This window comes from Scardinius erythrophthalmus, assembly GCF_964197995.2.
Source record: "Scardinius erythrophthalmus genome assembly, chromosome: 17".
In the NCBI taxonomy this organism is placed as follows: Eukaryota; Metazoa; Chordata; class Actinopteri; order Cypriniformes; family Leuciscidae; genus Scardinius; species Scardinius erythrophthalmus.
This window is the reverse complement of record NC_138237.1, coordinates 16,996,872-17,141,050: the sequence shown is the minus strand read 5'-3', so window position 1 is coordinate 17,141,050 and position 144,179 is coordinate 16,996,872. Positions and strand designations below refer to the sequence as shown.

At 39.2% G+C, this 144,179-nt stretch overlaps 6 protein-coding genes across 6 annotated transcripts in view; 4 read left to right on the top strand and 2 right to left on the bottom strand.

Annotated features, from left to right (window-relative positions):
* Positions 1-6,871, top strand: part of ghrb (growth hormone receptor b) — an 11,187-nt gene extending 4,316 nt beyond the window's left edge. The window contains exons 3-9 of the mRNA XM_081390603.1: positions 405-537; positions 726-901; positions 3,010-3,194; positions 3,458-3,599; positions 3,702-3,792; positions 4,915-4,984; positions 5,065-6,871. Coding sequence (XP_081246729.1) covers positions 405-537; positions 726-901; positions 3,010-3,194; positions 3,458-3,599; positions 3,702-3,792; positions 4,915-4,984; positions 5,065-5,928 — 1,661 coding nt within the window. The 3' untranslated portion in view covers positions 5,929-6,871. The remainder of the gene's footprint in view (positions 1-404; positions 538-725; positions 902-3,009; positions 3,195-3,457; positions 3,600-3,701; positions 3,793-4,914; positions 4,985-5,064) is intronic.
* Positions 6,872-7,385: 514 nt separating this feature from the next.
* Positions 7,386-9,986, top strand: ccdc152 (coiled-coil domain containing 152). The gene is made up of 8 exons (XM_081391933.1): positions 7,386-7,645; positions 7,801-7,906; positions 8,181-8,249; positions 8,704-8,768; positions 8,854-8,956; positions 9,090-9,217; positions 9,327-9,422; positions 9,536-9,986. Exons 1-8 carry the CDS (start codon positions 7,583-7,585, stop codon positions 9,659-9,661), a joined length of 756 nt encoding a protein of 251 aa, XP_081248059.1. The 5' UTR covers positions 7,386-7,582; the 3' UTR covers positions 9,662-9,986.
* Positions 9,987-12,582: 2,596 nt separating this feature from the next.
* nim1kb (NIM1 serine/threonine protein kinase) lies at positions 12,583-16,549 on the top strand (the record flags this gene model as incomplete). The annotated part of the gene is made up of 3 exons (XM_081391440.1): positions 12,583-12,859; positions 13,004-13,272; positions 14,253-16,549. 3 exons carry the CDS (start codon positions 12,583-12,585, stop codon positions 15,006-15,008), a joined length of 1,302 nt encoding a protein of 433 aa, XP_081247566.1. The 3' UTR covers positions 15,009-16,549.
* Positions 16,550-17,931: 1,382 nt separating this feature from the next.
* gadd45gb.1 (growth arrest and DNA-damage-inducible, gamma b, tandem duplicate 1) lies at positions 17,932-18,616 on the bottom strand (the record flags this gene model as incomplete). The annotated part of the gene is made up of 3 exons (XM_081390494.1): positions 17,932-18,045; positions 18,157-18,364; positions 18,474-18,616. 3 exons carry the CDS (start codon positions 18,614-18,616, stop codon positions 17,932-17,934), a joined length of 465 nt encoding a protein of 154 aa, XP_081246620.1.
* A 2,712-nt stretch (positions 18,617-21,328) lies between these two features.
* LOC308705669 (growth arrest and DNA damage-inducible protein GADD45 gamma) lies at positions 21,329-22,175 on the top strand (the record flags this gene model as incomplete). The annotated part of the gene is given in 5 exon segments (XM_081390795.1): positions 21,329-21,374; positions 21,377-21,501; positions 21,503-21,645; positions 21,756-21,957; positions 22,062-22,175. Coding segments are annotated over 5 exon segments (630 nt in total).
* Positions 22,176-63,570: 41,395 nt separating this feature from the next.
* Positions 63,571-114,471, bottom strand: efna5a (ephrin-A5a). Its single transcript, XM_081391745.1, has 5 exons — positions 113,624-114,471; positions 76,360-76,652; positions 66,679-66,744; positions 66,462-66,536; positions 63,571-66,345 (listed from the first exon to the last, which is right to left on the bottom strand). The coding sequence occupies exons 1-5, from the start codon at positions 113,746-113,748 to the stop codon at positions 66,221-66,223; spliced, it is 684 nt and encodes a 227-aa protein (XP_081247871.1). The 5' UTR covers positions 113,749-114,471; the 3' UTR covers positions 63,571-66,220.
* Positions 114,472-144,179: the final 29,708 nt, after the last annotated feature.

The following is a 144,179-nucleotide window of genomic DNA, read 5'->3' as shown; positions in this document are numbered from 1 at the left end:
CAACTGGGATTTATTTTACATCCTGCTAGTCCAAAACTGGTTTAAACTGAAGGACCTTCACAGATTATTTTCCCTTTTTCAGAATGTTATTTTAGCAGGAAAACATTTGATCACTCACAGCTGTGCTTGATAGCACACATTTTTCCTTATAATTTATGAATAGCAAAAAAGAGGCATTAGAATATAGAACTTCATTATTGATGCCATGTTTATATATCTTTTGAAATATGTATTTTTCTGTATGGAAGCTGATGCAGTAAAACATGTCATAATTAAGACTAATTAAAAACTTGACATTCCTGTTATTTTTTTCTGGTCCATCAGACTTCTTAGGAGGAACATGCCTTAAGGCAACTATGTTCAATACCAGCAAGGGTTTAAGTATTTTTTTCCTCTCTTTGCAGGTCAAACTTCAACTTTGCCTCATCTGACTGGATGCTTTTCTCGAGAGCTGATGACTTTCCATTGTCAGTGGGAGACTGCATCCTTACAGAACGGCAAAGTGGAGGATCTGAGACTTTTCTACATCTTAGAAAAGTAATTAATAATCAAAGTACATCATAGAATAAAATGCAGTATGTATATATAAAAAACTGCATGATAATTGGTATTATTTGGTAACAGAACTCTCTTGTTACAAAAGTTACAATCAGTCTATAGCAGTCAGTTGATAGACAAATGACTGTTCTTCTAATAATGATCCCCAATTTCCCACATGTCTGCAGGGATTCTAAGAAAAGTGAGAGAAAATGGAGTGAATGTCCAAGTTACAGCTCCTCGAGGAACGAATGCTACTTTGATTCCAGGAATACTGTTATATGGTACCCTTATGCGATCCAGCTGCGTTCACGCTCTCTTGATGTTGTTTATGATGAAATATCTTTCAACGTGGAGGACATTGGTAAGCCATTTGGCAAACACAAAGACACTCTTTGTCTTTTCTGTCTTGACATGCTTTCAAGGAAACAATCCCTTGTGGAAACAATATTTGCTGAATTTTTTCACATATATTTACATCTCACAAAAGTGAGTACACCCCTCATATTTCAGCAAACATTTGAGTATATCTTCTCAAGGGACAATACTATAGAAATGAAACTTGGATATATTTTAGTGTAGTCAATGTGCTGCTTGTATAGGAGTATAGATTTACTGTCCTCTGAAAATAACTCAACATACAGCCATTATTGTTAAAATAGCTGGCAACAAAAGTAAGTACACCCTAAGTGAACATGTCAAAACTGTGTCCAAAGTGTCAATATTTTGTGTGAGCACCATTGTTATCTAGCACTGCCTTAATCCTCCTGGGCATGGAGTTCACCAGAGCTGCACAGGATCCTCTTCCACTCCTCCATAATAATATCACGGAGCTGCTGGATGTTAGACACATGGCGCTTCTCCACCTTCCGCTTGAGGATCAGCACAGGTGCTCAATACGGCTCAGGTCTGGAGACATACTTGGCCACTCCATCACCTTCACCTTCATCAGCAAGGCAGTTGTCATCTTGGCTGTGTGTTTGGGGTCGTTATCATGCCGTTCGGCCCAGTTTCTGAAGGGAGGGCATCATGTTGTACTTCAGAATGTCACAGTTCATATTGAAATACATGTTTCCCTCAATGAAACGCAGCTTCCCAGTACCAGCAGCGCTCATGCAGCCCAGACCATGAAGCTATCACCACCATGTTTGACTGTAGGTAAGACACAATTTTCTTGGTACTCCTCACCAGGGCGTCACCACACATGCTGGACACCATCTGAGCCAAACAAGTTTATCTTAGTCTCATCAGACCACAGGACATGGTTCCAGTAATTCATGCTCTTGGACAGGTTGCTTTCAGCAAACTGTTTGTGGGCTTTCTTGTGAGCCAGCTTCAGAAGAGGCTTCCTTCTGGGACGACGGCCATGCAAACCGACTTGTTGCACTGTGCGGCATATGGTCTGAGCACTGACAAGCTGACCTTCCGCTTCTGCAACCTCTGCAGCAATGCTGGCAGCACTCATGTGTCTGTTTTTTGAAGCCAGCTTCTGCATCTGACGCACAGCACGAGGACTCCGCTTCTTTGATTGATCCTTGTGAGGCCTGTTCCGAGTGGAACCCGTCTTGGAAAACCTCTGTATGACCCTGGCCTGCACTGTAACTCAGTTTCAGGGTGTTACCGATCTTCTTATAGCTTAGGCCATCTTTGTGGAGAGCAACAATTCTAATTCTCAAATCTTTAGAGAGTTTTTTGCCATGAGGTGCCATGTTGAACATCCTGGGCCTGTATGAGAGAACTGTACTCAAAGCACAAATTTTAACTGCTCTAATAAAAGATACACAGATTTGTATGGTCCTGTCAAGCAGACAAAAAATATATATAAATTAAATATATACTGCTATACATTGACTACACTAAAATATATCCAAGTTTCTTTTCTATAGTATTGTCCCTTGAGAAGATATACTCAAATGTTTGCTGAAATGTGAGGGGTGTACTCACTTTTGTGAGATACCATATATTTATACATACATACAGGTTTTTATAAATGTATTTCCAATAAGTTTTAGTTACTTATTTGTTCATCTTTTATATATAGATTTTATATATAAATATATGGACACACTTCAGATTAGGGTCCAATTCTCACTATTAACTAACTATTAACTGACTTTTGCCTGGCTTATTTGTAGTTCCTAACCCATACACAAAAGAAATATACTTTAAATATATTTTCAGAATATATTTTGGAATATATGCAAATATGTGAAATTGGCCCAATAAATATATTTCACACTTAACATCATATATTTTTGTTATATTTCAATGTATTTTTTTCTGTATGGGTCCCCAAAAGTGTCAAAAATATATGTGGCATATATTCCAAATACATTGACATTTTCAATAATACATTCTTAACAGTCTTATTTTCCTCATTGTAGATAACTAAACCCCCCTTTTCATTGCATTAAAGGGCAAATTACTTGCAAACATGTTCCATTTATTCTTAGTTGTTCATCATTTTCTCAGTGTTTCCAGATCCGCCTGTAGGACTAAACTGGACTCTTTTGAGTATGAGCACAACTAGCTTAATCTGTGATGTGGTTGTGAGCTGGGATCCTCCTCCGTCTGCTGAAGAGAACGTGAAGACAGGATGGATGTTGCTGCTATACGAGACACAGTACAGAAAAAAGGGTTCAGACCAGTGGATCTCAGTGAGTCTCACGCAACGCTGTGCAATCATCAAATCCAGATTTCTAATCTGCTCCTAATGAGAAACAGACTTGAAGTCAAATGTGTTTCTTGAGGAGTTCCTCTGAAGCTTTATTACAAGTAATTTGCATTTACATTTGATTCACCATGGTGAGGACTATGACCTGGATTTTGCAGACATAATTAGACCATGTTTGGAACAAATCTTCAAGGCTTCAAGGTTGGAGTGTTATGATGTGTCTTAGCTTTCTTTGTCTCTCTACAGCTGGACAATGGCAAAGACACACAGGCGTATATCTATGGTCTCTGCAGCAACACTGAATATGAAGTCAGAGTCAGGTCACAAATGAGAGGCTACAATTTTGGTGTCTTCAGTGACTCCATCTTCATACTCATTTCTAACAAAGGTCAGTTTAAACATCTACCGGTTTGTAGGTTTTGAAAGGAAGGAAGGAAGGATGTTTTTTTTCTTTTTCAGTGATGTTTTGAATGCCTCCTTTTATTTTCAGAATCAAGAATTCCTATTACAGCTGTGCTTGTCTTCTCTGCTGTTGGTGTCGCAATTATCTTGATGCTGATTATAGTTTCACGTCAACATAAGTGAGTACATGCTCTGTTATATAACAGTGTAAAAGAAATCTGACAGCATTATGTATGAATACAATGATTTACTGTGGCATTCCTATCTAAACACTTATTAGTTTCCTCTGTCCTTTCATTTTCCTGCAATACCTTTTATTGTTTTACTGTATTTATTAGTTTATTCTTTTATTGTATTACAACTAAAACACACAATAGATTACAACTGAATTCCACTGTACAACATTCAAGACCTCAAAATAGGCAAATTCAAAGTCAGGCAAGACAGATTCTCATTTATAACTGGTAGGAATGTGTTTTTCTCTCAAAATATATTAATATTCTCACTACTGTTCAAAAGGTTGGATGTTTTTCAAACAAATCTCTTATGCTCACTAAGAATACGTTTTTCCATTCCACTGCGCTACTTTTCCATTATTTTTCAATGTAAATACGTGCTAGACGGAGGTGTACGACAGTCACGTCTTTTGTAGCGCCTCGCGCATGACACTGCATTCTAAAAACGTGGTGCTTAAGTTAAAACAAATTAAACTTTTAAAAATTGCGTCTCGAGACCTTGCGTCCCCCCCCCCCCCAAACAAAAACGCGTTCTGTGTTAATGGCCGCTAAGGCTGCATTTATTTGATCAAAAAAGCAGTAAAACATTTGTTTTTTTTTTATATTATTACAATTTAAAATAACTGTTTTCTATTTTAATATATTTTAAAATGTAATTTATTCTTGTGATGGCAAAGCTAAATTTTCAGCATCATTACTCCAGTCTTCAGTGTCACATGATCCTTCAGAAATCATTCTAAAATGCTAAATTGCTGCTCAATAAATATTTCTTATTACCAATGTTGAAATGTTGTGCTGCTTAATATTTTTGTGGAAACCTTGATCATTTTTTAAAGGATTTTTTGATGAATATAAAGTTCAAAAGAACAGCATTTAATTGAAATAGAAATCTTTTCTCACAATGTAAAAGTCTTTATTGTCACTTTTGATCAGTTTATGCATCCTTTCTGATTTTTTTATGGAATATACAGTATAGAAAACTGCATAGTTGGCCATTCAATATTCAAACCATTTGGCTACTCAAAGCAAAGCTTTAACTTAAGTGTGGCCTGATTTCTGTTGTAGGCTAATGGTGATTTTCCTGCCGCCAGTCCCCGGACCAAAAATCAAAGGGATTGACCCTGTGCTTTTACAGGTATGTGACTTCACATTCATTTTGTAGAACGTTTAGGGGCTACAAATTAAAGCTTTTCTGTTTGGTTCATTTCTCCACAGAAAGGTCAGCTGAGTGAATTCACATCAATCTTAAGCACCCACCCGGGCTTGCGGCCAGAACTGTACAGCAATGATCCTTGGGTAGAGTTCATAGAGGTGGACATTGACGAACCACACGAGAGGGAAGAAGAGCTCCTTATCGACTCTCCGGTTTCTGACTCACCTCAAATGTCCAGTAGTTTCAGGGATGATGACTCAGGACGGGCTAGCTGCTGTGATCCGGACCTGTCAGATCACGATCAAACGGATCTTCATCACCCTTCAACCAGTTGCCATGACGGTTTCCACCCGTTGTCGCATACACACTCTGGGCCACCGCAACCTGCAGCCGTCTGTCCACAAGACACAACCTGGTCTAACAGCCTTTACTCACAAGTGAGTGACGTCACCCAGCGTGGTGAAGCTGTGCTTTCTCTGGAAGAGCAAGAAAGGATGAACACCTGTCATAATGAAACTCAGAAGGATAAAGACAACAATAAGAGAAAAGAAATCCAACAGTTGGTGGTGATCCCTGACGAAAGAGGCTACACCTCTGAGCTTGTTGCCAGTGCAATCAGCGCCCACCTCGATAAACCAAACCCACCGATTACAGACCAATCACAGAGTCAAGAACAACACAGTGCATTCAGTGACATTCAAAACCTGAGCACTGAGATGAACACATCCTCTCTGTCCACTGCATTTCCCACCCTTGCAAAGCCCACAAGTCCAGAGTACACTATGGTAGATGGGGTGGATTGGAAAAACAGTCTCTTCCTTAAACCAAATACACCAACCACCCCACACAAGGCAGAGGTGAAGAATTTGCCCACTCCTGAAGGATACTTGACTCCTGACCTACTCAACAACATTACCCCTAGCTAAAAGTGGAGTATGTTTGCTCTGTGTGCATGTGGCGTCTGAAATGGTTAGCCAACATTGAACAAGACGTGGATCCATAATCCAAGCCTTCTCCAGGGGAATGTATGTCATGAAACAAATCTTTTGGCAAGCTAATAGTGGGCTGTATAAGGCCTGGAGTCTTTTTCTTTATTCTCCTAATTTGGAGGGTTAACAGCTTCAGAGGTTATTTTGAGCAGACATGGAGCAGAAGTATACATTATGCTCCCACATGCAGTTGTATAACAGTTATATTGCTATATTATTTTGTGCATGTTTTGTTTTCAGAGAACTAACCACCACTATGTGCCTACTTAAGATTCTATCATCAGTGTTAAAAAACAATGTGCCACATTTATATCAAGAGGGATTCTTATGTTTATGTGAACTGTTACAGGCTTTTGTCCTCAGTGCCACAATAATGTATATATGATCAATTTTGTTTCAGGACAAGCCAACTTTGCTAAAAAAAAAAAAAAAAGTGCTCCGCCCACGACCGCTGATGGACTGTCCTGTATTAGCATATTTCCGTATTAGCCATACTGCCCACCAAGGCAGCACTTTGTGTCTTGTGTGACAGAGAGGGGTGAGCAGTTGCTCATTATCATTTAAAGAGACATGCACCGAAACGGTCGCTGTGAACACAGCTGCTTTTGAGGAAGTAAAAAGGGTGTTGTTTTACACAACCATTGAGGAATTTTAACCAAAGTATGTTACAAACTTTACATGAAGACCCTAAAGAATCATACCAACTTGTGGAAAATGGGCATCCGATGACCCCTTTAAGATGTGTTTTTTGTTAGCATGGTTGTCTACTCAATGCTGTTTGGGCCTTGGTTCAGTATTGTTTATCATTTCAAAAGGAATGTTTTTAACTTTGTAATATAAGCGGTATGTTGAAATAAAATGACAGCAATGAACTAAGAAATACTGGTTTTGCACTCTGTGACCTACAACTTCCAGCCTACGCAAATCGACTTACGCCAAAAGAGTAACACTTGACGATGTATGATGTAGGATGTTGGAGTAGTGTAAGCTTTGACGCCTCTCGCAGTTCAAACCGTTGTGCGTCAAGTTCTTTTGACGTAAGTCGACTTGCGTAGGCCGTCTGCCGGAAACTAGTTATTTTAGTCGGTAAAGTTTAAAATATGGATATTTTTCTTACACGAAGAAATCGCTTCGCTTCAGAAGGCCTTTATTAACCCGTAGAGCACTTTAATCATGAATGGATGCGCTTTGATGGACTTCCAAAGACATACACCCATTCACTCCCATTATAAAGCTTGAAAGAGCCAGGTCATTTTTTAATGTAACTCCGATTGTATTCATCTGAAAGAAGAATGTCATGTACACCTAGGATGGCTTCAGGGTGAGTAAATCATGGGCTAATTTTCATTTTTGGGTGAACTATCCCTTTAAGACTTTTCTGTACTACTCCCAGGGATCATGTGGTTAATAATTCGAAGGCATTACTGCATTTCACACACATGCTTCTTTCCATGTGTTGTCCTAGAAACATACCCGTAATATACGTTGAGAAAGACGTTTACCATACTCCATTTACTATAATTTGTCCTCAAAGTGACGACTAAGCGTCAAATATTTATCATTGTTGCTGCCTTGTTAAACGCTGGCCAAGATGAAAAAGCTAACTGCCGTCGACTTGACTAAACTTGTGAAAGATTTCATCCAGCTGGAGAATGTAAGATCTCTAAATGTATATTTCAGATATAAAAATACCTTTGTGAAGAACGTTGTTATAAAAGCTCTGTGAATGCGCTAGCTGCTAACGTAATGTTCTGAGGTAAATTAACTTAAAAGTTACCTAACCGTTACGTTACGTTTTGTGTGATTAAGAAAATTACGGAGATGAAAGGGGAAAATAGTACTCTTGAAATACAACTGGACGAGACTAGCAGATTTCTAAAACTCGCACAAAACAAGGAGAAACATTTAACTGAAGGTAAGACAATAAATATTGATATAAAATAAGGTATTCGCCAAAGAATTGGGAAAAATTGGTCTCTGCTGCCATCTGGCGGTGTAATTGTAGACATGTTGAAGTTTTTCGGTTGTTTAAAATGTTTTATGTGAATTTTAGGGTTTACATTTCTATCCCCATACTTGAATTGCAATATAGTAATTTGCACTCTTTCTACGTAAAGTTATCCCGTTAATTAATGCAGTATATATAATATAATAACACCTTCTTTGACATGGTTTACTTTCTTCTACAGAGAGAGATGGACTTTTGGAAACTGTCAAAGGTCTACAACACACCTTACAACAACAGTGCGACCTCAGAGGTAACGTTAGAGAAATAATCTTAACTCGTAGGCTAGCTACTGTTCTCTTGAAATTTTTTTTTTTTTTTTTTTTTTGAAAGTTCTGTCATCATTTACTCACCCTCAAGTTTTTCCAAACCTGTATTTCTTTACTCTGCTGAACACAAAAGAAGATATTTTGAAAAATATCAGTAACCAAACATTTGTGGGCCCCATTGACTTCTATAATATTTTTTCCCCATACTGCGGAAGTCAAGGGGGTCCATTAACTGTTTGGGGATCCATATTGTTCAAAATATATTCTTTTGTGTTCAGCAGAAGAAAAGAACTCATTTGGAACAACTTAAGGGTGAGTAGCCTAAATGATGACTCAATTTTCATTTTGGGGTGAACTGTCCCTTTAATATAACACACTACATTTCAGTGTAATCCAATCCAAATTAAAATGTGCATGAATGATCACAACTCTTTCTAGTTGAAAATGAAAGGCTGAAAAATGAAGCTCTTCAGTTGAAGAAAGAAAATGAAGCTCAAATAGAGGTAAGATGGGGCTGTATTCAATTACTGCTGGCATAAGCATAAAATTGTGTTTGTTGTTTGAGCTTGATTCTCCGTGTGGTTGTAGGAAAGCAAGACTCGGCTTCAAAGCCTGGCGGCTGAAATGAAAGCACTGCAAGATCAACACCAGAGGGAGTTGGAAGACCGTGAAAAAGAAGCACAGAGGAAATGTGAGTGAAAATCACAACACTTTTTATCTACCATGATAAAACAGATGAGACAGTTAGTATAGCTACTGTCCAGTATAGATAAATTGCAAGAATATACATTCAAAAAGGAAACATTTATATCTTGTTTTCTAAGTGGATGCTAAAGAAACTGACCTGAAAGTGGCTCATGAGAGAAATGAATGCGCTTTGGAGGAGATGAGAAGGCAGATGAGGGAGAAGGAGAAAGAAAAGCAAAGCCAAACCATTAAACTTCAAATGGAGGTAGAATTTAATTCAGTAACCTAATTTTGTGAAAACTTTAATAGTTTTAATACACTATTCAATGTTTGTTTTAGTTTTATGGCTGTAAAAATGTTTCATCCATTTGCAGTTTGGTGCTAAGCTTGCAAGGGCCCAGAGCATGTCTGCAAAGAGTCATCCACAGACACAGGCCTCTGCTCCTCATCCACAGAACATCTTTAAAAGAGTGAGTCATACTGCAGCGTCCGTCAAAACACCTCAAAGCATTGTGGAAAGCAAGGTTTATGATTACACCTTTATTTCTACCTCTTTGTTGTATCGTTGTTTTTATGACTTCAGAAGCTCCAGTTCATTCAGGATGAGAAAAACAAAGAGATCGAGGTTCTGCGTCAGAGGGTGAGAGAGCTGGAACAGCAGAGCCTTTACGGATTGATGGACCCTCGCCTGAAGAGGAGGAAAAACTGAGACCTGTTATGATCTGTCCATTGTAACGTGAGGGCCAACTTCACCCACCTGTTTGTGTTTGACAGTTGTATTCATTTGAAAATGCATTTCCCCTGGAATATATGCTAAATCTCTTTCATTTACTTCCTGTGTTATGTTCTTAATTTAATAAATGAGCATTTATGAACATACAGCTGTGAAGACTGTTATGTGAGAGGTCATTCAAAAGGGGTGCAGTGGCAGGTGACAAGGACTTCAGGGAGATTACGGCCTGAGTTCTCTTGCATGTTGCCCGCACACCTGTAAACACAACGGCCATGTTCCAGATAAAGCTTGTAATCTCATCAATAGAGACGTTGGCAATTAAGTGACTTCCTCAGGCACACAGACTTTGTACACTACAAAGGAAGTGGCTCGTGACGTCAAATACCAGGAAAATGCTGGTTCATTCAAAGAATCAGACTTGAAATAAATGACTTTTTAAGTACAGTTTAAATCACTCATTAGCTCAACTGATGAGTGATGGACATTTAAATCTAATGCATTGAAAATAATGCAGACATTATTACATGCAACATAATCAGTGGAATTGTAGTAATACTAGTAAATTAAAATAATTTTTAGTGATTAATTTTTAGTTTTTTTGTCATTGTCATACTGCGGAGCAAGTACGGGACTAAGTTGCTACTGCCAATACATACACGACACGCTTCTGCTGCTGCACAATATAGCATACTTGATTTACCCATAGCAGATCTATACAGGTGGAGCTGGGGATGGTGGAGGGTTTCTGAAGCACGCTGCACTGCTATAGAGAGCCTAAGTCCCGCCCCTCCGCTTCCGGCTCATGGGACCTTCTTTCGGAAAAAATATGTAGCCTATGGAAGTCAATGGCGAGAGACAACTTATCTTTTTATTCCGTCTGAACTGTGCCCTGAATTACACATATGATGTTTGTCAATTTAAAAGGTAATTATGAAAGTCAATAAAGTCGCAGTTTGTCATAAAACAGAAGAGTAACGTTTAGTTTTATGTGAAAATCGCTCAATGAACTACATCTCTCGTCTCCCATTATGTACGTCACAAGATCCGTTGCTCGTATGTGTGTATTCTGGCTCAAAACACTCAGGCATGACGGCGTTACATTACGATTATAATGTAAGACTATAGAAAAAATGACAGACGTTAGCTTCAGTAAAGTTAGCTTCATTCATTGAGAGAAAAGGTATGACGTCGCATGTGCGCCTTCTGGGTTTGTAGTCTTTGTAATTACGTATTTTCACAGTCTTATACCTCAACAGTTTTACATCAAGCTGCGACTTTCTTGACTTTAAAATGCATCTTTTAAATTGACAAACATCATATGTGTAAATCAGGGCACAATTCAAACGAGATCAAAATATTTGTTGTCTCTCGCCATTGACTACCATACAATATTTTTCTGAACAAAGTCCATGGTGGTGACCGGAAGGGGTGGGACTTAGGCTCTCTATAGCCAATGCTGATCAGTAGCAAGGATGAGCAGCGATCTCATTGGCCACTGATACAGCAGGAAGCAACTTATATTACTTCAACTTATTTCAGTACTTTTTAAAATTTGTTTAGTTATTTAATCAAAATGTTTTGTTTTATTTCAATTAATTTTTTTCCCAATAATTTTCATTTTAGTCAACGATAACTCATGGCATAGAATATATTGAATAGAATGACAGAGAATATATCATAATATTATACACCGAATAATAATATGCACAGATATTATACACCGAAAAAAAAAACATATCAGCCCGCAGATGCTTTCTTCCCATCACGAGCGGCACACGTGCTCTCCAGAATGAGAATGTGAAGCCTCATCATTCACATTGAGAGGCTGGTGGACTAGTAATAATCATAGTATCGACCAAAGCCCTTGATGTGTCAAGGAGGGCCTGCAGTAATCTCATTAGTAATGCTGTTACATAACGTCAGTACAGTCAAAGATCAGGCTCATTAAGATCACTGACGATCACATCTAGGGTCTCCTGACCTCCTGCATGAGTGTATCCCACCAGCACAAACATGACAATATATCCCATGAGTGCTTCAAAAGAATCAGCGATGTTTGCCAGTTATTCACCCTCCTTTCGCAGTGGCTCTTGCCTTTTGTTTATCACAGGCATCGTCTCAGACAGCAGAGAGGATTAAGGTAGCTCTAAATAAAGCTGGCAGATTAGGAAACAAGATACCAGGATGTTCTGTTTCACTTTGACAACGTGATGGACTGGAGACTTCCGTGGAGACAGGAAGACTGTTGACGGGAAACCACATCAGTGATTTTTATTTATGCAGTTACTGAACAGGGCAGTTAAAGTGAACATCTATATGTTGGTCTTACTTGACCTTACCTTGACTATTTTTTTAACCTGCAAAAGAAGTATTACTCTGACTTATTTAGATCAGATCTTAAAAAATAAACATGTGGAGATATTCTTTGACTTCTGATCCCATAAAAAAGAAAAGCAGCCGTGCATTAGTCTACTGCGAGAGCACAACGGTAAGATAAATGATTTTATATTTTCTAATGTTGTGTAGTGTTCTAATTTAGTCAACAAAGCTTGTCAAAATGCTTGTTAACTTTTAAAATGTTGAAGTTTTTTCAATGCATATAGTGTTTAAATAGACAATATAAAATTATTAACAAGGTGAAGTAAGTCTATATATGTGATTAGCGTTAGCATGAGCTGCAGTTATATGTTCATGCCAGCTATACATTTTGATTCTGTTTGTTAAAGAACAATTTCACAGAATTCACAGCTGTTCTGCTTGTTTTTTTTCTTACTGTAGAACAAGAAGATTAGATGTTTTTATGCATCATGCATGCAAGCAAATATTGTGCGCTGTAACTGATTTGCTTCTTGTTTAATGTTGGTTCCTGTTTTTTTTTAGTCTTAAGCAGCTGCAAAATGCCTGCAAGCACAATTCAGGTGTCGCCACAGGTGCATCGGCACGATCTTTACACTCTGACGGACAGCTCAGAATGTGGGTCAGAGAAGGAGGAAGAGGAAGACCCTTCCAAACGCCTGACACCCCTGGAAAAATTAACGCTGGAAATGTGCAAAGACGAAAACACCATAAAGGAGCTGACGGTGGGCAGAAGGGTGGGCTTCTACAAAGTCCACGGTCAGATCGGCTGTGGGAACTTTTCGAAGGTCAAATTGGCCATCCACGCCCTCACCAAAGGTATGAGATTTTTCATTATCAAAGTGGTTGTAAACAAACACTTCGACGTTTTGAATCTAGGGTGTAGTAGGTCAGAATTAAGAAAGTAACAGGATTAATGTGTAATGACATCATTCAGATTTGACTCTGCACGCATTTCCTTAGACAAGGTTGCCATTAAGATCATGGATAAGATGAGGCTCGATCTGCCGACCCAGAGGATGCTGTCCAGAGAGATCTCCAACATGGAGAGCTTGTATCACCCCAACTTACTGCAGCTCTATGAGGTACTGGAGACGCCAAGTCGGTTGTACCTGGTTCTTGAGTTGGCTGGAGGAGGAGAACTCCACACCAGAATCATCTCTGGAGGAAAACTCCCTGACCGAGAAAGCAAGATTGTATTCGCCCAAGTCCTGTCAGCAGTCAAATACATGGTTAGACTCAAATACATTGTACTCTAGATTTTAGAAAACACATCAATTGAAAGTCATAATAAGTATAGTAAAACTGTTAAATGGGTCAATTATGCTCATTTTTGTACAGATTAAAATGCAGTTCATACACAAAATGATTTAAATACACCTCATCTATGTCTAACATGTCTGCATTAAAATTAATTTAGATATTTTAATGTCAAAACAATCATAAGGAAACAAACTAAATTCTAAAAAAGTATTCTTAAGTAGTTTAGCATGATCTTTTATTATTATGTCTAAAAAAAACAATAAAAAACCTGTTTGTTAATATTTTGATTTTTTTTAAATATTTAATTGACATTTATGAATAATTCATATATATATATATATATATATATATATATATATATATATATATATATATATATATATATAACCTTCAAAAATGTTTAAAATATAGCATTAAAGGGATAGTTCTGTCATCATTTACTCTCCCTCAAGTTGTTCCAAACCTGTATGATTTCCTTTCCTCTGCTAAACACAAAAGAAGATATTTTAAAGAAGGTTGGTAATTAAACAGTTGCTGGTCCCCATTGACATCCATAGTATTTTTTTTTCCTACTATGGAAGTCAATGGGGTCCATCAGTCGTTTGGTTACCGACTTTCTTCAAAATATCTTCTTTTGTGTTTAGCAGAAGAAAGAAAGTCATACAGGTTTGGAACAACTTGAGGGAGAGTAAATGATGACAGTATTTTGATTTTTTTGGTGAACTATCCCTTTAAAGTATTTTTTTCTTTAAAAGGCTTTTCAAAATAATATAAAACTAACATGAATACAATTACTACATTTCTAAAATGTTTTTGAAACTAGATTTTTTTAATGGTTTTTTCCATTTCTTTATTGTGTACAGTATGTCATTGAACCAAATCATTTTAATCACTGCGTGAGAATGTTGAATTTCTTAAATTGATATATTTGCGCGTGTGTTCATTTCAGCACGAGAACAACATCATCCATCGAGATCTGAAGGCTGAAAATGTTCTTTACACAACTAACTCCTGCATTAAAGTGGCTGACTTTGGCTTCAGCAAGAGGGTCAAGAACCACAACCAAGCCCTAGACACCTTTTGCGGCTCTCCTCCGTATGCAGCTCCGGAGCTCTTCAAAGACGAGTCTTACATCGGGCCACCTGTGGATGTGTGGGCAATGGGCGTCCTCCTCTTTTTCATGGTGACTGGCACCTTGCCGTTCCGTGCTGACACTGTGGCCAAGTTGCGCCAAAGTGTGCTGGACGGGGCCTATGTCCTGCCAACCTGGGTATCTGCTCCATGTCAGCGGCTGATCCGGGGGATACTGAAGCCAGAACCGTTAGAGCGATGCGCACTGGACCAGATGTTGGGCTGCGAGTGGCTGTTGCCAGTGGAACTCTTCCGCCCTATTCCTCCCTTATACCAGCTCAACCCCATTCATCTGGTCGAGGCCGATCCGGGGGAGTTAGACAGAGACCAGGAGGAGGTAAAAGGTATCCTGGAGAAACTGGGAGTCACTCATGAACATATTCTTAATAACCAAGGAAAGCGCATTCGCAGTCCCATTACAGGGGTTTACCGCATACTCTTGCACAGAGTTAAGAGAAACAGGGGAGCCGAGTTTGTGCCTACAATCAGTGGAGTCGTCAAAGATCCTAAAAGAGACAGTCTTCGTGCCTACAGGAATCTACGGCACACCTCAAAACTGTGCGTTCTTTCTTAAAGGTGCAGTAAGCAAGCTGATGCATATGGCACACTGGAAACACCTCAGGAGTTTTGAAGTCGTCATCTAATTGCTTGAATTCTACAGGATGTCCGGGAGTGTGTGTGTCACGTTCTTTAACGGTCCGCCTGGAAACAAAGCTGTCGTGATGCCAAACCCCCTCATGGAAGAAGAAAGCCGCTGTGTTTACAACTGTGACGATGAGCGCTTACCAGGATCAACTAAATGCTGGGTACATTTAGCGTTACCATAAACATGGCGCGTATCAAACGAACTGGGATTGGTTGCATTACATATCAGTCAGACGACCTTCTGGGCGGTCCTTGGCCAATGAAAGCTGCGATGGAGTCCAGACCTTCTTCCGTCAGTCTGGAGGTCTGGCTACGCGAGACTAGGAACGTCTAAACCTCCTCCACTGCCCGTTTTAAGCATCAGCTCTCAAAGTGAGTCCGAAAAGTGAGATAACATACTCCTAATATATGTTTTTTTTTCTTTTGGTTCACTTTTTAGTGATTGCTATAACCCTTAATCTTGTCACATTTGTAAAATATTCGTTATCGAAGGAGTAGAGGAGCTAAATAACAAAGAGACATTCAACCTGAATTATCATAGTAATACAAATTGCTTTAACTTATTGATGACATCATACCCTTGGGCGGCAGGCACAGCAGGTTTCGCCATAGTCGTTACACTGTAAAAAGTGATCAGTTGACTTTAAAAAAAAGTGAGGAAACCCGTCGTTGCCTTAAAATTATTATTATAAAGTAATAAACTTCATGTGTACTTGAATTTTTTTTTAGTTAAGTGACATTGACAATTCCACACAACTTAATTGTTTCAATTATGCATGACGTTTATTTACCTAATATCTTCAAGGCAACGGGTTTCCTCACTTTTTTAAGTTAAGTACACTGATAACTTTTTACAGTGTAGCTTGTATGTGAATGTGGGGGCCAAGGCATCAAGATTGGGGTGTGATCCTTTTGTGTAGGGGCGTGTTTGTTTTTGGTGATCTCAAATATCAACAGCCTTTATGAGAAATTGCTTACTGCACCTTTAAATGGATGTTTTTTTTTTTTTTTTTTTGGTCCATAGTACAATGAATGTCAGTTGGGTCCAAAACAATACTGGAGCCAATTGACATTCATTGTATGGACAAAATAACTCTGTAACATTTATCAAAATATCTTGTTTCACAGAATAAAGAAAGTTATACAAATGTGGAACAACATGAGGGTGAATAAATTAAAGAATTTAAATTCTTGGGTGAAAAATCCTCAGCCTAAAACTGTGGGAGTTGTGTAATTACTGTTTTTCAGTTATCATGGCTTTTAGCACAAAATATTTAATAGACCAAATCAATGAGAAAATTCATATCTTTATTGTTAAACGTTCACAATCACAGTGCTTTTAAAATCATTTGCTTTCTGTAATTAGCCTACATAGGAAATCTGTTTATATCAGAGGCTTAACTAGGCCTATGTTATGTTTCAGTCTTGTCAGCCAGCTGTTTTCTATTTTTGCAAATAAAAATGTATGAAAACGTCTGTCAGCCCTTACTGCTTTTCTCCATTTTTGTGTACAAACTTTCACTAAATAGCCCTGCATAATCAGTTTACAGCTCCTCTGTGCTTTCATTGAAGCCTCTCTTTCAACGCTGAGAGCCGCAGCCAGCAATCCGTGCAGAAGCCATGGGCGGTTTGTAAACAATACAGCAACTGACAGTGAGCCATAGGATTGGCAGCCCAACACTCACCCCGCGACACCGCCTTCACCTCCCATCTGCGCTGCTTGGCAGATGGAGTAGCGTCGTGCCTCAGACATCTGCCGAGGTAACAATGAGTTCCTTGTGCTGGGGCCCCCAATTTAACGGGACAGCGCGCTACTATTGTGCTGTAGCTTTACACATGCAGATCACCAGCGGCTGCAGATGGCAGCTGACGCTAAATGCTGCCCCCAATCCAGAGTTACTTCAGAAAGAAAACTTTGTGAAGGGACATTTTTTCACTATAGAAGCCATTGTTTTTCGCGAATAAAAATGAGCCTGAAGGATACGCGTGCAGTGAGGTTCATGTAGGCCTATATATTATTTTAGTTTTTCAATATCGTCTCAGCTGAACAAGACCAATCCAACTTCTAAACGGACTGAACGCACAGCCTCGTTTTTATTTACGAAATAAGGGTATGTTAAATATGGTGTGTGTGTGTGTTAAGAAATGCAGTCATTTGCGGAAGAGAACACATGACACAAATTATTCATTTGAACATATTTATTGTTTGTATGCACTCATTTATTTATTTCTACAATGCAAAGTTTGAAACAGCATATTTAAATATTTGTCTTCACTTTTATATCAAATATTTATAAACCTTTATGGATTTTTAAGTTATTTTTTCTTCTTTTTTTGTCACATTAATATTTCTAAAGTGAAACCTTTAGAGAATAAGACAATTCTGGAAAGTGGAAAGCACATTGCCGACAATAAGGCACGTTATATTGTGCAGCAATTTCATTTTTAAAAAACGTGCGAGATGTTAAAGTCCATTTTTAAAAACGTTGCTTCGACGCACCGCCGCGTCCCCTGCGTGTCCAACGCTTGCGATATTTGCTCTGTGCAACAGAGGCAAAACTCGCTTCTCCTTTCTCTCCAAACCTCATCCGCACAAAGAATGAGGGCCATTGTGTCGCTCTCGTGGCATACCTGACCTCATTCACATAAAGAATGAGGATCATCTTGGCATGGACGGGACGAGGAACGACGTAACCGCGAGGGCCACTCGGGCCTGCCTCGCGCTGCCTGGACGGTTCAGCCTCCTCAGGAGCATCCAGGGATGTGGAAACATCATCATCCTTGCTTCAAAGGATGAGTAGAGTATTCCTCAAGGTTTACAGCATCTCAACAGAGAAGAGTAAAGGTCCAGATCAACGCTCGGGGAGAGTGATCTCAGGAACCCACTCGTTATAACTGCGACTTTCTTCACAGAACAGGTGAAGCTTCTCCAGAGCTGGATCCTCCCATGAGTCCTCAGCTGGGTTCTGTTGTGATGATAATAAAATGCAATTTAGCATGACACCAAAACGTTGCGAATGCACACATATAGTTTCTGCTTTTGCCAAAGAGAGTAAAATATTTACTTCTGTACATACCGTGATGAGCACACAGTGAGCATCCTCAAATTGTTCAGGCTTGTCACCAACAATCTCAGCAAGACGCTGCATGTCATTCACTCTGACGATGCTGATGTCGTTGTCAAAACAGAAGGCTTGGATGAGAGTGAAATGGATTTGGAGAGCGATGTCATACTCAAAATCCTCATCCATTGCCAGGACGCAGAAAGACACGCTGTCCGGGTCACTGAAATACAAGAAAAGGCAAATTATTAACATCACGTGTACTACTAAATCAGTCGAAGTGCTTTATTAAAAAAGGAAACATGAAAGAAGAAAATGGACAGCATACTCACACATTCATAATTTTGGCAGATTCGTAAACGCCAATGGTAAGGTAATCGTTCGCTTTGGCAGAAAGCAAAACCTCTTCCAGTGCTTGTCCAGTGCACTGAGCTCTCTCGCTGGTTTTCTGGATGAGCACTTCTTCAAAAGTCATGATGATGCTGGTTGTAATTCCACAAGGAGCAGACAGCAGAACTGAAGTTGGATGTAAATCCGAAAGGATTGGTGCTCTAACGGAGTGTGCTCGCTGCCTTTATACTCTTCGGCTCGTGGTGGCTATGAAAGAAGCGTCTTCTGATTGGTTCGCCTGAATGGTGCATTGGTATGCTAATGTTATTGTCACACTCCGGCTCGTGGCAGATTGATGAAAGCTATAATGTCACTTTTTGAGGCTTGCTGCAGACTTCAACTAATTATTTCGACTACTTTAGCATCTTTTTAAATCAAATGCATTAGGCTAATGCGTTAAAGCAGTATTATTTTTGTTTTATTATCAATCATATTTTGGCCTATATTAATTTTGCTTGGTTTTGTGCGTTTTAGATGTAGGCTATTAAAATGTGTTCTATTATCTCCGGACCAACTGTTTAAACACGAACAAAAAAGTAATATCTCACCTCACTCTCTTCAAAAGATTCAAATAACTTTGTTATAGCCTACTTGGGATACATTTTCTCTTTAAGAGCTTCTATATAATTAAATAAGCTATGATATATCAGCAATGAAAGTGATATATTACAGCGGATCAAATTACACTAATACAACATTTTTTTGAATATTATATGAACTTTAGTAGGTTATATTTTAGCTGAGAATTTATTGGTGAAAGTTGGCAAATGTGGATAAGGGATCGCATGCATCCCCCTCCCTCAGCGCAAAAGACAGGTGGAGTGTGTGGCCATCTGTGGACACACAGAAACGGCCCTATTGTTAGTTCAGAAACTTCTATTATTAGACGCCTTTACAAATGCAAATAGGATGCGCGTGCCATGACGCCCCGCTGCCCAATCTGGCCTGCTACGACCAAAGACCACGTGATAACAGGCAGCTTTCCAAATGTAGGCCACCCTGAAAATTCAGCAATGTTTATTATTCTTATGTTCTCCATTTGCAGAAAATTTCGCAGCTTTAACGCATTTAATGATGTGTGAATAAACCACTGTCAATATGCATTGACATTTTAATCACTTTGTTCACAGGTGGTTTTAAAGCTGGTTTTAAAGAAAAAAACATCCTGATACATGCATCATGCCAATGTCAAGAAAAACCTTAACATTAGGCTACTGAATGCAAACGTATATGGAGCGAACGAAAGAAGTTTTTTTGGTTATTTGAGAGGCTCAAGATAACAGGTTGACGATGACTGATGCAGGCCTATTGTTACCCTGCAGAACAGGAGCAGATGGAGAGGCCTCATTTAGGATGCCCCCACTGGCCCCTCGCATCACAGCAGCACATATGACTATTGTGTGCAAGTTTTTTTGTGTCTACTTCAAAATGGAGCATGAACAGATTCAGTTGTAACTTTTCGTTGTAGTGAAGCTGCAGAAAAAAAAAAAACACCAAACAAACCCAGACCGGAGTGTAGGCTAATGTTTTCCTGATATTTTGCAAGTTGAGTTTCATACATGCAAACAATATAAATGGTAACTTAAATCTTTTTAAACACTTGCAAAAATACACTACGTCCCATAGAGGCTTGTTCTTTATATACAAAGCAAATAAGTAAAAAGAAAATAACTCGTTTCAGACTTGCAACGGATGCATTGTTCTAGTATCACATCTGCAGTCCGGCCATCCCGTTCCTACCCCCTTTAGTGCGCGAGAGTGACAGGTGTTCCAAGACAAACCTGCTCGAGCGCAAAGCAGACTAATCGAACAATTGCTTTTACTTAGTCCCTCCCGCAGCTGCAGTCAGATAAGCACAGTCATCTGTTGCTAAGCCATTTCATTTTCTATATAGGCTATGATTTAGCAGTCATTAAAATAATAAAAGTCAGGCAAAAGTTTGTTCAGATGCGTTCAAGACGATTTTAATAAAAATTCCAAACACGCAAAGCTATAGCTTACTCAGTCAACAAACCAATGGTTTAAATGCAGTAGGCTATATCACGTTTATTATTTAAAGGCACCATAAAAAGTGTTTGTGTCTGCAGGCATAAATAGGTAAGCTATAAGTCTAATACAGCTGAACTTTGCTCAGCTGATCCGTTATCTTCCCCCATCAGCAGATGGGGAGTGTTTCCATAGCAAAAGAGAAGCACGTCCAGATGCCACGCGCCGTAAGTCAGGCTATGCAAATTAGCCACGCGTATGTGAAGGCGATCACCAAATAGCCTAGGTATTAAATAACTTTCAACATGTCAAATCAGCAGCAAAAGTCTGATAAAATCACCAATTTGTAATAAGTTCACATTTATAACTTTCATGGAATAACTGATGAAATAAATATGCCAACATGTTGATTAATTCACTTTTTAATTGTTTTGTTTAACGTTTAACGTTAATTTCAGGCTATAAGGTTGTGTTTTACACGCATGTAAAGGGAGTTTATCGTTCTGAAATTGGTCAAGTTTTTCCCACTAATTAGCTCTTTTTGCATTCACTAGTTAATTTTAAACTGTGAAATATTCCACGAATGATAACTATATCAACAGCAAAAAACTGTTAAAAATAATTGTTTGATGGAATAATAGCATATAGCCTATGTCACACCGCAGAACTTTTTAGTCACTCATCAACACCCCATGCGTGCATTACTTTTCAGCTTGTTGGATGCCATGTCTTTTGAGTTGAAAAGTTTATCTGTTTAATTAAGGACAAAAGTGAAAGGATCAGAGTTTGATCCTTTCTTACAGTTCTATAGATGTCACGCATGTCTAAAGGCACGCGCCTTGGATGTGTCCGTTTCTTTATTGTTCTGAACAGCCAATCAGAACGCGCGGTGAAAACGCGTGCCACTATCCCACTATAAGTACGGGTCGCGTGTCAGGTGGAAACTCACTCCCAACTTATCTCGCTCAGCTCCAGCCACTACTGACTGTACTTCAAGCAGCTACTGCATACCTCAATCCAAACCAAGATGGTTAATGAAGGAAAATCCCTGTCCGAAGCCCTGCTGTCTGCCAAGGCGGAGGGTCGCCTCACTGTTGGCGTCTACGAGTGCGCAAAAATAATGAACGAGTAAGTTTGGAGGAACTCTTCCATGCTATAATAACCCATGTCTTGTATATTTATCCGTATTATGCTTCTGTGCGGATTAACTCATTTCAACCCCATTTTTGTGTTCACAGGGACCCTGATAGTGTGTCTTTCTGCCTTTTGGCCACTGATGACTTTGAGTGTGACGTCGCTCTCCAGATTCACTTCACTCTGATCCAAGCGTTTTGCTTTGACAACGACATCAGCATCGTCAGAGTAAACGACCTGAAACGTCTCAACGCTCTTGTCGGTGCCAAGGGTCAACTCGAGGACGCTCATTGTGTCCTTATAACGGTGAGATTAAGAATTATGTTCAAAAGTAACATTTAAGTGCAATATCAAGTTAATTATTTGTCCCAAGACATGGTTTTTAAAACTCCTCCGCTCTGTTTTAACAGAACCCAGCTGAGGACTCATGGGAGGATCCAGCTCTGGAGAAGCTTCACCTGTTCTGTGAAGAAAGTCGCAGTTATAACGAGTGGGTTCCTGAGATCACTCTCCCCGAGCGTTGATCTGGACCTTTACTCTTCTCTGTTGAGATGCTGTAAACCTTTGAGGAATACTCTACTCATCCTTTGAAGCAAGGATGATGATGTTTCCACATCCCTGGATGCTCCTGAGGAGGCTGAACCGTCCAGGCAGCGCGAGGCAGGCCCGAGTGGCCCTCGCGGTTACGTCGTTCCTCGTCCCGTCCATGCCAAGATTATCCTCATTCTTTATGTGAATGAGGTCAGGTATGCCACGAGAGCGACACAATGGCCCTCATTCTTTGTGCGGATGAGGTTTGGAGAGAAAGGAGAAGCGAGTTTTGCCTCTGTTACACAGAGCAAATATCGCAAGCGTTGGACACGCAGGGGACGCGGCGGTGCGTCGAAGCAACGTTTTTAAAAATGGACTTTAACATCTCGCACGTTTTTAAAAATGAAATTGCTGCACAATATAACGTGCCTTATTGTCGGCAATGTGCTTTCCACTTTCCAGAATCGTCTTATTCTCTAAAGGTTTCACTTTAGAAATATTAATATGACATAAAAGGAGAAAAAATAACTTAAAACATTTTTAAAGGTTTAACTTTAGAACCATTTGATTTAAAAAATGAAGAACGAAATATTTAAATGTGCTGTTAATTTGTGTAGACAAAGGAAAATGAAACATTTTGTGAACGTGATTAAATTTGCCTAAAGATTTCACTTTAGATATTTTGTATGAGACAAAAAAAAATGTATAAAAATAAAAGATAGTTTGAATTCATCTTGTTTGTGCAGCAGCTTATTTGTGTTTGTATATTACTACTGACTTATCAACAGGAAACAATGACTTTTATCCCTCGTTTTTCCTGAATTCCTGGGTAACCTGAATATTAGATTTCTTTCATCAACACAAACATTAGATGCAGTAAAATGAACGCATTATGTGTATTCACTGTTCTCAATTTTTGTGAGATGAGTTCCATACTAAAACTTGACAGAGCCATTTTTTCATACAGGCATGGCAATTTGTTACTTTCTAATCATATATAGGCCTGTACATTTATCTCTAAATCAGACTGATTGGTATGCAAGTTCATGATGAGTGAAATTGACATCTCCTATAAAGTTATGACCTAAACCAATCACATTTAGATCTTAAAATTAAAGTTTTTTTCTATACTTATTTTATTAGAAATTTGCTCAGCAGAAGCACTGGTCAAAATCATGAGGCTCAACCAATAGGTGACAAACCTTATCTCACCAATAAATATTTAATTGTATAGTCCTAATTAAATCACTAAAACATTAAGATTATAGAATTATGAATGCATGCAACAAAGAAAAAAAACAACAACATTTAGTTTATTTAGCAGATAACTGGCCAATTGGACATACCTAAATAATAACACTGCTAATGTCTTAACTGAAAATGACCACTTCATCTCTCTCTCTCTCCCAGACTTCTTATGGATGGCCAAAACATGAGACATGCAAGTGTTTTTTTAGTTCTATCTGTCGTTGATGTTTGCTGTAAAAGTCTGCAAGAAAGAAAAATTGTAAAACCTGTAGAGAAAAAGATTAGTTTCTCAATTCAGTTTAGATTACGAAAACAAAATTTTATGCAAATATGAGTTGGCTACTTGCAACTAGTCACTCATTGAAGACTGCATTTGATGAAAACTTTACATGTGTCGAGAAAGGTTTTTACTTCATTGCTTTGAAGCTACACATATCCTGCTATATTTTTTTAACATTCAGTATGGGTTTAAAGTTTGTTGTCTATTTACAAGATTATTAAATATAATTGATTATACATAGCCTACAATTTTACACATTATTATAGTATATTACACAATAGTCACATTGTGATACAGAAAATGTTTAAATTTCAACAGAAATGTAATCTTTTCCAAAATTGCAATAGATCAAGAATGTTTGGTGAAGAATAATGACTAACTACATCCAGACTATTTTTGTGACTAGCATCTAATGAAATGGATCTGATTAATGACAAAAATAACGTGACCTTAAATTAAATGTCAGCATCAGTTCAATAAAACCTCTAATACTGACTGAACTTCTTCCTGTTCATATTTGTGAAGTGTGGTTTCCTCTGATTGGCTCCTATATGACAGAACCATCCTAACAACAGCATCTGATTGGTTTAGAAAGTGCCCACACTTCCCCCATACAATCTCAAACTTTTGATTATGTTTTGAAACAGAAGGAAACAATTCAGTATTTATATTTAGTATATCTATATATTTATATTAAATATAAAAGTAAATGAAAATATCCTATAACTTTATTTTTTCCCATTCTTATAAATATTTTCCCATTTTAACTTTTTACCTTTAAAATGGTCCTGTGTTGTGACAAATGTTTAAAAGTAAAAATAAATGATTCCACGGAGTATCTCAATTAACGTAAAGCAATAAAAGCTGCAGCATGTATAATAATAATGTGAAATTTTAGCAAAAAACGGTTTGAAATAGTTTTAAATGGAGCATAGCATGACTATTAAAAAGTATTTAAAGGCATCTACTCTTATTCTACACATTAAAATAATGTGCATGATTGCAGAAGTTATGTAAGATAACAAAACTTACAAGCAACTCTTTCACTAAACTACTCATCTCATTCATTTTTAATATTTTTAAAAGAACTTTGTTGCCATGTCCAGAAACAGCTGAACTTGCATCACCCCAGTGACCCCATAAACTACCAAAAGCATAAAGAAGCAATCAAATAATCCCCTGCAGAACAATACGTCAGCATGCAGGCGAGCTCCATTGTGCTCTCTCAGACAGCCTGCGCCTGCAGAATACAAATAAAGCCAAGCCCTAAAACCTAAAACCTACCCAGAGACTATAGACCACTAAAACGGGCTCCATCTGCTCTTGTGCATAATGAGCTGGAGTGAAGGTGCCTAGCAGTGGGAGGAGAGGAAGCGGGACAGGGCCGCCCTGTGCCTGGCACAAGCCTGTCTCTATACAACCATTCCCCCCTGGGATATCTGCCACTCGGCCCCCACTACTGAGTGGCCCTCACAAAGACCCCCAACAGGGGCGTGTTCTACTGGTGGGCCACTTTCGAGGACTGAGGGAGGGCCTACACATGTCCAGGAGTTGAAGTCTGCTGTCACGTCCAGACACCGATTGATATAAGAGCACGCTGTCTGTGTGGACGAGTGGACTTTAACTGCCTTATTATAATATTACATTATCCCAGTGGTCCTATCACATGGCTTCGAGTAGCCTTTTCAGCCAGCCCTCACCCCCTCCTCCCGAAGTGGAGACACCCCAGGAACAGCAGCAGATGGTGGTGAAGGGTGAATTAGGATGGGCTCTCCTGTTGCCGAGGATACCGCCATTGGTATTTCTGTTGTCCCAACAAACACCTTATCAAGAACCAGCCCTAGGGTGTTAGAAAACGATGAGGGAACAAGCAACGAAGGAATGTTTGAATTGTGATGCCAACAAAACCAGCAAGTTTTTTTGTTGTTGTATGTTTGTAAACACTACAGTGCACTTCTAGTACACTAGAAACACTTTCACTTAGAATTTGCTAGTAAATTTCACAAATTACAAATAAACCAAGCACTATATTGAATTAAACAAAATTGTGCTCCAATCATGCATGCTCTTTTGAGTATTATAAAAGAGATTTTTCAAAATTGAAGTAGTAGTAAAAGTAAATGTAGGTCAAATTCAGCAACAATATAGAACTTCATTCTGGTCGTGTGTTGTAAAGCAGGCCTGCAGATTATAGTGTGTGTGGCAAGAGAGGCTCCAGTCTGCAGTGTATGGTAATCACTCATTATGTGAGCCAGCTGTCTTTATGAACAGGGTCAGAGGGTCAGCCCTCCTGCCTAATGCTGACAGTCCTGCACGAGCGCCAGGGCCTCCACATCACCTGCTCAAACATTCAACATGGAGCTTCAGTCTCGATAAAGCTGATTTTGATTTAGCAGACAACTTAAAAGTCTTAGCTTGGCGAAAAAATGATGCAAATATCAAAGTTTAGCATTTGAAAACAAATTATGATGGTACCGAATGGCTATTTACACTAAAGGCGCTGACACATTAGTGAAAATTTGTGGGCAAAAATTATTTTTATCTATAGTGTAGAGATGAATGAAGCCCAGCTCACACAGAACTTACTTTCAAACTAAGCAGCTTTCTGTTGGTCAACATGGCGAATTTAAGTGACCAAATTAAACATAAGCGAAATCATATGGGGAAAATCGACTGCATGGATTCCTCTTGAAATGACAAGATTTCCCCTGTGAAAATTTGCCGAACAACAGTAAATGTGCCCAGACCTTAAGTGTAAAAAGGTAGATTATAGATTATTAGACTGAGTGTAAATAGATACTGTTTGCACCAAGTATAAATTGCAAATATTGCACTGCATTGACATAAAGTTCAAGGAGTGATCGAGGCTGTTCATCAAAAGTATAATTAGAAGTGATATGCTATTTGCAGAAAAGGTAAAGTATTCGAGCAACAGTGTGTGGAGTTAGTGAAATAAACCTTTTACTAAAATGTTTAAAGCATCAATCTACATTGCTGCAGTTAAAGGTTTAGTTTACTCTGACAAAAATTACAGTTCTGTGATCATTCATCCAACATGTCATTCCAAACCTGTATTACATTCTTTTTTTTCTGTGGAACATAAATTCAAATCAATAATTTGACCATACAATGAATGTCAATGTGGTTCAATGTTGTTTTGAATTCCAATGACTTTCATTGTATAAGCAAACACAGCTAAAACATCCTTCCTTTACATTTTTTTTTTTTTTGTATTCTGCATGAGAGAGTTTGTGAAACGTCATGAGGGTAATAAAATGATCACAGAATTTTCATTATTAGGTGAACTGTCCCTTTTCAGGTGTTGATCACTAATTGCATATTGTGTACTTCTGTCTCCGTCTACACTTGCACTGCTAAGAAAGCATGTGTGTATGTGTACGCACTCTATTGTCTCATTACAGAAGTGTCAGCCTCATATCAGCACCAGATCAAGGGTGTGCAGAGCTGTTCTATGCTGGCAACTGTTGACAAAATGCAGCTCTATCAGCCAGACATTGTTATGGCTCTTGAAGATTGCTGGAGGCTTACCAGCCTTTGCAGTCTCTCTTAATGTTGCTGGACTAGGCCGGATCGGTTGTGGTCTTTTTGTGCATGCTAGGGGGTTTGTGTCAGGGAGTTTGTCTGTATTGGCCAGCTGTGCCGTGGCTCTGTTGTCGGGCTCAGCTTGGGCCCTGAGGGTTGCGGAGGACCCGTATCAGATGGTTGAAAGCGGCTCCCCCAGTCCACGAGCAGACAAAAGCTGCAGCCTCCACTCCTGCTCCTAAACTCAAAGACCCAAAGTGTAAGGGGGGGGTCAGGGGTGGTGTTAAAACACAAAAGTGCACCGAGCCCCGTCAAAAGGAAAAAGGGGAGAAAACACTCCCCTCCCTTTGTTGAAGTTCTGAAAGAATGGCGTGGTCGCGGTGGCAGCTGCTGCGCCTGCACAGGACATTTGAGATGCCCCCTTTTCATAAATACAAAGTCTGGAACCGGTGGGGGTATGTAGAGGACAAGGGGCATTGAGGATTTGTGTTCAGAACGAAAGGCACACTTTGGAGATACGACCATCTCGTGGCAGTAAAGGGAGGCGGGGAGGGAAGGGGGAAGGTGCGGTGGTCTGACCTGCTGAAAAAAAAACTTTTAAAGATGACAGCCTTTAACGTGAGTATATCCATCACTCCACAAAAGAGTCCCACAGGGCAGCCATATGGGCAGAGGATCCTCGTCTTTTGTCTGGAAATCACCGGTGCCTTTTATCACAGCTTAGACAACCACTAAGAATTCAGCAAACAAGAGTCTTCATATTTAGCTTTGGGGCATATACGAGTTTATTTCCCTTCAATGCAAGTCATGTGCAATATAAAAATGGGTGCAAATGTGAATATGTTAGTTTTGACGTTCTTAAGGGTGGAAGTTATTAAGCTTTAAAAGACTTCTTTATAACGTAAGCAGCATTTCAAAAAAATTCCTTTAAGGAAATGTCTGCAGTACATTTATTATGCATGCAGTTTGCTTTGTTTTGGAGAGTGCACGTGAGAAGGATCTAAATAAATAATAAATAAAAAGTTCCAAGAGGCCCCAAATAATTAATCTGCTTAATATTAAGCTTTTCTTAAGAAACACGTCAGATCTGGTGTGCTTAGAAATACAACTAATTAATGAATTACGGCGCCATCTTGTGTTACTTTTGTAAAGTACAGGTCCGTTAATACAGTATACATCAGCAACTGTCACACAGTTTCCTAAAAGGTTTTCTGTACTGCGTATATAAATACCAGATATAAAATGTATACATGGGTCTTTTAATAATCAGATTTGATTGTTTAGTAGCCGAAATTTCTAAAATCTAAATAACAATATTTGGATGCAATGTATCACAATTTTCCTTTGGACCCATTTTATTAGAGTTTCATACAACAACAACAACAACAACAACAACAATAATAATAATAATTATTAATAATAATAATGTATTTTTTATTTATTGCTTTCGATGTTTTGATGTTGACAGTCTACAGCACGTGTTGATGTCTCCACCTAGTGGTTCCTTAGGTAACGTACAGATGAAGTCAATGCTACCTCGTGGTTATCTTATGGTCACACAACAGGCTGTGTGGTCGAGCTAGCCTGAATGATTGCATGGTAGTCAAACTTAACTACATCCTTTATTAAAGGCCAATATATATAAATATATATATTAAAAACACATTGCAGCTAACCACAGTTGCCTTGTTATATGACTGCCATATTAGAAACAACATGTGTGAATAGACATCATATAGCGGTAGCCTACCCTGTTGTGTCTCTATTTATTATTAATAATTTGATATAAAATCTCTCATGCTAATGCCACCCAGTTCATTTGATCCCTAAAAAAAAGAAAGAAAATCTGCTTTTATTAAGTCGACATGACACGGAAGTTGCGATAGCGTGACATCCTAAATCGCCTCCTATAGACCTTATTCAGAGCAGCGCCATGACGGATATGAAAGCGAGGCTGAGAGGGATAGACATAGACTTGACATGTTTTCAATGGCACTCGCTGTAAAAAGCTGCTAGATCACTTATCATTTTACACAGCTCATGTTGCCTGTAATTTCTGCAGTGTTTCGAACAATCCAAAAACACATTAAATAACAGTAGGCTACAACTCACTGAAGAGATGCATGTATCCCTCACAGCCTCGCTTTCATTCCCATTAAAAATTAAAGATGGCGCTGCTGTGAATAAGATCTACAAATACATTAACTATTCCCTACATTACTCCACTAATATATAATTCACTTGAAGGAATGAATGAAAACGATTGAGTGAATTCGGACACTGATTGTGCAGGAAGGGCTGTCACTTTTAGTTTGTGCTTGCCATATAATAATCACTTGAAACTTTGCAAACTAGCAGCTTCAGTAGTAATGAAAAGATTATCTTAAACTCTGTCATGGAAACTAGCATGAATAAACCTTAATTAAACAATTTGATAATCAATTAAAAAGGAATTTATACCTGTATGAAATTGCACTGTACCAACATTGGACATTTCCATTGGGTTTGGAAAATGGATGGATGATTCTGCTCCGGGCACCATCTTCTGGTGAGATGCAGGAACTCATTCGGCACGACTCTCACAGTGCATTACGGTGCGTTCACATGGGGCGCTGGTGTTGATGCTTCTAATTTAGCCTACTTTGAATGGGTGACATGCGTCAGCAAACTAAATAGTGGGGTCCATGCAACCTCCCTGTCTCTCTCTTGAAACCGACACGGAAGTGAATTAAACGGCAATTCATCAACTGGCCGCTTGAGGCTGGCTGCAAAAGTGAGTCAAATCTACATCTCCCCCATGTTGAAATGCCCAATTTTACAGCAGAAAAAAACATGTTTACAGCCTGGAGCAAAAAGTGGCTTTGGTCTATACAGCTAATTTTGCCCTTCATAACAACTGTGAGGGGGGTGAATTTTTTTAATAGCTCATCCATTTAAATTATATTAAGCCTTAAATTTCTGCATAATTAAGAGTGTGTCCACTTTTAAGTGACAGGTGGATTCCCGCTGCTGTGGTCATTAAAGGGTACATAACATGCATAGTTTCACCTAATCTCATGTTAATCTTGAGTACCTATAGAGTAGTAGTGCATCTTTAATATCTCCAAAAAGTGTTTAGTTTTATTATATTTATAAAAGAAAAATACAGCTTTCCGATTCTCTCCGGAAAAAGCCGAGGTCCTGGAGGCGGAGCTATAGAGTCAAGCAGTAGTGCTTGATTTCCAGCAAAATACTGAAATCTGATCCAGTTGTACTTACATGAATGGGGTCTTTTATCACTGGGACCGCTCCACGTTTTAATAGCAAACGATTTGCAAATCCAGCGTCGACCTGGGCCTTGTTAATAAAACGTTCGTCACTGAAATGACCAGAACACACAACCGCACTTGGTACACTCCGTTGTTGCCCCGGAAAAACAAACTGCATCCACTGTTCCTGTAACACAGGGTTCTTTGGAAAGCTGAACACGGTAAGCTTTCCCTCACATACAAAAACACACTTTTTTGGAGACATTCTTGAACAAATCCTATGCAGCGCTGGCTGCCGATGATTTCCTGTTGAAGCGCGTTGATGTGCGCGGTCTCGCTCTCCTCTGGTCGACGTGTGCGCGGGCAAGCTTTTCCGAGAGAAATGCTCATATAAGGAGTTCCACTCTCATCTACGTCATTAGATCCACGATCGAAAAAAAACAGCCGAAACTTGTACCAACCCGGAAGTAAGATTTTCGGCACAGAAATTCTCCGTTATTCGTCCAAAATATTTTTTTTAAACTTTGCCCATGTTTAGCAGGAGAATCCATCTCTTTAACACTGTAAACAACTCTGAATACATGAAACACCATTGTACCCCCCTTTAATCATCATTAGCCATTTGTCTGCTGTCTGTTAGCCATCACGTTACCTCAGCTCATTGTCTGACTGTCAAAATAAAAAACATTCGGGAGTGACGCGCTGCCAAGATGGCGATGGTTGGCTACGCCCACTGTAGGCGTACACTACGTCCATATTTTTTTACAGTCTATGGTTCCATTGTGGCGCGTCACTGGCGTAGCTTGCGGCAAAAGGTTTTTTTTTTTATTTCAAGCGCCAACGCAGGAGTCAGCCAATCAGATCGCCTTATGCAAATACCCTAGCGCAGACACTGTGCTCATGTAATTTCAGGATGTAATGTGATTGGCTGTTGTCACTATGACAGACACGCCCTCCGTCAAGCGTTGACGTCCTGTGTGAATGCACCGTTTAGGCTATGGGTATTCTCTAGCCGTTGAGTGTACATCAGCTGTGCACTCCTTATTGCAATGCATTTTGGGATTGAATGAGTGCACTTGATAAAGTCTACTAAGGTTTTGGTATGCCAAGGGTGATTTCAGACACAGCCCTAGTGAAACGGCTTCTCGAACAAGAAAAAAAAATGTAGGGCGGGACTTGATTTTGTCCTACATGTGTGGTTTGCTATTGCTGTCATCTCATGTTAGTGACAGGTTGTCCCGCCCTCGCGCCAGCAAACACATCATCATGTCGTTGACGCATGAAATCCTGACACATGAATAAAAAAATAAAAAAAAGATGTGCAAAATCATTTAGCCTATAATAAATAATGCAATATTCCGCAAAAAAATAAGAGCAGTCCATTTAGATTTCATGGTGATTTTAACAGTCTTGACAACAGCTATCAAAACTGAACGTTCAGTCCTTTGGAGAGCATGCAAAAGATATAAACGAGACCTTAGCTCTTGCGATTAATCTCTTGCATCTGTGATTTGTGGTTTCAACAGTACAGTGGTGGAGGGAAAAAGTAGTTGACTTGCTAAGATTTTTGTTAACGACGGTTGCTTTTTTTTAACTAACTAACTCAAGAATCCTCTCAGGACTGGCCCTGATCCAACCCAAAATCCCTTACCAGCACAGACAGCCGTGATCAGACTCCCTCCGAGGAGCAGGAGATCAAATGAATTCTTGCGGCGTGCGGTATTGAAGTTCAGTGTGGGAGTACACATGGACCACAGCTATCGTACCACTGCAGCCTGGTGAAAATGACCATCTTTCATTTCTGGATGACGTAGTCCATATAAAAATCAAATTTAGCGGTAAAACTATGTTTGCAGGGCAGTGGATCAGAAGGAAACAATGATGCGTGTCCAGATTTGTGTGACATCATAAATTAAGGTCTTGGTATTTCATGTAGCCTACGTTGCATGAGTAAATATTTTGTTTCATGCATTTCTTGCACTGAATTGATTTTTGCTTTCATCTTAGCATGTTATTAAAAATACAGTTTCCCTCTGCATGTTGTCTTGTCTCATGACATTTACTTTTGAACAAAAGCTTAAGGCTGAAAGTACCACCTACATCAATGAGACATTGGGCTTCTGTTGCATCACTGAAGGTTATTTTTCTCAAATATAACAAAAGCAGTCTTAAATAAGTAAAGCCTTAAAAGGAACATTCCAGCTTCAATACTAGTTAAACTCGACAGCATTTGCCGCATAAAGTTGATTACCACAATAAAAAAAAAAGACCAAAAAACAAAACAAAATGTTTTCTATTTCTATCCGTGCAGTGTAAGTGAATAGGGCCTATATTTGGAGGATTTAAAGCAGAAATGTGGAGCTTATAATTTTATATAAACAATTACATAACTAAAATAATATACATGTTTTGTGGTCATGTGGCAATAAATTTGTAAAAATATATTCACATTAAAATCAAGTATTTCAAGATCAGTTTGGCTCCATTTACTTCAGTTGTAATTTAAGTGCCCCACTGTTGCCCAGATTTCTTTCTTTTTTTTAAGGAGGAACAAGTTGAAATGAATGTATGTGGTAATCAACGTTATGCCCCAAGTCAATTGTAACTGTAACACAGAGTACTTGCCTTTAGCAAAGCATGTCATCACTTGCATCGCCATCTGTGACAAAACACCTGAGACTGCTGTTGTTTAAATGATAAATTTGATCGGAAATCATAAAATCCCGTGATCTACAACCATACAAGTCCATGTTACACATAATCAAACAAATTAGCCCACGAGCAAACCTCTTTGAACGTCACGGCCATTGTTTCATGGCCAGAGAATGATTATGCACATAATGTGAGCTAATAATGTTACCAGCAAATTATGCAAAGAGAGGGCTGGGAAAGCATCCACTTCCTAAATGATGAAATAAATAAACCCTGATGAGTTCTTTCTGTCCTGAAGCGAGCGTCTGACATCACAGAGGTCAGGTTGTCTAATGAGGCGGCCAAAACGGCAGCGGTTAGAAGCTTGATTAGAGACATTTAAGAGTCAATGGTTCTGAACTGCAAGGAAAACTTTGATGAATGTTAATTTGATTTTCACAAGAGGGTTTTAGAAGAGATGTTTGAAGTGCAGAGAGAGAGAGAGAGAGAGAGAGAGAGAGAGAGAGAGAGAGAGAGAGAGAGAGAGAGAGAGAGAGAGAGAGAGAGAGAGAGAGAGAGAGAGAGAGAGAGAGAGAGAGAGAGAGAGAGAGAGAGAGAGAGAGAGACGCTTTTACCTGTTGTACAATCTTCAAATATGTAGCTTTAAAATTCAGCATTGGAGGAAACTAATAGAGAGAAACTTAATAGCCTCATTTGTTTTTATGTGCTTGGTAAAATGATTCTCTATCAAACTTGTATATCAAACCGATTCTACTGCCAGCTGAATTGTAACAATTCTGTTTTATCATCTTGTTTCTCCTAATTCATCAGTGTGCACTCAACACTCAGTTTGCCCGAGGAGTCAAGCATTAAAAACGCATTGCCATTATTCCTAACATTTTTGCTTTGTTAATATATTCAAGAGCTGTGCCACAATTTGTCGTCGGTGATAAATGGAAACAAAACAAATGCAAACTTGTTGCATATTTCATATTCCGATAAATGATATGCTGATGGTCCATTATTACCATGCTGAAATGGAGCCGTTCATTTACAGTGAGGAATGTTTTTAAACCCTGGGCATCATAAATTACACACGTTCACACGCACACGCAGGACGGCTGTAATAAAATCCCAAATAAGAGTTTTTAGTCTTAAATTACATCATAATTCTTTGGAGACCCTTTAGGCAATAAAGTTTGAGTGTGAAATTTATTACAGCTCAAATTAAGTACATGCGAACATCTGTAAAATAGAGAATGTGAAGCAATTAGATATTTTTTTGACAGGCTAATGATACAAAAGGTGAAATTACATGGCAAAGCTGTACAGAGATACAATTATACATGACAGGGATAATGTATGATAATGTAGGGATTTTTAAAAAGTCTTTAGTGAAGAGTTTTAAGTTTGTTCAAAAGTATTCAAAAATCGACAAAAGACACAGGGAAAGAACAATAATCGCATGAAGCATTGCAAATGACAAGCAAATAAAAAACTTAATTGAGTATAAAGAAACATTTTATGTTTATTGCAAAATATGCACACACACACACACACACACACACACACACACACACACACACACACACACACACACACACACACACACACACACACACACACACACACACACACACACACACACACACACACACACACACACACACTTAAGTTCTTCATAAGAAGTTCTTTACAATGATCTGCAAATACAAATGATGTTTCTTCCTGGTTTACATGTCGTAACATGAGTTAAGAGATTTGAGTGTATACTGTAACTTTACACAGACTGCAGTTCTATCATATTAGTCTCATGTTAACACTATCCTTAATAAGTCCTTCATAAGAGTGGGCTTCTTTTGGTGCAATTTGCTTATTTCATTTTTCTGAATAGTGGAGATTTTTCTGCAGAATCATGGGTGTATATTTTTGGTTACATGTAGTTACTATAGTATTAACTATAAATTGTGCATAATTACATGCAACTAACCCTAATCACACCCTATAGTAAGTAAACTTTTACTCAGGAATAATTTATTATTACTCAGTACTTAAATGTATAATTAAACCGTAACACGGAAACCTTAAAACAAAGTGTAACCTAGTTTTTTTTAACCAGGAAATCTGCTGTTATCATTAAAATTCAATTTCGCTATGGAAAAAAAATGCATGGGATTTTTACTTCCAGAACCCAAGTGTTGCACTCAAGAAATTGTCTGATTGCTGAATACCGAATTAACCAACCAGAATCAAGTATTCCAGAGAGCCGTCTAATAAGTGACAATAGGAATTGACGTAAGTGTACGCTGATTTGCTAAAAGCATGTCATACGAAACACCGGCACCTGCCATTCTTTAAAAGCTGCGGAAACACACAGTTTACATATACTTCACAAACTAACTCAATGAACATGGAAAACAGCGATAGATGGACCGACGCCGAAGTCTAGGCACTTCTCAACCGATCACCGCATCCTCCATCCATCAGTTGTTGAATGCCGTCTTAAATGACGTCGCTGTCTGCCAGTCTACATCACTTCAGTTCTTTTGTTCTTGGGAAAAAGCCTTGGTGGCTAGTTCCTACCCGGTACAAAAGCCCTATTACCGCAGTCAGGACATGTATGTCCATTTTGGACAGAAGCATTTTGACTTAAAGGTCCCATATTGTCAAAAATGAAATTTCCTGGATTTTTTCATGATAGCAGATGTCTAGGGGCTATGTAACTACCATATAAATTTCAAAACAGTCAATCCACAGACAAATGCACACAGCCTGCATAAAGTAGCTGCGCCTTTTCACAAGCTGTTGTGACTTCCGTAAAAATGTAATGTCAGAACTACTCAGTCACCGCCTTCAGTCTCCACCCCGAGCACTGCCCACCACCATCCCTCACTCCTTTTGCCCAACCCCAGACAACATCGCTGCTGATCGAGCAACAACAACGCGGAAACACGTCGAGAAAATGCTGTTCAATCGATGAACTGAGATGTAAGCTTTTTAGGAATTATTAAGGGAACGCACTTTGAACGCACTAGAAAGGCCAAAATCTGTTCTTGGCAGAGCTCATGAGAAAGGAGCTGTAAAAATATATTGAGATGGTTTTTGGTACTTATACCGCAAATATGTATTCTTAAAGACATCAAAACCTAAAATAAAACTTCAGAAAGCTGTACAATACGGGACCTTTAAATGTTGAGGTCTGAACTCGTTCTTTACGTAGGCTACTTCCTTTTTCTTTTCCCTAAATTGGTAAGAAAAGCGAGCAATGAAAGAGCGATGCATTTACTGAAATAAAAACAATGTCAATCTCATCACTGCACATATGGCTTTTGCAAAGGCTGAAATAACAACACGGATTTGTGTACACTAATAGATGAGGTGAGGCAGGCTCTCCCTTCAGGCAGCTTTTATTGGTTTGGCCTCTTTTTTGGCCTCCCTTGGCTTTGTATGGCTCAGAACTGGAGGTGGAGAATTGATGGACTGAGTGAAATAATTTATGGAACGAGGAATGACATCTGAGAAACCTTCCACTATAAATAAAGTTGGAATTCTGGCGTGTGTGGGTGAGTGGGATAGTACAAGGTACATGCATTAAAAGACCTAATCCAGGAGAGACGTGGGGTGTTTAGCTAACTGACAGTGTTTGGCAGCTTCTAAAGCCGGCTAATCAGACGGCTTCACTCGTTACTACCTTACTACAGGAGAAGCGCATTCCCTGCCAAGTGTGCGAGCGCGAAAATGCAGAGTGCACATTCCACGGGTCAGCACTGAGAACCACATGCCTCGAATTGGGTTTAAACAGCAGGACCACATGGTATGCAGCCAGGTCTAAAACCCATCTATATGTTTGGATAGGGTCTGATTCTGTTACATGTCAGTCAGTTAGGAGGGCAATAATACCTTCAGTCAAGCTCTGTCCAAAAACACTTCCAGAGCTCAAGCTGTACTGCTGTCTGGGGTTCGGTCTAATCTGTGATGTTCTCTGCTGGGTTTATTTGATTCTTTCTGGATATTTTCTTATTAATCTATTTGGTCATTTTATTTAATGTGTACACACACTGAATGTTGACTACCGTTATTTTATGCTATGGTACAAAACAAAACAAATGAGGGCTATGCCAGGGTAAGCACATAAGACTTAAAAAGGAGTATAGCTTACCTTGTTAAACAGGCATTGTAGGTTGATTTTGTGCACACTGGACAAAATACCTATATGGGAAAATACCTCATTGGAAAAACATTACTTTTTTGTTTAGCAGACCATGAAGTGCATTATATTTCCAGGTAAAATGACTACTAGTGGCAATAAAGCCTGGACAATGTTTACTTCTATTAACAAATCAAGATTAGACAGTAAGATTTCAAACACTATGTTGGGGTAACGCATTACAAGTAACTACTGTCAGGTGCGGATGAAGAGAGATGGCAGGGACTCGAACGCAGAGTGAAGCTTTTCATTATTTAGGATTAAAAAAAACAAACAGAACATAAACCACCATGTACGGAAAAAAACTCAGTCCAGTGCTGGCAAATAGAAATGGATCACCCGGGCTGGAACCGGCAGAACCGACCGACAGGAACACACCTACCCTGGGTAAAACCCAAAACCACCCACAATGAACCAGCACAGGACAGAAAAAACAGGGGCTGTTTACACGACGCCATTTTTAAATAAAAACGTAAAACTTTTTATGCGTTTTGGCCGTTCATTTACACGACAACACATGCACATGCGTATTACGTGTTGAATCTATAATGTTTCATCGCCATCTAACAGCCTGGCAGCAGAATACAGCGTTTTTTGTCGTTTTCGTGGATCCGTGTGAATGGGGATCGTTTTGACAATGGTTTCGTCTGTACATGGAAAAACTCAAAGGAAAAAACGTATCCGTTTTAAGCATATCATTGTCGTGTAAACGTACCCTAAATAAGGGAAGGAAAAAAGGCAGGTAACGAGGGGGGCGGGGGCAGGACAAAAGACTGACAGAAGAGGACATGGCACAGAAACAAACTAAAAATTTTCATTTGCATTTTCAATTTGCATTTCCTTCAGCCTATTAACTTCACTTTTGGTGGTAAAGGACCTTAACATTGGCCAAAAATAGTGTCAAGATACATTCTACAAAAACAAGTCTTAATATCCAATTCAGTGTTGCTTGTCAAGTAAATATTTTAATCAATTGTTTTAACTGAAAAATTAGGACTTTTTGCGGGGTAGAGCATGATATGTTTGCAAAATAACATGTACATACTGTATATACTGTATGTTGTTGCAAGTTTGTGGCTCAAATGAATCTGTCATCTTTTCTGAAGGTGAAATTGAAAATTATGTTTTAAAATGCAGGTAGATCAATGCATTTCTGTTGAAAATGAAAAAGTTTATTTGGAACATTAGGATTCTGGCCATCTGTACTGATGAAAATAATGTATCTTTATTGGTGAAACTCACTGGAAACTGGAGATGTGTACCCAGGGCAACAAAATGCTTAGCAAAAACGTATGCATGGCCACATTTTTCTCATGATCGGGTTAGCATCAAGCATGATCCTGCAGCTTGACCAGTGTTTAGAAGAGAGCTGATAGGATTTATGGGTAGGCTGATTTTGTTTTTATAAACTAACACTATTATATATAGCTGTGTCAAAACGAGTTGATTCAGACCTCTGATCTCCCGCACTAGTAGACATAACAGCAGATGTTAATGAAAGATGAGCTACATGGACTAAATGTTATGGTTTCCAAAGAGATGGTGTTTATTTTTATATTACTATCATCTGCAGATCTTGTATTTTTGTCATAAGAGGCTTGCGAAAACAAAACAAGTTCATTCTCGCAAGAGCCTGAAACAATTCTGGAAAAATCCACAGTTTTTTTTCCCAAACAACAGGCAGCATTTTCGGTCCCTCGACACAACAGACTATTACAGCATTAAAAGAAGACATTCCTCCATGATGCAACTTTTGAATATTACTTGTTCAGGACCATATGAGGTCAGATATAAACATGAGTCCGAAATAAAAAGCAAAACTGAATCAAACACAAACTCAAAGCTTTTCCTTTCCCTTCACCCTCATTCATACCTTAACCCTTTAAACCTCACAGTAATACAGGGTTCTAACAATGCATTCACTTAATACCCAATGCTAAATATTTCAAAGAATGTGGTGCAATTAAATAGATAAAATCTCATGCTGAACAGTAACAAGTCAAAGCAACTGAGCACAGCATTATGACTAAGGAATGGCATGTTAAAACTTCAGATAGATAAGATACTGTCAAAGACTAACATCAGATGTGCCAAATGAACCGAAATGATTCATGTGCAAACAATGTATTATTGTTAACAGCATGTGCTAACAGAAGACAAAGACACTATTCCCTTTGCTTCCACACCAACGCTGTTTTCTGTCCTTTCTTTGTACTCCTCTGCTATGTTTAGACAAAGCTGGGCTTCATTAGTGTCTAAGTGGACATCATTTAGAGCCATTTTGTGGATAGCATTTCTTTTTTTCTCTTTTTTTTTACTGTGGAAAGGGTAGGCAGATCAAAGACAGAAGGGAAATATTCTGAACTCATACATACAGAAAGTCAGAGTGGGAAATGTTTATTTGCAGTAGTGCCATGCAAATAATTTTTTGTTAAGACAGAACGCCGGAAACGGGATGTTACCGGTCATATTCATGGCACCAGTGTTAAAAAAAACCCTCAAAAACCAGTCACAGTTAAAGCACAAAAAGTAAGTGCAAGCAGTCGCTGAAATGCTGAAAGTCACCTTTAAAAGCATCCCCATAGTGGACTGTGAAACCCAAACCTTTTCTGAATTCAGCTAATAACCACTAGACGGCCAGTCCTCACTTAACTGCAATGTTTAAGGGCCACTCATAAACCCTCACGCTCCAGTGCTCAGGGGTCCAATTTAGATACATTCTCTGAGTAGCTCTCAACCAACTGTGAATGTACACAACCTTCAATTCACAGTTAAAATCTCCCATCAATGACTCCCATCAACAGCCCTTAACTGTGCTCAGAGTTTCATTGTTCACAATATATGGTAAAAAGAAACTCGTTCTATCTGCATCTACATGTATCCTGAGGAGTCAGCACCCTAGAGTGTACCAGACGTTCACATATCACATTTCGTTCATTCTCCTCTTTAGCTTCTGCTGGGCTGTTTATAAGCACAATATAAGTCTCTAAATGGGTCTTTGAGGCAGCAGCTGTGTCGAACAAAGTGCATTTCAGACAGTATTATTATTCTATTTCACGCTTTTCCATTCTGTACCTGGAGTTTTTCAGATCGGCTGTGGCAAAAGGGAAGCGTTACTTGATCCATCTCCATACGGGCCATTATCTCTCTGGCCGAGAGTGAAATAGTGCCTTATTGAAATCCCACAGCCAGATCCGCTCGGTGCCATCACACAAAACATGTTTTAGGCTAATCCCCCCGTAGGAAGCCGGGTTACAGACCCCTGCGAGAGGGACATGATAAGGGCGGTGAAAGTATTTTGGAGGCCAGCTTTCTAAAAGGATTCTGTGCTCAGCTGAGAATAAATTATTCATATAAATACATTTCCAAACAAACAATGGTGGGAGAGAAACAATATTTCTATAACAATAACAAGAAATATTGAGCTCACGACAAGAAAAATAAATGGGCCACATTAGAATTTTTTTTATTGCTTTGGTAAACCAAAAAAGTCAAAATAATGAGATACAAAGCCATAATTATGAGATAAAAAATAATAATAGTAACAAAGTTAAATATATGAGACACTAAGTCATGATTATGAGATAAAAAGTTGATATGATGTAAAAATGTACTTTTAGCCATAGTTATGACTTTTTATCTCACAATTCATCTCATAAATATGAGTAAGAATGTTCTAAATATGATTTACCAAAGCATGATTTTTATTTTCTAATGTGGCGGAAATGAGCTTCTATAGGGAACTGGTTGCATGTGAGAAAATGTAAGAAAAAATATAAACTACAGATAAATAATATGTAAGGGATAATCCATGGCTAGCTGTGCATTAAACGATTTTAATGCACGACGTGGAGGTAAAGAACCACCCGATGCAAAGCGGGGGTTAGCCGCGGATTATACCGCTTATACCATGGTCATTTGCCAGCATTGACAACTTAAAGCTGTTATTGATGTTTGCAATGCTAAATTTGACTGAAAGTGTTAAATTGGTGGTTATTTTTGTCAGTTATGGCTCATTAGACTTAGCATAAAGTAGTGTGTGAGCAATTAAACTGACTTGGAAATACCTGTGCATTAAACGGTTTTAACTCACACCTTCCAGCCAATCAGAATCAAGTATTCAGACAGACCATGGTATAGAACCTAATGCACACAGATAATCTACAGATAGTAGGTCCTTAGGGCAAAATAAAGGTTGATGACGACAGCAATGTGAAGCTCATCTAATAAATACGCAGACACAATAGATTTATTTGAAATGAAATAATTTTACCTGTATATTATCTTAAAGCTTCAATGAAAAAAATTGTCCATTATTACTGAAATGCTCAGAGGTCATTTTCATTATCGATCACTGACGCAAGATGTGTATTAAACAAGCATTTGTACGAGAGACATTAAAGTAGCACAAGTTTCTTTAACCCAGGTGAACGGTCTGACAGCACTGCCATGGATGACAGCATATTACGAAATATCGGACTTCCGCGCAATCAGAATAGAGTATTTCAGTGAGCTGTGCAATAACAATGTAAATGATAATATTAGACCGCTAGCAAAGCAGGGCCTACTCTCTGAATACAAGTTTATATTAGGGGCCAATGCTAAATCCATTTAAGAGTAGCCTACATATTCATGCTATTAAACTCTCAGTGAATGGTTCCAAAATAATAATCGAATGACGTTATGCTAAAATTAGACGTCTGGCATGAAATCTTTTACATCTATCAGAAGTATCTCATCCAACTATGAAATCTAGTGGGAAATGGGGCCTGAAATGACATCTTCAGAAATACTTGCTGAGCCTTATAGTCTGAATCTCTGGAGTTGTTCCTCTAGAGCACTGCTGTCATTCTGCTTAACATCTAAATCTTATCAAAACAAGCAGACGCATCGGGAATACTTGCAGCAATTTTTGTCAGTTTTTGTACATGCTTGAGGTCAATGGCAATGCTATAATCAAGCAACTGTGGCTCTATCTGGGACCACTGTATTGTGGTTGGCATGGGAACCTCAACCTCACCAGACCTAAGATTAATTTTAGAGAACAGCACAGTGGCAGTGGAATGAAAAACGGACTGAGTGAAGAGTCATTTTATTGGTCTGGATATCACAGAAGGCAAGGCTAAAGCAGAGTCTATAATTACACTTGAGGGAAGATCAAAAACAAATCCTGCCGCAGAAAAAAGGCAAAATAATGATTCCGATAGAGCAAGTGAGATGGAAACATGGATCTCACCACCCCCAGGTCCCCCTCCCTTCATCCCACAGCATATGCCATTACAAAATGCACTCTTATTTAATAGCCTACTATTAAATAAGGAAAACCCTAATTATCTTTTATGAAAATCATTATTAGCTCATTACATTAACCTTATTACATAAACATGCACCATAAAACATAGCGATAGCACCATATGTTTAAAAGTGATAATAGCAAAAGCAAACTGCAGTTTATAGTCATTTTATGTATATGATTAGGTTAGGCAGAAAAGCATTTGTGCTTAACCTTTTTTGCAATCAAGCTCAAAATCAAATCTCAGGCTGCGTTCATTGAAATAAACTCTAAATGCTATTTAGTGGACAATTCCTATAGGCTTCCAAGTGAAAAAGGAGATAATGTCCAATTAATGTTCATTTATATAGTCAGTGTGTAACACACTAAACAATTTGTGTGGCAGAATATGAGCCACAAGTGTGTTGCTTCATTAGTAAACCAGCAGAGGGTGCAATAATCAATCGAGACGGGGTTTATTTTCTTCTCCTTGCCATTTAGTGTATGATATATATATATATATAGTAGTCAACATTTGAAATGGATCAAAAAAGTTCATCAAAGTTGTCCTAAGACAAGAACGAGTATTGTTCAAAATTCATGTATAACTTTATTAATTCATGTTAATAATAACATATTAGTAAATTTTGGCATGAAAAGTAAATTAAACCAGCACTAATATGGAAATATACATCCCGTTGAACACAAATCAATATAGCCTGTTAAATATATGTTGAGAAAAATGTATATGGTTTAGCTGGTTTACAATATTTCAAGAGAAAGGTGAAAAATGTGAATGCAAATTCAAAGTTATTCAAATGAATTGAAATACAATGTGTTGGTTGCTAGCATTGTTAGCATGTAGCATTATTCTGATGAAAAGCTTTGCCTGCAATTTCCCTACCAGAGTGAATTATTCCTAAAATGTTCCTTCATTGAGAAAGAATTTATTTTTCTTCATTTTAGAAATAAACCTTGATTCACAGATAAATACCTACAGTATTATACTCCTAGCTTAGCACTCTCTGTTAGCAGCAGAGTCAGTAGCCCCTCCATCTCCTTGACAAACCCATAAAACTGGGAGGACAGTCCCATAAATCAGCAAATATGGCTAGTAATTTACAGCAGTCTTTGCCATTCTTGATCCATGATGCATTTTCTGTTTGTCTTCAATTTCGACTAACAATGGAATCCAAGCCCTGCACCTTTAATCTGTTTCACCACAGATAAGATTAATACAAACAATATTCATTAAAAGCCATTAATGTGTGTCTTCAGTACTAATGGAAGCCAATAACCTGCGCTTTTTCTCACCCCCTGCATGTGCCAGCAGATGAAGTATGTTTCAATATGCCTATTAAACCAATCAAAAAGCAATCAGGCCTATTTTCTTTGTAATTATGATCTGTTTGTGTGGCACGGTAGTTCTAGGGGGCGAGCAGGGATTTGGCCTTCACCGCTCTGGAGTAAATATGAAAATAAACCACCTCTCAGGAAGGACCTAATTAGTCTGTCGCTCTTGGTTTTCCATTCGTTTTGTGGCCCTGACAGTTGCGGTCATGAGTGTCAGATTTAATCTGGTGTTGGGGTCGCGTGAGCCCTGGAGCGCTGGCGCGAGATCCATCACTCTGAGGGGAAGCAGCACCCACATTCAATAACCATCTCTCTATTGCTTGCTCCTATCTGCGCTGAGAGATGTTTTTTATATTGCTCATTACAATGTCTTCATTGTTTATTGACATGCCCAAGTGACAAAAATATTTCTAATTTTATGTTTCACAAATGTCTGCATTTATTTGGCTGGAATGTGCTATTGCTGTCCCTGGGCCTCTGTTCAAATGATGTAGAAGTGCAATCACTGATGCTTTGTTTGAGATATGTGCGTATGCATTCATTCTGCATTACGATGGAGGGCGAAATATGAGCATTCATATCACCTATGGCTTCATATGTGAACTCCATATGTGAAGTTCAGTGATGAGTAATGTCATGAAGATCATAGCGGAAATCGACGAAGAGTGAAATCAGAGAAGTATACCTTCAGATTAACCTTGACTTCTCATTTGGTGCTCACTGTCTTCATCATAAGATCTTCCTTGGGCATGCCTTAAACTTGCACTGACTACTCCTTTTCATCTTTGTGATCTCAGCCATAATCTTGTCAGTGATAACATTGGCTAACATCCTGGCTATGTTTGGAATACCATTTCTGCAGTAAACTAAACAGTATGCATACTATGCACAAACAGTTTGAACCAAAAGCACACAAACATTCCTAAACCCTTAACTAGCAACAATCCTGACCTGAAATGTCAAAACATAAAACATTTTCATGACTATGAAACATGCAAGGATGCATTTATTTGCCCGATGTTATTACGGTTTAATATAGCTATTGTAATATATTTTAAAATGCTATTTAGTCAGAATATTTGGGTCATTTTGAACCGCTGTCAATAGAAAAAGATTCTTATGTGGTGTATCTACCAGCAGGGGCTAATGTGGCCATGCCAACCAGCATAAACTTTGCCCCCTTGAATTAAAGTAAAGATAGCATGTGACAACACGCTAAAATGTTTAGCATTGCATAATACATTTTTACATAGGGTTTTTTTTTTTTTTAAGTAGGCACGGTGCGCAGTATGCTAGCATTGCATTACAAACAGCCACTGTTATTTCATCTACAGATCTTAAGTGAACCGACCTGAGGGGTGGCCCTGCTGAAAACTTCATTGGTCACGCAGCTGACGACCTCAGTATGTGACCTTAGCGGTGACCTGCTTGATTGACACATTTTCAAATTGCCTTTACCAACATAAACATATTAAGCAGATGGATGGCAGACTCGGCTTTTGTCCACAATCTTTAAGTTAGTCTTTTCCATGTTTTTTTGTTTACACACACCTGCAACAAGCATTTTTGCTCATGTGTGCCAGCACCTGTACAGTCGCTGACTGCATTCTGAGCGAGCGGGTCTCCACGCTCATTAGGTTTCATTAGCGAGGTCTGTGAGAAATCCCTGAAAGATGCACACAGATGTCTTCAGAGGAAACACATGCTATAGTGCACCACTCACTAAGTTGTTGAGGAATTTTTTGCCATCATAAACAACAAACTAATTTATGTTTAATTGTCTTCTTGTAAACTGGAAAAGAGAGTGTAAATGAATATACGTGAATTAGTATTGTGTTGACTTTAACCGCACGGCTTCCAGATACCATTACAACACTTTAAACTGCAAATGTATTTATTCCCTTTTGTTTTTACAGTGCCAAATCAACTCATAATGGAGTATATTTTACTCTGAGCAGGTGAACATAATTATTTACTGCATGCAGTGTTTATTATAAAATGTTATACTTTGGTTCAAACTGTTATATTGTATTAATTGTATACTTTATAATGTGTGAGCGTGTAGAAACTTTTAACTTATGACAAGAAATCTGCTTCACACATCTAGCAAATAACATTTAGACAAACTTTTTTTGTTATAGAATATGTACAGTATGTACGGAGCCCCTAAGGGAACATGGTGATGGAAATAAATATAAAATGGAGCAAAAATTATATTTCAAAACTTTTAATTTCTCTTACTAAAATATTTAACTCCCCCAAGAAACCTTTGCATTCACTTGCAAAAGCATTGACATGGACCTTTTCACAGAATAGGTATCTCTATTCTGAATACCTTAATCAAGCACTCTGGATCTTTATCTCTTTTGGAAAGTCATATAACTGCTATCGTGGTTTTTATCTTTTCTTTTGCTATAAGATCAAATGGGAACATACTTTTTTTTCGTTTTTTTTTTTCGATTCAGCACTAGAGACATTAACCAAACTAAAAGATTACTTCCGCTTCCGAGAACGAAGCAAGCCATGTAAAAAGGGTCCATATTGCTTTCTGTCCCACCTCACATTTCCCTCACAAAAGTTTTGCAAGTGAACGCAATGTCACTCACGCAATGAAAATGATTTGTGAGAGGACGCAAAAGCAGTGTAATATAGGCTAATTTTTCCATATGTGCAGTTTAGCCGTGGTTTATCTGTAATTTATCACCACAACACTAAACGGCTTGGGGAAAATGGTGTAATTGTGTTTACATTTTTATGTTTTAAATTTGCGGTACATAAAATGATAAGTAGCAGAAAATGTGTGTAGATAAAATGTGTGATCAGAATTTCCAAATGCAACTGTCAGGATAAACTATATGCACTCAGTAATTCTGGACCTGTTTTTTGGCAAGTGGTCTTAGACCAGGCATATGCGAGTAGTTGCCTCCTTTATTGGGGTTCAAATGGGTCTTACTTGCCGCCCCAGAGTGACAGGAGGTTAAGCAGAGAGTGTGGGAGACTACCGCCTCTCTGCCCCCTCAGGGTGAATGTGTCAAACGGTGCCAAGACAGGTCTGCCCTGCTACCCTACAGGTCACTTCCAGGAGTCGCTATTGAAAAGCCAGTTACTCTCAACCAATAGGCAATAGTCTGTCAGCTTATTTCATCATCATAACCCCTAGGAATTCCTCAGCAGTTGGTTTTTTACTCTTTCGTCTCTAATCAATTTACACATGCTGTGAGCACTTAAGCTATCTGAAGTTTCCTTTCTTTGCAGAGTGGTATTTAAAATGCTAAGTCTGCTTGCGGAATACATTCAGCTCGTATATCATTCCTAGGGGGTCCGCAATTTTCTGGAATACTTTCGATTAATGAACCAGATGGTATTTTCACAACAACACCTGCGATGTTTTGGCACCTTATATCCCAAAATAAATTTGTACCTGGAAAAAATTCCTGGCAGTGACAGTTAAAATGATCTAGAAGCACCCTGCCCCTTGCTAACCTGTTAATATCTCTCTAACATCTCGACTGACTCTAATGGAGGTGATTTTTTATTTTACTTCTTATTTTTTCAGTGTAATCTTTCAAAGAGACACATCTGTCTGGGATAAGTTCCAAAGGAGCAGAGGGGCAGAAAATGTAAAAGCCAATTTCCATGTGTCGGGTACTTATAAGTTAATGTGCGGTGAGAGCTTTGCAAGGGGAAACCTGCCGTCAGTGTCTCGCTGTTTGGGGTAAATTTATTAGCTGGACAGATGCGACCACATGACACGCTGTGTTAGGAATGCTGGAAGTGTCCGAGTGAACTAGTGTACGGTTTCACATTTATTTTCATTATTTTGTCTTCTGTAAAATTGCCAATTACTGTTAATTTGTCTCAATTTATTCACCCCCCACCAAGCATCGTTCAGAATAAACATATTCTGGTAAATTACGGTACTGCGTACACATGTCAGGATATTTAAGCCACCTGGAAAGACATTGTACACTGAGAGAATATAAAAGTCCTAATGTATGCACTGTGTGAGCTGACTATATAAGCATACAAAACTAAAATATATATATATAAAAAGCGCAAATCCTTTTCATTCTGGCTAGTGGGTTACAACCTGTAAATAGACTACCACTCAAAAGTCAGGGTAGGTAAGATTTTTATTTATTTTAAAGGGCTGTTATGCTCACCAATTCTGCATTTATTTGATTAAAAAAAATACAGTAAAAACAGTAAAATTGAGAAATATTATTACAATTTAAAAAATGTAAGTTTTCTATTTTAATATGACTTAAAATGTAATTTATTCCTGTGATGGCAAAGCAGAATTTTTAGTGTCACATGATCCTTCAGAAATCATTTTAATAGTTGGTGCTCAAGAAAAAATTCTAATTATCAATGTTGAAAAATGTTGTGCTGCTTAATTTTACATTTTATACAATATTTTAATATTTCAAGATTCTTTGATAGAAAAGGTCAAAATAACAGCATTTGTTTGAAACATTACAAATTTGTACTGTCATTTTTGATCAATTTAATGCATCCTTGCTGAATAGAAAATATTTCATCCGTAGTCCCCAGGCAGGTCAACACTAACTATGTTATGTTCACATACAATAAAAACATACATACACACACATACTATCAGGGCCACAAAAAAAAAAAAAAAAAAGATCAATAAATAAATAAATGAAACTGCAACAATCTCAATGTTTACAGAGTTGGCTCGATTTTAAAAAAGATTTTAACTTTAATTTAAAAATACCAATAGCTTTACACCCTTTTACACCATTCCACTGATTAGTAGCTTTCACTGTGAAAGACGACAGTTCAAATGCAAAACGGCGAAAGGGAACCAGACAATTACTCATGGATGATAATCTGGTGGTAGATCTCACAGAGTTTTCAGAGTGAAAATGAACAGTCACATAATACAGAAGGAGCCAAGCCATTTAAGATTTTATAAACCACACACAAACTTGAAAAGTCTAAAGAGTTCAAAAAACTTTGTTTCTCTATGATCCTACAGTGATGAAAATGGTTTGTTTTTTTATCTAAAAATTTTTATATCTGTTTTTTAAGGGTTTAATTTTAAGGGTTTAATCTCAGTTTCACCAGCTTGACCCCAACATGTCAGACAGTAAGACATGTGAGAAAGGATTGTAGTATGCATAAAAGTCTTAGCTACATCAACAGAGAGACATTGTTTAATTTGTCTAAAATTTGCCAAGTTATATTTAATATTTCTCACCATTTTCTTAACATGTTTTTTAAAACTGAGATTTGAGTCCAATATTATGCCAAGATAATTTAACTCATTAACTATTTCTATCTTTTCACCATTTATAAACATATAAATATCAGGATATTTACATTTGTTTTTGAGAAAAATTCCTTTTGTTTTACTAATGTTCAAGCTAAGACATGATTGTTCCAGCCACTGTGTAATCCTTTCTGTAGCAGCTTTTAACTTCTCAGCTGCTAACTCTGCTGTTCTCGTATGTGTAAAAATAACAGTATCATCATCCTTGTACATCATAATTGTATCCCTTTACACTGTTGCAGGAGATCATTAATGTACTGACTAAATAATAAGGGACCTAACACTGATCCGTGAGGTACACCCATTGTATAATGTAAATTGCAGGACTTAACCCCTTTAATTTTTACACGTTGTTCTCTATTTAATAAATATGAGGATATACCCATGCTAAAGCTTCAGAATAAAACTGAATGTATTCAGTTTAGAAAGGAGAACTGCATGATTAAGTGTATCAAAGGCTTTACGTAAATCTAAAAAATAGCACCAACAAATCCTCCTTTGTCAACTTTAAATTTGATTTGCTCTAAAGTAGCTGTTTCAGTAGAATGATTTACTCTGAAACCAAACTGCATACAATGTAAGCCAGACTTAACAGTGTTAAAATGGGATGTCAGTTGTTCAAAAACAATCTTCTCTGCAACCTTTGAGAATACTGGCAGTATGCTTATGGGTCTGCATTTTCTAGCTTCATAATGATCTCAAGATTTAAAAATAGGAGTAACAATGGCTCGTTTCCACGAAGTAGGAAAAACACTACATTCAAATGACATGTTAATTAAATGAGTGATGACAGGGGTTAAAATATCTTTGTGAGTTTTAACAAACATATCCAATTGATGAGCATCTCTACATTTAGAATTTTTCAACGAGCTAATAACTTTGTTGACTTGCATTTCATTTGTCTTGGTTAGATTAAAACTTTTACCTACATCATCAATCGGACTAATATTTATTTCCCTTCTCGAAAATTCTCGAAAAAGAGTTAAAAGTAGTAGCAATGGCACAATCTTCTTCAATTTGCTTTCCCTGAACTTTAAGATTAACATCTCCAATAAAATGTGTTTCCTTCCGTAAAAGAGTATTTATGTTTTTCCAAATTAGCCACATTCATTAGATGAAGATAATAAGTGGATTTGGCTACTCTCAGCTCTCGAATAACTTTGTTTCGCAGACCTTTATAATAGAGCCTATCAGTGTCTCATCCAGACTTAATAGTTTTCTTTAATGCTGAATCCCTATTCTTCATCAGCTTCCATAAATTCTCATTGAACCACGGTAAATTATTTTTATGCTTGATTTTTTTCTGAACACCAACAGTAAATAAAGTTTGCAATAAAGATACCATTCCACTTTAGACAGCTATTTCCTCATCAAATGCTAATTTTCCTTTAGGTATACAAAGAAAAACATTGGTAGAATTATTTTTAAATCTGTTTTTCGTTCATTTCCGCGCAACTTAAGTTAAATTATGATCAGATAATCAAATTATAACTGTTGATTATCCTTTCGGGTTTCTATAGGGCGCAGCTTTCAAATACTTGGTCAGCACTGCTCTAGCAGTGCAGCGCATTTTCAGAAATCCTCCACCTTTCCCAGCTCCACCTGTATAAATCTTCTACGGGTAATTCATGTATGCCATATTGTGCAGCAGAAGCATGTCTTATTTACTCACAGCAGCGTGTCTGCATGTATTGGCATCAGCAAGTCCCAAACTTGCTCTGCAGCAGCAATAACCAAAAACAGCGTATAGCAGATCTATTCCGCAAAGACCAAACATATCAACACTGTCATATCCATTGCCAAACACTCAGTGCAATACTTGCCAAACACTCAGAGAGTTGTCAAGACAGAAATGTATTTAAAAAAACAAAAAACCATACTGAGCCCCAAACTTTTGAAAGTATCTTTTAGAGAGAGAAAATGATGGGAAAATACAAATAATGTGTGACATTTCAACAGTACAAGCCACCTCAGATGCCTCAGGGCTCACAGCGATCTGACAATTAACTCAGCTGCCCTCTCGCACGGTGGCTTGGCTCAAGACAGGAGTGCCAGTCTGACATCAGGCTAAAGGGTAAAATGAGGAAGGAAGCACTATGACATGAGGAAATGCATTAAACGTTTTCAGTGTTTACACTAAATTAAAACTTTTAGTCAATTAAAAACAAGCAGGGTGCAAAGTACGAGGCTAAATAGTTTGTTTTAAAGTCTTGTAGACAGATATTAAACAAGAATATGGGAAAATGTTAAAAGAAATATGAAAATAAAAAGTGAGAATGTCTCAAATATTCTTTAAAAAGTAAGAACTGCAAAGTGAAAACAAGCTAATCAAATAATTATGTGGGCTTTAGTGATAAAGGCCACTGCAGCGCTCAGAGCAGTAATGTGCAGTATCTAGTGATTTAATTAGAGCATAATGGATTTGGCTAATCAGTGACACAATGTGTTGTTTTACGGTCCTCCGTTGAGAATACTGCTCATTTCAGAGCAGATAAAGAACAGGAGATTATATCTCTCCTCACTGACAAATTGCAACCCAATTCATTACTGGACCAGGATATGTCAGCGTAAAAGATCAAATAAATGATAAAAGATCAAATAAATGATAAATCCTATAATTCAAGGATTTTGCTTTACATAAAATGTCGGGTTACCCTCCCTGAATCACCAGGATTAAGTATCGCATGAGTCACTCTCCTATACGACCACATGAGAGGCAGAACTGGCCTATTATGTCTCCGTCAGCCTTGAGCTTTCTCCAGAAATCATTACTGTATGCGGCCCGCTCATAAACCTTGACTTTCCTCGGTTAGACTGCCAGGACAGTGTTTTTAATCACGCAAACATCAACAGCCCTGTTTATCTAAGAGTCTGAATCATTTATCTTCAACAGAATCACAAAAACACCTTTATAAACGGATGTTCTGAAAGCATATGTGGTATTTGCAAACATTAAGCATTTCGGTTTTTCTAAAATAGAAAAAGGCATTGACAGACTGTCCTTTTCTATCTGCCAATCTTTCCAAGTGTGCCAATATCCTGTCTGCCTGGCACCATGTGGGGATTCACATGGGGCGCCTGAGGCATGGAGATGTGATTAATTTAACTGTGTCAAATAGTTTTACTACCACGTTTCACTGTGTTTACTGGGAGGAAGAAAATGGTGCTTCTACAATTTTTATCCAGTGGAAAGTTCACCTTCTGTGACCGACACGGGTGTCTGTTTTATTTCCTGTTTTTCTGCAGTTAAACATAGGCTGCAGAAAAACCAAATCCTTTTCTAACATAGACCTTATTCTATAATTTACACATTACAACATAACTGATTTAATATACATTGTTCAACATCATTACTCAATTAATTACTAAATATATGCATATGTTGTTTTTTTTTTACATTTAGAAATTTGGTAACTCTTGGGTAAAAAGGTGTCAGTTGTTAACAGTAGTTAACTAAATTAGTTAACATGAACTAACAATGACCAATACTTTTACAGCATTTTTTTCATCTTAATGTTAATCTCAACATTTACTACTACATTTTAAGATTGAAAGATTCACGAACATGAATATTAACATGTTTATTAACTAACGTTAACATAGGTTGATAAATGATTTAAGAGCTCATTGTTATTTAATGCATTAATTAATGTTAACAAATGAGACCTTATTGTAAAGTGTTACTGAAATTTGTCCTAAATGTCAGATCCTTATTACATTATGATGAATTCTATTTCATATAGCTTATATAGAGGTTTATTAATTAAAAAAAAAAACACTCAAGCAGTGTCAGTGAGTTAAGATTCAGACAGGTTATTCATTTAAAAGGTCTGACTCAAAACAATGATTCATTCATAAATCACTACTTCTCTAATGAACACGAGAGCTAGAGCAGATTTTATTCAGAACTAAACGATCTTTCACACATAGTTCTCATATACCTTTAGGTTGCTTTTGCATCCTTTCCTGAAGCAAAGCAACTTGATTCATCACTCATTTTAATCGCATGGAAAAGAGCGACTTCAGAATTTGAGTACAGGTTAAGAATGACATGAGGATGAGTAAATGATGGCAGAACTTTCCCTTTAAGAAGAGTCTGGATTCAGACGGTCTGCTTAATTAGCAACATATGCAAAGTCTAAAGAAACTCCAGACATACACAGACTTCTTGGATCCGACTGTTAAATCAGATCCAGTTGGAGAGAGAAGCCTGATAAACAACTGAATTAATCTGACTTATACTGATGAATCTTAAGCAGCCTTTTTTTATTGGGTAACATCTGTATTCATTTCCTTCCATAATCATATTTCTGATGTTAGCTTTACTCTTTCGCTTTAAATGAAATTTACCGTTGTACAGCTCAGAAATTTAATTTCACCTACACTCACCTAAAGGATTATTAGGAACACCATACTAATACTGTGTTTGACCCCCTTTCGCCTTCAGAACTGCCTTAATTCTATGTGGCATTGATTCAACAAGGTGCTGAAAGCATTCTTTAGAAATGTAGGCCCATATTGATAGGATAGCATCTTGCAGTTGATGGAGATTTGTGGGATGCACATCCAGGGCACGAAGCTCCCGTTCCACCACATCCCAAAGCTCTATTGGGCTGAGATCTGGTGACTGTGGGGGCCATTTTAGTACAGTGAACTCATTGTCATGTTCAAGAAACCAATTTGAAATGTTTCGAGCTTTGTGACATGGTGCATTATCCTGCTGGAAGTAGCCATCAGAGGATGGGTACATGGTGGTCATAAAGGGATGGACATGGTCAGAAACAATGCTCAGGTAGGCCGTGGCATTTAAACGATGCCCAATTGGCACTAAGGGGCCTAAAGTGTGCCAAGAAAACATCCCCCACACCATTACACCACCACCACCAGCCTGCACAGTGGTAACAAGGCATGATGGATCCATGTTCTCATTCTGTTTACGCCAAATTCTGACTCTACCATCTGAATGTCTCAACAGAAATCGAGACTCATCAGACCAGGCAACATTTTTCCAGTCTTCAACTGTCCAATTTTGGTGAGCTCGTGCAAATTGTAGCCTCTTTTTCCTATTTGTAGTGGAGATGAGTGGTATCCGGTAGGGTCTTCTGCTGTTGTAGCCCATCCGCCTCAAGGTTGTGTGTTTTGGCTTCACAAATACTTTGCTGCATACCTCGGTTGTAACGAGTGGTTATTTCAGTTAAAGTTGTACTTCTATCAGCTTGAATCAGTCTGCTGGATACTGGATGTTTTTCCCTTTTCACACCATTCTTTGTAAACCCTAGATGGTTGTGCGTGAAAATGCCAGTAACTGAGCAGATTGTGAAATACTCAGACCGGCCCGTCTAGCACCAACAACCATGCCACGCTCAAAATTGCTTAAATCACCTTTCTTTCCCATTCTGACATTCAGTTTGGAGTTCAGGAGATTGTCTTGACCAGGACCACACCCCTAAATGCATTGAAGCAACTGCCATGTGATTGGTTGATTAGATAATTGCATTAATGAGAAATTTAACAGGTGTTCCTAATAATCCTTTAGGTGAGTGTATATAGATATATAGAAATGCATTAAATATGAATGAAATTTGCATTAACACATGATTCATGTCTCTCTTATTTACAGTTTGCTAAGCTGCATGTCCTCCCTAACAAGAAACATTACACTGAATATCAGTATAAAAACTGTTAATAGTTGCTTAGCAACATGTCATCATGACAGTGCGCCGTTTCATATTTCGTAAGGCTATAATGTCAGCGGTGCTGCTGGACTTTTGTTCTTCCACCTCTCTGCAGACACATACTGTGTGTTTGCGTCTGTCTTTTTGGACACGCGGCCTAACAAAGCCTCATCGTGCAACACTGAACTACATTTCATAATATACGCAGGGGGTGAAATGGAGAAATCTTTCATCGACCCCTTCACATGTCAACACGATAACAGTGGCCATGTGTCTTTCCAGTATATTGACCAGAAAAATCAAAACAGCACGCCTCATTTGCTGTGCAAGGGGATGGACTTAGGATTCATTTTTAGTTGAAGAAGCATCAAACTACTCTTGATTAAGCTACTAATGATGCGTCAGTGACAACAAGCTGCCTTGTGGCTCTAATTGATCTCCCAATATTGCTCTGTGGAGATCTCTCCTACCTGCAGCGTGGGACGGACTATTTTAAGAGATGATATATTATTCCTCTAAAAGTCAGTGGCTGAAATGGTGAAAAAGAGGGGTGAAATGACAGCTCCTCTTACAAGATGGCATAATGAGCCTCGCCTGCGACCGAGCTGTAAGATCCGCCCATTAAAACGAAACCCCATGTTTGCCATCGTTAAAAAAGCAGCTGCATTTTCGCAGGTCATGACTGATAGGCCGCTCTGAGCGCTCTGATACAGGCTAAGCTAATTGTTGAAATGCTCATTAAATCAGATAAAGTAGCACATAAATCAGACTGAAGGTTTGAACTAAGGTCAGCCTTTGCCGTTTGGCTGGAGTAAATCTCCCAGGGACATTTGTTCAGAGCCTTAGATCTCATTACATCTTTTTTTTGACACAGTTCCAGCACCTCTGATACTGTACAAAGCCCGGTCTTAAACACAGCTGGTTTCTGTGGGCCTCGGATGAAAGTCGAGCTTGACATGTTGTTGCAAATCTGAGCATGAAATGAGAATTGTTTTATGTGTTGGATTTGGGTTTAACAGCCTTGTTGGTAAACCAGAGACACAAAAAATGGCAACAAAACATTGTTATGGGCCATAAGTCTTTGCATAACGTGGCATAGACTATCGTAAATTTAACCGAACAAGCAATTAAACAATACTGACGTAATGCTGTACCATAAATGGGAGAAAATCTCATAAATATTGATGGGCCGGATCAAATATTTGGTTCCGAGAGTCTTGACATGTACTAGGCGACCAGATATCGTAAATAAAGGTTAGCGATGATGAATGAAGCACATTGTGAGATATGAAGCATTGATTTTATTCACCCTACTCTGATTCGTGGCCCGTTGGCAGTCTGAAGGCAACACTCCATCAGATCCCACTGCTCTCTTGGAATAGCAGGGAAACGCATTTAAAGCCTCATTTGGAGCACATGTTTTGGGTGGGGGAAGCCAAATGTTGACATGCAACACAATTTCAGTATGCCTTGCTAAATCTGCTATGTGATTAATAACTCGCTGGCTTTTGCTAACCACATGCAAACGGATATGTCATCTCTCATTACCGTTTTATTATCGACTAATCGATATTTCACTGCTGTGATGCTTTTACCAGATGTCAACAAGCAAATTGAGATCCAGTGTTTCCTAGATTGAAAATAATCCAACAGGCTTTATTAGCACAAATAGGGAGGCTTTGCAGATAGTCTTTTTGCCTACCAAATTGGCCTGAACCAGACTCGAGGTCGCAAAGCTGTTTAAAAAATATATCTAGATAAGAAATTTACAGGGGTAAAAAAATTTAACTTTTTTCAGGCTACATCATATTCCTTTAACTGTCATTTTGTCTTAATGCTTGAAACCAATAGCATTTTAAGGGTAGAAAACGTTTTAGAACAGCTTTTCTACAGGCAGTTTGCAGTCCAAACGGTGCAAAAGGCAATACATAAAAAGACATCTTTGATGCAATATGAGCAGATCTAAATGTAATCAACACATTAATTTATTTTCACATTTCACTTTAGGGGGATTTTTTTGGTTCATTTTGATGCCATTTTGCCCCAAATCCGTCGTAGCGAATGATAACTTTAATTTAAGGAAGCTTGTTTCCGCCTCAGAGTACAAAATTCAAAAGAGAATTGTGAGATAAAGTTAAAAATATGAAATAAAGCCACATTGAGAGATAAAGTCGCAACTGCGAGACATTAAGTCATATTGTGACATTTAAAGTCGCAATTGTGAGATATAAAAGTGACATGCTAAAAGATAGACGCAAGTGTGAGATAATGATCTGGTTTCACAGACAGGGCTTAAGGCCCGTACACACCGGGACGAATATCGGCGCGCGTTATTCGCCAGCGTTTTTCAACGCGTTTTTTGTGTTCACACCCAAGCGATTTTCGCTGAGGATGAGCCGACTGAACATGCAAATTCATTCCCTGACATTAGATGGCGCTTAATACCACTCCATAACAGTTCTCTTTTATCAAGATTTTTGTAGTCGCTGTCGCGTTTGTCACAGTTCTTTATGTTCCGACACCAACGAGACCAGCAGCTCTACATTCATCTTGCCTTGCATCTTCCTCGTCTTATTTCTTCCCGGCAGTGTTTAGACGCTACTCGGCATATATCTTCTTCGCCGTTACGTATGTGTGCTCGGCAAGACCGTTTTGTGTTTGAGCGCCCCCAAGTTGTGTTTTACTGTAACTTCAGAAGCTCCAGACACGTGAGCAAAAGCGCCCATCTCATTGGTCGGATAGTTTTTGACGCGGTGCGTCAAACCAAAAAAACGAACCCGAGGCGTTTTTTAAAAAATGGCGCTTTTACGCGTGGCGTTTTTCACGTCGGTGTGCACACTCACATTGGCGCCCTTTGTTTAGTTACGAGGCGTTAAACGTCGGCGAATATCGCGCGCGAAATTCGTCCTGGTGTGAACAGGCCTTTAGACTAAGCCAGGATTGTGCCTTAGTTTAATTAGGACATTTAAGTAGCTTTTATAAACATGCCTTAGAAAAAAAACGTTACTGGTGTGCATCTTGAGACAAAACAATGTTGGACTGACATATTTTAAGATATATCAGTGAAAGTTGCTTTCAGTTAGAACAGCTCAAACATGCATTTTAGTCTGGATATAGTTTAGTTCACCCAGTAAATGATGACAGAATTTTTCATTTTTGGGTGAGCTAGCCTTGCTGTGAAACCGGGTTATATAGTAGTCACATAGAAATAACATTGCATTTGCGGGATATGAAAAAGTTGCAAATTCAAGATATTAAGTCACACTGTGAGATTTAAAGTCACAATTGCCAGGTATAATGTCACATTGTGAAATATAAAGTCAAAATTGTTAGAAATGAAGTTACATTGAGAGATTTAAAGTCGCAATTGCAATTGCACAATAAGATATACAAATCTTATAAAACTAAAGTCACAATTACATGAAAAACATTGTAATTAATGAGATCAGGTCACAATCACCTTTTTGTTATTAAAGAATTTCTATTTATTATAGAAATAAAACACAGAAAAATACAAATACCAAGTTTAATTAAATTGTATAGGCTAGTCAATTCCCAGAGTCCTGCCACGTACCACCTGGGGCAATCGGCGTACCCCAGTTAGAGAAGCACTGCTCTAAATGAAAGACAGCAGGGTAACTCCCTCTTCTCACACCTCTCTCTCCTCTTGGCAGACAGAAGATTCCTGAGACAATGTACAACTTTGACACCAGTCGTTATTTTAGCGAACGCCTAATTTCATGCTGACAAGTACAGAGCCAAGAGAAATATTCATTTCAGCCGTCTCCAGGAGTTTAGATAATCTGGCACTCTGAGACGGCATATGGAAAAACTGAAGTCGAGGAAATGTGTGCGACCAGTGTGTATAAATCAAGACCTCTGAGGAGGGGATAAAATATCTCTCACGAAATGTTTACATTCACAGTATAGCTCAATCTGTTTTCTGTTCACTTTGTGCTAATAAGGTTTAAGTAAATTACATGGTTTTGAAATTATTTGTGCGAAGACCACTTTGTATTTCCGAGCAAACCAATCGCTCCCCATGCAGATATATAGATCTTTTAACACATTTGCACAAATGTGGAAGGCAAGAGGTTATTTAAGTTTGCACTTTCTGTATTTTGCTGTATATTTAAGATGTAGCACTTACCGAACTTACTCCTACGGGACGTAATTGGTCTCGCAGCTCGCTACATCTGTACGAAGGAAAATTCAGATAGCTGTAAATCAGGATAGAAAAAGAAAAAACATCATACTCTTTCCCATAATGATATGAAGTTCATGTCTGAAAACCACATCCTTCACATTGCATCTGGCTGCTTGGTCAATGTTAAACCATAAACCACACCAGCGACTCAGCACTCATCGGTCCACCCATCTGCACAAAATTACACATACATGCAGTCTGGCAGAGAAAACTTGCTAACTACTTTAAATCATCCTCAAATTGGCAGCAGTTATATGCGCTAGGTTTGAGTAGATGCATGGTCAGGTCATTATATGTCAGGCTCGAAATACATGATCAGATTCCTTGCTGTCATCATGTCTTACTATTTGGCAGAGCAATTACAATATGCAGAGCTCTGACAGTGCTAGGCCTATTTTTTTCAAAAGTGCCAGTACGATCACCAAGGTAACACTAATAAAGATTTAAGATGTTCATTATTTACAAGCTTGTACAGACAAAGTGAGCTCAGTTCAAAATGAAACTTGTTTTTACTCTATAAAATGACAATTTAGCCTAAATTGAATTGTCTCTTGCTCCATTTGTAATACTAAACATGAGTGCTTTTTAGTATTATTGTTGCTGTAATACCTGTGGTCACACCGAAACTATATACACAAGCTAATGCAGTGCTAATGCAGCTCTTAGGAAACAATTATAAGCTTTAATACATAAACAGCTGACTGTGACATGCAGTTTGCTATCCAGACAGGGAAGAGATTCAGTTGAGTCTCTCTTGGAAAAAGGAGAGGCCTGTTAGACCTAGTCTCTGCCTCAGATGGGAAGTCTACCGACAGCCACAATTTATCATGCATATTATACACAAAAATAAATCACGTCAAGTCACTTTTATTTATATAACGCTTTACAGATTGTTTCAAGGCAGCGATAAAAAGGAAACAGTGATAGAGTGCATGGGCAAAAAAAAAGAAAAAAAAAACCTGTTGAAAACCTCTGCACTTCACAAGCAAATCGTATATATAAAAGTGTATTATAAGTTGTCTGTGAAATTGTGATCACAAAGTCTACACATTTCTGCTTTTTATTTGGGGTCTAGTACCATTGCAAAATTATTTTAATAATATTTCGTACATTAATGTTGAATAATGGACCATATCGCAGCTTAAATGGGCCTAAATGAGAGCCGAGTCCACTTTCAAGGTCAAGGACGATGTGAATTTAAAAAGAACTGTCATTTTTCACTAAGCTCACTTTTGAGTTCACTTAAGAGTACTTTTGTGTGTGTAAATCGCTAAAGAAATTTAGAAGCAGAGCTATTTAGCACTTAAAAGTAACTTGATTACATCATACTGCAAAAGAAATGGCACACCTCTCAGCTCATGCAAAGCCAGTATAAAGGAGATGGTAAGCAGAACCTCAACAGACCAGCGAAAAGAGCCTGTACCAGACAAGGATAATGTTCCTCTAACACACTTACCACAATTGCCCTTAGTGTTTGACGCTTTCTAGAGATCAGCATTGTTTAAAGACACTTCATTCAGTTTCAAGCTAACGCACAAGCATGCATCTGCTCACAGGACCTCCCATGGCAGCACTTACTGAGAGCAGTTTGACATCGCCCTTTCCCCTGAACACACACACACACACAAACACGCTCAGACGCTCTCCTTCCTGTCCCGCATATGACACTGTCCTGTTTATCAGCTTTAATTTCACTCTGTTGTCTCTGCTTACTGCTGTAATTGAGCTGTCCTGTCGCTGAACCGGCCCAGCGGGACCTGTATGTAATCAGCCAGGTGCTCCCACAGGCCTCTCACTGTCTGTGACAACTGTTACAGATCCCTGAGGCGCTCTCCTGCTCACCTGTTCCACATGCAGCACTGTCCCACATCTGAAGCATTCATGCATTCACAGTTAACACAGTGTTTGTTTTAATTGTTAATTAGGACAGTTATTGTTTATTAGAACATGTTCCTCTGAAAGAAATAATATTTAGCATGGTGGAATGAAAGAAAAACATTTTGGGCATATCACATGGATAAAAGCATATGCTCATTAAATACACATAAATAGCCTACTTTATTATGTAAACATCAGGTAAAAGGAAAAATGATGTTTCAAAGTGTCTGTGTCCATTCTGTCCAAAATCTAACTTGCCTTGCTAACTTATGGACCGTTTTCACAGACTGTGATGGCGCTTTTCCACAGTTATTAACATCTAGAGAAGTTATTCATATTTTACTTGACTTTTTATTAATATACATATCCTAGCAGTAAATTACAAAAACTAAACACTGCTGTGAGGGATACAACCGTGTGTGCTGTGTGCAGTGTATGTTGTTGTAGAACAAAACTGCAAAGTATCTTCAAGTTAAATGTTTACCACAGGCTTTGTTTTACTCATAAATTGAAAACCCCATTTGTTTAGCAAATGACGACTTCCGCTTCTGAAAACTTGCGAAAAGGGTCCATTTCATTTCCGGTCAGTTAATTACCAAACAGGCATCTTTTTGTGTGTGAAAATAGGCTACCTACTGGTTTGTACTTGTACTTGTACTTGTAACCTTTGCCAGGTTTGTTTCGCGTGCTCGTGCTTCTGGTAATGTGTTTGCATCCGCAACTGAAGAGTCCACAAGTTTGACGCTTCAATCCCATTTGATTTCATTCGTAGGCTTGACGCTTTAATCTCATTGGCTGAATGTGAGGGAAGGGGCGGAGCTTTTCTGTATTTTTGCAAAAATACAACAAAAAGCATTTGTTTCAACCTTTTTACAGTCTATGGTTTCAACTCAGGAAACTGGTTTCAGACAGTTTCTCATGCCACCATCACGTGTTTTTTTTCTAATTTTAAATGAGATTTACAGATAACCAATAAAATATTTATTGACTTAAATTCTTAATTCTTTGAGTTGCATGAAATAAATTTGCTACATTCAAGACACCATTTTATTCTACATCCAAAAACCAAACCATTGGATTTGGATATGCCTTTGCCTTCCTATCTCCGTGTGCAAGCTGCAAATGTATAATTTTCCAGGTTTGCAGGCCCTCTGTTTTCCGTGCAGGCTGTTTGTCTGTTGGTGAAGGAGGCTTGACTTCACATTACACTTTGGAAGTATACAGTCACTCACAGTGCCTTATTTTCTGCGTGATCCCTGGCCTTGGAAATATCACATAGCCCCAGGCTTTCCCTGTATGAAAGGAGAAATGAATCCTCTCAGCTGTAGTGTGCAGTTATTTTTAGAATGCTGAATGGAGTTGCAGTTCCTTATAAAGCCAGATAGTGTTTCATTTTAGAATTTAATAGGAAGTTGGTCACTAAAATATTTTGTTGCTGTAAATATAGTCAGACTGTACACTGAGCTTAAGATTTCAGATTTCACCATTTTTTTACATGTTGATCTTTCCTCAGAGGATAATACATCATATGAGTAAAAGAACATGGGTCAAGTGTGCAAATACGTTTCAGGATCTTAACTAGCTTTAATACATTATCCAGCCTAATTTCTCTTAGAGAATTTCAGTTAGTTGAGCAGAGTTCAGAGGTACATCTTTTTTCTTTACAGTTCCTTAGCAACCAGAACTTATTTGCATATAATTGTAAAAGGATGAACAAACACTTTTATTTTTGTTTTTATAGCAATCGTTCACTGTAAAGGTCAATAAGGTCAAAGCATGTTCAGAGTTTTTTCTTTTTTTTTGCTTTATCACACACAGTAATAGTTTAACAAAACTTTGTGAATATAAATAATTACAATAAAATGCTTTAAATACATCTAATATTAATTAATTTATGTCTCAATAAGGTAAAAAGCAGGAAACTGCTGAAATGCATCGTGGCGTATGGAATGAATTTCAGTTGTCCTTTTTAACCACATTCTGTCTGTTTTTTTTTAAAGGTCAGGGGGCAAAAATAGAACAAGGCACCAAGTATTTAGAGGCAAATCAGCAAGAACACTAGACAGGATTCAACACCATGAATTCCCCTGAAGCCTATTCTTGTTTAAACTGGCCGATGCCCAAGAGCGAGCACTCGCTCATTAATATTCATTGACACCTGAGTGTAATAATAATGATGGGCAAATGTTACCATTTCTATCCCTCACTCGTTGAACAATCAGTTATCAGAAATCCCTGTATGCCTTGGTATAATTCTGTGTTTAATAAGGATTTGAAAGAAAACTGCGGGTTTCTTAAGGCTCGGCTAAATCCTGAAACACTGGGATAAAATAAAGTGCTGGAATTTGCTGCCAAATAATGTTTTCACACTGTCAGTTCATTGGAAAGCTCGGAAATTATTATTTCAATATTATTTTAATTGTATCATCCCCTGAAACGGTAGAATACAGTAAATACAACCGTCTCCATTATACTAACCCATTGGATAATGGAAATGAATAACATCCTAAAATAGTAAATGTAAAAATGAGAGAGAGGAAGATGATTCTTACAACAGTGACAAATTTATTTAATCATTTATTTGAGCTGCTCCAGCAAGTGTATTTACAAACAATGGCATTTAAAGATATAAAAACGTGTCATATCATAATGCAAGTCAGCACTGTACCGTCAAGGGACGTCACAGCAAATGTCTAATATTCAGGCAACACAGCCAAGAAGCTAAGGGAAATGGTGGTTTAGATATCATGGTCTTCACAGCTGTATGAAGAAGCAGGTGTGAAAAGAATTAGGAAATGAAAACACTGAAGAAATAGTTTCTGGGATAAAACCGATGAGAGAATATAAGAACATGACTGCCTTGTGGTGAAAAATGCAGAAAGTTCAATGAGATAGTTGTTACTCTGACCTCAAACGGGACTTTTGCACATGGACAAAAACAGACAAAGCAGGTGTTATATGGAATCCTGATTAAAATCTACTAAAAATGTCCTTCTAGGTTTGTTCCCATGACAATAAATTGATAACAGCATTTTTTTGTTGTGCATTTTTAAAAAATGTAGATGGGTTTTGAGGCATATGATTTAATTATAGTACAGTGGTGCTTTTGAGGATGGACCAGCACACATTCCTAGTTGTCTTCATGAATACTGAACCGTTTAACTGTTGCTCAAAATAGAACTAAAACTAAAACAAATGTTTAAATTAAATAAAAGAAGTATTCTGATTGAAAATGTACTTAAAAAGTGTATTTGATATTATGCTTCTTTTTTACTGGAATATTCCAAATGTTTCATTTCATTTATCACATCGCTATATGATATGATGCTAGGCAACGTACGGATACATAGCATCCATAGGACCCATGTGCTCCTGTATAACCAGTGTAAAAGAACCATAGAAGCTAGCCTACTCAAAAATAGCCGTACATCGTATTAAAAACATCGTATTATGTGGCTTACCCAACTGTCGATACGTAGATGTGAATGAAAAACATGGAAACCATTCGAGCAAGGAGAACAGGGACTGGGGCAAATATTTACCCTGTTTTTGTGTCTGTAAAGGCCATTACTATTGATCCCAGCAGGAGATCTCATCTTTCTCCATCTCTGGCCAAGTTCACAAGAGTAACGCTAGCCCCGCGGCTAAACTGGACACCGCGCTCCTCCTGTGCTGCTGTCGATTTTTTAATTCCAGAAATAACCCACATGAGGCCTCGCAGTATGTGGTCTGCATGCCAGGCACTTTGGACAACATCAAAGAGCCTATTAAATCACGTTAGGGTGTCAGCTGCCACCGGGGTGGAAGCGACGCACCGCTACTGTTTCAGTAGATCCCAGATGAGCTTTTAGAGCGCACAGCTCCGTATTGAAAAAGTAAATAAATACAAAACAGCATGGTTGAAATGCACTTTGATAAAAGAAAAGTCCATGTGAGGATAGAAGAAAATAACTGAATTACTTTCACTTTATGCCTAGAAAAAAGAATCCTTGAAACCGTTTTTTACATAATTAGTTCAATTGGCAGAGGTATGAGCTCAAATTGTTGACTGAATTCAAATGTTAATGCGGTTCATTTTGGTTACTCTAGGGTAAAAAGACAAAACTAAGCCATTTCCCCCTCCCGCCCATCCATAACAATGGACCCCTTTAAGGAGTGACGTGACCCCTGACGGACATGATATGTAAAAGTACAACAGTTTTTTCCCCCTGATATCAATTCAAGAATTGACTCGCTAAGATACTAAACCATAATCAGAAGTTACTCTGCAATGCGGTTGTTATTCGTATAAACCAAGGTAAGTTGACTGAAGCTAGGCATTTTGTGTTCCTTTCTCCTGAATTCTGGCTGATGACTAGCACAACAAGTGTCAAGAGCACTAAGACTGAACAATAAATAAGAAAAGTATGATTCACCAAACAAATTAGTATATTCACTCAAATGATTGATCAGTGAGGCTCCGTACTCCTAACAAAACATCGATTTTGGCAGCTACACATGAGCATTTTACTTCAAGAACACCATATCTGCGTTTCAGTCCCATGTACACCTGTACACAATGTACAAAAAGAGTGCTTATCTTTTTCTTTTATCTACGAAAACTCTTCAAAAACGTCACCGTTCACCTGAGCACCTGAGTCAACGTGGACTACTCTGGTTTAGATATTAAAACGCTCCATGCTCTCCCTTTTATAAGGGTTGCTATCAGGCAACAATTTGCCATGATATCTAGTAGAGTCAGCAGTTGAGTCCATAGTGACGACGTTTACCCACAATGCAAGTGGAGAGATCCCTCAGATAGTCCTCTTGGTCTGTTATAAGACTTCTCTTTTCTGGACGGCAACACAGAAAGAGGTCTTTGTGAAAAAGTCATTTTCTTCCTCTGCCCCCAATTACAAGGCCCTCTCCAGCATTACATAAGGGCACTGAGAGGACACGGACCTATTTTTGTATACGTGTCATAGTTTAGTGGGTTTTATTTGTGTGTACAAGAGTGGTTTTTTTTCTTTTCTTTTCATGGGATAGAGATTTTGTTCATTGAAACCCATCCAGTTATATCGTCAAAAGATGAGAAGGACAAATCGTTGCGTCTTCCTGCGCGAGAAACTACTTTTCAGTTGAGAGAAAGATGTTCCTTAAAAGTGCTCGATCACGAGTCCTCCTGTATACTTCAGGTGTGTCACTGAGCTCATAAGGGATGCTATAAGGAGGACAGTGAAGCCAAAAGAACCAGCGCTGAGGCCAACAAGGGCCCTACAGTCTGAAAGCGTCCGGCACCGTTGACATCACTTCGGGATGGTTCGGCAGATTCATGACTCGTTCCATCTAAATGGAGAAAAGAAAGTAGTATTAAAAGAGGTTTATAATACCTAAGTGTGCAAAAACATTTGACATTACTGACAGTTTTAAATATGGAAATGCCTTTGACATCCAATACGAACCATTATTATTTTCTATGGAGTTGATGCTTCCATCATTGATCTTGTCAATGCGGTCGTGACTTTTCTCACAGTTGTCTGAGGGAGAAACATAAAACAGGGTGTTGTCAGGGTCATGACATCATCTTTAACTATTCCAGCAGTGATAAACGATGAAATTGCAACCATGTTTTGTCAGAAGCCATGCCAGGATCTCTCCTGAGGGGCTTGTAAAACTTACTCGCAGGTCTGACGAAAACTTTCAGCTTCAAGCAGCTCCGCCTCCCATTTTCATTGACTGTAGATGCTGTGGAAACATTTTAGATAGTCAATATTAGGCTCAATCGATCCATGGTGCACATTGTTTAATACATCAAGTCATTTTTTTAGCTTTAGATACATTACAGGGCACAACTGGCCTGGTCAGATACGCAGATTACGCGCACTGCCAAACATTTCATCAAGTCATTTAGCTAATGCTTTTTTCCAAAGCGACTTGCAAATGAGCTACAACAAGTCATTTATCAGAAGAGACAATATTTACAGTGCACAATGCTTCACATGTGAGCAGCCATTTATTTGACTGATTCCTCCAACAACAAAAGACAAAATCTCAAATTTAGCCAGTTGAAGTTAGAAAATGATTTCTTTTTTGACATGCTTTCCAAAAAGGTAAAAGCAAAACAGCTTCACAGGCTCAAGGCCACTAGGATCATTTGTTTCAGGTTTAGTCTATCAGTATATCTCTCAGATGTTACCTGTCTTAGCAGTTTGCGGCTATCTACATGCAAAGGCCTCATTTGAATGCTTCCACCGGCCTCAGAGGGATGTACAATCAGCATTCATTTAGGTTCTTACTGATAGACGCAGACGGTGCTACATTTGCTATGCTGTTACCCTTGTCATCTCAACCATGAGCCATGTTTCTCAATTTGTCCTCTCCATAAAGAAAAGCTTATTAGTGCTTTAAGAAGAACAGGTAGACAGCCTCTCTCTCCACTGTCCTCTCTTTGTGCAGTACATAATGCAATCTGGCATAGTCAGGGAGTGATGCAAATGAGGACCGGTGGGGTGCAGGGGAAAGAAGGCTTGGTATTTTTTCCCACAGATCACTCTGGATGTAAAGGTGACTAGGTAATGAGCAATGCAACAGACTTCAATAAATCCCCTTCAAAGCCTCAAAGTAATATGTGTGGACTGCACAAAATGCAATTTCCTTATAGCCAACACAATATGTTCTTGATAATTCAATTGGTGAAGCTCGCTTTCACTGATGTGGACATGTGCTCCACTGTGATTTCAGTTTTTCATGATGAAAAAAAAATAAAACCTAGACGCAGATGTCTTGTTTTTCTGGTTGAATGCCTAAAATTTGGATTATTTGACAATTTGCATACGTCAGCATAAATAAGATAAGACTAATGTTCACAGCACATACGGTCCATTAGTGGCAGGGTGATGAATTAGTCTTTCTTTCCCTTTAAATTTGTTTACTGGCAGCAACTATTTATTGAACACCCTCATCTTAAACACAGACATCCCTAACAACAGGTTGTACTGTATATATATATATATATATATTTTTACCGGACAGACAATTTGTGCTACATCTTTCCGAGCTCTTTTCCTAACCTCTGCTGGTTGTGACCTTTTCACAAGCCTCTTAGATGTTGATTGGTCACTACATACATCAACACCTACTACTTAAAGCTGTACTGGCAGCTAGTAACATTAACAGCTGCAAATGACAGATCACAGGCCGAAAGAAACACCTGCCACTAAAAGCTCTGTAATCAGCTGTGATGATACAAATGACTTCTGTTCAGTCCATAGACCATATCGCCAGTGACTCTGAACTGCTGAACCTTACATCATCTCCTCCAGTCCAGCCCGGCGTCATATACTGACGCTTTTGACATTTCGTTGACATCGTAACCCTAACCCTACACCAGACCTAAACCTACCCATAACCGAACAAAGCTCTGTGCGTGTCATATTGACGCTAAAGGGTGCCATGTGCGTTGGATATAGACGAAATGTCAAAAACGTCAGTATATGACGCCCTAGGATGAGAATGCGTTGTCCAGTCATACTTCATGAATCCACAGTACTGGTTCATTGAGGAAATATATAGGTCATTGAGTATATAAGAGTGTCTATGATAAAGAAGTGGAGAGTGGAAAAATGTTTAAAGAGTTTAAAATGCATATGCTGAGTTCTCAGCAAGTAAAGGTGCAATAGTTGATCTGGGAAATGCTAACTTTAGCCTGCTAGCATTGAAAGCATATGATCCCACCCACCCTGCAAACTGCCGTTCAAAGCCCCGCCTCCTCCAAAACACATGAACGCGCACAGACCACAAGCGAGACGACCAGAAACAACGTTATGGATTGCATCATGTGTCATTCATATGGGATCAAATTCCCGCCAAATATATAGCGGTCGCGTATAAAAAAATAATAAGCGTAAATCAAAAATTTAAAAACACACGTAAAAATGTATTGCACAAACTGAAAAAAAGAATGCAAAATGATCAGAATAGCAAACAACGTGGTCACGGATCAAAATATAATAAGCGTGAATAAAGAAATAACAAGCATGAATAAAAACTTTAAACACATTAAAAGTTATTTTGCACAAAACTTAAACTTATGGTCATGCTTTGTTAAAAAGTATGGTTTTATTACTGTGTACTTTGTGCTTTCTTGCATTTTCTGCTCATATTTTACTCTTTTGTACGCTTGTGATGTTTTTCTCTTCGCTCTTCTTTCTATGTTCTGCGCTTGCTCTTCCAAATGTTGCAGTTCGAGTTTCATGTAAATTAGGGCGGGCTTAAGCGTCACCATTGGTCCACTAGTTCTAGATTGACAGATACTCCTCTAACCAATCAATCGAAGAGGGGAGTTGACGTCACACCAATGCGACTCGTGGCTACTGATGCTTACTTGTTATACAGGGGAAGACGACCATCAACAGGACACCTTTAAACTGCATGTGTGCCTGCAACTCAAACTGTTGCCGGTATACGTATACCTGGCAATATGGTATAGTTAAATTCGTCATCCTAACAACGACCTGTTACAGTTATGCCTGTCTGATGATCCATCATTCACCTCTAATGCACTGGACCTGGCACCGCGAACGTCGATCTTCTCCAAGCAGCCACCACCACCTACTGGCCGTTTTACTTTCATATTTAAAATCATATTTAATCAATAACAAGGATGTGTAATGTCGGTCCTGACTCCTGGGTGCAGAGTTTAGCTCCTTCAACCCTAATCAAACACACCTGAACCAGCTAATCATCGTCTTTAGGATATTTAAGACAGGTGAGGTTTTTAATCGGAGTTGACGCTAAACTCTGCAGGACAGCGGCACTCTAGAAACAGCGTTACCTATCGCTGATGGAGATGTTACTGTATTCAAATTTTAAGCTATATTTAAAACATTAATTCTAAAGTAATATGCAATTATGTAGCTATGTAAGTAAACACAGTAAGTTTGTAATAAACCACTGTATTAAATTCAACTGGTTTCTCTATATCTTCTCTGTAACACAATCATTTTCAATAATCTTGTCAAATTTGGCGAGGTTAATAAAAAAAAGGTAGGCAATGCGTAGCGGCGAAAGGTCAAAGTCCTAAAGTCTTCAGACAATGGCCGTTTTTAACTTAGTTTTTGCGACGAATTGTAGTGTTTCATAATTGCAGGATGTTTCGCTAACAGCAGCCTTAACATATTGGCATCATGAGCCAAGTAATATTGTTTAACACCAATTACCTGTGTGCACATTAACATTCTCATGTATCTAAAAAAAAAAATGAATTTAATTATTTATGTCCAGAGTTCAGATAGCTTTACTGCTTGAAAGTCTTTGTAAAGTTAAATTGAACTGCCGTCTTCCCTTGTAAGTGTAGCACTCCTGAAAAAGAGTATAATGATTAAAGAAAAATGAAACAAAAGAGAGTGCAGCAGTGCTTCTTTGTTGTTATATTTACTCAGAATGAAGTGCTTCACGGGCGCGCACCACCCACTGAAGTGTGCGGTGACGTAATCACGCTGGTATGCCAAGCGAAAATAATTAATTTAATAAATGCACATATCAAAGCACAAATAAGAAATTGAACAGTATATAAAAGTATTAGAAAATAACATTTTAGTATATTATAATGGGATTGAAGAAATGTACAAACATAAACAGCTTGTACCACGAGTCGCATTAGTGTGACGTCAACTCCCCTCTTCGATTGATTGGCTAGAGGAGTATCTGTCAATCTAGAACTAGTGGACCAATGGTGACGCTTAAGCCCGCCCTAATTTACATGAAACTCGAACTGCAACATTTGGAAGAGCAAGCGCAGAACATAGAAAGAAGAGCGAAGAGAAAAACATCACAAGCGTACAAAAGAGTAAAATATGAGCAGAAAATGCAAGAAAGCACAAAGTACACAGTAATAAAACCATACTTTTTAACAAAGCATGACCATAAGTTTAAGTTTTGTGCAAAATAACTTTTAATGTGTTTAAAGTTTTTATTCATGCTTGTTATTTCTTTATTCACGCTTATTATATTTTGATCCGTGACCACGTTGTTTGCTATTCTGATCATTTTGCATTATTTTTTTCAGTTTGTGCAATATATTTTTACATGTGTTTTTAAATTTTTGATTCACGCTTATTATTTTTTTATACGTGACCGCTATATATTTGGCGGGAATTTGATCCCATACATTCACCAGTGAGAAAACTTTATAGTAGTGAGGGGAGAAACAGAAGCACTTGCTTGCATACATAAGTATGTGATTGTGAAATGAGTCAGAAGTTGAGCTGTTGACATAAAGGAAAGAATGCACTCTATTTCAGCTTAATTCATATGCGATTTCAGGACATAGAGGCAACACAGTTAAATCTCAATGAATTATCTGCATAGGGCAATCATTCGGACCGAATTAAATGATTGATGATGTATATTTATAAAAATACATTTAGACCGCTTAATATAGTGATTGCTATCAGGATATGAGGAGAATTTCAAACAGCATAACAAAAAAATAAAATAATTCTGTAGAGAATCACATATTTAATTCTTTATATTTACGTTGGTATCAAAACTTATATAATTTTATATACAATCTTAAGTTTAATGACTCAAGTAAAAAATTTATAAATATACAATGTACATATAATATATATATAGCAAATTGAGTAAAATATATAATTTGAATTGTAATTTTGATTATCAAAATATATTATATATTGAATTATATATATATATATATATATATATTGCTTTTTTTGAGAAATATATAAAAAATTTTAAGTATTAATTAAGGTGTTTACAATCGCATACATTTAAGAATTTAAGTTGTAATGAAATGTGTAATTACTTTTTCCTTTTGACTTAGAGTCACTAAACTGAAAATGTTACAGAAAATTATATAAGTTAAGAAACATATTAATAAGAGACGTTTGACCTTGACAGTCATTCAAGTCATTGAATAAGTGAACTGTATTTTAATGTCTTTTTTTTTATAAATTAAAATATTTTTTTTTTAAAAAGGCTTGCCATTGAACCATATATCTGTTTAACACTTTAAACCACCATGAAAGTGCCAAGATGAAGCTATAACAGGATCTGTTGCCTGTAGAGGGAAGAAAAAGAAACAAGAGGAAGACACATTGGAAGAAAAGAATTATAACTCTTTTCCCCATTAGCTGACTGGCTCATCTTTGAGCTTGCAGACATTCCCATAATGCACCATGGCTCTTCTAGCCTTGACCCCCATGATTCCCTGCTGTGTGGGGTCTCCAGCTGCACTTAATCTGCTGTCTCTCTTCTCATCCCCACACCCTCATGACTGCGGGGAGAGGTTGGGTTAAATCAATGTGCTTATATGCTGTCTACACTGACATACTGGGGCTTATAAACCCTTAATCATGTCCACACAAGCATATTTCCTTTGATATGGCTGAAATTGCTTTTGTCTCATTCCTCAAGTCTAGTCTAGTTTGGAGCAGGATACCAGTGTTGATTGGAAACACTTTACACACACACTGTACATCACAACCTTATGTGGGCTACTACCATAATAAATAACATCTGAGTGTGAGTGTGCAAACAGAGTATTGCATAATGTAGTGTTAGTATTACCACAGAGTCCAGAATTAACTTTTTGCCCAGAGACGTTACTAGGATGCCATCCCGGGGTGGGCATTTGGATATGTGAGGTCAGTGGGAGACTGCGGATGAAAGATGTGCACGAGTGAACACTGCTGTCTATACAGGGATTCATGACTGATGACAAGGAGTGCGAAATCGCAGAAAAACATTTAAAAAAAATCAATTTTAGCGGCAACATCACACACTAAAGAAAGCTATATTTGTTAACCCGACACAGGTTGTTTCTCCCATTTTTTTAAACAAAGAAAGAATTTTATGCAGATAAAATGACTAATCTCAAATATATATTCTGACTAAGGGCTGGTTCACACAGAGATGAAGGTGAGAAGAATTACAAAATAAAGCGCAAGGTCTAGAGACATTTTTTGAAAGTTTAATTTATTTCAATTTGAGCACCGTGTTTTTAGAAAGCCGTGTCATGTCGTGTGAGATCCTGCAAAAGATGCGAGCGCAATGGTTGAAGACCATTCAGATTACACCGATTAACAGAACACAGGTGATACAGATGACGATGATGACTAAACAGGTGATACAACTGAACTGATAATGACAGTAACCATGGAAACGAAGGAATGGCGGGAAAAGAACAAAGGAAAACAGGAACAAATCAAAACACAAACCGAAGTCCAAACATGACAGCGGCATCATACGCGAGGTTAAACAGTTATACAAATGTGAAGACCACCTATCTATTCTTGACATTAAAGTAAGAAATATTTAATGTGTGTCGCCACATGGGTTATGTAAAAAAAAAGCTTTAGACCCATGATAAACTTCTGATGATCGACTGTGCAAGTTAAAAAAAGTCATAACAAATGGTTTGTCCACAGTTAAACTTTTAATCTTACAGCTTGATTCAACAAAATATTAAGTTTTAGTTCTTTATGAAGTTATCAGTTACTGGCAAGTCACTCACTATTTACTCATCAAAGCAAATTTTTACTTGCAAATTGCACTTGATAAGTATTCATTTTGGAGTACTGTATATGTGCACGAATGCTCAATGCCAACAAGAAAACAATTCTCTGATTTCAAGGCTCTCACCAAAATTCTTTTAACATAAACTGTGGCAATAATCAACAGTCTTGGCCGTATTAGGCGGATTTCATGGGTGGCTTATATGACAAACTCTCATTTTGACAGTCATCAGAATTCCCTCGCTGTCAGCATGCGGTGTGAAACTAACCTCTCATTGACAGACATTAAGACTAGACTACTACACCAACTCTGCTTATTCAAAGACACACTACACTGTCGTGGCCCGAGCTGCTCATCCACGTCTCCTATCCCACACGGCCGACACCAGATCCCTGTGTAGTTATCCACCCGAGCTGCAGACGACCCGGGGCAATAAACCTCCCAGACACCACTATTCCAGCTATGGGTTGAGAGATCAGATGTGATGTAACTGAGAAGTCTGATAAATGAGGGAAAGATGGATGGATGCTCCGTCTTTGAGATAAGACACACACCTATCTCTTTTCTTGTGCATTCTTGAGTGCTTAGAGAGCGCTTTGTAATACGGGTATAATTTTGGCTCAGGTAGTGACTACACCACTTATAAGTAAACCGCAAAGTACAGAATTCTTATCAAAGCTACAAATCAGATCTTCCTTTAAGCACAAAGTGGGAATGTTTCAGGTTTACCTTACCCTACATTATGAAGATGGAGGGACTAGACTACAAATAGCAGTCGTGGTCTTTTGAAGCGGGCTCATATCAGACAGCCTGCACTGCCGTTGGCCCCGCTCACGCAGGAGGGAGAGGCCAACTAAAAACCTTTCCTTGAAATTGGATTTCTATCCTCTGAGATTAAGATCAGACTTCCACATCGGCCATATTGGAAAAACATGCTGCCTTGAGCCGTTCAGGATTGTGAGTTCAACTGCAGTCATCAGAGCATGTTCACATTTGACCTGCAGGGCCGGGCCCTCTGATCCCCCGCGATCGCTTCCTGAGCGGGCCGGGCACGCTGACTGACAGCACAGAGACCGCGCTTGTCACCCTCTGCTCTCCTGGAGCGACCCCCTCACTCAGAATGATTAGCCACCACACCAGCTAACAAAGACATTCTGTCTAACGAAATCCTGACAGGCAGACATCAAACTAATGAAGGGAATGATTAAGAAAAACTGAATGTTTTTTTGCCTCTTGCTATAATCTGTATTTTAAAAAATAATAATTTTCTATACAGTATGTATCAAATCTGCAAAAATAATACTATATATATACAGGTATAAATACAAATATATATAAACATTTTTATTTTAATATTTTTTATATATAATGTATATGCAAAATAATGCAATGTTTTTATAGCAACATAGACTTAAATTTTATTTATGTTTTTAAACAGTATATCAAATTTAATTGTAAATAATGTAAAAATATAACAGTAAACAAAATAAAATTATTTTATATTATAATTATAATCTTTAAAAAATTGAAATTATATACACACAAATACACAATATATACAGTATATACTGTATGTGCGTGTGTGTGTATATATATATATATATATCAATAAAAAATAAATAAATTTATAATTATATATTTTTTTATTAGCCAACCACTCAAATAGCTTTTTTATAGAACAACTTAGTTAAAAAAAATACTTAAATATTTTCTGTTATTTTTTGTTTATACTTTAAAACTGTTTCTGATATAATTAAGATTACTGAAAGCCACTGTCTACTTGAGATTACATTGAGAAACTTCCTCTTCTCCTGAGAGAGCCCGTAACAGTTAAATCATGACACTGAGTCACACAGTGCGCTATGAATTCTTGTTTTCCAAGTCGAATTAACAGTAAAATCCCTCATAGTACCTGACAGCTCCATCACTTCCGTTGAGATGTTTCCCATCCTATTATTCTTATTCACAGGCCTTCAGGGAAAAAAGTCCATTTTACCATGTTGCAATGTCTCAGATAGACACCCACATTCATGCAAAACATCCATATCTCCTGCTGGGATCTAACCCCTGAATGCTATGTACTGTGCATTCCTATCTGTCTTTTTTTCGCAGTCTCCATGTACTTATCTCCTGCTTCTACCACTTCCCCCTCCTCATTCTCCTTCTCCTTCACATCTCATAAAAACATGTCCATCATTTTATGCGCCCATGAGATCTGTCAGATCATCAGGTCGGATTCCGCCAAATCAAACGCTCCACATCTCCTGCGTGCGCCTGCATAAATGAACCCATTGCGGCCCTGAGCAGTCCGAGCAGTCGGACCACTCCTGTGCCTTATTTTGTCTTCCCACTCCCGCCCTGTAGGGATCTGACTCCAGTTGTAAAAACATGGGTTTAGATGCTTGTTTTTAAGAGCCCTCTCACGAGCAAACGAAAGCTGAGACTAGGAGTTTGTAACAAAGACCCTTTAGTGGTAGACCAGAATGTTTTTCCCTGAGGTTCATGTTTTCCTTGTAGTCTGTTTGCCAAGACTCCTGAAAAACAAAGTCATACTTGGCAATGACTTCCTTTTCTTAATGCTCGTAATCAGATATGCGTCTTAAAAGTATACTATTAAATGTAAGACTTGTGTTGCGTTATCCTCCGTGAAGACGCTAATACAACATCCTTCTCAAAGCAATGCAAAAATTTTTCCACTGAAAACCAACCTTACAAATCTATTTAACATGCACAGTGTTGGGTTTTGGATACAAAGACCATAAAACATCATTGGGATACAAATCACTGCTGCACAAAAAAAAAAAAAATCAAAATGATACTCACAGATATAGTAATATTCTCTGCCTGGACGAAATTCGAAACCCAATGAGAATGGTGTGAAGAGCTGAAACTTCTCGGAGAACTTCAGGGGCCCGTTGGGCGAGTGAGGCCGGTTGCACTCCCAGCGCTTGAAACCTTTCGCCGTGTAGTCGCAAGAACTGTAGCCGTCGTAGTTGACCATATAGAGGACGTAGCGCTCCGTCCTCTCCTCAGGGATCGCGTCCATGTAGTGGGGACAGTATACGTCCAAATAATCATTAATGCATACGTCGATGTGGTAGTCTCCTCGGATGAACCTGTGAAAAGGAGAGAGGCCTCAGTGAGTATATATTATATGAAATATTAGCGATGCAGTTATTCTCATTCGTATGTTTTACTAGCCATCGAGCCCCTACATCACAGAAAGGCCACTTCTGGAGGAAGCCACTTATTTCAGGGCAATTACCGCAAATGTGAAAGCACGTAAATCATCCAATCTGAGTCCGCTAGGGCTCACTGAGGATCACGAGGAAAATTCATAATCCTGTCGTTGACGTGGATGCTTTAAATACTCCTGAAAGAATGAGTTTTCCATGGGTGAGAGATGACAGCTTGAAATATGGCACTCTGAGGAATGTTTTGGAAGAAAAAATGTGCATCTCTCGTGCCAAAACAGCCAACTATTCCAGATTTACATCTTGTTTATTATAAATCGAGATGACCTCGAGAGGATCTAACCAAATATGAATGTCAACAGAATGTGCACAAATTCATTTTGACAAGGAAGCAATTTAAAAACATTGATTCCCATAGGCTGCATATAAGAGTTTAGCGGAGATGGATACGCTCTGGTCAGATTCATTTAGAGTCACTGCAGAAAATATTATTTTTTCCACCAAGACTGAGTAAGGTGACGCAAGCGAACGTGACCGTGGTCCAGTGACTCGGCTTAAACATGAAGGATGCTCAGGATTTGGTGGGAATTTTCGGGGTGTAAGCCGGTGTACACCCAGCAGAACCCCTGGGGAAAGCCAGATGAGCTTCCAGGCTAATGTGAGTATAGTGTTGCTATCCTGATGTGGACAGAAGCACAGCTGTGCACGCTGACACAAAGATTTCCACTCATTACGGACAATAAAAGACTATTGAGAGCAGATGGAGCTCGAGACCTATCAGATTATCATTATGTGGGTTTCAAACTCACTGCTGGAATACTGCGTTTCCCTGTAGGTTTGGTCGGCTTGGCGGTGGTTTGTGTGCGTGAACGCATGTTTGGCAGTGTGTGGGGCTGTGTATCGATGCTGCTTGAAGTCTGCAAGCACTTTAGGGCTATTTTGAACAGCTATTGTTTACTACTTTTGGGAGCTACATTATTTGGGAAAGCAAAGTTTCAGCTGTGAAAAACATACTTTCTGAGTGATCACACAGTCCAATGTTTCCAGCTCAAAATCTGGAATTTGAAAGTGTTGAACGTTTTTTTTTTTTTTTTTATCATTGGGGACTGGCAAAAACAAAGCTATTTCCTGATTAAATTTATTGGCTTCTTGTGTTTCCTGTCATCTTATAAAGTGGAATGATTCAATCTAGCGTTGACAAAATCAGTGTAAGCCTACAGATTTGTCCAGTGTCCAGAACATAGGATCATGGAATACAAAACAAGGAACACACTTTTCAAAAAAAAGTAAAAGCATTAGTTATCATGAACTAGCATTTATAAATGTTGGTTCATATTAAATGTACATATACTAATAAATCTCTAACATTTAAAGTTATACACTATCATTTAAAAGTTTAGGGGTGGCAAGTTTTTTTTATGTTTTTCACAGAAATCTTTAATGCTTGCCAAGGCTGCATTTATCTGATAAAAAAAAACAGTAAATCAGAAATATTGTGAAATAAATATTATCACAATTTAAAATAACTCTTTTCACTTTAATATATTTTAAAGTGTAATTTATTCATGTGATTGCAAATCATGAAAAATGAATTCTTCAGAAATCAGTCTAATATGTGCTGTATATATAATATATGCTGATTTGGTGTTCAAAAACATTTCTTATTATTATCAACATTGAAAACAGTTGTGCTGCTTAATATTTTTGTGGAAGCTGCTGCATTTTTTGCAGGATTCTTTGATCATGAGGAATACAAAGTTCAAAAGATCAGAATTTATTTGAATGTAACAGAAATCTTTTGTAACATTACAAAGTGTTTTTTACATCAATTTAATGCATACTTGCTGAATTAAAAGTATTAATTTCTTTCAAAAAAAAAATAAAAATGAAAAAACTTGACCCAAAACATTTGAACAGCTGTGTCATTTTACATTTAACTATTATGAGTAAACATGAATTGACAATAAGTAATATTATATTTATAAATTAACATTAACATTAAATGCTGTAACAGGGTTTGTTTATTGTAAAAGTCATTTGCTTATTGCTTGCTTATTGTAAAGTATCACTTTTTTTTTCATTCAATATCTCAAACTAAGCTTTAAATTAGTGCAAAAACGGTAGAGGCATGGCGCTAGCAACACAAAGATCAATTTCCAGGGTATGCATGAACTAATATAAAAAGTACATCTTTAATGCACTGTAAGTCACTTTTGATAAAAGCATTTGCCAAATACATAAATATACTGTGAAATGTAGTTCTAGTCAAAGCGAATGACGTTTCACCTGTCACATGGGGAATATCTTTGCTAGAGGATACTAAAAGATCATTTTCCCTGGGTCAAAAAGTCTGAAGACCAGACAACAATATATTAGCTCTCTGGACAACAACACCTAAAGGCAACAGAGTGCTTTTCTATGTCCCGTGTTAGAAAAATCAATGAGTGAGAGGATTGAGTCACATTGTGTCACTTTATAATATTCTTATGCAGACTCTAAATCAAATGCCACCTCAGCAATTCATTTTCAATGTGTATCAGATGAGCTCCAGCGAGTTATAAAGAGATTTGACCCTATTAAACCCAATAACAGACAAACAGCTCATCAATGTTGGGATTTCTTTCATGCGTTTGAAGAGCGATGGGCCAGCTGGTCGATAAACCACACAATGCTGTGCCAATTCATCATTAGGATTAAAAAAGAAGCTCATTAGCTTTATCTATTAGGGCTACTAACACAAACATGGCACATCGCTGCATCAGAACAAGTCTTACAACAAAAACCTCCCATAATGATAATCCCCCTATTCAGCCGATTCTCTCCATCGCTCTTTCTCTGCGTGTTCAAACAGAGGGTGATGGGTGATGACCGGGGCAGACCCGAGTCTAAAGAAAGGCAGGGCACCGGGAGGCAGTGGGTTCCAGGAGTTCATGATTAAAATTGGTTCATCCCAAGGTCAGACTCCTCAGACTTAACAATGGAATGAAAAATGAAGCAAGCTCTTCACTTAAGAATTTCCAACGGAAGCCAAATTACATAAAAAGAATTCTGAGAGGTTGCCATTGATTTTCCAATGAAGGTAAGAAACTGGCAAAAATATCAAGACAAGCCTCAGGACAAAACAGCATTATTTATTTTGATGGCAAATCTTAGAGTATTTAGGGGTTCACCAAAATGACTATTCAAATGTTCTGACATTCCAAACCTGTATGGCTTTCTTTCTCTCTTTCTTTTGAAACACAAAAGAAGATATTTTGAAATCTTACAATGAAAGTCAGTGGGGTCCGATGCTATTTAGGACCCCATTGACTTTCACTGTATGGACAAAAACAAAATAACTTGAAAAAATATTTTGCTTTTGTGTTCTACAGAAGAAAGAGAGGAACAACATGAGGGGTGAGTCATTTTTTGGGTGAACTATATTACACCTTCCTGTAGAAGGCGCTCTCGAGGCAATGACTGACGTGACTCCCAGGGGCGTCGGTCAGCTAAGCCTCGAGCCCTCCAGGCCTTTCACAATGGCACAGATGGAGGATCTCCTCCTCAGGTTACAGCTCTCGGGCCAGCCGTGGAGCAGTTGTCCCATCATTCAGTGGGGAGGCAACCGTACATCTCCCAACGCCTCAGATATCACTCATTCACCCCTTCCAAAAGAATGTCTGCCCAGAAGCATTAACATCACAGACAAACAATGGCCTGCCAGGACTTCAAGCTGTGCTGGCTTGGCAAACGCCTCAAAAGACGGATGAAGGTGAAGGAGGGGAGAAAAAGGCATATAAAAGCAGTCTCTCTGCGAGTTTCCCATGGAAAACACTCTGTGTGAGATTTTCTTGAAGAGACAAGATATATGGCTCGCTACATTAAAAACATATTGGTGTTTGTGGGAGGCATGTCTATATTTCAGAAACATTGGCAAAGGACATACAGCAGTGGATTAGAGAAAAAAGGCTTTGGTTAAGGTAGATATTTGAGGACGGATGTGTGGATAGAAGAAAGCAAGCAAACATGAGTGAGTGAGAACGGGACTATCGGTCTTGGGTGCGATTGTTGCTTGTCTAACATGTATGATATGTGGAAAATATTCACAGTGCTACAGGTTAATCTTCCTGCTCTCGTGTCGTCGTGATTAGTGGAGTGCAGTATGGTATATGTCACTCATCAAGTAACAGGACTATCCTGTGGTTAACCCTATGGGCTGATAGGGTTGAAGACACAAACACAAACGGCTGACCTTCATATCTTATATTCACAAGCTCTTGATTCAATTTGATTCTGATTCTGATTGATTTTGATTCATTTAGATTTCAGTATATTTCATAAATTATGGTCATGATCATATGGTCATAAATGATCATACATGAAAAAATCACAAGTTTTTCAGACTGATTTAAACAGGCAACATCTTTTTAAACTACTCAATAAAATTATCGGCTCATACGAATCATTTGATTTGGGAATCAGGCTACACTGGTTGAAAAAAGTAAATGTAATTGTTCACCCAAAAAATAAAATCAAGTAACCATTTACTCACTCTCATGTTGTTCCAAACCTACAGTAGTATGACTTTTTTCTTTTGTGGAACAGAAAAGAACATTTTTGTGTTTGTCTGTTTGTCCATATAATGAAAGTCAATGGGGTCCAAGACAACACTGAACCACACTGACATTTTTTTGTATGGATAAAAAACATGTAGATGTTCTTAAAACACTGTTTTTTTCTGTTCTGCAAAAGTAAAAGGGCATACAGATTTGGAATGACATGAGGGTGAGTAAATGTTCAAATAATGATCCAATCATTCCATGTTTGGGTGAATTACCTCTTTATAAATCAGTATCTCAATCGAGAAAAATCTGTATTTTTACCCACCCTAGAATAGTCTGCATTAGGTTTAGCAAAAGGTCACAAATGGGATACCCTGTGGCCTCGTGAACTTCACGGACAAGCGCAAGTAAACATGCTTCTTATAAATAACATACTTGTTTAGATTGAAAACCTCATTATCTTGAGTGGATCCTCTTTACTGCTGCAACTGAATATTGAGTAGATGCTTTACAGATCTCAAATAACTAGATTGACATGAGTGCTTGGCACCAAATATACTCTAGTGGCCCTAATGCAACATTGAGACCACATGAGGTCAGAATTAGGATCAGAGGTCATGGTTCGGCCATTATTAATGAAGGCCTCCGTATTCAAGAGACCGAATATAATGACAGCGCTGACCCTGGGGTCATTCATCTAGTGGGTGTGTATAACATCAAATTTAAGCAAACAGACAAATGTTAAGAAGAACAAATTATTTGTTAAGAAAAACAAACAAGCAACAGCTCAGCAGCACAAGCGTGAAAGAGAAAAGGGTAAGAGTCAGACTACGGACATCTAGGCAAACATGAACCTGCCTCCCAGAGCAGGCTGGAGATCTGACCTCTCCCAGAGGGGCCATTGCACGCCTCAAACTGCCCGGGTCGTTTTACAGTGCCTTGGGCAAAGCCGCTCTGCACCCAATCAAGACAACGTTGAATCAATTAAAAGTAGAGGAGCAGCAGTTAGCAAGCCACAAAGTCTGGCTTCAATCAGCAACCCATGCTAATTGTCCACAATGCTCTCCCACTGATTTACGGGTGACTTAAAATAGTCTAGGGCACAACACGTTTTGTTTATGTCCTATTAAAGTCCTGTGTGGGAGTATTACCATGGTGTTTTTCGAGCAAGTTACACTTTAATGTATCATCAGGGTGGCACAGCGCTGTGAGAAAATAAGGCATGAGAGAAAAGAGTGGGCGAGGAAGGTATTGTGACTGTCTGGCCTAAAAAGACAACTAATTGCTCGTAAAAAAGCCCTGTATAATAACGCTAAATTGTGATTCACCAAGATTTTGTAACATATATATCTTTTCTCTCATGTCTTATGGCCACCCTGATACAGTATATACAATATATTCTCATTTAAAATAATTTTATAGAAAATATCATAATATTATATTTTACAATATAATTCATTTTTCAAACTTTTAAAGCAAGTTAACCAAGAAAGCTATGCAAGCAGCCTGGTGAAGAAAGAAGCACATCAACATCCTATGTGGGGACCACCAGCATCTAAAACACAACATACACCGACCAACTATGCTGTTTTAATATTAGGATTGGAGTGAGAGAGAGAGAGAAAGAGAGAGTGAGGGTGGCCTAGAGGTTGGCATAGAAGCGTTTTTACCTTCAACAAACGCATCAGCGCCAGAAAAAACAGCACATGTAACGTAATGTAACATCTAAACATAGAGTCCCTTCAGAGAGCCAGGCATGCCGTGCTCAGGCCCCCCACACCTGGTGCTCTCAATCTCCCCCATCCAGCCCAGTTCATCAGAACCCTCAGCGGCCCTGTCAGAGCCTCGTCCATCAGCCAGCCAGCCAACACACCCTGCAGGGCTCAGAGCCAACAAACAGCTACACACACATACACTGAAAACTGTTAGTATAGCTGGAAAGCATGCAGCTATAATTTAGGAGAATGTTTTAAAAACCTTACACGACTTCAATAGAGAATGTAAATTTGAAATCCACCTAAAATCTATTTAAAGTAGCATTTACTGCTTTTAAAGTCTATTTGTATAGTCCAGGTAATCTCTAATGAAAAAGTACCATGGTATTACTATCTGATATCATCACTGTGTCATAATGCTGCCACAGAAATGGAAGCCTGCAATAATAATAAAAAAAGTTAGCTGAATATATTCCCTGGGGGGAGAAAAAAACGATATGCCTGTACCGTATGTTGCACCAATGGTATTGACTAGATATGGTCTCATAGCTTTGGACGAGAAACACCTCCAGACCTCATTTGAATTCGCCTCATACTGGCCTGGAAGGATTAGCTCACTGATGCACCACATATTGTGTTGTACGGACAGCATAGCCAAATAGCATTCTGGGAAGGAACCCTTCTGGAAAGTTCATTTTCCCTCTACTGAGGCAGTCTGGGTATGGGCAGCCCCAGCCCATATAATCACCAGGATTTATAATCGCCATTTGATGACAGGTGATTAAAGTAGACTAGAACACCTCTCCGTAAATCAGATCGGGGTATTCCTGCCTCAGTTGAAGGGACCAAAGATGAAGGGACAGAACCGTGATACAGATGTTTCTTATCTCCACGAACAAGCTAATGAATAGTGAGTTGAGTATATAACGCTCTGCGGCAAGACGTTCTGTGTATGACTGAAGTATGTTTTTAGTGGAGGGAGAGCTTTCCTCTCATTCCGGGTGCTTCCTCTGCTATCTGCATTCAAGAGCTGAGGGCTCCAAGTTCAACAAGCCCTTGTGAGGAAAATATTTATTATGGGCTGTGGTTGTGTGATTGACATCATAACATAACATCCTGGATTATGAAGTGGAATATGATGGAATACGGAATGTTGCGGTACTCTTTGAAGTTATGAATTAGAGGCTGCCATGCAACTGTAACCGATCCATGGCAGAGATATTTTGGTTGAACGAGGACAAGTGATTTGGCGAAGGTGATATTGTCATGCTGAATTCACTGAATGTCTCTAGATTTTGATTGGCCTTCTGAATTTTGGAGTCAAGTTAAACCAAAGTCAGGGTAGATGCCAAAATCAATACAACACGAATGGAAATAGAGCTGTGATATAATATAATATAATATAATATAATATAATATAATATAATATAATATAATATAATATAATATAATATAATATAATATAATATAATATAATATAATACAAAATAATACATTCTATATAATTTTTTTTATGAAAACACTAATAAAAAAAATAGAAATAGAAAAAAATAAACAATACAATAATGTCTAATGTTTTACATAATGTCTCTTTATATTCTAGGTCATTTGGAATAGGATGATCATTAATGGTTCCTTGGCTTTAAAAAGTTAGAAAACCTTTTTGTGGTAAAAAGAATTTGATGTAAATTAAGACAACTGACTATAGCTCACAGCCTCGTTCGCATCCCTGTCAAATTACATATGCCGTCAATCCTGCCTAACGTCCTCTGTCAATATCATAATCCATATTTGTTTCTTCAGTGGCCTGTCTGAGCCTGCTAAAGTAATTAGCATCCCAGAAAACTGCCAGATTTAATCTGTGGTCTCGTGTATGAGTTCATGGTATGTGGTAGTTACCTTGCTATTGTTAGACAGCTAAGACTTCCACTGTTGTCGCTTTAACAGATTGATAGAGCAGCCTTGGCCCTCAGACCACATAAGAGCACAGCAGAAGGGGGCCGGGAAGGCAGGTGGCAAGGCTAACACTTAGTGCAGTGTATTAATACACAACCTCTGTGAATGACAGACATGTTCATCCCCACATTGAAAAGGACAGATGACTATTACGGCTCTTTCCTGTAAGCAAAGCCCCCTTAACCCGCTTTAATAAAGACATATTCTGCTACAATGAATAAAACATGTTTCGTAATCGCTCTATTATTAACAATAGATGATTTTCAGCAAGCACAATATGCGGTGGGGGAGCTGTTTATAATGTGTTCCTCAGAAAAGCACGGGCATCACCTTTTGTGTTGGTTCAATGCCAGCATGAGCTATTTAGTGATGTATGAAGAGATAGCAGCTTGGACTCACTCTGCAAACCGCAGCATCCAGAGCGCTGTTGGGAGCATGAAAACGGTGCGAACAGGCATCAGTCAACAGACATTACTGAGTTTTTTTAGTGCGCACTTAACACGCATACAGCGGTTCTCAACAGGCTGGTCGCCAAGCGTCTATCAACACAGGAACTCAACACACAGACCCTTGTTTAGTTGTAGAAAGACTTGGAGAGTAATTTCACTGGTGTGATATGTTGGCTTTTAGGGTTTAAGCTAGAGCACTAAGGCCTTTTGAGCAACATTTACTGAATACGCATGGCCCTCAAGGTGTTCTAATGGAAACATCCCTGTTTGTTCCGCAAGCTTCAGGTTTCTACTAAATCAAGGGTGAACTTTTCTTTCAACAGGTATAGAAAGCAGTCTGTTGGGCTATTTCTGCAGACCTTGAGTTAACTAGACAAAGGCTCTCCCAGTTTATTTACCCTTCATACGAATTACTTTCAGCCCCAGAAGGAGAAGCGATCACTCAAAGTCAGCATTTTGAAGGGAGGGTGAAGTTTACAGATGGGTGGTAAGTGGGATTTACCTCTTGTGTGTGTGTGTGTGTGTGTGTGTGTGTGTGTGTGTGTGTGTGTATGTGTGTTTGACTTGGAGCATGGTACACACAAAAGCAAGTATGGGTTGCATTCTGAGTGAGTGTGAATAGGTACAGGGGCCTATTTGAGAAACAGGTCTTGGCAAGCCGCCCTGTGCAGTATTGATGGACTCCATGAAAGATCTTAAGAAGTGCTGTCACTGGCAGACCAATGATGTGGCTTTTTTTCCTGCAGCAGGTAAAACAGAGCTAATCCTCTTTTCACTCCTAACTAATTGAAAGCAGGCCACCATTAACAAGAGATTTGACACTATACTACACCTCCAGATGGAGGACAGACATTAGGATTAATAAAAGAAAAAAGAAAGGTCAAAGACATGAAGCATGGGAAAATGAGGGGGATTCTACAGAACGGCAGGAATTTGTGTCCCTGATCTATATTTAACACTTTAACAATGAATTGTTGATGCAAGCCTTTTGCAATATGTTAATATAGATGACTTATCTATCTATCTATCCTAAGATTTAGCAAGTGAAGAGCGATATTCAAACATTCATCGAGCTTACACACCCACATGGAGGAAAGCGCACAAAGACAAACGTATTCGCACACTCGTGAAGTTTCTCCTGCATTGAGCGCAAAGTATCAGCATTCCTCTGTGCCTGCTGGCTCTTGTCCCTCTACACTTGTCACACTGAAATTCACCCGCTCGAATGTTTTAAAGTCTTCTGAAGAGTCTCTTGCAGGCCTGTTAGCACGGGGGAAGTGTCAGGTGACAAAGCCAGGCTTAAGGACTCACTGGGGGCCTCCTGGCCCTCTCCACTTCACTCTGTCGTCCACACAATAGCTAATTGGAGAGATCTACAGGGTTCAAAGATCCAGGATTTAATCAGTATTTAGCACCATCTGGCTGCACAAACTCCTCCTCCTCCACATCCCTGAATTTAAGACTTCCTGCTCAGGTTTTGGACCTTCAGGCCTTTCAAAATAAAGCTTGGCAACAAGACGAAGATACAGTTGTAAAACCTGAATGTTTTATTTATTCCTGAAGTGCATTTGGGGGGAAACTTAATCTTAAGTATCAAGTTTTAAATGTCAAACAGATGTAAGGCACGTTAAGGGACACGGAAATTTCTACTCTTATTTTTATTTTCAAGCTACAGTCAATTCTCATGCTGAAGGATCAGGTTACCTATGCCACTGACCACATCCCAGTCTATACCGTCCCTCCCTCGCTTTCTTTTCATGTCTTTCTGAAGATGCTGTTGCTTTAGAAGCAAGCAGCAGTGCCTAATGAGCATCAGTGTGCTGTGCAGTGGCATATATGTGGGTTGCCAGGTCTTTCTTCTGTCAGTCACTCCTACTGAGCCATTTAACACCATTTTGACCAAACATGTCAAACGGGAGACAAACGCACCTCTTACTGAGGACAATTGCTGCATGTTTAGCCATTTTCCTCAACAAATCCGAATGTAAACAGATGGAATGAAAAGAGATTTAGTGAATTCCAGTTCTGTGAAGGGTTTGGAAATGTCAACATATGTTCAAAATGACAGCAGCCTAAAAGAAACACCCTGGCATGCATAGAAAGTGCTTATACTCTTTTTTTAGTACACTCTTTCTTCTGAGTCTATACTTGTCACTCAACAGGTACAGATAAATGGCTCTTTTTCTATGGAGATTTAAAGGCTTAAAGGATTGTTTACACTGTAAAGTCAACCAAAAAACAACATACCACCGGTAAAATGGGCGAGATCAGCACGTGACGCTCCAAACCGGGTTTGAGAGAGAACCGGTAGGAGAGAATGGCATAGACTCCTATCTTTAAAGGAAATCCCTGTGCATGTTGTTAGGCATTGTTTAGAGTAAACATAATCATCTCCATTTCACAGCACTATCATCTTCCTCATCTACGAGACCGGGAAGTCTGCTCAGGCACCTCTAGACTGCCTCACAAATGAGTGTCAGGCAACTTTCCAAACAAAAACACATTCCCCAGCACATCCCTGCCTTCATTCACGCCTAATAAGCCATGCTCCACACATACGCTCGTAAGTTAACAGGAATCGATGCCATTAAAAAGTCTTAACCGAGCCTGAGTTGTCAGATCAGGCCAGAGGGATGAGCTCAACTAGTGTGAGCCAAGAGTTTATAGAGATAAAAAGCAGGCATTTTATCAATGGCCTACTCTGCAGCCTCATGGGACCAGACTCCAGACGGAGAGGAGGAAGCCTCTTTTTGCTTGCGGGCGTGGCAGAACAATACAGCACTGTTCCAGGTGTGAATGTTTCCTAAACCAACAGATCTGATGCCACGTCGCTGCAGGCAAAAAAACAGAAAACAAGGAAGCAAAGTGTGCCAAAGATGCTGGTGCTGAAAGTTTGAGGGTGATACGTCAGTGTGATTCAGTGTTCACGCTTGCGACATGTACGTCTCATAATTTCCCGTAATTTCAACTCTAGGAGGGACCTCGAACAAATGATCGAAGATGAATGCAGGTATGTGAGGGTGCGAGAAGTCAAAAGAATGAATAAGCACAATAGCATTCATTTATCTGCATGAATCATGCACAGGCAGTTTCGCTGTGGCACACTGTGAAAATCAAATGCTGCAGAGGCCTGAAAGCTTTAAAGAAACAGTAAAAAAAAAATATACAAATCACTTACTCAACCTCATGTAGCTCTAAACCTCTAAGTTTTTACCACAGGAGACATTTACTATAATGCCCTATGGGTGATTGTGATTTAACATGTTTAATTGTTTGAACCAAGCACAAACACAAATGAGTTTTAAAAGCTATGGCGGAGGGGAAGATTTTTTGTGAATAGTGACATAAAGTTGGCATGAAATGGAAATTCACCCTATCTATTTGCTAAATGCATGTTATTGATCTTTGACCATTGTAATTTTTAATCAAAATGTCATAACTCAATCTTCTGGTGAAATGACATACTCTGGTAACATTTGCTAGACTCCTCCGATCATTGAGTTAGCCTTAACCCCACAATGTTGTAACCTGTACAAAAGCGTATAAAAGAACGAATTGCACTTCCTGTAGACTGGGGTGTGTAACGACATTTTACACACTGGAAAGTTAACTTTTTTTGGTTTTGGGTAAAGCTTCTATTAGTAGTAGTAGCTACACACTGCATCGTCATTTTCTTTTTTCCATTAGATGACAGGTGGCAACCAACTATTATGGTGTAACAGAAATACCGCCATCTACTGTGCTGGAGTGTCAACCAGATAGTTACTGGAGCTGGATTATTAACAATATTAGTATAGTATGTAGAATGAATATGATATCAATAGTTGATATCTCAGTTATCATCAATACAGATGTATTGCGACACCCCAGTGTGGGTTCAAACCACTTGGAATAAGTCATATGGACCACTGTTTTTTGGACCACAGCTCCATTCGGTTTCATTACATGGACAGAACACCTTGGATGTTTTGAATAAAATCTCCTCTTGTATTCCATGGAAGAAAAAAAAAACATTTAGAACAACATAAAAAAAAAAAAAAAAATATTGAATGAACTTTAGATATCAACTGGTCAATTTTGGAAACTGCAAAAATTGCAGCTAGGGCCCCAAACACCCACTCCTTCATGAGAGGACTTCAAGTTGTCCAAGACAGGTAGACACAAACAGATATTGTCAATGGCACATGAAAAGAAGATACGCTTATCTGCGGTTTAGCTAGGCTTTAACTAGCACGGCCTCGTTAGCAGACCTGCAAATGAGCTGGAGCCACTGCAACGTTGAGGACTGACCGCCACGTTTATCTTTGGAATGTGGGAATTTAATCTGCGGCCCAGGAGAGGACCCTCCGCGTTGACAGTTTGTCTCTTCAGATGGACACCTCGGGCTGGTGGGAATGCAGGAGGCACCGATGAGCCCTGATTATGGTTCGGCTCAAAGTCTTGTCTCTCCACACCTCCTACCCTGACCTAAGCAGAGAAGAACTCCTCATGGCCTCTCCATGGGCCCAAGGGAGGGCAGCTGGCCCAACAGTTGCTCTAATGCTGGTCCTTAGAGATCTATCTTGAATTCAGCATTTTAATTTAAGTAAAAGTTACATGATAATTAAAAAAATATGAAAAACCGGAGAAAAAAAGACCTATAAAAGTGCACAGAGGGTAAAATAGCAGAGCAGATGAATCCGCAAGCCGCAAAATAGCAAATAAACTCCAATTTCAATAAGACACAAACCCAAATAAAACAACGATGTGCTTTCAAAGGGAGAGGACTGAATTTTTATAAGGAATTCCACAGAGCTATAAAAATGTATTGAATGAATCAATTCTGCGTGAAACAAACAAGCACAAACAGAAAAAAAAACTTCAGAGAGCAGCGCTGAAACGAGCACCTTTAATAAAGCCACGCCAGACCTTTGGTTTCTTACAGATGGAGCATCAATCATGAAGGATGGTGCATGCACTTCGTTCTTCTAACTCCTGGAACAAAACCATTGACTATTGACATAAGGCACAGGGATAGCTGTTTGGGACTTATCCCTTGAGAGGTGAGGACTGATAGATAGAGACTGTATGTCATGTACCCATGATTTTTATTCACACTCCCTCTCTCAGTCTGTCTAAAAATCATGTCCAGAGGGGAGTTCAGTCTATCTATTTGATGAATAGTCCTGAAAGACTTGTTTTTTTCTCCCACACACTCCCACATTTAACCTCCCACTGTTTCTCTCTCTCTTCCTCTCTCACCATACCTCGCTAATGACCACACCGCTTGCCGGCGCACGGTGGCTACCCATCAATAACTCCCACATCACGCAGGTTCAGAGAGGGGAGCCAGATGAGCCTCCGGCAGGCACACATCTGCTTCCCGCTTTTCTGTGGCCGGTTGGTGTCCCGACGCACGGCATTCTTTCAGAGAGAGCGTGGCATAGCTAATGCATGTTGTTGGGCTTGTTAGCGTGCGGCCATGGGCTGCTTATTTATTACAGGGCTTCCACATGTTTTACTGAACGGAGCTAACATGGCACAGATGTTGTGTAACGGCAAACATGTTTTAGTGCTGCTTTGCTAAACAGGGGAAACTTTAACCTGTGAGGGATAAAATGGGCTAATACATTATGAGTAAACGAATAATACAGAGAGTAAACAGTGGCGCACAAAAAAATCTTATTCTTAAAGCTACACTGTGTAATTTTTTTAGTTGATTCTTAGCAAAAAACACTTAGTTCTTTCAAAAATATATGTGCTCATTAATGTGTATTTACTTCTGTCAAGTAATAAAGTATTCTCGTAAGTTTATAATCTGCCATTGAAAGCACATACGGGTGAGGGGTTCGAATGCCGGTCGCCATGTTGCCCCTCCATCTTGAAACTACATTAGCCAAAGAGGGACATACCTGTAAATTCAAGCTTCGCCTTTCGCGCTTTACACTCAGTGACACAGAGACGAATGCGAGGGGGAGATTACTCGCGACTGCCGGCAGATTTGAAAGATTGCTGATGGAGGATCACGCCTATTTTCGAGGACATGTAGCAGAGTCGCCAAGGAAGCGAAAGACAGAATTAAAACGTCAACGCAACAGGCAAATCAGCAAGACCAAAGTCAATACTGGAGTAACTTTTCCCAGATGGAAAGAGCTCATGAGGAGCAAAGATTTTAAAACGGACACCGAAGTTGCCTGCTTTCTTCTCGGCAGGTAATCCAGCCTATTTGTGTAAATTCGAAGTTTTATAGTTGCTTGTCTAACCATAGCATGGTTGTGCATAACGCCAGAACGACCTCTAGTATAACTTGCGTTAATTTTCCTCACGTCAATGGTGAAAAAGTATTGTTTACCTTGTAACATAAATCTGTGCTGCGACGGATCACAGGTGATGAATAGTTTTAAAGGCGCAATTGGACGAAGTCGAACTGGAAGCCATGTTAATCTTGGAATAATACGGCCACCGTAGGAGTTAAAACGCCATCGAAATTGAAAGGAACAGAAACTAATATTCACTGGGTAGTCATATACAATTTCACCGCCAGATGGGGGAAATTATCACACAGTGTAGCTTTAATCCAAATATTTTTGTCGTTGTCCAGTAAAAATGTCTAAACATTCTTCAAATACGACAAACGTACTTCAGCATAGTTGTTTGAGGTATTAAGACTTGTTTTAAAATAATATATCATAAATTAGGTTTATTTATCTAACCCAATTGGTAAATTGTTGTTTCTTGTTTTAACAATAAACCTCACTCACTTAAGACAAGAAAAAAAAATATATTTAGCATCATCCTATGTTAACATACTGTATATTTATGTAGAAAAATGTATAAAAAAAAACATTTACCAAAGTTAATAAATGCTGTAAAAATATTGTTTGCTGTTAATGTAACTATTGCACAATGCTAACATAAAACACCTTATTGAAAAGTGTAAACTTAAAAAAAAATTGCAGTGTGACATGATGCATATAAAACATACACAAGCATTTATCCTTATGCTTCTAGGGTGAATATTATTTACAAGCAATTATATAACAACAGAGTACATTAGGCATGAAGGAATGTGTTTTCTCTTACCTGAGCAGGAAATTCAGTCACCCGAAACGAGGAAACACAGAGACAAAGAGAGAGAAAACAAATCATTAGTTTATCAGATTATGCTTTTACATTATATATCCATTGTAATGTCTAGCACAGGGAATTGCAGCAGTTAAATAGCTCTGTTGTCTCACCGAAATAATACAGCAAGCTTGTGTATGAATTCTATTGATAGAAAAATTTGGATGTTTCTATATCAGTCAGTTGCTTGAAAAAAAAAGCACAACACTAAAAATACCTAATATAACACTGACCCACATATTAACAACACTCATGTACACCCTCGTTACTTCAACGGCCCATTACAGTCAGAGCACCATTGAGAATGGCATTAAATTGTAGGGAGCCGGGAATTCACACAGGAACCAACTTCTCGCTCTACCTCAATGCGTGGGTGAAAATACCTTTCCTGTCTTGCACAAAGGATCACTCTGTGACCCCATGGCACTTCATCCAGAGTGGATAGTTATGACTCTGTGTCCATTATCTAAATGGAGAGCACTTGAGCAGTATTGATCAGGGCCTCTTTAAACTCATCACACTGTCCTGACATTGTATCCAGGCATCCGCCAGGTCAAAGGCTAATAAATCTGAATCATAAATGAGCCAGTCCGCAGACAATGGATGATGAACTTTTAGAGCCTCCCCTGAATTGTCTCTGGACACTTGATGATTAAATGTTAGCATGATGTCACAGCTGAGGGATGCCTCTGATGACCGGAGTAACGGAGCGGAGAGCATTCTGAAATCACTTTGCTCCAACTCGATTCCACTCTGAGTTTTCCATTTCAAGACAAAAATACCCCTTTTTAATTAATAAAATGTTACAATGGTAATAATTATTAATACTTAATTTAATTACAAATATTATAATTATAATTTGTGTATAATATTAATTTATAGTTTTAAATACAGTATATATATATATATATATATATATATATATATACGCAAATATGTTGTATATAGTACAGTATATTATTATAATATTGGAATCTTTTGAGAATTTAATATTTATATTGAATATAATACATTATATTTGCCAATTACATACAGTATACTATATGTTACTATAACAAATATTATTATAATCATTTTAAACGTAAACAATATTGGAGCTGAGAATGTTATATTTATAATATTTAATATAATTATTATTACTATTATTATAATCACATTTTTGCAGGCAAAAATATTCATCCCCTATTTCCTTTCCACTCTTTATCACTTACATATTCTGCCAATGACTAAATAGGTTGTTTTCAGTGATTCATATAGTCCCAGTGCAGTTTTCCATGATGAACCCTTCAAATATGCAGACTAAGGTGTTGGAGGAGAGAATAACATGGTCATGTGTGTATGGTGAGGAGGTGTTACAAGTTATAGTGCTGTTAGACAAGTAGCTCAAAGGCAATTTTCCCATTGTAAGAGAGATCTACAGCGCTAACAAATCACACACTGCCGAATCTGCACCCACACTGACGTCCCTGAACAAGAAAATCAAAACTTTTGTAAAAGACCAGTGGTCCTCTCTTTTTTCTCCTCACTGTGTAGAACATCCTCTGTCCTCATTTGCTCTCATTCTGCCCGGATTTCTAAATGAAAAGTCTCACAGTCTAAATTCTCTGGCAATGTTCAAGGTTTTTAAAGCAAATCTCTGTGATATACGACTTTATTTGTGAGTATTGCACAGATCTAAGATAACAAGGAGGTATCTGATCCAGATGCTTTGCAGGAAGAGGGGGAGGGGGGGGGGGAAGAAAGGGGTTGTATTCTCCACCGTTATGAGCAGATAACCGTACACACAATGCTTTCATCAAAAACATATGGGGCATCACAGAGGATATGGGGCTTTTCCTCATCCAGACAACAATAGTTAAGCTACACAATGCATTTAAATCGTCTTTATGGGATTATTATGGATGTCTGAGTTGCAAAATGAGTGTGGGAGTACAGACACACTCTCCGGCGCAAACAAGACACAAAGCCACAGTGCTGATCCTATCGAGGCACGGCTCCCGCAGGCCTTTGCTGGAACTTAAATGACATCACATGACTCAAGAGAGCCAGCGAGCATCCTGGTTCATCCAGTTTCTGTGCATCAGCCTGAAGAGGTAATGCAAACAGCGCTAGGCTCCGCCCCTCACCTAAGGCAATGCTGGCAAAGGCCTCAGCCATCTCAACCCGATGCCATCAAGCTATAAATTAGAATTTTCAGAAGCAGACACATCATGCAAATAAGAAAGAGAGACAAAAAAGGACAGGAATGTTGATAATGCTGATAAGTTCTCACACTGCGGACAATAGCGCAAAAATAAAACTAAAAAGAGTCCTGGAATTTCTTGAGGAAACAGGCGATGTGGTGTACATACTAATTATCTACCCACAAGGCTGGAATGAGAACAACTGTCTGTTCAAAAGGATCAAGGGAAGAATAAGTAGTCTGAACCACAACCATGTACCTGATCCTTTCCTTTTTTTGATGGAGAGCAAAGGCTTAGTCTTTCTTCCCTCGACAGAATCGCGAGTGGTAAGACGGTGTGTCTGACATTCACACCGTGAGCGCTGGAGGACGGTACTCTCAATTGTCATGTTATGATTAGTGACATTTGAGACCTGGTAGATTTCAATAGGAAAGGTCAAAGTGTCAGACAGTCCAGTTTCCTGTGACATCACCTCTCAAGTGACAATGAGAGCCGGATAGTTCGGTATGACACTGCATCATGTTCAATTCGAAACTACTGAACTACTGATCCATATGAGATCCCTCTGGTGCATAAAAACAGCGCCTGTTTTGCCAGCAGGGCACATGATTGTGATAACCCACATGTTTTACTTAAACAAAAACCCATCCAGATGTTTTGGATTATATAGTATGGCTGTCATCCTTAGGGTTTCAGGACCCACAGGTGTGCAAGACAGTTTAAAAACAGGTGAATGCACTTTTGGAGGGTTAGACGCAGACGCAGCTGATGCAAGGAGACAACACAGTCGGCTTTCATCATTGCTAGTCCTTTGACGTGGGCTCGGTGTGTCACGGCCTTAGCACCCATTGAACCTTTCAAATGCACAACATGTTCTTTGGATTATTAAAATGTTCTTCACACTAAAATAAAAAAAAAATTAAGAACTGTTCACTGAAAAATGTTCTTTGGGGAATCCAAAAGGTTTCTACTTTGGCAACGCTGCAAAACCCCCTTTTTGGAAACTTTATTTTTAAGATTGTATATGGACAAAAACAGTAAAAGAAAAATTCTTCAAAAGAGTGTTCCACAGAAGAAAGTCAGTCATGCAGGTTTAGAACTACATGAGGGTGAGTAAATGACAGATTTATGACATACTTTTTGGATGAACTATCCCTTTAATTCTTTAAATATCAAGAAAACACATTACCGTGACATCACTCAGTGAGCCACAAGCCATTTCATTGGCCCTAAAGGAGAGATAGATGACCCTTATTTCGGTGTGGGAGTGAGATGGGGGTTTGATAGGGCTGAGGTTTGCACCGAACTCCACCTGCGCTGATGATGAGGTGAGGGTTGAGTTACAATGACCAGCTTATGCAGACTTCCTCTAAACGCTTTTAGATCTGACAGATTTAAAGCTGAGGACGGACACACCTCATTCATCTGACCATTCACGCACACGGACACGCCATATCTTTACATATAGAAGAGAAAGAAATGTTTATTTTATTTACAGCTTGTGGAAAAATAGGAACGTCTGAGTGCGAGGCGCAGGAGGTTATCTTCAGGCCAGCGTTAAGGGAAAGCACATGTTTGGCCTCACTTTAGAGGCTAATGTCAGTTGGATTGAATGGCTGGGAAAAATCCAGGCTGATTCCAGCACCATCCAGCCAATGGCAGAGCATTAATAACCTGCCATGCAATACTTTTAATGCCCCATCAAATTTTATTAAGCACAGTAGCCATCAAAACGCAAAATAGATGCTTTTTTCAGGGAGTTACATGCCGTATAAAATATTATAAAATGTTTTTAAGTATATTTTTTCTGGTGGAGCCCCAATCCTAAGGTCATTCCGGAGCTTTATTTCCAGAAACAGCCAGGAGAGCACATCACCACGGAGACGTCTGCCCTGATGATCCTCACAGCTTCAAAGAGCTCAGTCCCACACATACAAAACCACAGAGGCGCAGACATATGAAAGGCGTCTGTGTGGATGTGTGCGCGTCTGCTTAGGTCAGTATTGCCGCGTTTCTGTGTGTGTGAAATCCTATCAATGTCACAAAGGTCACGCTCGCTCAAGATAACCCGGGGAGATTGGTGTGAGGTGCCAGGGTTTTTTCTTCTCTTTATTTTGTGATTAGGTGTCACAAGGATTTCTTTGGTGTCACAATGAGGCCTTTCATGTCGTGGGCACCTCAAGGTTTAATAGGCGATTCACTACATTCAGCATGAAATGTAAAGAAAGAAACCGGCCGGCTCACAATACTCACCAAGACCACAATGGCATGCACACCAACTCATTTTTTAAAGCGAGAGGAATTCTATCCTTTTTGTTGTAAAATGTTTGTGTAATTCCCACAGGAAATCTGGGATCGAATGGCCGCGCACAATGAACACAGAGGCGTCCATTTAGCGTGTCACTCAGCTTGTGGTAAAGCTTATTCGGGTGAGTTATGTTTAAGGGGAACTTTTAAAGGTTAAAGTCAGCGGCCAGGATCAGTAAAACGAATGGAACGGCCTAACGAAAAAGAGTCTGTCAAAACAGTGCCTCGCCACAGTTCAACAAATATGTTACCATGTTTACAGTGACCATGACAACAGATTCTGCGAATAGACGTGTTCGGTGATCATGCTTATTTTGTGATTCACGCTTGCCCTGAAGTCCCTTTTTCCACTGTGGGTCTATGAATATTCCCTGTGCGTTTGAAACAAACTGTGCATTTAAGAGGATCCACAGGCTGACTGACAGCATTTCTATATATGTGGTCATGCACTACTCATTCAACACTTCCTGATTTAAGCACAACTCAAAATGTTTCATTATAATATCATTTTAAGGCTTGGAGTGAGGAGAAATCTGATTGGCTGTTGACCCAGGTGTAGCCTAAACTTGAATAAATAACAACAAGGGCTGTCAATCAATTTAAATAAATTATTTATTTTTATGTATGTAACTTTTACTTATGTATGTAGCCCTTACTTAGTTAAATCAGCATATTTGCAACATTTAAAACTCAATGCAAATCTGCAATAATGCTAAAACATTCACCATATAAAGAAAGCAAATGACTTTACCTTTGTTAAAAGTCCTAGGTTTTAACTATAAATAATTATAAATTAATTAAACAAAAACAAATGTATTTCATCATCATACAATGATAAATGGTCTAATAGTACTGTGTGTATCATGTATATGTGAGGTGCAGCTCCAGTCCATCCCAATCAGATCTGAAGGTTTCGATCAATTAAAAAAAAAACAAAAAAAAAAATAAATCACATGAAACAAAATTAATAACTGCATTAACAACATTTTAAAAATTACATTGTTAAACCTAACTACTTTGACAGCCCTGATAACTATAAATATTTCCTTGTGAATGGTTGCCCTCTACATCCGTCCTTCAATCATGCTCTTTTCAGTGGCAGAGCGTTAGTCTTCAGTAAAATAGACAACATTTAAACGTATGCGGCCAAGAGGGCAACATACATAAAAGAGAGTCTGCAAAGAGATCTGAGAGCAGGGCTCTTTAGCAGAGACAGTTTTATAACCTGATTCACTCAGCAAAATACAGCTCCATAAAAGAAGCTCTCTGTCCATGCAACGTCATGGCACCATGACAGGCCGTGTTAATCACTGCCGTTATATGCACATCCAGCAGACAATCTGCAGCCACAACTGAAGCCTGCGCTGCATAGCTCAATCAGCCTGAGCCCAGCAGACCAGAGCCTGGAAACCGCTCTCATTCCCAGAAAAATCTGCTGAGGGAAGGGGGTAATATCTTCTCTCGTCATAGCTGCAATAGTCTAGGTCTGGTTCTGATCAGAGATAAATGTCTTGTTGAGTGGACTGTGCTGTGCTAGACCGGTCTTAGGGCCTGTCTGGGGTCAGTATGGATCATTTTGTTAATAGAGGCCTGATGTTGGTATATTACAGTGTCAAGAGTATAACTCTAAATGGTCACACCGGGTACACTCTAAGTACTTGCATGCTGTCCAGTGTTTTTCTGTACAGGCCATCACCAAACATCACCAATGGTCTTTTGGTCAATGGTCTTACATGACTACGCAAATACTCTTGTGGCTCTGTGCGATATTGATTTGCAGCAGCAAACAGGAAATTGTAGGAAGGAAGTAGAATTAATATCAATTCAAATAACAATTAAGAAATATACTGTATATAACAATTTTATAACAAAGAAACAGACTGAATGTTGGCTTGTTTGAAAGTTTTTAAGACAGACAGAGAAACAGACAGATAGATAGATAGATAGATAGATAGATAGATAGATAGATAGATAGATAGATAGATAGATAGATAGATAGATAGATAGATAGATAGATAGACTGTCCGTGTGATGTAATTTCTACACACACTGTCAAGTAAAGCACAATTTTTGTGTCCGCGTGTAAAACAGCGCATGTGCGAGTGACTTGAGCGCTTGAAAACAAAGTCCACTAGACAGTGCGCACACGCCGAACGCATCTTTCCACGCACGACCAAAGGAGTATATTTTGAAAGGCTTGCACGCTCAACTGTGAGCGAGATCGAGCGGAACGCTGAAAATGTAGTACACCCCGGCCTTAAGTCTTTTGCCTTGTTAGTCAAAACTGTAGATCAGTAGATAAGCTGAACAAATAGATAGGACAGAATGATTAATGCTGACTGTGAATTTCAAAGAGTCAGCTTTAAAAGACAGGCTGCCAACTATCATGTGTCTACACCACCAGATAACCTTCGACTCAGCTTTCATGGGGCGTTTGATTCGCTGTGGCCCCCTCAGTGGCTAGGGTGAGAAGGAGCACAACATGAAGAGAGGAAAAGTCCCTGTGATGGTGCTGATAGTCACACTCTCGGTGTGTAGTTTCCTCCATCTGTGAGAAACAGCCTGTGCTGCTTGCTCAGCGGGAAAAGACACGAACACAAACAAACACACACTAGGCGGAGCCGCCATTCTGGCCTGAGATTCTAATCACTTTGACTCACATTTGCGTTTATTTGTCCACATCAGACAATGCAAACAGTGCACTGCATATTTACACTATTAATGGAAGAAAAGTCCTAAATTACCAGGTGCTGACATCAATCCAAAACCCGAGTATGTATAGTATAACATCATCGCGAATATAAACCTAACAATAGGCTTCTCCAAGTCATGTGAGAGTTTGGCTCCCGCTAAGATCCCGCTGATGTGCTGAAACCTCCTACTTGTGCCAATGAGAGAGGTGTCAGACACAATTAGACACCTTGCTCCGCACACCGCGTGGACCAACGCGCTACTTGTCTCTTCTCATTTACAAAGATTTTGTTCAACAGTTCTTTCATCTGCTTCCACAGACCATCTATTTCAATTGGAAACGAACGCACTCAGACATAACCAAACAGAATTTAGTAAAAATAGTCTTCAGTTAAGAGCTAAACAAGGCAGGCACGATTATGGTCTCAGTCACTGAACCAAAACTTGAGAGAGATTGCAACTTTTGGGATAGCTACAAAATGTTGGTGTGTTAAACAGCCATGCAACTATGCAGACTAATTGTCCAAATTGTCAGGTAAACTGATTCACTTGGCCTGTCAACTTACAGCAGTTTTTTTCTGTGAATTATTATTATTATTTAAATTTTACACCATGTTGGCACTATGCCTGTCATGATTATTGATTAATCATATGATCATGTTTATTTAATCTAATCACAATAATTTGAGATAACCGCAATAATTGTGCAGTTTAAATTTCATTTACATATTGCCATTCAAATAATTTAAGCACTTAAAGAAATGCCATCAACTATGGTAGGGAGAATATAATCTGGCAGGGAGTGAAGAATAAAGAGTATAAAAAATACTGTTAGAAAGTACACAAAGATAGTCAAAGGTTTGTATACGAAATTAAGGCTTGTGTTTCATCATACATTTACATATATCACTACATTTTAATATATTATACAAAATTCATGACTGTAACAGGCCTAGTCAGCACCAAAATAAAATCTTCATGGCAAGCAAAACAGCTAAAAAGTACAATAAATAAGCTCTTCCAGCATTTTCAAAAGAAAGTACTTAATATTTCAAACTAATATTTGAAAGAAATTCTAAAACCTTTCCTGTGCGACTTTTTAAAAACTTTCTCCATAAACCCTTTCATTTAGTAATTAATTATAAAAAAGAATAAAAAAAGTTAATTAATCATGACCCCTGACTCTTTTTTTTCAACCATCTAAGCAATTCAAACTTTAAGCACCACCTTTATGAGTGATTTTGCCTATTCAAGCCTTTCTTTGAATTAACTTTTTTTAATTTTATATTACAGAATTATCTTTTTATATATATTTTATTTTTTTAATAAGTGTTTGTTATATATTTCTCAGAAAATATTTATATATGTAATTATGTATATGATTATTGTATTATATATATATATATATATATATATATATATATATAACATAATACATATTCATGTCAAACCATTCACAACTATTTATTGATGTATCCTTTCTCATTTAAGTGCACAGTTAGCTGAGAAAATCAATAGCTCAAGACCACACGCCCTTTAATCAAATCTGGTTTTCTTAAGTGCTATTTATACCTAATGTTAGCGGCAAACCACAGGTTGCTCATCTGACGGGCCCTGGGAGAGCACAACATATGATTCAAATACCAGCACAGATACTAGAGCTTTCACAAATCTTCTCTGAAAACACCGTCCTCACGCCCTGTAAAAACGCCCCTGGGCTTAACGAAAGAATGTGCCAGAGCAGTTTCTCTCTCTCTCCGCTAGAATGGGAGTATTTTTTTGGCAAACACACCAATTCAATTAGCACCTGAAAGAAAGTGGGCTCCTCGGTGTAATTATATCATCGGTCTAATTGGAGAATTCTGGGAAGCCTTTCTTTTGAATGTCGCTTTCTTCAACTCCGGCCTGCTCTCCGTGCTGCAGTTCATTTCCACTGGTTTGTTTGGAACACAGAAAACCACAGAGGTTGTCGCTGTGATTACACATTTGATTTGGAATTAAAATGACTCAGGGTGTGTTGGCTTGAACTTGATGTGCCACAAGCCCATCAATCTTGGTGTGGACAACATTTCCAGGTACTTTTCAGTTGGTTTTCCCCACCCTGACGGGCACTCTTTTCATTAAAAGCCACCATTTTAAATTGGATTTTCTTCTAAAAGAATAGAAATGTCATTTTAACTGATTCCTATTGTTTTTTACTTAAATGTTAATAATTACCCGTTCTACCAAAATACTATATTTACAACAGTAATTTAAACTACATTCAAACTGTGGTACCTCGGTCTCAGCCACCAATGGCATTAAGATAAGAAATAAAAAATACACTCTAAAAAATATTTTTTTTTTCCAGTTGTTAATAAAGATTATTGGAGTACGTTTTACAAGAAAATACTATTTCAGTTTTTACTGTGAAATGTCACATTTAATTTAATGTCTTTAGCCCTATTCGCACAGGATAAGTATTATCTAAGTAATATCTGGTGACCTGTAGTCATTTGTAATAATTGCAGAGGTTGTCTGTGATCTTAATCCCGTGTGAATCAGCCATGTCCGTAATTTGTAAAGTAAAAATTCCCCCGCAAATGACCTACCATATTTACTTGCTGATTCTTTGTAATTGTTTGTGAAATTTACTAGCAATTTCTGGGTGAAATATTTTTCTGCATCAAAATCTTTTCAGTCTGCATAATATAAAATATATAAATATAGATAGATAGATGGATACATAGATATATTTATTTTATGTTAGTAAATCTGTTACTTGGGCTGAAAGGTGATATTGTCTTGAGGTATATATTTATATATATATATATTTGTTTTGCCCTTAGTGAGTCCTGAACAGTAAATTTATTTATCCTTGACACAGCAAATATCTGTGCCATCAAGGGTTATTTGAGTGCAGCCGCAACCCAACAGAGCTGAATAATGACCTAAATGACTGAACACAAACACACTCGGAATAAAACGAACAAAAACACTATTTAACAATCTGACCAAATGTGCAACTGCAAGATTTGGAGAGAACATTCAGGGGAGCAAATCCAATTTTTTCTTTCTTCTGTGAATCATAATTTAACAGATGTTTAAGAACGAAAAAACTTGTAGGTGACTTTGATCTTTGCAGCAGGACTTATTTCTGAAGCGTGAGAGTCTGTGAAATGGCCTGAGTGATTACCCTTGGTTGTCTTTTTAAACACTTATCAAACACTTTTATTTGAGAGATAAAACATCCTAAATGCATCATAAACATCTCAGAGTGGTGATTAGCTCAGACTGGAACCCAATTGGCTGGAGATGCTAATGGACTGAAGTCAAGAGAGCGTTGGAAGCCGCAGCCATGTGGTTGTGACCTTTCTGGCTTTGACATCAAACTGCGTGCCATGAGGTCAGTATAAACCTTTTTATTTGGCCTCACAATCGCAATTTTCTTTGTCTCAGTGAGAAAACCAGAAACAATTAAACCCACTGAACTCCCACACCGGCTTCAACAATTCTGCCTTAATTGAACGTAATTCTGCACCACAACAAAAGGGCTGTGAAAAACGAGACGACGAATGTAACATTCTCATTTTGCCTTTCAATGTGACGCGATAACATTATGAACTGCCATTTTGTGCAAATTATCACATTTCAGCATCATTAAATAATGTTCACACCCCGAGTACAAAACCCAGCGTCCAGGATGTCAGATTAAAAGGGTGCAAATGTGGCAGGACGTGCTGTTCCAGATAAGCACGACCGCATTGGGGTCTGTCTTCAAAAGCACGTCTTCATCCTGCGCGCACCAAATGAAATTAGTGTTTCTGTCTGGGCGAGAGCGGAGTTTCACAATAAAATCGCACGGTGCTACACAATCATCTGAAAAGCATCTGGACTGAGATAGGCTCCGCCATACCGACTCCATATGGCGAATTCAATGGCCACCATGAGATATCGCACCCGGGCAGGGAGTGGGGAGATAGGCAAAATAATCAAACGCAGAAAAGAGAAAACACAAAATCATTATAAGACATAAGGGATGAGACAGAGGCAAACAGAGATTCATTCCCCCAGTGAGAAAGCTAAAAGTGTCTGCATGCTCGTATCCTAACACCCATATAACACATATTCCTTGCTTTTAAAGGCTGGTATGCATATTGGGATTATTCCTACAAGGGACTTGCCGACAAAAGATATTATCAGTTCGACAGGGTCGCCAGAGGGGATGGAAATGACATCAGAGTTAAGGCGGACAATAAAAGGGGGTGAGAACTCGGTTGAGCCCAGGCCTACAGCCCAGCGTAAGCCATTTCATCCCCACCGTATCTGATATCAGCCCTTAAGACCGAGTCTATGGACGTGGCAGACAACTGGCGACGGAGGAAGAGAAGGGAGAGGGGAGCAGCTAAGGGGGCCCATGCATCCCGTAACCTTCTCACTTTCACACCGGATCTCTCCTGGCAAACTTCAGGTGTCCCGTAGAGCATCTGAATTATACAAACGCTAATATGAGAACATAACTTATGATTCACTCTCTGCTGGCAGGGGCCAGTGCCGGGCCAACAATTAAATGTTGTAAATTTGACGGTAGTGGCTGTTCTCCCCACTTATGAAATGTTGTGACATGCTTTTAAGGGTGATTGATCGTTAAGTGAACTTGCCAAGCAAATCGCCAGAACCAAAAGTGAACTTGAGAGAATGAACATGTTCTGCATTCATTCAGGCCACCCCAAGTTACTCTTCTACACTAATCTGCCCGAGATACTCAACCCAACAAAACCTTATTGGTTTCCCCAGATCTGCAGAGCCCGTACTGTTTCAATTGGTGGGTTCTAGAAACCACTCCCCTCAATAGCTTTGCTCCGTGCCCCAGTTCTTTCGATAGTAAACAGGGACATTATAACATGTAAAAGCTTCCTGCAAATTATAAAGAATCAAATTGACAAAAATAAAACTAATTATTAAAAATGATAGTCAAAAGACAAATTAGAGTGTATTTTATGATATAATAGAATGCATGTAAAATAACTCAATTATATTTATGTGAATTTAAAGGGTAAAAAGTGAATTTAAAAAAAGGGAATAAAAAAGCCTTACTTTCTGACACAAGCTATATGGAAGATCTGTGACTGGCAATAGCACTTGAACATCCCATGTGCATTGCGTGTCTGGACCTGACCAGCTGAACTCCCACATCCATCCACATCACATTCACAACAATAGTCACAAGATACTGAGACTTTCTTTTTAAACCAAATTCTCATCTGGTCAACAAAACACAAAACAACTAAATCTATCTGACTTTAATGTTTTTATTTTACGTTAAAAAAAATGTTTCCAAAAAGAAAGAAAAAAAATCATCATACAATATTAATCTGTTCATGAAAGGCTGGGTTGATGGTATCATAAATTTGATCACACTTGTATTCAATTTTAAAATCTATAAACAATACATACCCCCTCATCAAAAACCTGATAAAATCTACAATGTAAAATCTTGTTTCTTTGTAAATTCTATTTAAAAAAAAATTACATTAACCATGAGTAATTATCCTGTAATAAAATAGTAAATTGCTGCAAATTACCGCGTGCAGTTTTGAGAATATTAGAAGGTGATGATTTGAAGGATTGTCTTTGTGTCTTTTCAGGGAAGCAGAAATGTCCAGAGGGCCATAGGTACAGCCATAAACATGGTTTATTTGTTTCCTGAGCACATTTAGTGCTTATGTTTCCATCGGAAGCCTTTATGGCATCGCAATAATATTTATGTCGAAGACAGATGGTTTCCTTTGAGTTACAATGGGATCGTATTTCTGTACATGCCTAGTGGTTGTACAAAATTCCTCCTGAAAAATGTATCGGGGTTTTTTTTTTGGATATGATTTTCTAATGAAGCATGTGAATCAAGAGTTATTAATTTAATGGATAAATGACTTTAGTTCATTGTATTCCGGGAAAACTGATTTTAAAGAATTGCTTTTGGAAAACATAAAAATAGATAAATGTAGATTTATTAGAAATTATATGCATCTTTCAAAGCAAAAATTAATGCTAGACAAATTTTACAGAAACACAGAAAAACAATGTGCTTTTAAACGCTGAAAAAATTTAAATGTTCATAAATATGCCTCGTGTAATCATTGTATGTATCATTGTTAAAAGTTTTATTTTTACTTATGTAGCCATAAAAACAGCCATTCAAATTTTAATAAATAGCACAACAGCTCTCTAAACCCAACAAAAGCTCCCATCCTAATCCTAAAAAGAAAAGATTTATCTGTGCATTTACTCATGTTTTTAATCACATTTAGGATTATTCTCCCTGCTTCATGCTTCAAAATGTTGGTAAACCAAAAAAAGCAGCAAAGCTGACAGAGACGAAAGAACCAGTTCTTTTTTTGATCGCTGACCACATTCTTATTCCTGGTATATATTCCAGTACATACTGAGCAGTAATGTAATGTTACTTATTCAGCCTATTAAAATGTGACACTTCCAGTTTTCACCTGTCTGAGTTTCAGTGTCTTGCTTCACGTCAGTTCTTATAGTGATCACAGAGTGATCAAATTGGGAGGACCAATAATGATTAGTTTCAGTAACTAGTGATTCAAAGAGAGCCTGAGGGGAAGATACCTTCATTTCCTGCAGACTCCCTGCCCCTGAATGGTCGCACGGCTGCTTTGAAACAGGATGATACTGGTTAGTGGCTCATTGTCTATTAGACAAAGTAGGGCTGTTCACCCATTAGCACCTCTTTGTAGTGACTGCTCAAGGTGTGACACACAACTTGTCACTGGAGCAGCGTGAGCATGCCTGCAGTTTCACTGAATCACATGGGAGTTCAAAGGATTCAAAACAATGGCGTACGCCCATATGCATATTCAAAATGCCATTTCATTACAAATCAAACGACAAGCAGTGCATCAAGTATAATAAAAAAGTCACACGATTGGTCAACTGGGCAAACGGCTGCCAGTTTGACCAGCATATATCTTGCGTGTGTTTGCTAGCCAGAAGGTCACTCTTGGGATAGGAAGTGCTTGATTGACTAGCGGCTGACACTTTGTCCTGCTTCTTTGTGATGACCTGTTACTCCAGCTGCCCTCTCATCCCCTGCAATGTTTGCTGCCCCACGCACGCGATCCCACTCCCGGCTGCCAGCAGTGCGCTTGTCCGCCTTGCCGCTTCGCTGCACCCTCTCATCGCATTACTTCTGCTATTCTAACTTTTCCATCAATTATGCACAAGAATAACTGAGGCCTGGCCGCAGCAGATACATAAAAGAGGAGTGGATGCCTCTATGACTCCACCGTCTGCCAGCATGTTCCCCCTACCAGTGATACTAGTGCCAGAGCACCAGCGTACAGAGGACACGGTTGTGCTGCCGTCGCATGAGCCTGGTTTCTTATGTCTGTGCTTCTGTGGAGTAAATCAAATGTGTACATTTAAGGTTGTGTTGTGTAACTCGAATGTTTTAGGAATACTTTACTAGCTTGGAATGGGATCGACACACTGAAACTGCTAGAAATCAATAAACAGTTCATTCTTTTGCATCGACTGACTGCAAGATATAAATTAAACAGAGTTTGGAAGGAAATCAGTTGCAACATATTCCAAAAAAAAAGTGAAAGTGAGGAAGAAAAAAAGGCAACCAAAAATGGGAACCTATACTCCCAAATCTGCAGCTGTTCCGTTCAAAACACAAAATGGAAGCAAGTTTGAAAATGGCCGCGTATACACTCCTAAGTCTGCAAGACAAATACTAGACTACTCATATGGACAAAAAATAAAGGGCAACTAACTAACGACAAACGTGACAAAAGTGTAATTTAATGATTAAAACAGTTAAAAAATTATATTTAATGGCATCTAACAATCCGTGGCTAAGTGAAAAGAAGATATTCATTTGCATAGTCATCCACACTGATATAGCAAAATGACCTTAAGATTCCAATGATGGTCACATTGACCTCATTTTCTCAACATTGCGTGTGAAGGTTTGTTGGCCAGACTTGACTCTGAGATCGCAAACAGCGTTTAATGTTTTATGGGTCCCAATGCTCGGAGAGTACTCAAATTTGTGACATGGAAATGCTTTACCACTTACCACATACTGATAATCTACTATAAACGGTTCCGCAATCTCAAACCAAGAATGTGACTGGAACATTTAGATCCCAAAAAGTTTTTTTTGACCTTTAATTTTTTGTTTTGTTTTATTTTTCATTAAAAAAGGGACACATTTCTAAATATGAACTAATGAATGTGCAACATACACAAACATCAGCCAAAAGATATTTGTAAACAATTAACAGCCTGATTAAAGCATCTCCTGCGTAATTTATTATTGGGTTTATCCAGAAATAAACTATTAAAAAAAAAAGAAAATCAGTTGCTGCGTTATCCTTAGAGATTTTTCTTCATCATTTATTTTCGTTCAGAAAAAGTTTGGTAAATTGAAAACGTCACATTGTATTTCTTTTTCTCTATAATATTTAATTAACAATCTGATGATTTTGTTGGAGCACTACCATAGCTATGATTGCAATATGTTCACAATAATGTAGCCAAAGCAGCTTAATGTCAAACAGTGAATTTGAAAAGATTTATGTCCTTCACCACAGCACAAAAATATTCATCATCCAATTTTTTCCATGCTTTGAAAGGGTGAAATATTTTATAGAAGGCAGCTTCAAGTAATCCTTGCACTGTAGGTTCCTTCTGGATGAGAAAGAAAGATTAAGGTATTCTTCATCCAAAAGTCCCTCATTTGTGCAGGTGAAAGCAGTTTTAAGGTTACAGACCAAGTTCAAATCTGTGAGACACGTTTTTCAAGCTAGGAAGCGTTCTCTCTCATCCTATCTCTCTGTTTCTTGTTCTTTCTTGTTTTCCTTTCATGCTAACTCCTGCCAAGTCAGTCCATTTTTATTAGCTTAGCCTGTCGAACAAATGCTTCCTTCATTATTTCTCATTGCGATTAAATGTGCCGTAATGAAGGGCACAAAGAGCAAACCGCTCTGCGCTTTCGCTGCGAAAGAATGCGCAAAGTAGTCATTACCGCATGCTACATTTTCCTCCAATTCTTATCAAGGGGGCTTAGTAAACTTTAGGATCCTTTCAGGAGCTTTATCAGGTCATTAAGGTCTGAAGCTGATTAATATGAATGGTTGTTGAGGTCGTGGCTCTCCGAGGGAGACATAGAAGGGTGAAGGGGTTCAGAGGAAGTGTTTTGTATCTTTACACAATGGGCCGATGACCTCCTAAGCCCTTTAGTGCCTCTCTGTTAATACCTTCAGCCAGGCCTTCAAAGACCCCAGCAAAGACATTTCACCACTCGCAGTTTAAAAGCTCACAGAGTATGAGGAGCTTACCTCAAGCAAACACAGAGACCCGAAATGCATCAGTTATCATCAAAAAGTTCAGAGAGGATGAGCGATCGCTGTGATGACTCAAGCGTGAATTCGTAAAAAAAAGAAAGAACGGTTAACTTTAATTTAAAAAGAGACACTCCCTGAATTCTCTCAGAGACGCAATCATGACAGTTTATTAGCGTAACGCAAGAGCTGAGCGAAAAAGGAAGGGGGTCAGGCACCTCTCGGTGTGTTAGGGGTCATCAAACAGCAGGATGTTCTAGTTACCCTGCAGGAGAACTTTCTCTCTGCTGGAGTGAGTCTTCTGATAGCCCAAATCTTTTGAGAGCACCAGCACACTGCCACACAGCCCTGGAGGGTTAATCGGGATGGGGCGCGATTGTGGGACTCAAACCAAGAGGCCTGCGGTTCCCATCTGTAACTCTTTCCATTCTTTAGTCGCTCTATATTTCCTTCTACAAGCCCTGCTGTATGCACTTCCTGCATGTAAGAGCCTAAATACTTGAAACTCTGGAAAAGATCCACTAAGACAGGAACAATGGCACCCTTTCACGTGAGCTAAGAGAAGACCGAGGTCTTCGGACCAGTCAATATTTGGACATGATTTTTTCACCCCCCATTTGAAATCCAAGCGGAACCAAGCAGCAGGAGGCTAGATGTGCCAGCATGGGAAAAGGAGGGTAAACACACAGAACAATACAAACTGAACCCCACACAATACCACCGAACAGCTATCACAATATCAACTGGCCACAAACCACAAACCATGGGCTTTGTTTTTAAAGTGGGGATTAAAACTGAGCCGGCACAAAAAGGAAACCATTTGAGGTCATATTGCACAAGCTTAGTTAAGAGGTGAAAAAGAGAGGGCTTTACAGGAGATCCATGACATTTCCCATTTCTGCAGTGAAGAAATTAGCAGAGAAAGACAACCTAGAAAGTGTTTAAGTGTGAAATGTTACAAAAAACCCAAGTCTAAAGAGGCAGAGCATACAACTCACTACACCACCTGACTGAGAAGGCTTCAAAAACTGTAGGAAATGTGCCACATCTGTTATTGAGAGATTTGAGAGGCATTATCAGTGATTAAAACGGGACTCCGTCAGAATGCTGAAATCCCTCTCCCCAGCTGTTAGGTCCATTCGACAGACCTCTTTGATGGACAGCGGTATCGGCTTCCATGGCACCACATACACAAACAGCCAGAAGATTAAGGTAGGAATTCAATACTGATTCCTGACTGATCCTGACTATCAACAACAAATAAACAGGTTTCGTTTTCAACACAAGATCTATTTTAGTTAAAAATTCCAGGAACTAGCACAAATTGGACCACAAACCCTGGACCACAAAACCAGTCACATGGGTCAATATTTTAAAATTGAGATTTACATAAACTGAAAGTTGAATAAATAAGCTTTCCATTGATGTATTGTTTGTTAGGATAGGACAATGTTTGGCTGAGATACAACTATTTGAAAATCTGAAATTTGAGGGTGCAAAAAAATCGAAACATTGAGAAAATCGCCTTTAAAGTTGTCCATTCATGTTCGCGATTGTGCTGCATTCACTCACAAAAATAAATGTTTTATATATTTACGGTAGGAAATTTACTAAATATCTTCATGGAACATGATCTTTACTTCATATCCTAATGATTTTTGGCATAAAAGAAAAATCGATAATTTTGACCCATACAATGTATTGTTGGCTATTGCTGCAGATATACCCGTGCGACTTGTGACTGGTTTTGTGATCCAGGGTCACAAATGAATATATTTGTAATGTAGATTGCTTATCTGGATTACAAGAACACTACTTTCTCAGACGCGCAGGATAGGGAAGGAAACAATAAGCTCTCTATCTCAAGCCAATCCAGTAATGCCTGCGAACGAACACGTCTCGAGAAATGACTAATCTGAGAACGAGCTGGGAAACTTCAGAGGAAATCTGCCAACTTGAATTGAATTTGTAATTGCAAACGGCGTAGACCGCATTGGAGGGGAAAAAAAGAGCCCCCGAAACCCAGTGAAGCTTGTAAGACCACCATATGTAGAGCAAGACAGAGGCTTACATATGAATGGGTGCACTGCAAATCTCAGGCCAAAAACTAAAGGAGCCATCCCCCCCTAAATCCTCTAAAGAATCTCTATAGACTCCGCCGTACTCACTCGTGTGAAAATACTAGCAATCACTCAGTATGTTCGCCGCTGCTTTAAAGTGCAACTCCTACGCTTGCAAAATAACGAGAGATAAGCCTTAAGAGATAAGCCTCCCTGCACACTTTAAGGGAAAAAAAATTATAAACAGTTGTGTTTCTTATTATTATAGAATCTCATTGTCATTAAGCTACTAAGAACTTCAATTAAAGCTGTAATGTAGGCAATCTATAAATGAATGAATATTTCATGGCATGGCTATCTAAGTCTTTGAGTTGGACTCTTGTACAGCTGTCTCTAATGTTCGTAATTTAGGCATGTTAATGAGTGACATTAAGAGAGGCTATTTAAAACAACACAATGAAATGATCAAACATCTTAAAACCTGCTAAAGAATTGGTCTTTCGAGGGTACGATAGATTAAATCAATGTTTAAATGAAGAAGTCCAACATCACGCCTATGTGCAGACACATTCTGATCAGGAGGTAACTTGTTTTTGGGTTATGAGTGACATTTAAGGCCCCGAGGTCTTGCCAGAGAGTGCTGCTACATTATACAGCCCAGCCAGATTTGAATTAGGCCATTGGGTGAGTACATGAATGTGAATGAGAGATACTCATTTGAACTAACTCATTTATTTGCTAGAGGGGCCTCATTTTGCCCGGACAAAACATAGGCAGGGAGCCTCCAACACACACACACACACACACACACACACACATATTCACAATCACACAAACACACACTGCTGCCAGGCTATAGAAACAAGGCTCGCCCTCAAATTCACCCTGACCAGAGCTCAATACTGTCCGATGATGGTTAACCGCAGCCTTGTGCTGTTATCACTGAACGTGTGACCCCTGCATGCGCTTCTCTCTCATGAGCATGCACCCAACTGGGCATCAACCACTCCTGAAATGCCTCTCAGGGTTTGACCCATTGTGTAAAGCCAGCATGGGGCTGGGGTGCAGGGCAGAGAGAAAGCCCCATGGCAACTGAAGAGAGACAACCGAGAATGGGGATGAGCTGGAATCACTGCACTTTCAGGCAATTCTAGACTTGCGGCAAAGAGAAGGGCACAGCGAGCCTGATGCAATTTCAATATAAATATATTTATTATATGTTAATCTGTTAAGCAAATTCCTCACATGAATAATAATATATTAAGAGATGACTTATTCAAATTAAACTACCCAGACTATTAACAGTCATCAAACCAACTTATTCAATATCACATTCAGTCAGAATAGTACTCCTGATGCTATTTTTCATTAACACCCTTCATTGCACATGAAGGTTATATTACCTAATTAGAAAACCTTTGTTGAAAACCATTACTAGCTCATTTTCAGCCACACATTTTATAAATGCCTCAAAAGAAATAGGAATTGATAGAATTGTGCCCTTTTAGAATTATGATAACAAGCAAAATCACATTTCAAAGAGGTAAATTGGATTTTAAAGAACAACTGACCAATGAGGCATGATATTTATTTCTAATGATGTTTCTAGAGGGCAATGTCTAGGACAAGCTAGTGGTACGGCATAACTTTTTCCTTTGAAAGAGCTTGCCTGTCAATCTCTCAAAAGCAGAAAGAAACCCCTCTCATATAAATCCGGTCCAAAGTTATCGCAGAATGAGGTAAAATTCCACTCAAAAAGTGGGATTAATATATATATATATATATATATATATATATATATATATATATATATATATATATGTGTGTGTGTGTGTGTGTGTGTGTGTGTGTGTGTGTATGTATGTGTATATATATATATATATATATATATATATATATATATATATATATATATATATATGTTACCGGCAAAGTGTGTAATCCGGCATTCTATAGAATGCCTAGGTAATGTATAGAATTAGGTAATGTATTTTTGCCAAAAACCATCAGGCATTCTATACATTGCCTAGGCATTCTATAAATTTCACACTTTGCCGGTAACATATACCTACACACACACACACACACACAATTTACACTAGTTATACTAAATAACACGTTTGATAACTAGCTTGTTAAACTAACTAAAAAGCACTTAAATCGGACAACGTAAATCATTTTATAACTATTCGCGCCTCGATTATTTTGGCAATTCCTAGCGCCGTTTTTTTTGCCGCGCTTGTAACTTCATATAATTTTGCCAAATTACTGTAAAATAACGCTGTCAGTGCCTATTGCGCGCGAGATGTGCAGCACGCGTGTATTTTTAAAGAAGCTTTGCGCTTACAAATGTGTTTTTTTTGTGACTGCTGTATCACTCATGAAACTTATTCAAGCGTTCCTGGCGGGTCGACGAGCCTGTTCAGTTCGCAGCCGCAGTAGGCTATACTTCGCTCGGTATTGCGGACTATGGCGCTTCGAATGACAAGTGAAGCTGCGTTTTATTATATTTACTGTACAATTAACTAACTCACCTTGGGTTTGTTCGGTTCCAGTAGACTGCGAAGCGATCCGCCACAATCTTAGACGCCGGATCCAGGCCCAACACAGACATAAACAAGGTAATAAACGCAAAATAAAACATCTCCACCTGCGGCATTTCTGAAAGTTTCAATCGCAGCCTCCTTCGATACAGCGTTCCGGTGGTGACGAACTGCGCGACCCGTCAGTTTTCCTTGAATATCCCACGCGCGGAATGTGTTCTTTTTAAATTATGTTTCTTTAATTGTAATGACAGATCTATACGACCGTAGTGCAAGGAATGTCAGAGCCTTCAAAGAGTCACAGTTACATGTACATTTTTAGAAGAAACACTAAGAAGCCGGTTAATTCGCTCGCTGTCTGTCAATAGTCCAGTCTGATAATGCGTTCATCTCAAGCACATCCTTTCTTGCGATTTATCGAGTTAGTTTTCCACGAGGAAAGAAAGCAATTAGACAAATTTCAGGTCCTTTGAGTGTTCACTTCCCATCCCAAAGTGCGGTTTGTCACTGTAGTTAGTTGGAGTGAATGAAAACAACAGCGTATGTCCACTGGCACCTCATCTTCCAACATGTGAATGAAGACCCGAGCTCTGTTTGTAAACCTTGACGTTTACCAAATGAATTTGTATAAATGCTGTCCTGACGCGCTGTCTTCAGATTAGGAAACCAAACTACCTTCCTGGACGAAATGCACAAAGGTTTTTAGCGCATTCAAGATTAAGTGGTAGGATATAGTCCACAACAGTAATCTTCCAGGCAGCTAAGTTGGTCAGGGTGCATGAGCCATGCTGTCACAGAAAGAGAGAAAGAGAGAGACGGTACAGTTCCAGCGCTCTCTCCCTCTTTCTCATTGGTTTGCATTTTGAATGATGGGCGTCTCGGTTACAAAAACGACATCCCGCCTCCAAAGGTGATATGCTGCTTTTTTTTACTGCGATGTAATTCTCAAGGATATATTCACAGGGTAATATCACTTGAAAGAGTTTCCTTTTTTCTTTTTCCTTTTTTTTGGCAGATGGTATAGCCTCCTCTGACAATACTATTGTGAAAAATATATATTAAAAAAATGTTTAACAAAAAACTTACTTGTTAGGCTACGAACAACCAGTTTTCAAGTGTCTTCCAAAACCAATAACCAATGAAACATTCACGATAATATATCAAAATAGTTAGGCTATGCCTGCCTACTTCAGTTAGAATACTTTGAACAGCCTTTATAGAGTTTCCCACAGTCCCAACTGAAACTGACGGAAATGCTGTTCTGGTCATTCGTTAATTCAGTACTGGATTTGACAGATTCACTGAAGTAATTTCGGTAATTCCTTGTAGGATTTGAGCGATTGCTTTTTAACTGAATCAGCATAGAAAGACGAGTATTACTTAGGCTACACGTTCATTTTTAAATTCATCCTGTTAAACAAGAACAGCATGCTCGGGTAAATAGCCTACCTTTCTCTAAATTTTCTTTAGTCGTGGGGCTGTTGGCCTATTGGATAAGCTTTGGAGGAAAGGTTGCCTAAAATACTTGTGAGTAAATAAATGTATCTCGTGAGTGACATTTCTAGATAATTCCACGAATCCTACTTTTTACACGTAGGCTTTAGGCCTAATGAAACTTTTTTAAAAAAAATTGTTTTTGTTTGTTATTTTCGGTTTCATATGTAGGCTAAGCTAATTTATAAAAATAAAGTGAAATGTATAGGCTACTATTTATTGCTAAATTAGCCTAGGTATACCTCACGAGAAATGTTCAAATGAACGCACGCATCTGATCCGACGCAATGTGCCTAATGTTCAAAAAGTGTGTTTGTTTATGTGGGTGGTTTGTGTGTTTTGCTTTTTGATATATTCAGGCACATTTTCTCTAAACCACAACAGTTCCCACTCGCTCTCATCTCAAGTAAATACATGGTTCAGTTGAACAGTTGACATTGCCCGCTCCCTCAGTAGACCTTAAAGCCCTAATACGCCCCATAGTGGAGCGACTGAAAACCGCCCAAGAGAACACGTGGGCATGCGTTCACCATGTCAAGGCTGCAGGATGGTCTATTGTGTTACTTCACACCAGCCCCCAGCTTTCTTTCTGCATTTCATGTCTGCAGATAGGCTACCTAGAATAAACTGCAGTGATGTAAAGAATGGCCTACCACCGCATTATCATTTAAAATGTTTTATTTTTAGGCCATTTCTCATGTAAGCGATCTCAGTGTTTTGGGACTTCACCGGCTTAGGCGTTATGTCTACTATTAAAAGAGAGCATCAACATTCAGCTACAATCTCATCAATGCATTGTCCAGCTCATTTTCTTTTTTCTGCATCTGCCATAAGCATTGTTACTGATTTTAAACGATTGCAATAGTAGGCTATATTACATGGTTGTTTGGTTTTATTCTTTGTGCGATAAAAGATGTTTTCATCAAACTGAAAATGTTTACTCTCTTCCCCAAAGCCTCATTCCAAAAGTGTGGAATAAACCAGAACTACATTAGCCTTTATAATATTGTAAAGTCCAAAGTCCCTTACTAGATTTCATAAACACTGATCATCTTATTTGAGGTGATTTATGATCATCAAAGCAATTTTCTGATCAGTTTTACTCTTTTACAACATGATGGATGAGCACAATAACATTTTACACCCATGTTTACTTTTTTTACGTTTCTCTAATGGAGTGTATGTAAAACTCTTGAACAAAGCGATGAAATCTATCATAATGAATGGCAATTTCCCTATAAAAAAATGCTGGGTTGTTTCAACCCATGATTGGGCTAAATATAGACAAACTAACCATTGGTTTACATTTTTTAATTAAATAATAATAATAAAAATTAAACCCAACGTTTGGGTTTGTCCATATTTGACTCAAACAACCCAGCATTTTTTAGAGTGCAGTTTTTTCTTTGCTAAAAGAATCCTTTCCTCCTCTCACCCCTTCCCATATTCCCATTATATGCTCCCATTTCTCTCTCCTCATCCTACAATCTGCTGAACAAAATCCTGGAAGAATAAATGTTTATATCTTCTACAGTCACGCTGTTTATTTCTCTATTTTTAAGAGCCTGGTCTTGAACAGTTGAAACTGTAACTGACTCCAGCTGGACTGTCTAATCAATAGTCTTTCAGAACAGCAACATATAGCCTATACAGCAGGCCCACTGAACTATAGACATTCTCCTAAGAAAGTCACCAAATAGGGTACTTTTTTAATTATTTTTGAGAAATATCTATTGTTTTATCATTAGATAGACTTACTGTTTTATAAACGTGAAACCTAACAAACTTTTTTTGTAAAATGTTGTGCTTGTAAAGCATGCTTATGCTATAGTTAAAATAAATGACTTTTTGATATTTGACATAGATTATAGATTTATAGTTGTTCTCAAACCTTGCAAAATGTTTAATTATTTTAACAAAATAAGAGGGATCATACAAAATGCATGTTATTTTTTATTTAGTACTGTCCTGAATAAGATAATTTACATAAAATATGTTTACATATAGTCCACAAGACAAAAAAAATAAATAGCTGAATTTATAAAAATGCCCCCCTTCAAATGTTTACATACCCTTGAATCTTAATACTGTGTGTCGTTACCTGGATTATCCACGACTGTTGTATTGTTTTGTGATGTTTGTTCTTGAGTCCCTTGTTTGTCCTAAGCAGTTAAACTGCCCAATGTACTTCAGAAAAAATCCTTCAGATCCTGCAAATTCTTCAGTTTTCCAGCATCTTTTGCATATTTGAACTCTTTCCAGCAGACACTGTATTATTTCTCGATCCATCTTTTCACATTGAGGACAATTGAGGGACTCAAACACAACTATATATATTAAAAAAAAGGTAAATCACTGATGCTCCAAACGGAAACAGTGCATTAAGAGTGTGTGTGTGTGTGTGTGTGTGTGTGTGTGTGTGTGTGTGTATGTGTGTGTGTGTGTGTGTGTGTGGGGGGGGGGATGGGGTGAAAACTTTTTGAATTTCAAGATCAAGGTAAATTGTACTTATTTTGACTTCAAGGGAAAAAATTAAGTATCTACTGTTGCTTCTGAAGGACAGTATGAAATTTTGTTTTTGTTTTTTTTTAAAAAGAATATTTGGACATCTTCATCCTGTTCAAAAGTTTTCATCAGAATCAGTAACGACACACAGTATTAAGAACCAAGGGTATGCAAACTTTTGACCAGGGTCTTTTATATTAAAATGGTCTTTCTAATTCAATAGAGTTAAAGTACAAATATTGATTAAATTAACCAGGATAGATTAATAGATTAACCATTATAAGTTTAGTAGCACTTGTGTGGCATATTGTAAATGGTCACCTAAAATAAAAGATGAACTGTATCATCCAATTATTCAAAAAAAAAGAGAATTTTTTTTTTATCTGCACACTCAGTATATAATGAGATGATTAAGACTAATAACGAGAGGTTATTTTCAGATTCATGGAAATAATTCCGCAATGTCTGGGGTGAGACTATGTCTCGAGGGACGTCTGAATGTTGAGCCTGTTTAAAGTCACGATTTATTTGAGTAACGTGCAAATGTGGTGAACCATCTGACCTCTCTTATCTCTACATGACCTGCGGTTCCCAAACATCACGCTTCTAATGCCCTCCAACAGGACGGACGGCGCTCAGCACATGTTTCCCACTGACAGGCATGTCCTTGCTCCAAGGTACCAAATCCTAGTGACCTACAGAACCTTCCCTGTTCAAGCTCAACGTATGAAATGAGTGCTGCTGACATCGGAATGCCAAGTATTCCAAAAAGGGGAAGTTCTCTCCGTAGTTTTACATTATCGTGGAGACTGACCGCATGTCTCTGATCACAGGCGTGACAGACATAGGAAGAGAAGAGGAAGCTCTCGCTGCTGCGGGCCACTCACCGGATGGAGCCGGATCAGAACAAGACCCGGATTCATTCACTCAGCTGCAATCAGCTCACTTATCAGTTTCAGCTGACTACGTTCATGTAATCTTTTTCCCCGAACAAATTTTCAGATGACAGCCTAACAGATAAAGAAGTGCATGTCAGGAGGTATTATAGGCCTATTTCTTTCAGCATATACTACATAAGTCCTCAGGGATTTTCTGATGTAGAGTAGAGTAGACCAGGCAGAAAAAAATAAAATAAAATTTGATGTAACTCTGGGCAACTCTATAAACCCAACAAAGTGAGGAAAAATAAAAACTGAAGCAAGACCTAAAATGAATATACAAGCATTTCTTTAATTATTTAATTATTATTACTGGGTGCCAATAACTGATAGATTACATAAACATAAAAACTCTACAAAATCTTGTCAAAAATACAAAATAAACACTAAAACTATATTCTACAAGTGGCATTTAGACATCACAACATTCATGAAATGGAAACACACAGGAATGCACACTGTCATTTTGCCAAGTAAGACATGTTCCTGGATCTGAAAATTTTTTGTCCGAAAATTTTGTCATAACCCCATCCCCTTACACCTAACCCTACCCATAACTTATCCCTAAAATCAGAGGTAAATGATAAGTAAATAACACGGATGTAGAAGCACTTAACTCTGCTGTAAACCTAAATTGGACATAAACTGTAAACTTGTCCCTCAAATCTGATTGGTTGATTGGAATGTTGTTCCAGGATACATAAAGATATTTATCCAGGAACGTGTTGTCCTTGGTGAAATCACGTGCCTACAATGCCAACAACAATGTCTATAGTCTTTCATCAGACCTTTGAGATTGAGGTTTAAATTGTCTAGTCCCATTAAAACAGCTGTGTTTGAACCCTACCCCATGAAAAAGCACTTGACACACTCATTCTGCACTCTTTGATGGGAACATGTTTCTGCTGAAAAAAGCTACTTGTTGAGGACAGGTCTTCAGGGACAAAGGAAGTCCAATCTGAGGACATGTGGAAGCATCAGCAGATGTAGCGCCGATCTAAGACCTTGTGTGTGTGTGGGAAAAAAAGAGAGACAACAAGCTCCTTATCAAATCAAACCAGCTGGGATTTCTTTAACGCAGACAGAGATCTGCATTACAGTGTCTGTGCTTGAAAAAGTGGGAATACACAGAAGAAAAGGAATGTCTGGCATCATTTCCGAGGGATACCTGACCCTCCGGTGGGATCCGCAGAGCGTGAATGAAACAGATGTATTTCAATAAAGTCAGAGAGCCAGAGGTGGCCCTTTACTCAGACTGAAAAAGGCATAGCCTGCTTAAGTCATTCTTCGCATGTCCCGCTGATGATGACTGACACGTCGAAAGGGAAAGGGTCACTTCTGAGAGGAATTTTGAAAAGATAAAAGGTAATAGCAGTCGAGTCCTGCTTGCATTGTTTAGTGAATAGAAGGCGTAGGTGAAACTAAATTGTGAGAAAATGTCACTCAAGTCATAATATCTTGGCTGGAAAAATGAAGGAGATTCAGTGAGATATTATCCCATATTCTGAATGAGGATATTGTATTCATTTTTTTTTTTTTCTAAAGAAAGAAACAATTATTTTTACAACCTGGCAAGCTTCAGAAATTTTGCCTTCCCGTCCTATTAAAGAACTGTTCACCCAAAAATTGAAGTCATCATTTCCTCGCCCATATGTTGCTCCAAACCTGTATGACGGACTTTCTTACTTGTCTGTACTGAATCATTCTGACCGGTTTTGTGAACAGGATCACCTGGATAATTAAGTCAACAGAATGATTCATTGACACGTCAGAAAATCCTACCTCTCAGAGTTATTTTAGTATTTCTTTGGAATTTACTGTATTAATATTTTGAATTGGCTTTTATTTGTTATGGCATGTTTTTGTTAAGTTTTAAAAAATATATATATTTCTATTGAGCTTTAATTAGTTTTCAATTCAGTTTTAGTTGTTGTAATTTTAGTGTTTCAACTCAAACTTAATTCAGATAGTTGCCAAGGCAACATTTCTTCTTCCATCTAATATATTATTCTTATTACCGAAAATGACTTCTGCTTCTTTCATAACTCTCATGAATGTGCCAAGGACAGATAGGGCAGAAATTAGTAAATTTTCAATGAAAAATTTCTTAATTTTCAATCAGTTCCTCAAAAAAAACTATTGTATGGCATTCGAAACCTTGGAACATGAGTCATATGAACCATTTGTAGTATCATTTTAGAGTTTACAGCCCCAGTCCTCATTAACTTTATTTAATAGATTACATGTTTCTCAAAACATTTGAGTTTCATTGTGGGTTTGGAATGAAACGAGAGTAGAACTATTCCTCTAACCCACATATACTGAATGAGGAAACTGTATCAGACTCCTTATTTTCCCTCCAGACAAGATTCAGAATCAAACTGCGCCTTTCTAGCCTTTTTTTGCGTATTAAAATAACTCACCATCCCTATGTGCACTCTGCACCAAGGCACCCCATAACATTTGAGCGGAGATATTACGGCGTGCAGAACAGTAAGCAGCTGGTGTCTCTGTGTAGTAATGTCACGGGTGAACGCCTGTGACCTTTATATCCAATGCGGTAGAAAAGCACCACAAGGTGACCACTGCTCGTCCAGCGAGCATCAAACACGACAGAGCTGAAAATTACCAGTGGCAGAGAACCAGACCCTGCCATGCCATGAAAGCTGCTGTCATTTCTTTCTGACTTCTCTCATCTCATTACTAATCTACGAGCTAAACACTGCTGACACGAAGAAATGATTTATTGGTTGCTTGATGCGTTTAATAGCTTCCTTATTAAGATTTACGACATCTGTCAGGCCTATGATTCATTAGTTTGAACTGCTCTTCTAAGCACAACTTGGACTAACTCACAGATCTCAGACTTCTTTTTTTTTTTTTTTTTTGACCAAATTTCACATTTATGTTCCACGCTCTGATATCACAGGGTACATTTCTCTCTCTTTGTTCCAGTGCAGTTTTGGCCATATTGCTGGAAGTGAGCGAGTGAATGGTGAGGCTCATGTTCCGGAGGGTCTTTATGGAGTCAGGGGTCAGTGCCAGACTCCTGATGCGTGGCATAATAATGAGCTGCCTCTTCACTCACCCTGTCAGGATGCATTAGCGCTGGAACGCCTCACACTCTTTACTGCACTCTCAGCCTCACTCTCTCTGTTCGGTTAACTCCGTTCGTTTGGCACCTACAGGGTCCCATTCTATCCAGCCAAAGCCAGTCAGCTGGCTTGGTCCCATATTGGTTAGTATCAAAGATTAATTGGCTGTTAAATCTGTGAATTATGACTAATCCCTGCTATATGATCTATGGGGCATTTTCCCCTAATCCCAGAAATGCACCAGTAATCCACAGCGCAGTAAACATGAGGTGGATTAATCGTCCAGGCCTGTACTTGAGGGTGGCCTGGAGAGCCTGGACATTGTCAGGTCGCTACCATTCCGTGTAAGGGTCGTTTTACAGAGTTTCACTCTCTCACGATAAGTACAGAGCAGGGTTATTGTCGTAAACTAAAACTAAGAAACAACTATTCAAAAAAAAGTAAAAGAAACAAAGCAACGGCGATTTAAAAACCAAAAACTTTAAATAACCAAATAGTTCAATCACATAACAAAATCATAAAGTCTAATAGAATTATTAAATCAAAATAGTAGTAGTAAAGAGTAAATCAAAATAAATGATTTTAAAAGTATTCAAATGTTTTTTTTTAAATTACTTCTTTTGTTCAGCAGAGATGCAGTTAATTTATCAACAGTGACCGTAAAGACCGTAATTTATAAGATTTATATTTGAAATAAATGCTGATCTTATTAACTTTATATTCATCAAAGAATTCTGAAAAAAAACATCATCACAGTCTCCACAAAAATATTAAGCATTCAATATAAAGTTTTAAAAATGTATAATAAGAAAGGTTTCTTGAGCACTAAATCAACATATTATGATTTCTGAAGGATCATGTGACACTAAAGACTGGAGTAATGGATGCCAAAAAAATGCAGGAATAAATCATAGGAATAGAGTACATTTTAACATATATTAAAATAGAAAAACTTTTAAATTGTAATAATATTTCACAACATTACTGATTTTACTGTATTTTTAATCAAATAAACGCAGCTTAGTAATGGACTTCTTTCAAAAACATAAAAAAATCTTACAGACGGTAGCATACGTAGTATATATATATAAATGCATTAGTCAAAGGTAGAAAAAAACAGTGTTTACAGGCAGGAAGGCGATGTTAAGTGAATGCTGACCTAATGCATCAAACACGCTCAGCACAGCAGGGAAAAAAATCACCTTAGGTTGCACAGGTGACAGTTTAACTCACCCAAACCAAACAAAGCCTCCCCACTTCCATACCATGTGCGCACCAAATAGTCTCACTTCTATACATATTGCACATATGATCTAAAGCAAACACACGTATACTTCCACAAACACACCTTGAGCTCGCTTTCATACTGTAAACCAGTTTACGAGCACCGGCCGCGCAGCAGTGCAGTTTTAGCGGTGAAATGGTCATTCTCCATCTGTGCTCCCAGAGGACCTCCCCACAGAGCTGGAAAGAAGGTGTTTTTTTAAGTGCAGTGCTTTTCTTCAAGCGGTAACTGCAGAAATGTGCTCTGTGGGATTATAGATCCATTCTAATGAGACCATGGGGCCGACACTGGATCACATCAAGGGCCCCTCTCACTTCACTATGTGATTCTTTTGCGGGAACAACGGCGGTCGGGAAAAATGACTCTGATATGGAAGCTAGGCATGTTGAAAGTGGTGACTGAAAGGTAGAGGAAGAGAAAGGGTTACTGTGATTAGTGCAGGAGATGAGATTTATGGTCTCCAGAGACCTGTCTGTAATGATATGTGAGAGGAAGAGCGCCTCATTACAATGCTGCACACCGCCAGCCTGGTCATGGGCCACCATCTTTCACAAATCCAATAACAACCTAGAAGTGAAGGCAACACGTTTTACTGGCTTCATGCGAACATGAGAGGAGGAATAAAAAATGTGAATTGCATTGCACACACACACACACAAAAAAAAAAAGATTACAGGAGCTGAATTCAAAGAAATCTCTGGCAAATGAAAGCTGGGTACGATTAAAGAAAATAAGCATGTATTAAAAAAACAGATGTTATCAGAAATGCAGAAGCGGTTCTTTGAATAGCTTGTGTTTCTTAGCCAAATGCAACAATCAACTCTGATATTAGACCTAAAAAGTGAGTGAGAAGGTAATCTAGATCTAATCAGGTCTCTAAAACAAAGTGTGCTTCTGTTTTTCTGAAGGACTGTAAATTAAATAATTAAATCAATAAATAATTATGCCAATAATTTCATGTACCAATGTAACAAAACATTCCATAATATCTTACAAAAGTACAATTGGTTAAGTTTAAACACTTTTCCATAAGTTAAAAATATTATTTCCCAAAATATCACAGATTTCTAAAAATCTGATTTCCACAAATACTTTTTCTTTATATAATAATGGAAGAGTTTTCATAAATGTCAATCAACAGACAGTAGGCAGAACTTGGAGTTAATGGGCTAGTCCTAAAGCAAAAGTATGTTCTGTATATAAAAACAAAAATTGTGATTCATTCATTAGGTGTCATTTGGGAAATAATTTTGTAAAAAAAAACATTTAAACATGAAAAATGCATAATTTAAGCATATTGCAAAATACTTTAGGTGAATTCAATTGTTGGTTCATTTATTTATTCATTTAATTATTAATTTAAATATTACCATTTTGATTTACCATTTGGAATATCGGTTTGCAAGTAGTGAGTGGGATAAGGGCAAATATATAGGGTCAGAAGCTCTGATGAAATATTCACATTGTGTGAACAAGAATCACATTCAATGGTCTCTTTTGGCGATGCACAATTTATGATTGTAGCTACTCAATCTACCCCATTTACTCTTTATGAATATGCTTTTCCCCATTGCAAATTTGGTCCAATGAATAAATTATAGCAAATTATGTAGATTGTTTGGCCCACCAAGCTGACAAAAGGCTTACAGTTCCAACTGGCTATTGTATAAATTTGCCACATATTAACAAAGCAATTACAAATGTGTTTGGAATGATTCTCTCTTCCTAAAAAATGCCAGGAAAGGGTGAAGGGAGGTCATGGCGTAGTCAATTATGTTTATTGTGTTAGAGTTATTATTAACAGCAAAGGTTATCTCTTCTCTGTTATCGTTGTTTTGTTAATAGCCCCAATTGCAAGCGGTGCAGACAGCAAACATGCAAAGACAAATATCCATCATCCTGAATAACAATGAACGACAGAGTCTCACGTGGATGACCAAGGCAGGAAACAGTGTCTGAAGACCCCTGATAATTGATTGTAAAAGACAAGCAACCAGTCAGATAACTAAAAGCATGCATTTCTTTGCTTCATAAAGACTGAGCCATCTTACGAAGCAATTTCACAGTTCAGATGTCTCACTGCCAGTCAGTATAAAAGGAACCCCTTGCCCTTTACCATGTGGCTGATCATTCAGAAATGACCCAGTACTATTTGCCCGCTTGGCACAGGGATGACCCCGGTGGCATTTACCCCCATCCCAGGGAGAGCAGCGGCTGCCATTTAGCACCACCATAATGACCGTGGTATTTACCCAGGGTTGTAGGATTTCATAATGGCTGCAAGCTGTTTATTGGGCAAGACGGATAAGAGACTGGCTGCAGCCCACCATGATGTCATGGCCTCCCCCAAGAGGAGAGACAATTATTTGTTAAGGGGACGTTGGCGTTGATCTAAGCGTGTCAAGCCGGAAAAAAATGCTCCGCGGCACCCTGGCTTTGAGTGATGGACAGTTTCCCCTGCCTCCCTGGAGGTCCCTGATGGATGTGAATTGGTTTAATGAGCCTTTACAGACGAATCCGATTCATGGGCACATATTTTATTCACATATCCGGCGCTTTCGCTGATTCATTCGTCACAATCCACAGCGCACCTTGGCGTGCACGCATGTGCTTTAAGAGGGGGGAGGGGGCAGCAAAAAGGAATAATGCACCAAATAATGCATGCAAAATACATTTGAGTTCATAGAATTTTCTCATCTTCTTTTTGAGCGTCAGAGTGAGGGACACTCTCCATTCAGCTGCACTCCTCTGAACTATTTCTGAACCAGACTGGCAGATGAAACATCTCAATGATTACAATAATACGCGTCTTAGTCTGCAACAATGAGATTGGGCCTTGAGTAAAGACACTCTCCGTGATCAATATCGCCCCTCTGTTAAAAATGATGGTATTGATCTCAGCTAGCTCAAGCTGTTTTACACATTGAGCCTGAACAAATCTTCAAGTTGCAAGTATTGAAGACCCAGTCTGAATACTAAAAACTTTTTGCACTTATTGCAGCACGCAACAGGAGCTCCTGTTGTTTTTGTCCCTGTAAAAAAGTAGAATTTATTTGACATTTATTTGAAGTGTGGCGCATAGCCAAGCTGGTGCTTATAACTGTTATATCACAAGCAGACAGGGGTTATAAAGCCATCCGTTGAGTGACATGCTTGTTAAACATCCATTACTCATCTACTCAGGAGAATAACATTTAATTTACCTACAGCTCGGTGGAGATGCAGCGATGGAAATTGAGTCTTAAAGACTTCAACACAGCAATTCAGACATTTGTTAGATAAAAAAGTGTTTTTCTGACAGCCGAACCATGACGAACATTTGTAAAATTACTTTAAGGAGACTGGAAGCACACATTTAGCAAGCTAAAGGATAATACGTAGAAGTTAATTTGGTTAATTGGATAGTAATAGGGCCTTTAACACGTTTTTAGGATCTTTGAGTCGATACGCGTGTCTGGGTTTAAATCTGTGAGCGCTCGTTACTGTGACAGCCGGCCATTCTCCAGAATGACACTTGAAACAAGGTGCAAAAACAAAGAGCCGGCTCTCTCTTTCTCCCGTAATTAGAGTGAGAGAGAGCAGTGAGCAGAAACAACATGTCACAGGTATGCTTCATTTAGCAGGCTGTCCTCTAATTAACAGGCCATTGCAGCACTTCAGATAGATCTGACCACAAGGCAATTAAACATTCCGTCTGATATTCCCCAGAGTTTAATCCCGAGATCTGCTTGTTGCTTGTTGATTTCACACAGTGACCCAATTAGTTCAGGTATATATGTATATGACAGCAATACACCACCAATAGCTTCTCTGTTTGCCTCACTTTAAAAAGGTTTTGATAAATAAAAACTTACTATATGCAAATATTATGCAACATATTCAAGATGGAAATCATATTAGTTAATTGTAGCACAATTAATTGGAAATAGAGGCAAATGTTTGCATTTAACATGAAAAACTGGCAATTTATATAAGAAATATTCCAGGAATATTCATTGTTTTCCTTTATCTATAATCAAAAAACATGTTTTCTTGGAAAGAAATGTAAAGAAATGTAAAGAAATCAGTCTCATAATATAAGAAACATCAAAATTCATAAAAATATCAATGCTGATAAGCTTATAATTATTTATAAGTTATGGTTGATATATGGTAAATATAGGCTGATATTAATAAACGAATTGCCTCCTCAATATATTTAAAACAAAATACTAAAAACCAAAATCAATTCATTTAAATGCTACAAGTGAATTCAACATTATAATGTTCAGAATGAAAAAAATTATATTTATTTTAAGATTTGCTAAAGATTACAATGAACAATGTTATTAAATATATTAGATATTGAATATATTATATTATTATGATTTTTTTAGATTAACTTGAGCATTAGCTAATGGCAAGGGTAATCTAAATTCAAAGGGGAATTAAGTGTGCACAATTAAATATTCAATATTAACCGATATCAACAAAAAATATATGATATGTATCCATAGTTATAATTATTACATTTTCGATTAGTTTGAGTTAGGGCATATTTCTGATAAGCCTATTTAAACAATTATAATAATTATAAATTATAATAAATAATAATAATAATTTAATTTGGTTGCAGCCACGAGTGCATCTGTTTCCATGGGCAAAATTATCTGAAAGTCCCACTGACCACATGTGTGTGTGCATGACTAAGCAGTGGCATTAGCTCACATCTGACCCGAATCTCATGTTCTGGATGTGACAGCAGGAGCCGGGCTGTTATTTCATAATCTCTGTGTGAAGCAAGTACAGATCTCTCAAAAGGAAAAAGGGCTTCTTCTCCTTAATGTCCTCTTTCTCTCCAGTCATATGCTTCTGGAACTTCCAGACTGTACAAATAGCACAATGATTAGATTTGCATGATCTTTAATTTAATGATAAGGTCTGATGACCTGCATCGCTATTACCAGACGTCATTTTAAATTGAAGTATGCCAGTCAATGACTACATCTGCCCCGGTCACTCTGTTCAGTCAAATGAAACTCATTCCCAAGAGACATTTCATCTTGCACAGAAGCGGCGATATAAATAAAGCTGTCATGTTGGAGAGAAATATAGGAGAATATTCTTGGTGATAAAACATGCAGATCCCTAATCTGTAAACGGTCCGAGTTCATTCGTCTGAGCCGCCTGCTCTTTGCCCTGCTGTCTGGCCTGTGTAGATGCTCTGACTGATAACATTCACACTGAGGAGGGTCGGATTAAACAAACTCACCTCATTCGCTCACCAACCTGAGTTGTGAAGGTACAAGGGTCACAGCTGAATCCACAGATTAGTTCACTGCTCTCCGTTAGGCAAATCTGATCATTCTTAACCCCCGAAAAGGGAGGCAATTCATCATAGGCGCCTATAAATCACACAAGCTTGACCCACTGAACACATTCCACAGCCTCAGGTCCCTAAACCTGTTTATCTTACAACTTAAACAATCCATAATACTCCAGGAGGGCAAATTCAAGGCAGCAGGCTGGGCAGGGAGTCATTTTGTGTGTAGTAAAACAATTATTGTGGTGCAAATTGCAGCAACAAAAAAGGAAGAGATCCATAAATGGGGGCTATAAATGAGTAAGAATGTCCACCCCCTTCCCCCACCGAAGGGCAAAAGAGGTGAGCGGTCACTGTGGGTTTTCTCAAAGTGTGGCCAATTTAGATAAGCTAAGCTAACATACTTGAGGCAGTGGTGCTTTACTGCCTCAGACAGTGGAAAATGTAAACAAAGAGCTCAAACTGAGGCCTCTGTTCAAAGCGGAGACCCGCCGACTCTGAGCACCTGCGTGACTGCAGGAGACGCTCTGTTCATGCTAAGCATTTAATGACTGACTTTAATTGGACTATCCATACTGACCACAGAAGGGCTGACAGATAGCAGAGTTACTATACATGATCTTATTTCATTAGTTGGCTTCTCAATGACATACAACTTCCTGTAGTGTAGAAATAAGAAGGGTGAGTAAAAGAGGAGGGAGAGAAAATGACTAGGAAAGTGCTAGGTTCAGATTCACGATTTAAAAAGGATAAATAAGGGTAAGTTCTTAGGATAAACTAAAACAAATTTGTAAGAAGTGTAATTCTTGAAAAATGATCTTTAAAAAGAAAGGAAAAAGTCATCAGTTATTCAAACCTCATTGGTTTTTGCTAAAGCTCAAACATGCTGCATAACACGACAATGAACCTCATACTGTATCTGATGTGTGTGTTGATGAATGTTTATGTGAATAAACGCCTAAATTCATATAAAGCAATCGAGTCTCTTCAGAAAAGGACTAAACCACTCAATTCACTTGGATTCATTTTGCAATCTCTTTATGAACTTTGTGAAGTGTCAAAGTCATAGTTGCGTGGACTGTTAATGGAGGGACAGAAATCTCTCATATTACATTAAAATATCTTAATTTGTGTGTTGTGCTTTGGAACGACATGAAGGGTGATTAACTGAGGAAAGTATTTTCATTTTTGGGTGAACTAACCCTTTAAGAATGTTATGTAAATCCAGGCCTTTGAGAAAAAAGGTCCAGTCCCTCTTCTCCTTGTCATCCTCAGTGTAATTTACGTTTATGGACTGCTGTATGTGTTTACAAGTGAGTCTGTTCTCGCAGCATTTAAGTTGTAGTTGAGTCACAGGTTCTGATGAATGTTTCCAGCATTTCCTGCTCTGATTTTGAGAGGAATGGAATGGATATAAGCATGATAAAATATATGTACTACAGTATTCTTGGTAGCTAAAGCATAATCTAATTAGCCAAACATATGAATAGGCAAGGACTTTTGAGCTTTTTGTGGGCGGCAGGCGCAGATGCCATGTGAGCCTGGTTAGTGGTAGAGTTAAAGGTGGGGCAGGGAAGGAAAAGCAGGATCCAGGGATTTTGAGAAAATCCTGCTTCGTTTCAGCCTGTCCTGTTTGTATACAGCTCTGTCCAGGATGTCCTGTGTCACTGTGTACTGAGTTAATGCTAATGTGCCTGCAATGCATGGGAAAAGGTTACAGACTCCAGACACATGACATTATGCACACCATGCTGTTTTGACAGCAGCTAATACAGAACAGAGCGTCCCCTTGTGGAGAACAGAGACTGTGTAGGTCAAGAATTTCGGAGTCTAAATGTAAACTGTTGAGTAAAACTATGATCAAGGAATGTAAAACATATGTGCAACCACCATAAACACTTAATATTTTATATTATTCTTGAATTATATAACATTATATCCACTAATATTTGGATTATTGGTAAACCGATATGTTGATTCTCAAAGTCGGCATGAAATAAAAGTTGCGATAGTTTTTTCCTCCCTATTATTTATAATAAATGCTACAATATTTGGTGTTATATGGAAGCCCATTTCCGCCTCAGAGCAAAAAAAAAAAAAAAACAGAAAATTGTGAGATATGAAGTCGCAATTACAAGAATTAAAGTTGTGATTATGAGATAAAGGTGCAATTATGAGAAATACAGTCATGATTATGAGATTGTAATGTGTTAGATACGCACAAACAAAGATGAATCAAAAATACTTATATTTATTAAACAAAGAGAAAAAACTAGGAGATAGATATAGCAATAACACGTTCACATTAACAATCCTAAACCTGAAACAGACCTAAATAAAAGCTTAATACACAAGGGAGAATTTACATGAGAGTAACTAACCCTCGGAAGGCACCTCGCGCCGTAAATGAGCAGACGAAAGTCCAACTGAGGAGGGAGGGTGCATGGAGGATCTGGAGGAGGACGAGAGACTGGTGAAGGACAGGGAACCGGAAATGGCAGCAGGAGAAACCAGGGCGGAGAGGACGGAAGGAGGAGCCAGGGAGGAGGGGCGAGCAGGTGGACCCAGGCAGGGGCCTAGAGCACAGCTAAGGAGGGAGATGCCATGGTGGCGACTTGGCCAGGGGACCCAGGGGGACGACAGATGGGGATACAGCTGATGGAGGTGGAGGTCCAGGCGGAGCCGCAGCAACGAGCGTCCGAGGTGGAGCCAGGGTGCCAAAGGACTGAGCCGGAGAAAAGGAAGAGCCCGACTAGGCCGAAGGGGAAGGGGTGGAGGAATGAAGCACAGCTGATGGCCCGGAGGGATGAGGAAGCCCGGTGGAGCCGTAAGGGCAATGGTCCCAGGTGTGGCCAAGGCAGGGAAGAGCCAAGGTGGAGCCAAGGCAGGGAGGAGCCAAGGTGGAGCAGACAGGTAGACGAGCCGAGATGGAGTGACGGGCTCGGCGGCTGGAGGCAAAGCTAGGGGATCATCTTGACAAGGCGGAGTTGGAGACCGGAAGACCCGAGGCAGATCAACACAGTGGAGTCAGAGGAGGAGCTGAGGGACTGAAGGAAACCAGGAGAGATGGGGCAGAGGAACTGGCTGTTATGGGCAGAGGAGGTGGGAGAGGGTGGCAGGATCCTTGGAGACTTGGAGCTAGACAGGTCTAGCGGAGACACAGGAGACTTGGAGCTAGGTGGGACAAGCGGGGCTGGGAGGCACAGGGAAATATCCTCTTCCATTTCCTCATAATAGTTAACAGAGGCCAGCTGTAGATCACATTCAGTGACAGGAGAGTGGGTGTGGCTCCACTCCATGCCCTTGAACTCTTAAAGTGACGGATGGTGTATACGGCTCGTGCACCTGGTCAGACAATCCGTTGGTGTCCAAGTGTCCATAAAAAAGATTGGTACAGTAAAAGCTGTTAAAAATTTAGCACCCTTAGAGGTGCATTCTTTATGAAATTCTGACTCGGCTCATTCAACTCAATTCAAGTTTCTTAATTTGGGCATGCAGTGCATGTACAGTAGACCTCGTCAATGTAAGTAAAATAAATCTAATATCTATATACGTATATAGGTCCATAGATTCCAATATAATTTTTTTAATACAGGGGCGAGACCACTTCCATTGTGTCGTGACTTGATTCCATTGTATTGCAGCTTGTTTCCATTATGTTTTGGCCTTGAATATGTAAGTTGCATTGGATCTCTATGGAGGGACAGAAAGCTCTCGGATTTCACTAAACATATCTTAATTTGTGTTCAGAAGGTCTTACGGATGTGGAACAACACAAGGGTGAGAGAATTACAGAATTACAGTAACCATTGGTCTTGAATTTTTTTTTTTTTAAACTTTCTATTTTTACGTTTAGTTTTAATCAAATCGAATATTAGCTGTTAGAGTGTGCATGCATCTGCACTTCAAATTCTAACAGTAAATAGTAGACCATCTGGGTATCTCTGGGATACTCATTTCAACTTACTACGATTTGGGATACACTAATTCTAATTTTGAATAGGACAGATAGTATGCGAATTGGGACAGCAATAGAGTTGAAATTACAATAAATATAGCAAAATTTATATTAAGTCTTGTTTTCTGATTTTTTTATATACTTTTTTCAGAAAACAAGACATTTTCTTCTCAAGTAAATGTATCTTGGTTTGAGAATGTTTAGATATTTGTATTGGAAAAAGTAAATTTGCAAAACATGTGCACTGAAGTGATAAAGGCAGGCATAATTATCCTCTCTGAACAAAGCGACAATAAAACCGCACATTCCTCATTGTAGGAGCCCTATGGCAAAACCAAATGGGGGTCTTATTAGCAGGAACCCTCTTACTAACAGCTCTTAATTCTCAAAGAGACAGCATGGCCCCTTGAATCACAGGGCCAAAGGTCTAAACCTCCATCTTTTTAGCAATGTGTAGAGACACTGTCTCTCTATGAGCTTCCAGTGATTTAGCCCCTGCCAAGATTTCCTCCCTCAAAAGACTTCTTTTAATCCTCTGCTCAAGTTCAGTTTATCCAACCCTGACACCCCACTCCTCTCACCCTGACAGGGAATGACGTTGCCGTCTGCATCCGCCGTCCAGGGTTCAGACCACCACTTGCTGTTTCAGCTTGAGTGATCACCATTAAACTCATTTCAGAGTAGACAGCAGATGTGCAGGTGGAGCCGTGCACAGGAGGACTTTGTGTTACGAGATGGAAGATGTGGAAGGGAGGTGCCAACAAGAACAGAGGCAAAGCCAAAAAACATCTGTAAGCATATGCTAAAATGGTGACGATTACGGGGTGTATTAGTCATTTTAAGCTAATATACATATATTAAAAAGTTCCCTGTAGTTAGAATAATAAAAAGGTTACAGAGGGGGAGCAGATGAAAGAGAGAGAGAGAGAGAGAGAGAGAGAGAGAGAGAGAGAGAGAGAGAGAGAGAGAGAGAGAGAGAGACTATTCAGCAAATATAAATGCATGATTTTATATAATTGATGTCAATATTCTTCGAGCATTTTGTTTTTGTCTCCACATGCTTGAGAGTAATGCACTAATGTTGTTTAAAATGCAGAGTGCTGAAGTTATTAAATATGGGCAAATACGGAATGCTTATGGTCACTCAGATAGGCAAATGCAATTAAAACATTTTGGTGGAAAACATAACACACGCAAGTGGTTTAAAGCCAAAATTCCTTTCTTTCATTTCATATCATAATCACAGTTATTCCTTGTCATATATGCTTCTATTTTCTAAATTTGATTTACAAGTGCTCTGCATCACAATTTTGCTACAGGCAGGTCTCTGACCCTAAGCGGGATTCCTTCATGCCAATGTGAGCCAATTATATTTTGTATTTTATATTTACCTATTTAGAGTAAAAATTACACTTAGTAGAATCTGTATCAAAGTAAAACAGGAATCACAATCACTAAAAACAATGTATTGTGTTTCATCTGTATTTAAAAAAATACAAAAATTTCAAAGCAAAAATTTTAAAACAAAAATTAAAATTCTGTCATCAGTTACTCACCCTCATGTTGTTCCAAACCTGTAACACTTTTGTTCAACTTCGGAACATAAATGAAGATCTTTTTGATAAAACCGGAAAACTTTCTGTACTCTGCTTTGACAGCTAAGCGAGGACAAACCTCATTGGTTCTCGCACATCAAGCGAACATGAATGACTGTTTGATGAATGATGAATGTTTATATGTGAATAAAAGCCTAAATTCAATCTGTTCATCATATAAAACGATTGTGTCTCTTCAGAAAATTTGGACTAAAAGTCTTAAGGTCTTAAAGTCTTACAGGTTTGGAAAGACATGAGGGTAATTAATTACATAATTTTCATTTTTGGGTGAACTAACCCTTTAACTATTTTAATTGTGAAAAGCCCTCATGTGGGTTGTCATGGATGGATGGATGGATGGATGGATGGGTGGACCAAAATTCACAGTACGCCACTGAATTTTCCATAAATAGCCTATAACCCGAAAATGTACAACACATTACTAGAGGTTACCAAGCATTTGCCTCATCAAAGTCTACTTTAAAGCTTGTCGTAAATTTTCTTCCAAGTCGTTTAATGCTGTAAAAGCACCTGTGAGATGCAGCTGTGTAAGCTGAAGCTCAGTGGAGTGGTGACAGAAAAAAAGAATCATTCTGTCAGCCTTTAAAGCAGAGCTTACCATTAAAGATCACCAGCAGTGGATCAAAGCATGGGTCAAAGCCTCTGAAACCAGCCCAAGCTCCACAGAATCTACAGCAGCCCACTTAGGTCTGCCAAGCCTCAGTGTGCAATAGCATGATAAAAGAGCACACTGGAACAGTTTGGTGACGAGTACACTCACACTGAATTTACACAGATAGAAGAGGTATGAAAGATTAAAAGGAAATATCCAGACCTGAAGAATATTGCCACTCAGAGGCATTAAAAGATCATGAATAGAGAGCATATGTGGTAAAGCCCTAAACCAGTGGTTCTCAATCCTGGTCCTGGGGACCCACAGCTCTGCACAGTTTGTATGTCTCCCTCATTTAACACACCTGATTCAGATCATCATCTCGTTAGGAAAGAGCTCTATAAACTTAACTGGGAGTGTCAGATAAAGGAGACATATAAAATGTGCAGAGCTGTGGGTCCCCAGGACCAGGATTGAGAACCACTGCCCTAAACTAACATCTCTGAATATTAGACAGAAGGGTATTGGTTGACATGCATCTACTTTTTTACGGGGGCACCAGTGGCAGTAGACCACTTAGTTTATTGCATACTATTAGTATGGCATGCAAGGGTTTATAATCTTGAACTAAACTATCTATTTGTTTTTTAACAAACACCTCAGAGTAAAAATAAATACATAAAAACATTGATTATATTTTGTATTTTTTATAATTCTGACAATAAATCCAGTGATAACCATGCATTTATGATACATAGGCAAAAGCAGAGTATGCAATATACAATATAAAAAGAAATATGTTTTTCCATGAATGAATGAATGTATGAATTAATTAATTAATTTATACACAATTTGTTATTAGTGACTTTTAAAAAAAATTGTGACTATAAAGTCAGTGATAACAATTTATGATACTTGGACAAAAGCAAGATTGTGCAAGAGTGCTCGATACAAACAAAAAACAATAAATGAATAGATAAAAAAATTCATTGGTAGATATTATTGATGTTAACCAGACAGAAATGGCCCATGGCATTTTTTCTCAGGGGCAGGAAACAAAGCTAAATATTCACATGATGTAAATGTCAGGGAGAGTCCAGAGGTTAAAGGTCAACATGGTCCAATGACTGCAGAACCGGTCAGTGGGTTAACATGTCAGCAGCTTCACAGGGGTTATACATCATCTCAAAACTAGCCCTCATTAGCGTCAAGGGAACTATAAATTCAACACAATCCATTGTCCTACTGAAGGAAGGAATAACGGATTGAACCACACTGGAAAGAGCCCTTTTAAATCTGAGATACAGTAGGGTGCTACTAGGTCTGTTGATGGAAAAAAACATACATGCCAAAGACACACCAAAAATGCAAAAACAAAAGAGGAAGCCCTTAAAAGGGCTCCCCTAATGCACCCAGCACATTAACTACTAGTTGATCCACCATGAAATCGCAGCAGTCCGTCATTTTTCTACAAAAGCAGGACTTCAGCAGAGCTTCCAAACACTTAAGTCCTCCCCCTCATCCTTCACTCTTCACTCTGCTCTTTCTCTATCACTCCCAGTATAATCCAAACATCTCCCCAATGCCTGGCGGCCAAGAGTCTGAGCAAAGTCATTTTTTTCCCTTGCGCTCCTCTTTTGAGATGCTCTTAAAGGCTCATGCACTGCTCTTTGTACTGCTGACTGAGTATCACCAATGTACTCCTTCCCAAGTTTCCCTCACTCCTACATCCCAGGCTCCAGTCACAGCTTCTGGGACATTCACATAAGCAGGCCATGTAATTCTCGATTTGCTAGAAGGAAATTCCACCATAATCAATTCAGAGGGTTGAAGCTGAAGGACACTGTATACCCACTCCTGGAGTTAAGTGTACCAGAGAGTGATTTCAGGAGAGCTGTGGTTGGATCTTTTGCTCTTTCTTGAGTATCTCAATTGCTGATGGGCACAGAAACGGTCAGGTGCTCAGTGGGTTCATTTGAATGGGCATGATTTGGAAAGGCACACACCTCTCAATAAAAGGTCTAACATCTGAAAATGCATATAAGGACAAAAACCAAGCCACGAGGTCAAAATAACTGCCTGTATGCTCAGAGACTGGATTGTGTCAAGACACAGAACTGGGGAAGATTGAACATCTTCTCAGTTCTCGCGCATGGATCGTGGCACTCTCGTGAACTCACATCAGAGGCCCACACGAAAGAAAATGAATAGCTGTATAAAGTTGTTATTTTTGCGCACAAAAAGTATTCTCGTCGCTTGATAAACTTAAGGTTGAGCCACTGTAGTCACTTGGACTATTTTAACGATGTCTTTACTAACTTTTCTGGGGCCTACGCACAGACGGCCTACGCAAGTCGACTTACGCCAAAAAAGTAACCCTTGAACTTGACGAACAACGTAATGACAAACGCGGTTGCCCAGTCCTGTTTATTTGAACTGCGAGAGGTGTCAAAGCTTACACTACTCCTACATCCTACATGGTCAAGTGTTACTCTTTTGGCGTAAGTCGACTTGCGTACGGCCGTCTGCCGGAAGCTAGTTATTTTAGTTGATAAAGTTTTAAATGTGGACATTTTTCTTACAAGAACGCATGGCTTCGCTTCAGAAGGCCTTTATAAACCCATCGGAGCCGTTTGGGACACTTTTATAATGGATGGATGCACTTGAATGGAAAAATGGTGCCCATTCACTCCCATTATAAAGCTTGGAAGAGCCAGGGCATTTTTTAATATATCTCCGATTGTATTCGTCTGAAAGAAGAATGTCATATACGCCTAGGATGGCTTCAGGGTGAGTAAATCATGGGCTAATTTTCATTTTTGGGTGAACTATCCCTTTAATTGAGAACCTCTGTTCAGTGGCAGGTTTTAGAGTTTCAATGGTATTTCAGAGCTGCGTGACAGATTATATGTCTGCTTTCTGCTTTTCAGCATCTCTCTCTCTTTCTCACTCCTTCTCGCTCTCAGGTGCTGTATGATGAAGAGTCTTCTGGTTGAGTGTTTACTCTCATTTGAAACACTAACAGGGAATGAATGTGTCCCATTTGCACAGTGTCAGGACTGATGCGGTCATGGCGCCTGCACCCACGACACATGATAGAGCACCTGCCCTCCGTATCTATCATGCACGCACAGCGCATGCACTCCCTCAGTGTCACTTAGTTAATGAATATGAGCCATAACTGCAAAAACACCCTCTCAACCAAGCGCTAGTGTGTGGGTTTCTTTGCCCGTGACCTCACACTAACAGGCAGGCCACATAACACATCGAGCAAATAATAAAACCAGGGCCTCACTTGCTGCATATGTGATTCAATTATAAACAAATATACAGAATGCCGCATCACCAAATGATCATTATGAATTCCGATGACCCCATCTACGCCGGTGCACAGACTTGATAATGTGTTTACCTCGGTTATAACGAATGAGAGTTCACCTCGTCCGTCATCCCAGGAGGATCATGGGAAGAGTGAGGTTTGTGTGCTGGGGACTAGCAGGGGTGTGCGTTTTCCTGCGCAATGGGTCACATTTAGAGTCAGTACACCCAGAAATTACAATGGTCATTATTTACACACCTTTGTGTCATGATACACCACATTTCATAGGGAGCAGAGCGAGTAAAGCTCCAAAATTGACAAAAACAGCATTATAACAACATAATAAAAGGAGTACATAAGACTCGTGCAGTTGTGCGGCAAAGCCATGCAATAGCTATGATAGAGAGAAGCAAACCACCTTTATCTGAGCACAAAGCACCTTTTTTGAATTGTGAATGAGAATGATTAAAAAAAAAATTGATGAATACTTTTATTCAGCAAAGATGCATTAAATTGATCAAAAGTGCCAGAAAAGACATTTATAATTATAAAAAAGTCTATTTCAAATAAATGCTTTTCTTTTGAACGTTATATTCATCAAAGAACCCTGAAAAAAATATGTAATGATTTCCACAACAGTATTAAGCAGCACAACTTTTTAACATTTATGATAATAACAAATGTTTCATGAGCACCAATTCAGCATATTAGATTGATTTTTGAAGGATCATCAGTGACACTGAAGACACTGAATGATGCCGAAAATTCAGCTTTGCCTTCACAGGAAAAAACTACATCTTAAAATATATTAAAACAGTACATATACAATATAATTTGTAATAACATTTCACAATATTGCTGTTTTTACTATTTTTGATTATATAAATGCAGCCTTAATGAGCATAAGATACTTTTCAAAACTATTTGAAAAATCTTACTAAACAATCTAACTTTTGAACAGTAGTGTAAATTAAGTTTGTCAAAAAGCTATCATATGGCTTCCAAACACTTGAAATATAGTGTACAAGTCATGCGAACAATTTTGAATTATACTTACAGTGCTTTCATGATGTTTTTCCCCTTTTATTTGTCACTATGAAATATAGTTGTATGGCAAGCCTCTGTAACACAAAAAAACACTATATGGTTTGAAGCGGCATGAGAGGGAGTAAACAACATTCATTTTTGGGATGAACTATTCCTTTAAGGTTTAGTTCTCTTACGAGAGGTTCTCTCGTATTGCGTAGTTGCTTACGCTACGGGAAAGCCTTTCTTTCTCGAGATACTGAAGCCAAAAATTATCCTTAATTTTTATAATCTTGTCAACGCAGTGCGGCAGCCTGCAGACCTAGGGCAAGCTTACTAGCGTGCCCATTGGCTGCCCTGCGGCAACTGCAGCAGCCTACTGCTGAGCCCTTGGCGTGACGTCACGACCAATGAGCGCGCTTGGCGCGCTTAATGCGTCACAGCCCGCGAAAAGGGGTGTGGCTTAGCGTATATAAACAGGGCTCGGAGGCTGCTTCTCTGATTTCTGTCTTTTCAGCGAAGCTCTACGCATCGCTGCTCTCTGAGGAAGCCGCCGTCGAATCAAGCGACCAGCACGCCGAGGATCTCAGCCTGAGGACGCCGGCCGCCTTCGCCGCCTTCAGCTTTCCCTGCCTGCTTCGCTATCCGGCGAATATATCCTTTTACTGCTCTGTGTTGTATGTGTTTGTGTGTTCGCCCCGCGACACACTTTGCATCTAAAAGAGCGCGAGGCGTTGTTGCAAATGCCTCGCTCATCCTGTGGCTCGTGCAGAGCCGCGCTCAGCGACGGAGACCGCCACGTGATCTGCGCTCTCTGCCTGGGTTTCGACCACGCAGCCCGCGCCCTTCACGGGCGGCTGCGAACAGTGTGAGGACTTGCCGATGTCGACCCTGCGGGCTCGACTCGCCATGTTTCACGATCCTCCACCTTCTCCGGCTGCCTCTTCCGGGCCGCGTAAGAAAAAACGCCGCTCTCAAAGGCCTTCCGAGCCGGTGGTTATAGCTGAGCGCTCGCCGGAGCCCCTCCCGCGAGCCTCGCTCTCTCCTTCTCCCCCGCCCTTCACCGACGCGCAGCGGCCGGCCTCTGCCCGCACTGCCGTCGCCTCAGGGGATGAAGCAGACCAGCTGGTTACTCCCCTCTGTCAAGCCGCGCAAACGGCGCCGCTCACAAGGGATGTCAGAACGGACGGTCACGGGCTATAGCTTCCTTTACGTTACAAGGAAGCTACCCCCCCCGGATGACGCACGCCCTCTCCCCCTCTGTTCGAGCCGCGCAAGGCGCCGCTCACAAGGGATGTCAGAAGTAGACGGTCACGGGCTGGCTTCCTTTACGTTATAAGAAAGCTACCCCGCGTCTCGGTCGCGCGCGTCACTCTCCGGCCACCTCCGTTTCTCACACATTTCTCAGTCCCCTCCTAGCTCAGGCGACTAGAAATATCTATATTGCAGTAAACGAGCCTGTTATACACGCACGCCTGCAAACAAACGATGTCACAGCACATAATGACATCTTCCCGCTCTCTCTCCCTTTGTTCGAGCCGCGCAACTGCGCCGTTCTCAAGGGATATCAGAGCGGACGTCACGAGCACCGGCGAAAGGAGGAAGAGAGAGTGTTTACGTCCCGCTTAGGCCGGACTCCCTCCAATCCTCGCATATTTCTCAGTCCCCTCTAAGTTCAGGCGGCTGGAAATACTATTATTGCAGTAAACGAGCCTGTTGTAATACACGCGCGCCTGCAAACAAACGCTCGGTCATATGCTCGCACTGACTGGAAGCTCATGTGTGCCCCTGTGGCTCAGTGGCAGAACATTAGACTTCCGCACCAGAGACCCGTGTTCGAATCCGGCTCTGGCAGCAGAAAAACTTTTTTCTGCTTGCTTCTCTCGAGCTCGCGGCCAGCTTTCTTACATACAGAAAGCAAACCCGCATCTCACGGGATACAGATTTCTCAGTCCCCTCTAAGTTCAGGCGGCTGGAAATACTAATACTGCAGTAAACGGGCCTGTTTTAATACACGCGCGCCTGCAAACAAACGCCGAAACGAAACACGACGCTCGGTCATATGCTTGCACTGACCGGAAGCTCATGTGTGCCCCTGTGGCTCAGTGGCAGAACATTAGGCTTCCGCACCAGAGACCCGTGTTCGAATCCGGCTCTGGCAGCAGAAAAAAAAAAAAAAAAAAAAAAAAACTTTTTTCTGCTTGCTTCTCCGAGCTCGCGGCCAGCTTTCTTACATACAGAAAGCAAACCCGCATCTCAAGGGATACATATTTCTCAGTCCCCTCTAAGTTAGGCGGCTGGAAATACTAATGCTGCAGTAAACGGGCCTGTTTTAATACACGCGCGCCTGCAAACAAACGCCGAAACACGACGCTCGGTCATATGCTCGCACCAACTGGAAGCTCATGTGTGCCCCTGTGGCTCAGTGGCAGAATTTTACTGGAGAACCGTGTTCAAATCCGGCTCTGGCGGCAGAAAATATTTTTTCTGCTGTCTTCTCCGAGCTCGCGGCCAGCTTTCTTACATACAGAAAGCAAACCTGCATCTCACAGGATGGTGCTTGAGTATTTATGAGCGTCTAAACATATGAGCCATCAAAGCATTTGCTCTATAACGCCGATGGTGTTACAAGTGTAGAAAATGTGCCCACTCCCATGTGCTCACTGCTACACACAAACACGGTCCCCATGGTAACGCGTTCAGAGCGCTCTCTCATAAAGCGGTCACACGCCGCTCGAGTAATAAGTGTAGTAAATGTGCCCACAACTCTGTGCTCACATCTACCTGTAACTCGCTCTGCCACTCGGTTACCCCGGGCAACAGCGGCTCAAGCCGAGGGTGTTATAAGTGTAGAAAATGTGCCCACTCCCATGTGCTCACTGCTTCACACAAACATGGTCCCCATGGTAACGCGCATAGAGCGCTCTCTCATAAAGCGGACACAAGCCGCTCGAGTACTAAGTGTAGTAAATGTGCCCACAACTTTGTGCTCACACCTACCCGCTGCTCGCTCTGCCATTCAGTTACCTCGGGTCGCACACCCTCTAAGCTCCCAAACTCTGGCCGTGTCATAAGTGTAAACTCTGCGCCCGCTCAGGTGCACGCGCACTCACTTTTAGACATTACAATCCCCACGCCGCTTTCGCGCCAGGGGTGTTTGTCAGCAAATCGCGCTCCATCCTCTGGGACCGAGCTACCGAACGCTGTACAGCCGGCCAATACTGCTTACCAGCCCCCGTGTTCGAGCACCAGCGGCGCGCACGCCGCTCCATCCTCTCTGATACAGGTTCCCCAATCCCGCGCAGCGCGGCGATCTGAACCCAGAGACCATTCGACCCCTAGCTATGCATGCGGAAGCATGGGAAGCTATTCAGGGCGCGTCAGAATGGGTGCTGAGTACTATAAAACACGGCTATTCGCTTCAATTCGCTCGTCGCCCTCCGCGCTTTCTAGCACAGACGGAGACGAAAGTGAGTTCAGAAGCTGCGCACCTGCTTCAAGCCGAAATAGCGAAGCTACTGCGCAAAAGGGCTATAGAACAGGTTCATCCTTCTCTAAGCGAGTCGAGCCTTTACAGCCGCTACTTCCTCGTACCCAAGAAGGACGGAGCGTTAAGACCTATTTTAGATCTGAGACATCTGAACAAAGCCCTCATGAGACGGCCGTTCAAAATGATCACAACCAGAAAATCCTCGCGCAGATTTGCCCAGGAGACTGGTTTATCTCTCTCGATCTAAAAGACGCATATTTTCAGATCCAGATAACTCCCCGTCACAGGCCATTCTTGAGATTCGCCTTCAACGGTCGAGTATATCAGTACACAATCCTGCCCTTCGGCCTGTCTTTGGCACCCCGTACATTACGAAATGCATGGACACGGCTCTCGCTCCCCTGAGAAAACAGGGAATGCGAATACTGAATTATCTGGACGATTGGCTTATTCTAGCGCTGTCAGAGACGGAACTTGTGTCTCACGGAACAGCGCTTCTCAGCCATCTGGAGGAGCTGGGTCTCTCGGTCACTGGACCAAGAGCTCGCTATCGCCCCGTCAGTCAATTTCCTTCTTGGAATAGAACTGGACTCGGTGGCTATGACGGCCAGACTGTCGGAGCAGCGCGCGCGCCGCATCCGCCTCCTCGCCGCATCCCTCCAAATAGGCAGCCGGGTTCCGCTGAGGACATTCCAGCGTATCCTGGGGCATATGGCCTCAGCTGCAGCAGTGCTCCAGCTGGGCTTACTGCGCATGCGCCCGCTTCAACGCTGGCTGAAAGCGCGCGTGCCCCACCGAGCCTGGGCGGCCGGCGGCTTGCGAGTCAGAGTGAATCAGAGCTGCTTTTCAGCCCTGCAGCCCTGGCTGGCAGCCGAATGGTATCACACAGGAGTGACTATGGGAGTGATTTCACACCGGAAAGTTGTCTCGACAGACGCTTCCAACCTAGATTGGGGAGCGCTCTTCGAAGGCAGACCGGTCTATGGCCGCTGGTCAGACCAGGAGAATCTCCTACACATAAACTGTCTAGAGATGCTCGCGGTCGAGAAAGCTCTCAAACACTTCCTCCCATTCCTCCACGGTCACCATGTTCTAGTCCGCACGGACAATACATTGGTAGTGGCCTATGTGAATCGCCAGGCCGGTGTCAGATCAGACGCTCTGCACCCTGGCGGAACGCCTCCTCGTGTGGGCTCAGCACTCTCTGCGCTCGCTGAGAGAGCCGCGCATGTGCCTGGCCACCTGAACGAGGGCCCCGACAGACTGTCCAGGGACAGCGTTCCCCCTGGGGAGTGGTCTCAACACCCCCAAACAGTCCAGTCACTGTGGCGCCGTTTCGGCAAAGCGAAAGTCGACCTTTTTGCGTCAAAAGACAACGCTCATTGCCCAGAGTTCTTCTCGAAGAACGAGGACACGCTGGCCCAGACCCGGCCCAGCGGCCCGCTGTATGCTTTTCCCCCGGTCTCTCTGCTGCCTCAGGTCATCAAGAGAATCAGGGAAGCGCGCCACACAGTGCTCCTCTTAGCCCCATACTGGGAGAACCAAGCTTGGTTCCCGGATCTAATACAGCTGGCAGACTCAGCCCCCTGGCCGATACCGGTGAAGAGAGACCTTTTCTCTCAAGCCCGCGGCTCGATATGGCATCCCCATCCAGAGCGCTGTCTCTGCATGCGTGGAGCCTCAACGATTACACGCTGATCTGCCAGACGGGGTCATGAACACGATCATACAATCTAGAGCCCCCTCTACGAGGCGGCTCTACATGTCGAAATGGTCAGTGTTTAACAGATGGTGCACTGCTAAGGGGCTCGATCCACAGACATGTGGGGTATCGCGAGTACTGTGTTCCTTCAAGAGTTACTGGACGCGGGCAGGTCCCCCTCCACGCTCAAAGTCTATGTCACGGCCATTTCAGCGCTCTCTGTTC

Excerpts from the sequence above, each read along its gene's own strand:
- ccdc152 (XM_081391933.1), top strand. The coding sequence starts at position 7,583 with ATGAAAAAGCTAACTGCCGTCGACTTGACTAAACTTGTGAAAGATTTC. Across the intron at positions 8,250-8,703 it reads ACAACAGTGCGACCTCAGAG|TTGAAAATGAAAGGCTGAAA; the intron begins GTAACGTTAGAG and ends AACTCTTTCTAG. Across the intron at positions 9,423-9,535 it reads CACAGAACATCTTTAAAAGA|AAGCTCCAGTTCATTCAGGA; the intron begins GTGAGTCATACT and ends TTATGACTTCAG.
- efna5a (XM_081391745.1), bottom strand. The coding sequence starts at position 113,748 with ATGCCGCAGGTGGAGATGTTTTATTTTGCGTTTATTACCTTGTTTATG. Across the intron at positions 66,745-76,359 it reads CAGAGAATATTACTATATCT|CATCTACAGTCAATGAAAAT; the intron begins GTGAGTATCATT and ends ATGTTTCCACAG. Across the intron at positions 66,346-66,461 it reads CTCCATAGAAAATAATAATG|ATGGAACGAGTCATGAATCT; the intron begins GTTCGTATTGGA and ends TTCTCCATTTAG.